The 111,199-nt window shown below is 42.6% G+C and overlaps 3 protein-coding genes and 1 long non-coding RNA gene across 8 annotated transcripts; 3 read left to right on the top strand and 1 right to left on the bottom strand.

Moving 5' to 3' along the window:
• The first annotated feature begins 534 nt into the window (after positions 1 to 534).
• Positions 535 to 50,083, top strand: sf3b3 (splicing factor 3b, subunit 3). Of its 2 annotated transcripts, none has more exons than XM_021569849.2 (27): positions 535 to 670; positions 9,572 to 9,698; positions 9,801 to 9,956; positions 14,332 to 14,502; positions 14,674 to 14,846; positions 15,171 to 15,312; positions 20,077 to 20,189; positions 20,355 to 20,492; positions 20,742 to 20,845; positions 20,940 to 21,105; positions 22,139 to 22,234; positions 22,634 to 22,706; positions 25,710 to 25,861; positions 26,146 to 26,301; positions 26,480 to 26,635; positions 26,937 to 27,080; positions 28,550 to 28,672; positions 28,779 to 28,933; positions 29,917 to 30,091; positions 30,535 to 30,740; positions 34,189 to 34,345; positions 41,346 to 41,471; positions 43,617 to 43,829; positions 44,016 to 44,114; positions 44,498 to 44,641; positions 48,322 to 48,426; positions 49,244 to 50,083. In XM_021569849.2, exons 2-27 carry the CDS (start codon positions 9,629 to 9,631, stop codon positions 49,382 to 49,384), a joined length of 3,654 nt encoding a protein of 1,217 aa, XP_021425524.1. In that variant the 5' UTR covers positions 535 to 670; positions 9,572 to 9,628; the 3' UTR covers positions 49,385 to 50,083. The 2 variants fall into 2 exon arrangements, with proteins under 2 accessions (XP_021425524.1, XP_021425516.1); XM_021569841.2 differs by lacking the exon at positions 535 to 670 and adding an exon at positions 8,849 to 9,001.
• A 5,950-nt stretch (positions 50,084 to 56,033) lies between these two features.
• On the top strand, positions 56,034 to 79,523 carry il34 (interleukin 34). Of its 3 annotated transcripts, none has more exons than XM_021617991.2 (7): positions 56,034 to 56,257; positions 64,888 to 65,023; positions 66,403 to 66,506; positions 66,693 to 66,770; positions 75,290 to 75,472; positions 75,568 to 75,730; positions 78,118 to 79,523. In XM_021617991.2, exons 2-7 carry the CDS (start codon positions 64,984 to 64,986, stop codon positions 78,162 to 78,164), a joined length of 615 nt encoding a protein of 204 aa, XP_021473666.1. In that variant the 5' UTR covers positions 56,034 to 56,257; positions 64,888 to 64,983; the 3' UTR covers positions 78,165 to 79,523.
• A 2,711-nt stretch (positions 79,524 to 82,234) lies between these two features.
• On the top strand, positions 82,235 to 108,596 carry lonp2 (lon peptidase 2, peroxisomal). Of its 2 annotated transcripts, none has more exons than XM_021569811.2 (15): positions 82,235 to 82,600; positions 86,623 to 86,875; positions 87,360 to 87,491; positions 87,670 to 87,792; positions 88,484 to 88,647; positions 91,245 to 91,339; positions 91,876 to 92,134; positions 94,267 to 94,408; positions 96,171 to 96,321; positions 96,589 to 96,715; positions 100,533 to 100,681; positions 102,161 to 102,294; positions 103,463 to 103,670; positions 103,790 to 103,980; positions 107,512 to 108,596. In XM_021569811.2, the coding sequence occupies exons 1-15, from the start codon at positions 82,368 to 82,370 to the stop codon at positions 107,740 to 107,742; spliced, it is 2,592 nt and encodes an 863-aa protein (XP_021425486.1). In that variant the 5' UTR covers positions 82,235 to 82,367; the 3' UTR covers positions 107,743 to 108,596. The 2 variants fall into 2 exon arrangements, with proteins under 2 accessions (XP_021425486.1, XP_021425478.1); XM_021569803.2 differs by having other exon boundaries at positions 100,533 to 100,786.
• LOC118941448 lies at positions 91,376 to 96,149 on the bottom strand. Its single transcript, XR_005037655.1, has 2 exons — positions 94,648 to 96,149; positions 91,376 to 92,139 (listed from the first exon to the last, which is right to left on the bottom strand). It is a non-coding gene; the product is annotated as an uncharacterized LOC118941448 (long non-coding RNA).
• Positions 108,597 to 111,199: the final 2,603 nt, after the last annotated feature.

The raw sequence follows: 111,199 nt of genomic DNA, 5'->3' as shown, positions 1-111,199 counted from the left end.
GTTTAGGTCACCTAACAGAACGAACTCTGAAGCTAGATGGGGGTCGATAAATTCACATATGGTGTCCAAGGCACAGCTGGGAGCGGAGGGGGATCGATAGCAGGCTGTAACAGTGAGAGACTTATTTCTGAAGAGATGTATTTTTTAAATTAGAAGTTCGAACTGTTTGGGTATAGACCTGGAAAGTATGACATCAAGCTCTACTGCTGCCGCCACCGCCCATTGCTGCTTCGTGGCTCCAGCAGCCTAACTATCCAGTCCTGAGATCCTTGTCGAGCTCTGCCCCTTTGTTGTTGATTTCAAATCTGTACAACACATTTGGTGGCCGCTGTTAAAACGTCCAACTTCAGTCAGCTGATTCTAGCCATCTTTTATGGTTAGTTATAGTAGGGCAGCTTAGTCTCCAATTCAGAGGACCCCCACTTTTGTTAGTGCCTTATTGGTCTAGGTCACTCCATATAGTTATTACCGCATCACGTTCAGCCTATCAGTGGCCTTGATTCCCGGGACTTCAGTTTCAGTTAGTCTATGACCCCAGCACCCTGTGTGGTCAGAAACGTGCTTTCCCCATCCTGATGAGAACTTCCACAGTTTTCCCTCCTGCTGAACTTTTCCTCTTGTGGACTGAATTGATGTATGTCTGATGTTTTAATTGTGCGTACATCTACATGTAAGTGCCGTGAGATCTGTTTCATTATGTGGAGCTAAGTTTTGTGGCTTATTGTATACAATTACCGTGTTTTGAGCTTGCTTGCTAGCTAGCGTTAGTACTACACATAGCATTTTGCATTGGAATGCATGAGCATTTTAGCATGACTGTTAGCGATTAGCCGTTTTAGAATTGCTCATTTATGGTGCTAGGCAATTTTCTATGCCCGCAAAAGTCAGCATCGATAGAATGCAATTTACTAATATTTTGCCATATTCTAATAATTCTCACGTATTGCCACAGTCCGTGACACGGTGAAACTTGCACTCCTGTAGATTTGACATAATTGGATGGTGGAACTTGCACTCCTGTAGATTTGACATAATTGGATGGTGGAACTTGCATCCAGCCAACTAGAAAAGCAAGTCGAAACAATTCAGCCATTTGTGAAAGTCATAAGAATCCTGCAAGGAACATTTTTATTGTTGAGAAAAATTGATTTATCAGGCAGTAGGCATTTAGAATGAAATGAGTGGCGCTTCATAGCTAGGGGTAAGTGTTGACATCATGTGCCCCGTGTACCTTCAAAATTATTCGGCAATCCTCATTCATTTGGAAAACCCAGATCCATCATTGTTTGTCGCAATAAAGTTAGACAAAAAAAATCAACGCCTGTCAAATGGATAACAATGTCGATCTTTAGAAAATGTCTCATATCTGCCGTTTCCATTTTTGTTGTTGCTGACATTGATTTTGTTGAATAAACCTGGGTAAATGGAAACCTGCCTATTGATAGATGGCGAAATCAACCATTTATCAGCATGCAGTGCTTTTTTTCTTCCAATAAAACAGGAGGTTGTCTTCCACAATGCTTTGGTTCCAACTTCAAGTTGCAGTTAGTGAGGAGGAACTGCAGACATTTCCAGTCGCCTGCAATCAAAAGCTATCACATGATTGTAGTGAAGTCATGCAGTCGACATGTAGTTATGAGGGCACAGGGCGAGACCCAGATGCAGACATGGGAGGAATATGGTTTGAGTCTCTGATATTTATTAGTATCCAAGGGGCAGGCAAGAGAATGGTCGTGGACAGGCAAAAGATCATAACAAGGTCAGAGTCCAGGAGGTACAGAGTGGCAGGCAGGCTTGAGGTAAAGACAGGCGAGGGTCAGAACCAGGAGGACTAGGAAAAAACAGGAGCACGGAGTAACACGCTAGTTGACTGGACAAAACAAGACGAACTGGCACAGACAGACAGAAAACACAGGTATAAATACCCAGGGGAAAATGGGTGACACCTGGAGAGGGTGGAGACAAGCACAAGGACAGGTGAAATTCAGGGTGTGACAGTAGTCCCAAATCAACATACCAGTATTGGTGTAAACTAAAACTTTCTAAAGAAATGCTGGTATAAATAATAAAATAATAAATGTATGGGGCCTCCCGAGTGGTGTAGTGGTCTAAGGCACTCCGCAGTACTAGCTATGCCACTAGAAATCCTGGTTCCAGTCCAGTCTGTTGCAGCTGGCCGTGACCGGGAGAACCATGGGGTGGAGCCATTGGCCGAGCGTCCAGGTTAGGGGAGGGTTTGGCCGGCAGGGATGTCCTTGTCCCATCGCGCTCTAGCGACTCTTATGGCGGGCGGGGCGCATGCATGCTGACATGGTTGCCAGGTGTATGGTGTTTCCTCTGACACATTGGTGTGGCTGGCTTCTGGGTTAAGCAGGCATTGTGTCAAGAAGCAGTGCAGCTTGGTTGGTTTGGGTGGTGTTTCGGAGGATGCACGGCTCTCTACCTTCACCTCTCCCGAGTCCGTACTAGAGTTGCAGCGACGAGACAAGACTGTAAATATCAATTGGATACCACGAAATTGAAAAAAAAGGGATTAACAAAAAAAAAATACAAGTAGGTGAAATTATCATATTTTTTACAAAGGTGGAAAAACAATTATATTCCCAGTTTAGCAGGTCTTTGCAGGGGGTCTTTTATTTTGAAATATAAAATATAATACCCTGCTGCTAGGAGAATGGTAATCCACATTTCTCAAAACCTCTAAAATGGCTTTGGGATTTGTAGTCCTTCTGGTCATAAATCCATTTCAACACAATAGCCTCAGCTGGGTGAATTCAGCAAAACCATAGTGGTGTGCTTCAAGGGAACTGTCCTATTGTCATAATAAGGCACGACCACCGTGTCGAAAATACAGGCATGTGCACATATGCCAGATGACTGAATATGATTAAACGCTTGTGCAAGATCTATACTACCCTGCACATGCTTATCTGTAGCATATCAGTGCTTAATTAGAGCCGGATCCTGTGGCAGCTCTCCTTTTTGAACTGTTTTGTTTCGGAACCTGTTTGGCCGAATCCTGTACCTCTTGTGGCATGAAAAATAATTGTCACTTTTTGCAATGTAAAAATGTGAATAGAAGCGATCAATGTTCATTCAAGTTGCCTATTAGTTAATTCGAGTTGCCCCACAAAAAGACGTATGTAAAAAAGTAGATTTTTAAGCCAGGGCCTAATATTATAAGAGTTGATTTGGGTTGGGTCTGGTTTATGGGTGGTTTATGGTTGGCAAAATATTGTAACCTATGTATGAGACCATCGCTTGGCGCTGGCTGTGTGAGAAGCGCATCATTATGTCTCTCATAGAGTGGCGACCCGTCATTCAAGGCAAGTGGGGCTAAGCCTCAGACTTTTAAGTTAAAAAAAATATATATATACTTTTTTAGGGGGGGTGGCTTGCTTGTTATTTTGGCATTAATACGTGTCACATAACAGTTTACAAACAATGTTAAGAAAATGTAATTGAGTTATTAATAAAGCCGCATACAAACATGTTTTCTTGATTAAGGCAGCTCCAAAATGCAGCTTTCTGTGGTGGTGGGGCTAGCCAGCAGAAAATAGAGAGCGTTGCGCCTGATTGGCTCAGTTTTCTGTCACTCATGGGACAGTACGTCATCCCCAATTCTAAGGTTAGAGCTTGAAAATGTTTGCCCCTTGTGGTTCTGCCATAGAGTTATATTAGAAGTGTCCCATCCAAGAAGGCTCAAGGTCATTGGCCACAGATAGAATGACATTAAATCACATATCTACAGTAGCTTTGATTGGACTGATCATGTCAACATCATACTTTCAAAATCTTAGCTAGCAAGCGAGCAGTCGTCACCATTAATCAGGTCGACAATCAACTTCTTTTCAATCCTTGTCATATGAAAAGAAATTAGAGATAAGACGTCTTGGTGCTCATCGGCCAAATTCAACAATGATTGGTTTGGGAAGGTATCAGTGGCTAACTGTGAGTTCAAGACAACTGGGAACTCGAGTTTTCATTGTCTGTTTATATGTAAGAACGGCCCATGTTCTGAATTCTATCGCTATACATTTCAAAAGTGCTGAACAAATAGTTATATTGACTACCTCCGTCATCTCTCGCTCATTAATGTTTTAATCAAAATTACGGATTGCCTCTTATCCGCTTGTCGTCACTGCTGACAGCCGTATACCACCGGTATGACAAAACGTGTTTTTATTGCTCTAATTACGTTAGCAACCAGTTTATAATAGCAATAAGGCTCGAGGGGATGTGGTATGTGGCCAATATACCACGGCTAATGGCTGTTCTTTAGCACAACGCAAAGCGGAGTGCTTGGATACAGCCCTTAGCCGTGGTATATTGGCCATATCCTACAAACCCAGAGGTGCTTTATTGCTATTATAAACTGGCTGCCAACGTAATTAGAGCAATAAAAATACAGGTTTTGTCATACCGGTGGTATACGGCTGTCAGCCAATCAGCATTCAGGGCTCGAACCCCTCAGTTTATAACAAGGAATAGCCTACAGTCAGGAGCGCGATGCAAATCTGTCAGTGAAAAAACAGCACCCAGACAAAACAGGCCTTTCGCAATATTTCAAATACAATCGAGGGAAAACACCGGTTGGAAAGAAAATGGCTCCTGCTGAAAAGAGAAGACTGCTGTTTGTAACCGATGTGCAATGGCTAGCTAGTTAGCAGGGTGCGCACTTATAGCGTTTCAATTGGTGACGTCACTCGCTCGGAGACCTTGAAGTAGTTGTTCCCCCTGCTCTACAAGGGCCGTGGCTTTTGTGGCGAGATGGGTAATGATGCTTTGAGGGTGACTGGTTCGAGTCCAGGTAGGGGCGAGGAGAGGGACGGAAGCTATACTGTTACATTGGTGCCGTGACCCGGATCACTGGTTGCTGCAGAAAAGGGGGGTGAGTGTAACCGATGTGAAATGGTTATTAATAGCATTTTAATCGTTGACGTCACTTGCTCTGAGACCTTGAACTAGTTGTTCCCCTTGCTCTGCAAGTCAGGTGGTTTTTGTGGAGCGATGGGTAACGATGCTTTGTGGGTTGCTGTTGTTGATGTGTAGAGGGTCCCTGGTTCAAGGTGAGGAGAGGGACGAAAGCTAAATTGTTACATGTAGGCTGCCAAAATATTTGATAAACTTCTAAATATTGTTTTACAAAAAGAGAGAGATAGGCTTTTGGCACGAGTACATCAGCCATCACCAGCTGAGCATCATTGGATGAGTCAGTGAAACTGAAAATCATTTTTATGACTATAATACCCTCCTCATATAGTGTACGATATGTCTCCACACACCTAGGCATAGGCTATTGATGGATTCAAGACAAGGTCGTTTTTATTGATCTCAGATTATCAATTTGTCTGTGTCAAAGTAGCCTGCCATTTCGATAATTTGTGTGGTATTAAAAGGGATTCTGCCAAAGTCTCCGGTCATGTAAGATTACGAAGAATTGTATGAAATGTGTTTATAAAGGCCAACATTTTCCCGGACCCCAGGCTACTAAAAATGTTCCCTATGTGTGCAACTTCAATAAGTGCCTCTACTCTACTGCTCTGTGCCACTACGCAAATACAATGATATGCATGTAATGCTTTATTATAAAGGTGCTTTTTCTTTTCTTCTCATGCGTCCCGCTACCTCAGAACTCCCTATATAGATATATATGATTTTTTATTTTTCTCTAAACATTTTCAAACAGTTCATTTATATTTTCCAACGGGGCTATATATTTGGGTGAGTTTTTTCTCTTGCCTGAGTAGCCTCGTTTCACTGCCAAAAACAAAATTAAACCATCTAGTGTTCAGTGAAATAACAACACAATGTCAAATACAGGTAGCTTAGTCAAATAATAACATCCAATCACATTAACCGTTACTCTAGCGGGAATGCAGGCTACATACGGACAGTTAGTTGGAATTCCCGCTAGAGAATTATGTAGCCAAACGTAGCTGCTGCTCATTCCGTTTACTCGATAATGGATAAATGGTTTAAGAAATTAGGTCCGCGTCCATAGAGACACATACCAGTTCTACTGGTAGTACTGCTACTATCAGCAGTACTATCACCTGCACCTGTCGACAACACAAGTTGTTCTGCTTCCACGAGCACATCCAATGCTAGCATCAGTAATTCTAAATTTGTTGTTAGCCCAGATAGCATGGATAGTTGTTAATCTGATGCATCGGAAGAGCTACTGTCCCCTTACCCAGGAAAGCACCGAACAACAGACAGGAACGTTAGACCATCGAAGAGGCGCAGATATGATGAGAACTACATTGATTTGGGGTTCACTTATATTGAGAGTAGTACCTTTACTCAGCCACAGTGTGTTATATGTGCAAAAGTACTATCTCCCAACTCGATGAAACTTTCACTCTTGCGCAGACATTTAGAAACAAAACATGCCAATTTGAAAAATAAGCCACGGGAGTATTTTGAGCGAGAATTAAGACGATTTCCGAGTAGTAAGACATGTATCAAAGCAGATACCATTAATAAGAAGGGGCTAGAAGCGTCTTAGCTACCGAATGGCTTGGACAGGCAATCCCCATACTATTGTGGATGACTTAATTGTTCCTGCTGCTGCAGATATGGCTGTGACAATGCTGGGGGAAATGCCAACAAAAACTATACAGACAACGTCTCCATCAAACAACACTGTTCCATGACGCATCAGTGACATGGCAGGAGATGTTTTGAAACAATTACTGCTTTAGATACAAGCCAGTGAATTATATGTTACAGCTGAATGAGTCAACAGACGTGGCTGGCTTGGCACAGCTCCTGGTATATGTCCGTTACGTTTATGGGGGGTCAATTATGGAAGACATCCACTTCTGCATATCACTGGAAACCAGGACAACAGGAGAGGATATTTTTTAAGTACTGGACAGCTTTGTGACATCAAATGGACTTTGGTGGTCAAGATGTGTTAGTATCTTTACTGATGGCGCAAAAGCCATTACAGGGAGAGATAGTGGAGTGGTAACGCGCATGCAAGCAGTTGCTCCCGACACCACTTGGGTATGCTGCAGCATCCACCGAGAGGCTCTTGCTGCCAAGGGAATGCCTGACAGCTTAAAAAACGTTTTGGACACTTCTGTGAAAATGGTTAACTTTGTTAAAGCAAGGCCCCTGAACACACGTATATTTTCTGCATTATGCAATGATATGGGCAGCGACTATGTAACACTTTTACAACATACAGAGTGCGCTTGTTATTAAGAGGCAAAGTATTGACATGTTTTTTTAAAATTGAGAGACAAGCTTTTCAGTAAAGTTTTATTTTCTGACCATAAGTTTCACTTGTCTGACCGCTTGCATGATGATGAGTTTCTCACACGACTGGCCTATATGGGTGATGTTTTTTCTCGCCTGAATGATCTAAATCTAGGATTACAGGGACTCTCTGCAACTATATTCAATGTGAAGGACAAAATTGAGGCTATGATTAAGAAGTTGGAGCTCTTCGCTGTCTGCTTTATTAAGGACAACACACAGGTCTTTCCATTATTGTAGGATTTTTTTGTGTGCAAATGAACTCAAGCTCACGGACAATGTCAAATGTGATATAGCGAAGAACCTGAGTGAGTTGCATGCGCAATTACGCAGGTACTTTCCTGAGACGGATGACACAAACAACTGGATTTGTTTTCCCTTTCATGCCCTGCCTCCAGTCCACTTACCGATATCTGAACAAGAGAGCCTCATCGAAATTGCAACAAGCGGTTCTGTGAAAATTGAATTGAATCAAAAGTCACTGCCAGATTTCTGGATTGGGCTGCGCTCAGAGTATCTTGCCTTGGCAAATCTAGCTTTTAAGACACAGTTGCCCTTTCCAACCAAATACCTATGTGAGAGTGGATTCTCGGCCCTCACTAGCATGCAAACTAAATACAGGCACAGACTGTGTGTGGAAAATTATTTAAGACTGAGTCTCTCCAATAAAACCCAACCATTGCAGAGTTATGTGCATCCTTTCAAGCACACCCTTCTCATTAACATATGGTGAGCCACTTTCATTTTCATTGAACAAATAAGGTTTTGTATGTAGGATGTTTAAATAAAGAGCAAAATTATTGATTATTATTATATTATTACTTGTGCCCTGGTCCTATTAGAGCTCTTTGTCAGTTCCCACGAGCCGGGTTGTGACAAAAACTCACACTCATTCATATGTTTAATAAATGTATCGTATAGTGTGTGGCAGGCTTACAATAATGGCAATAAACAACATTGGAGAGTGCGCTGACCTTGGTGATAGATGGGGTACGCAGCTGGAGGTTGAATGTTTGAAGGGGTATGGGACTATGAAAAGTTTGGGAACCACTGCTGTAGGGGACTCTTTATTATGCACATGAACTTATCCCAAAAATGTATATGCTGCTAGACATATTTCAGTTCAGAATCTTTACATCATGTCGTTTCTGTGAGCTATGGTGACTTTATTCTAACACGTTATGGATGCTTTTAGGAGGAAATGTCTCAATTAAATTAAATCCATAAGGCTTTATTGGCATGGAAAACATGTTTACATTGCCAAAGCAAGTGAAATATACAATAAAAAATGTACAATCAGAAATGATCTCTCTCTGAATCTGCAGGCCACACTGACTTATTCCCTGCACGGCTGCACCTGCACCTTTTGTCCAACCTAAGCAAAGCACAGGCATTGTCGCCACCTATTGGAATAGCTCGTCAACTGTAATTCATTGCGCCTTTTCATTATATTTTTCTGATAATTTCAAGACAAGTAAAATTTACATTTTCTATTTTAGATAAATCAAACATAACTTATATGGCGTAATCGCTTTGAGTTTCGTGCTATTCCCATATAATTGTGTAGCTTGGTCTCAGGCACATTGTGGACCAATTTTTGATGACGTCGCAGATCGTGAAGAGGACCCACGATCGACAGGAAAGCGTTTGTCTGCAGAAGTATCAACAAGTTGACGGTGTGACTGAAATTCATAATCTAGTTGATATCAGTTTCATCCTAACTGATACATCGGTAAATCATTTTCATACAATATCCGCACAATACAACATAGAAAACAAAATATATATCAATATGTTTTTTTTTTTACGTCTTCCTCAATTTTGAAGATGGGCGCTTGTGGGTATACGGAGTGATTGAATGAAACAACTGCGAGTGCTAGGGTAGCTAACTCGAGCAAGCAAGCCTTGTTTTGCAAAGTTACATGGTCTATTTCGTTAAAATATTTTGTAATGGTGGGCCAACGTTACTGTTATTATTGCGGTTATGTTGGACCTGGCTGGTTGCAACAACGACCGATGGGTTTGTGTAGAATCAACTTTACACAGTTGGCTAGGCTGGGCTCTACGTAGTAGCTAACTAGCAGCGGCACCCGTGTCTTTGAAAGCGCCTTTGTAGTCTATGTTGTGTAGCTAGCTATCATCAACTGAGTTGACAATGTTTTTGCTTGCGGGTGTATAATGTGTGCAGTATCCACAATAACATCACTGTGCAATAGTTAGCTAGCTACCGCACTAAGTTAGCTATGTTAAAACACGGATGTTTGCGGCAATGCAAAAAATGTACTCCTCCTTTCTTCCTCAGAACCTGGTGTTGCTGTGGCCTCTTTGACCTGCACCTGAAGGTAGAGAAACAGACACTATGTTTCTGTATAACCTGACCCTGCAGCGTGCCACTGGCATCACCCACGCCATCCATGGAAACTTCTCAGGTACATAACATTATTCTCTTGGGGTCTCATCCCTGAGTCTATATAACATGGATAATGTAACCTGTGATCGGGTATGGTTATCATTGTTGTCTTGCCTTGCAGGAACCAAGATGCAGGAGATAGTTGTTTCCAGGGGGAAGATAATTGAGCTGCTGCGTCCAGATGCCAACACAGGGAAGGTTCACACCCTGCTTACCATGGAGGTGTTTGGCATCATTCGCTCCCTCATGGCCTTCAGGCTGACAGGAGGAACTAAAGGTGTGTGTGTGTGTTATGAGATGTATGTGTGTGTGTCAGCATGTACACTGGGGATTGCTTTTTGCTGTATATACAGTGCATTTAGAAAGTATTCAGACCCCTTGACTTTTCCCACATTTTGTTACGTTACAGCATTTTTCTAAAATTGATGAGGAAAACAATTTAATCAATCTACACACAATACCCCATAATGACAAAGCGAAAACAGGTTTTTAGACATGTTTGCTAATGTATTACAAATAAAAAACAAATGCCTTACTTGCATACTTATTCAGACCCTATGCCATGACACTTGAAATTGAGCTCCGGTGCATCTTGTTTTCATTGATCTCCCTTGAGATGTTTCAATAACTTGACTGGTCCACCTGTGGTAAATTCAATTGATTGGACATTATTTGGAAAGGCACACACCTGTCTATATAAGGTCCCACAGTTGACCGTGCATGTCAGAGGTCGAAGGAATTGTCGTAGAGCTCCGAGACAGGTTTGTGTCGGCACAGATCTGGGAAAGGGTACCAAAAAATGTCTGCAGCATTGAAGGTCACCAAGAACAAGGCCACCTCCATCATTCTTAAACGTAAGAAATTTGGAACCACCAAGACTCCTCCTAGAGCTGGTTGCCTGGCCAAACTGAGCAATCGGGGGAGAAGGGCCTTGGTCAGGGAGGTGACCAAGAACCTGATGGTCATTCTGGCAGAGTTCCTCTGTGGAGATGGGAGACCCTTCCAGAAGAACAACCATCTCTGCAGCACTCCACCAATCAGGCCTTTGTGCTAGAGTGGCCACTCCTCAGTAAAAGGCACATGACAGCCCGCTTTGAGTTTGTCTAAAGGCACCTAAAGACTCTCAGATCATGTGAAACAAGATTCTCTGGTCTGATGAAACCAAGATTGAACTCTGGCCTGAATGCCAAGCGTCACGTCTGGAGGAAACCTTGCACCATCCCCACGGTGAAGCATGGTGGTGGCAGCATCATGCTGTGGGGATTGTTTTTCAGTCGCAGGGACTGGGAGACTCGTCAGGATCGAGGTAAAGATGAATGGAGGAAAGTACAGAGAGATCCTTGATTAAAAACCTGCTCCAGAGCGCTCAGGACCACAGACTGGGGCGAAGGTTTACCTTCCAACAACCCTAAGCACACAGCCAAGACAATGCAGGTGTGGCTTCGGGGCAAGTCTCTGAATGTCCTTCAGGGGCCCAGACTTGAACCCGATCAAAAATCTCTGGAGAGACCTAAAAATAGCTGCGCTCCCCATCCAACCTGACCGAGCTTGAGAGGATCTGCAGAGAAGAATTTGAGAAACTCCCCAAATACAAGCTTGCAGCGTCATACCCAAGAGGACTCGGCTGTAATCGCTGCCAAAGGTGCTAAAACAAAGTACTGCGTAAGGGGTCTGAATACTTATTTAAATGTGACATTTCAGTTTTTATTTTTAATACATTTGCAAAAATGTCTAATCCTGTTTTTGCTTCATCATTATGGGGTATTGTGTGTTTGAGGGAAAAAAACAATCCATTTTAGAATGAGGCTCTGAATACTTTCCGAATACACTGTATATAATCATTGTGACTTGAGTTCCATCTCAATAAGGAGTTTGAATAGCCTAAAATCACATGGTATCCAGAGTGCTAATAATGAGAGTACAAACAACAATAGCCTACAGAAAAATCTAAGGAAAATCCCTCCATGCAAGGTTGAATACCAAATTGCCAATAACCTATCCTACTAGGCCTATCAAAAGCTATATATATATATAGTAATCACACAATTTTTTTTATACCATTTTCATTGAAAACTATCACAGTAAGGTACTTCCTTATTAACCAGAAATGACTTGATATTGCGATAACTGCGGCATTAGACCATATATATATATATATATATATATATATATATATATATATATATATATATATATATAGCTTCTTAGCAAAGAGCAATTGGTAATCAGTGTCGTCAACATGTTAATTACACAGTTCATAATATGGTCATAACACTGTCATGACCAATATATTTTCACCTGCCAAGAAGTTTCCTTTCGTTAAGTTTCTCTTGAGTCCTTTGTTTTTGTTGTAATGAATCCTTTTAGTCATGTTTTTTTTCAGTCTGTTTTTTATAACTTGTAGAAAATACGCTTTAACACTGTCATGAAGCATTATGATCATTCTGTGTCACTTTACTTGGACTAAGAAAATATACTTTATGACACTCAAGACGCGCTATGACCACCATAATCATACGGAAGATAGGCCTATTATGTACAATCCCTTATATCAGTAAAAAAGAGGGTGTCTTGTCCTGCAATCTGCTCCTGCATTCATCCCTGTCATCAGCAACGGGGCATGTCTGACATCAATGTGTGCGCAATTACAATGAGCATTTAACATGCTCAATAAATAAAACGTGTGGTAGGTTTTGACACTCTTATGTAGGTGTCATAACCAGCCATAAAATCAAGCAATATATGTCACAACAGGTGTAAATATACTGTGTGTCATGACAGTGTTATGGTCATATTATAGCAGGTTATTATAGCATGACACTGGTGTTAACCTCTCTAGGGGGTGTGGGATGGTAGCGTCCCACCTGGCCAACATCCGGTGAAATTGCAGAGCGCCAAATACAAATGTAATTATTGTACATATTTAACTTTCATGAAATCACAAGTGTAATACATCAAAATAAAGCTTAACTTGTTGTTAATCCAGCCTCCGTGTCAGATTTCAAAAAGGCTGTACGGTGAAAGCAAACAATGCGATTATCTGAGGACAGCGCTCAGCACACAACATTACATACAAGTTACCAGTCAAGTATATTAGTCACGAAAGTCAGAAATAGCAATAAAATGAATCACTTACCTTTGATCTTCAATTGGTTGCACTCACAAGATAACCAGTTACACAATAATGTTCTATTTGTTCGATAAAGTCCCTCTTTATATCCAAAAACCTACATTTTGTTGGTGCGTTTTGTTCAGTAATCCAATGACTCAAATGCAGTCACAACGGGCAGACACAAATTCCAAATAGTATCCTTAAATTTTGTAGAAACATGTCAACCGATGTTTATAATCAATCCTCAGGTTGTTTTTAGCCTAGATAATCGATAATATTTCAACCGGACAATGGCGTCGTCAATATAAAAGAAAAACAAGAAAGGCGCGATCTCGGTCGCGCAAAGGAAACGGCTCTGGGGACATCCCACTATCCACTCATTCAAATTTGTCATTCTCCCTCATTTTTCAGAATAAAAGCCTGAAACAATGTCTAAAGACTGTTCACAACTAGTGGAAGCCATAGGGAATGGAAACTGGATCCTATCCCTATAAATGGTGGATAGGCTTTCATTGGAAAAACAGCCATTTCAAAATAATGGCACTTCCTGGATGGATTTTCTTCGGGTTTTCGCCTGCCATTTCAGTTCTGTTATACTCAGACATTATTTTAACAGTTTTAGAAACTTTGGAGTGTTTTCTATCCAAATCTACTAGTTATATGCATGTCCTAGCTTCTGGGCCTGAGTAGCAGGCAGTTTACTTTGGGCACGCGTTTCATCCGGAGGTGAAAATAGTGCCACCTACCCTAGTGAGGTTAAGTAAAGTGTTATTGAGCAATTCCTCAAGCAAGACTTTTGCCAGGACTGTCTGTGGGAGTGGTCTGAGTGGGGAGGGGAAAACTGTTATTGGCAGAGAGGTATGGAACTCTTTCTTATTGGTCTATTAACTATGCTGAACAAAAATATAAACGCAACCTGTAAAATGGGCTGAAATAAAATAAATGTTCCATATGCACAACGTTTATTTCTCAATGTTGTGCACAAATTTGTTTACATCCCTGTTAGTGAGCATTTCTCCTTTGCCAAGATAATCCATTCACCTAGTTAAAAGATCATTACCCCGGCGCTGGGGACAAACATGATAACTCATGTTTCGGCATGATAATGCACAGTCCTATGTCGCACGGATCTGTACACAGTTCCTGGAAGCTGAAATTGTCCCAGTTCACACAGATACAAACCTGCTCCATGCTGAAGCTCTTCCACCAGAAAGGATATTTGAAAAGTTGAGTCTGTACTTAGCCTCTGCCCAGGCTTTCAACAACATTGTCTTTCGTCATGATTCATCCAGTTGTAGCAATACATTTTCCCGCTATAGTTCAATGGTCGTTTTAGCCGGTTTAAAATAATTATAATGTATTTTTTGAGGGGCCAATAGTAGGCGATAACATCGTATATCGCAGTGTTTTATGGATACGTAATCACGATAGGACCAATGTTGACATCGCCCAATCTTAGTGTGAAGTAGATGCAAGTTTTATGTGTGTGGTTGAAAAGCTCTTATTTTAAATTTGAGACATTTGTGCTTTTGATCCACAGACTATATTGTGGTGGGCAGTGACTCAGGCCGCATCGTGATCCTTGAGTACCACCCCTCCAAGAACATGTTTGAGAAGATCCACCAGGAGACCTTTGGCAAGAGTGGATGTCGTCGCATCGTCCCTGGACAGTTCCTCGCCGTCGACCCTAAGGGCAGAGCAGTCATGATAGGTAAAGAGCTCAGAGAACTGAGAGATATTATGTTGTGGAGAGAGTTGGTAATGGTTTGAAAATTCAACAAAATTTCAAGTTGACAAATCCTTGGCTCGATGACAGAATGCCCTGTTGAAATGGACATGTTTTTTGTCTGTTGTAGTTTGCTAATTACCTCTGTGTTTCCAGGTGCCATTGAGAAGCAGAAGCTGGTGTACATCCTGAACAGAGATGCAGCAGCGCGTCTCACCATCTCCTCTCCCCTGGAGGCTCACAAGGCCAACACGCTGGTCTACCATGTGGTAGGAGTTGATGTGGGCTTTGAAAACCCCATGTTTGCCTGTCTGGAGATGGACTATGAGGTGAGAGCCTAGCACTGACTGCTATGATTTGTGAATTTGCTCATGCACTCTTGTTACGTACTAAAGAAATGGACCTAATCTATGTTTACACACAGGCTCAGATGTGCTTCTGTTTTATTCTCTATATACCCAAGTGCTATTGAATTGATGAGTCTTCATGTCTCTTCTCTGACAAACCACTGTAGGGAGCTTAAACGCCTGATTCCAACACAATCCCACTGTTGTAGCTGCTTTGCTACTAAAGATGTCCTGTAAATCCTCATCCTGTTCTCTTCATTTCCACTGACTCACTGTGTGTGGCCTATGACCTCTCCCTCCTTCCAGGAAGCTGACAATGACCCCACTGGCGAGGCTGCAGCCAACACCCAGCAAACCCTGACCTTCTATGAGCTGGACCTGGGTCTGAACCACGTTGTGCGCAAGTACAGCGAGGCCCTAGAGGAGCACGGCAACTTCCTCATTACAGGTAGCTACACTGAACAATAATGTAAACGCAACATGCTGCATTTTTTTTTTACCGACGTTACAGTTCATATGTGACCGACCAGCTCGATTTGGTCCAATATAGCGGGGAGGGGGGGGGATTACATTGCATATAAGAGACTCAGCGCTCAAAAATAGTATATCACACATTACAGTTGAGGAACAAGGGAACGTAATTCTGGTTTGAAAGTTGATTAACTTGTAACCTCACTTTTGATAAAAATGACCCTTGAATGTTTTGGTACACCTACTGGAGGGCTCTTTGTCTAAGCCCATTCAGTATTGTTCACACCCTCTAAAGCTTTAGCCTCACCCATCTCTGTAAGGATTCACATATGAGGCTATGTACTAAACAACCAAAAAAAAGGTTTATACTACAGGTGTGTTTGTAAATTTAATCTGGAGTGTCAGAGTGTGCTCTGGGTGTTCGGAAACTCAGAGCGTTGTCAGTTTATCCGTTCATAAATTCATAGCGTTTCGCTCTCTGAGTGTTCAGAGCGCACACTGGACGCTCTGGCCGAGGAGTAGGGTTGATCCAAGCATTCTGACCAGTCAAGAACCCAAGCTAACTGGCTAATATTGGCAAGTTTGCTAGCTACTTCCAGACACAACTCTCTAGAAAGGCAGGAACCTAGGAAGAAACCTAGAGAGGAACCAGGCTCTGAGGGGTGGCCAGTCTTCTTCTGGCTGTGCCGGGAGGAGATTATAACAGTACATGGCCAAGATGTTCAAATGTTCATAGATGACCAGCAGGGTCAAATAATAGCCCTGGGGAATGGTCCTAGGGCTGAGAGAGAGCTTAAATTCACACAGGACACCGGATAAGACAGGAGAAATACTCCAGATATAACAGATTGACCCTAGCCCCCCCTCGACACAAACAATTGCAGCATAATTACAGGAGGCGTCGGGAGACACTGGCCCCGTCCGACCATAACCCCGGACAGGGCCAACCAGGCAGGATATAACCCTACCTACTTTGCCAAAGAACAGCCCCCACACCACTAGAGGGATATCTTCAACGACCAACTTACTACCCTGAGACAAGGCCGAGTATACCCCACGAAGATCTCCCCCACTGCATGAACCCGAGTGGGGTGCCAACCCGGACAGGAAGATCACGTCAGTGACTCAACCCACTCAAGTGACGCACCCCTCCTAGGGACAGCATGGAAGAGCACTAGTAAGCCAGTGACTCAGCCCCCCATAATAGGGTCAGAAGCAGAGAATCCCAGTGGAGAGAGGGGAACCGGCCAGGCAGAGACAGAAAGGGCGGTTCGTCTTGTCTGACCTCAGATAATTCTCTGGTTTTCGTTATTTTGTCCATGCTCATTGCAGTACACACAGTGACACAAAACAGGAGAATGAGTCCTTTTCTCTATTCAATCTGGTTGAATATGTGATTTTTATACTGCATGCACCTCCAACTCACAACAGGGGAGTTCAATTCCAAAGTAAATGATAATCACCTGCTTGAAATCGAAATACTTCTAGACAGTGCCAATAATATTGTCTGGGCCATTTTAGGATTTCTTTCTGGAATTAGCTAAGATTTAGTAAATTATTCAGATTAGTTTGTTTTGTACAACTGCATACCGAGGATATACATATGTGGATACCAAAATATGTTTTAATTTCAACAGTCTTCTGGAAGAAATTGGGCATTATTTGAAAAAAGTGTAAGGGTTCATTATTTTTGGCCGACTGTATATAACAATTAAAGAGCAACAGTAAAATAACAATAGCGAGACTATATACAGGGGGTACCGGTACAGAGTCAATGTGCGGAGGCACGGGTTAGTTGAGGTAATTGAGGTAATATGTACATGTAGGGCTCCCAAGTGGTCTAAGGCACTGCATCTCAGTACTAGAGGTAACACTACAGACACCCTGGTTCGGTTGCAGGCTGTATCACAACTGACAGAGATTGGGAGTCCCTTAGGGCGGCGCACAATTGGCCCAGCCTCGTCTGGGTTTGGCTGTCATTGTAAATAAGAATTTGTTCTTAACTGACTTGCCTAGTTAAATAAAATGTTAGTGACTATGCATAGATAATGAACAGAGAAGCAGCAGCATGAAAGAGGGGGAGGGAACAATGCAAATAGTCTGGGTAGCCATTTGATTAGCTGTTCAGGAGTATTATGTCTTGGGGGTAGAAGCTGTTAAGAAGCCTTTGGACCTAGACTTGGTGCTCCGGTACAGCTTGCCGTGTGGTAGCAGAGAGAACAGTCTATGACTAGGGAGGCTGGTGTCTTTAACAATTTTTGGGGCCTTCCTCTGACACCGCCTGGTATAGAGGTCCTGGGTGGCAGGAAGCTTGGCCCCATTGATGTACTGGGCCCTACGTACTACCTTCTGTAGTGCCTACTAGCAGTTGCTGTACCAGGCAGTGATGCAGCTGTAGAACTTATTGAGGATCTGAGGACCCATGCCAAATATTTTCAGTCTCCTGGGGGGAAATAGGCTTTGTTGTGCCCTCAGCAATAGGTCAGTTATTCTGCACTTTGGCACACTCCGAGGTGAGTGCTCTGAAATCGTATTAGATAGCCAGAGCGAATTTACCAGCTACGTCTATCAACAGTTGTCGCAGTGACATGAACATTCTATTGAAATGCATACTTGCATAGTGTTTAGACATGTAGCTAGCTAGCTAAACAATGAACCATGGTCCCAACTCATAACGTTACTACCCTGCAAGAATCTGCAGGGAGCTAACCAACCAGGTTCAATGTTAGATAGCTAACATTAGGCTAGAACTAGCAATGCAAAAGGCTCTGAGATCATACATGTAAAGTTAGCAAGCCAGCCAGCTAACACTAGCTAGCTAACAGTACACTAACTTGACATGAAAACAACTTTCTGACTAAATTAGAAATGTATATCTGAAAATGTAGCTAGTTAGACTATCTTACTTGGATGGACACTTCTCCCTCTGTGTCACGGATGCCATGGTTGCCCTTAGTTTGAAAATGTAATCAGGAGAAAGGTGTTTTATACATCCGAATTCTGGGTGTTCTCGTTTCGACTTTGCAATCAAATACCAGGATTTTCTCCCATCTCCTTAGCTATCATACTCTAATTCCACTGATTTTCAATACTCGGTCCAATAGAAAGTGGAGAGCAACACTTACGCAGTTCTACTACGTGATATCTTTCAAAAAATCCTTGTTAGAAAGGATTACCTACACATACTGACCAGCTCATGTTATAGACGGAAGCGTGCTACATGGCAGACCAATCCGAAATCATCTCTCGGCATGTCCAGTTCATTCATTATCTCAGCCAATCATGGTTAGCGGGAAGGTTGCTGCTCTTCCATGGCTAAACCAACTAGGCTCATAATTTTTAAAAAATATTCGTATTTACTGGTGGCATACAAGTTTGTTATTAAGGCACATGAAAATTCACATGTTCCAGTAGGCATTTCTGCCAAAAAACGCATTTTGATAAATAAAAAAAAGTTAGTTTTCCTGTGAAGTACTGTTGCGCGACATACACCTAGTTTCCTGAAACAAGTCACATGTATAAGGAAATCAGTCAATTGAAAAATTTTAATTGGCTGTGCGAAGTTGCTGGATATTGGTGGAAACTAACACGCTGTCATACACGTAAATCCAGAGCATCCAAACACGCTCAATGGGTGACATGTCTTGAGTATGCAGGCCATGGAAACACTGGGACATTTTCAGCAACCAGGAATTGTGTACAGAACCTTGCAACATGGGGCCGTGCATTATCATGCTGTGATGGCAGCGGCTGAATGGCACGACATTGAGCCTGAGGATCTTGTCACAGTATCTCTGTGCATTCAAATTGCCATCGATAAAATGCAATTGTGTTTGTTGTCCGTAGCTTATGCCTGCCCATACCATAACCCACCGCCCCCATGGGGCACTCTGTTCACAACTTTGACATCAGCAAACCACTCGCCCGCATGATGCCATACATACTGTCCTGCCTTGTGCCTGGTACAGTTGAAACCCGGGATTCATCCGTGAAGAGCACACTTCTTCAGCGTGCCAGTGGCCATTAAAGGTGAGCATTAGCCCACTGCAGTGGATTACGACTCCAAAAGACCCTGGTGATGACAATGAGCACGCAGATGAGCTTCCCTGAGAAGGTTTCTAACAGTTTCTATCAGCTGTCAAGGTGGCTGGTCTCAGATGATCCCGCAGATGAAGAAGCTGGATGTGGTGGTCCTGGGCTGGCATAGTTACACGTGGTCTGCGGTTATTGGACATATTCTGTAAAACAACTTTAGAGGTGACTTATGGTAGAGAAATGAACTTATGATTGAGAAATGATCTGGCAACCGCTCTGGTGGACATTCATGCAGTCAGCATGCCAATTGCACGCTCCCGCAACTTGAAACATCTGTGGCGTTGTGACAAACTGCACATTTTAGAGTGGCCTTCAATTGTTCCCAGCATAAGGTGCACCTGTGTAATGATCATGCAGTTTAATCAGGTTCTTGATATGCCACACCTGTCAGGTGTTGGCAAAGGAGAAATGCTCACTAACAGGGATGGAAAACTAATTTGTGCACAATTTCTGGTATGTTTTATTTCTGCTCATGAAACCTGGGACCAACACTTTAGATGTTGTATTTATATTTTTGTTCAGTGTACATTATTTCCAGTAGAGGGCAGTCAAAGCCAGGTTATGAGTTGTTTGCAGGCTGGATTATTTTTTTTTTTAGGTGTAAACCTATTGTTTGATCATTACCCTTTCCCCCTCTCTTCTCCAGTTCCTGGAGGCTCTGATGGGCCCAGTGGAGTACTCATCTGTTCAGAGAATTACATCACCTACAAAAACTTTGGAGACCAGCCTGACATTCGCTGTCCCATCCCACGCAGGAGGGTGAGTTTCTGTTATATTTTATAAACGTGAAAACGAATTTCAAATAACTTGGCTAACAAGACATGGTCATATATGTTAACAGTTTGAATGTTTGTGTGGATCACAATTGATTTGATACCATCTACACTGTGCCCTCAATTTTTTTTTTCTTTTGCCTGAACACAGAATGACCTGGATGACCCTGAGCGAGGCATGATCTTCGTCTGCTCAGCCACCCACAAGACCAAGTCCATGTTCTTCTTCCTGGCCCAGACGGAGCAGGGTGACATTTTCAAGGTCACCCTGGAGACCGATGAGGAGATGGTGAGGCCAGCAGGGTGCAGTCTGAAACAGGAACTGGGGGAGGGGGGGGCAGAGGTGTTCATCTGATGTGTGGGAAATAGAACCGTGCTGTCGAGGTGATGAGTCTTCATGTCTCTTCTCTGACAAAAACATGGAGAGAGCATAAACACCTCTGATCTCAGCATGCACACACACTAACTTATGTCAGTGTTCACATGATGGGATATTCTGTGATTCCTTCTATTTCAAATTAACGTTTGTATCCCCCAGGTTACAGAGATCAGGATGAAGTACTTCGACACCATACCTGTAGCCACATCCATGTGTGTGCTGAAGACCGGCTTCTTATTTGTGTCCTCAGAGTTTGGTAACCAGTAAGTCATTCATTACACTGTAATACCTCACACATCCCATCTATGTCCATGCCTCTTGCTCTCTTGTGTTCATTGCCTTCTCTCTCTCTGCTAGTTACCTGTACCAGATAGCCCATCTGGGAGATGACGATGAAGAGCCAGAGTTCTCCTCTGCCATGCCCCTGGAGGAGGGAGATACCTTCTTCTTCCAGCCACGCCCCCTCAAGAACCTGGTGCTGGTGGACGAGCAGGAGAACCTCTCCCCCATCATGTCCTGCCAGGTGTGTGTGTGAGAATCTCTTTGTTGTATGTTTGGTGTGCATGCAGCGGTTTTATCTTTTGATTCCCATGGATTGTGCAGTGGATGAACTTAGTGAGAACACCTTTCCCTCTGTTCCACTGAACTGAATTGTAACAGCTTTAGCTGGGGTAGATGTGTTTTCCCACTATTTATAGCACAATGAACCTGATTTTGACTTTACTTGAATGCAAGTTATTTGGAGTACAAAGATTCTTGTCTTTTTGAATTTTTTCCCCATTTTTATAAGTAGGATTCACATTAACCCGCTGTCCTCACACACACACAGATTCTTCTGAAGTCTTTCGGCAAGGGTTGAGGAGAAGGATGTTGTCCTGTTGAAGTGATGAGTTTCTCATGTCTCTTCTGGCTAAATATTGTTAGGTTCTAATTATCAGAGTAAGAACTCAACAGACACTATGAAAGCTTAGACCAAGTTTATTCTTCCCAAAGGATCGACCAGTTGAACTGACAAAGACATGATTACAATAGTGATGGTATATGTATCCCACTGTGGGTGGAGTCTCCTCCTTGCTAAACATTGCATCTTTTTTTGCTAGGCAGGAAACTAAGTGATAGGGTTAATAAACGGTTCCTTTTCCCTTAGAGACCTGTCCTCGACCCCCTTATCCACGCCTCTCCCCTTATCAGTACTGCCACGTGACTGTTTTCCCTGCTCTCAGCCCCTCCCAAGCTTAATTGCACCCACCATAACCCTTCCTCCTACAGACAACTCCTGATGTAAATCCTGGGCTACGGCACCCCTCATGTCTCTATTAGAACTTATGATTCATAATAGTTAAAGCTCACAAATCCAAACCTATCAATGGAGAGCGTTTAAACACCTCTGATCTCAGCGTTAGAACGTGACACAGACACCACATGTGAGACTGCCTTGTTTTCTTCTGGAGCTGTACTACTTGTTAAATTCTGTCCTCTGAGAATACATAGAGATCTCTTACTCACCACTGGCTCCTTGTTCCACTCACCTCATCTGTTTCTCTCTCCCTGTGTAGATTGCTGACTTGGCTAATGAGGACACTCCTCAGCTGTATGTGGCCTGTGGCAGGGGACCCAAATCCACCCTCCGTGTCCTCAGACATGGACTGGAGGTATGTGTACTGCTATTCCACTTCCCATTGCACATTCACATCCCAGAAAGTGCTCACACACACATTCTCTCAGTGTGGCACATGCCACAGTATTATTTGAACAATGATGACATTTTAACAAAGTCATGCGGATACTCACTCACATGCACACTGGAAACCAGAGTTGGGACAGAGTTTGGGTATTAAGTTTCTGGTGCTGTTGCTTTTCTCACACACCAGCTCATGTTTGACGTGTTTAAGAAGCTGGATGAGATGAAATCATGTCTCTGACAAAGCACCGGAGAGTGTGTGTATACCTCTGATCTCAGCAAATCTCAACATGTTAATGCAGAGGTAACAGACTGGTAAATGCTTAGGTTAGATTACAATGAAAGTCTGATCATTGATCGTTCCCTCCAGGTATCAGAGATGGCTGTGTCTGAGCTGCCCGGTAACCCCAATGCTGTGTGGACTGTGCGCCGACACATTGAAGGTGCTTGTTCTTTTTATTTTATTTTTATAAATACATCAATGTTTTTAACTAGTTGCAAGTTATTTTCCCTTCTACCTCATTACAGTCCACTTCTGCAGTATTTGGTTGCAATTATTGTGTATGACATGGTTGTAAAGTGGCATTGTTTTAATCTTAATACTGTCAAGTCTCATGTTGTAGTCTGGCATCAGAGTGCATTCTGAGGAAAAGTCACTCAGCCAGACTATTCCCAGAAGTCATGTGATTTCAGAGATTTTTCCTGTCATGGTAGTATGCACTAGTGGCCTAGTTCCACTGCAGCTGCCTGGTAGATAGAGACCTGTTCAGGCGTGGCTTCACTTTCACTCTGGCATTCATCCATTACACACAACACTTGGCTCATCCAACTGGTTAGCCTGCACAAGTCAGACATTGTAACTTCTACACACTGGGTTACAGATTTCAAGATTGTGATGCCATGCTCTAGGTTAGTGAAAAACCAAAATAAGGGTATGAGATTGATTGATCTTCATGTACCAGATTAGGGCACATTCCTCTGAAGTCTCATGGCAGGGTTTGTTGTGCTGTTGAAGTGATGAGTTTGTCATGTCTCTTCTCTGACAGAAATATCAATGGAGAGAGTTTAAAACACCTCTGATCTCAGCATTATACATACTTTGTGAATAAATAAACTCAGAAAAAACAGAAATGTTCCTTTTTCAGGTCCCTGTCTTTCAAAGATAATTTGTAAAAATCAAAATAACTTCACAGATCTTCATTGTAAAGGGTTTAAACACTGTTTCCCATGCTTGTTCAATGAACCATAAACAATTAATGAACATGCACCTGTGGAATGGTCGTTAACTTCTTATGGTATAGGGGACGCTTGCGTCCCAAGAGGGTAGCATATTTCAACCCTGCAGGCGCTACACAAAACGCAGAAATAAAATATAAAACATGCCTTACCTTTGACGAGCTTCTTTTGTTGGCACTCCAATATGTCCCATAAACATCACAATTGGTCCATTTGTTCGATTAATTCTGTCCACATATATCCGAAATGTCCATTTATTTGGCGCGTTTGATCCAGGAATAAACAGCTTCCAAATTGAGCAACGTCACTACAAAATATTTCAAAAGTTGCCTGTAAACTTTGCCAAAACATTTCAAACTACTTTTGTAATACAACTTTAGGTGTTTTTAAACGTTAATAATCGATCAAATTGAAGACTGGTCTATCTGTGTTCAATACAGGAAGACAACCAAGCTACTTTTCAAGTCTTGCGCAACTCTCAAGTGTTACGCAGTTCCTAGATGACTGTACTTCTTCATTGCACAAATGAATAACCTCAACCAAATTCCAAAGACTGGTGACATCCAGTGGAAGCGGTAGGAACTGAAAACAAGTTCCTAAGAAATGTTGTTTTCCAATGAGAACTCACTGAACGGACAGACCTATTTAAAAAAAAATCTGAACGGTTAGTCCTCAGGGTTTTGCCTGCTACATAAGTTCTGTTATACTCACAGACATGATTCAAACAGTTTTAGAAACTTCAGAGTGTTCTATCCAAATCTACTAATAATATGCATATCTTATATTCTTGGCATGAGTAGCAGGAAGTTGAAATTGGGAACGCTATTTATCCTAAGAAGTTATTAAGACACTAACAGCTTACAGACGGTAGGCAATTAAGGTCACAGTTATGAAAACTTAGGACACTAAAGAGGTCTTTCTATTGACTCTGGAAAACACCAAAATAAAGATTCCCAGGGTCCCTGCTCGTCTGTGTGAATGTGCCTTAGGCATGCTGCAAGGAAGTATGAGGACTGCAGATGTGGCCAGGGCAATATGTCCGTACTGAGAGACGCCTAAGACAGAGCTACAGGTAGACAGGACGGACCACGTGTAACAACACCTGCACAGGATTGGTACACCCGAGCATCACACCTGTGGGACAGGTACAGAATGGCAACAACAACTTCCTGAGTTACAACAGGAACGCACAAACCCTCCATCAGTGCTGAGACTGTCCGCAATCGGCTAAGAAAGGCTGGACTAAGGGCTTGTAGGCCTGTTGTAAGGCAGGTCCTCACTAGACATCACCGGCAACAATGTCGCCTATGGGCACAAACCCACCGTCGCTGGACCAGACAGGACTGGCAAAAAGTGCTCTTCACTGACGAGTCGCGGTCTTGTCTCACCAGGGGTGATAGTCGGTTTCGCGTTTATCATTGAAGGAATAAGCGTTACACCGAGGCCTGTACTCTGGAGCGGGATCGAGGTGTAGGGTCCGTCATGGTCTGGGGCAGTGTGTCACAGCATCATCGGACTGAGCTTGTCATTGCAGGCAATCTCAACGCTGTGCGTTACAGGGAAGACATCCTCCTCCCTCATGTGGTACCCTTCCTGCAGGCTCATCCTGACATGACCCTCCAGCATGACAATGCCACCAGCCATACTGCTCGTTCTGTGCGTGATTTCCTGCAAGACAGGAATGTCAGTGTTCTGCCATGGCCAGCGAAGAGCCCGGATCTCAATCCCATTGAGCACGTCTGGGACCTGTTGGATCAGAGGTGAGGGTCCGGGAACTTGCAGTTGCCTTGGTGCAAGAACTGGCAAATCTGGTGCAGTCCATGAGGAGGAGATGCACTGCAGTACTTAATGTAGCTGGTGGCCACACCAGATACTGACTGTTACTTTTGATCCCCCCACCCCTTTGTTCAGGGACACATCATTTCATTTACGTTGGTCACATATCTGTGGAACTTGTTTAGTATATGTCTGTTGTTGATTCTTGTGATGTTCATACAAATATTTACACATGCTGGGTTTGCCGAAAATAAACACAGTTGACAGTGAGAGGACGTTTCTTTTTTTGTTGAGTTTAAATGTAGTTGATGATATTGATGAATTGCTTCATGTATCAGATTAACACTAACCATAGGTTTATTGAATATAAGGAAGGGTCCAGAAATCCCCTCTGTGTGAAATTCCTACTCATTGAAACACCTCTCCTCCTCCAGATGAGTTTGACGCGTACATCATCGTTTCCTTCGTCAACGCCACCCTGGTTCTGTCTATCGGTGAGACCGTAGAGGAAGTGACAGACTCTGGCTTCCTGGGGACCACCCCCACCCTCTCCTGCTCTCTGCTTGGGGAGGATGCTCTGGTGCAGGTCAGTCACCCACACTACACACGCCTCTCACAGAGGGCTGAACATGCACCTTCTGTTCTGGAGGGAATACAAGGCTGATGGTGAAAGTGAAATGAAGATGAAGCGAGATGAAGTGTATGACAGATTTAATATTGCTGTTGAAGTGATGAGTCTTCATGTCTGTTCTGACATTACAATGGAGAGAGCTTGAACAACTCTGATCTCAGCACTATTCACAAACATTAGACACCCTGGCCAGGCCCCTTCCCCAGCCCTGTGTAAACTGAATAACTATTGTTGTACAGGTGTATCCTGATGGGATCCGTCACATCCGTGCTGATAAGCGTGTGAATGAGTGGAAGACTCCAGGGAAGAAGACCATTGTGCGCTGTGCAGTCAACCAGAGGCAGGTGGTTATCGCTCTGACCGGAGGAGAGCTAGTCTACTTTGAGATGGACCCTGTGAGTATACTTTCAACCCCTGGGTGTCTATTTTCTCAGCCAAGTTCGGTCTTTGAGTTTGACCCAGTTTCATCTGCTTTTTGCAAATATCCAGAAGTCTCTCCTGCTCAGTTTAAAGGTTATTTTTCTTCTGACAGTAAATGTTTATGATAACCTTCCCCTCTGTCTCTCACCCCAGTCTGGCCAGCTGAATGAGTACACAGAGAGGAAGGAGATGTCAGCTGACGTGGTGTGTATGAGCTTGGCCAATGTCCCCCCTGGCGAGCAGCGCTCCCGTTTCCTGGCGGTGGGGCTGGTGGACAACACCGTCCGCATCATCTCACTGGACCCCTCGGTACGACTCTCACCGTACTTTGTGCAGCCCGTGCGATCTGTTTGTCCATCTGTTTAGAATGAATCTGACTGCTCTGCGAGTTGGTAACAAGCACCAGATGTTCTTGGACAATTGCAAGGAAACTCTTCTAGAGCTCGTATACTCTGCTCAAGTTTTTTTTTTTTTGCAATTACAGCCAGGGTGAAAACAACTAAGTTCAAATCCAAATAACACTGCCAGTGTGGATATTTGCCTTTTTAACATGCGTTTATCTCTCAAAGCTGTGTTTGTAGCCACTCACCCCTCTGTGTTTGTGGTGTAGGACTGTCTCCAGCCCCTCAGTATGCAGGCCCTGCCTGCCCAGCCTGAGTCTCTGTGTATAGTGGAGATGGGAGGAGTGGAGAAGGAAGATGAGCTAGGAGTGAAGGGCACTGTCGGCTTTCTCTACCTCAACATCGGACTGCAGGTAAAATACACTATGACCAAAAGCTTGACGAACATCTCATTCCAAAATAATAGTCGTCATTAATATGGACTTGGTCCCCCTTTGCTGCTGTGACAGCCTCCACTCTTCTGAAAAGGCTTTCCACTAGATGTTGGAACATTGCTGTGTGGACTTGCTTCCAATTCATCCCAAAGATGTCCGATGGGGTTGAGGTCAGGGGTCTGTGCAGGCCAGTCCCGTTCTCCCACACCAATCTTGACAAACCATTTCTGTATGGACAATGCATGGGTGCATAGTCAGGCTGAAACAGTAAAGGGCTTGTCAGAATATAAATTACAAGAGTATGTTATAATGCTGTTATTGCATCAAATGGGTGTTTTATGGAACAGAATAAGGGGTTGTTAGAATGCTCATCTGTGTGTGTTCTACTGAGGATGGCCCTCTGGGAGATTTACAATGCCTTTGGGTGATACTGCATTCCAGAGCATGAGTTAATGTTTCTGTACTGGGGTACCAGGGGGAGATGACTCCAGTGCCAGACCCTGGTCTCTACACAATGAGATACTTATAATTCACAGCAGACAGTGTCTTTCATACTAATCTTAACCTAATGACCATTCCATAAATCTGTTTGTCATGTAGCCTGAGAGGGGTGAATCTTGGCAATAAAAGACCTTTGTGTTTTTGACTCGGGGCTCTGAATTGATTCGTTGACCAGCCATTATTAACGTAGGGCACTCAATCGATTCACTTTATATGTGTGTGTTGTATTGACCTGCTCCCTTATTAACAAGTGAGTAAAGATTTAGTTGAAGTATAACTCTGACCTCGTGATAAGTTTTTGTCTCCTCATTTGATAGTAAAGAAATTAACCACCACAGGCCTTCCCCAAACTTGCAACCGTCCTGTTCTGTGAGCCTGTGTGGCCTACAAGTCAGGGGCTGAGCGGTTGTTTGTCCTAGACGTTTCCACTTCACAATAACAGTACAGTTGTTCCAGGGCAGCTCTAGCAGGACAGAAATATCACAAACTGACTGGAAAGGTGGCATCCTATAACGTTGCCACATTGAAAGTCACTGAGCTTTTCACTAACGCCATTCTACTGCCAATGTTTGTCTATGAATATTGCATTGCTGTGTGCTCGACTTTATACACCTGTCAGCAACAGGCCAAGCCGAATCCACTCATTTGAAGGGGTGTCCACATACCTTTGTCTGTATATCGTGTATATGTCCTCTGTGTTAAGGAAGCGTTTGAGTAGAGGGATATTGTGGTGCTGTTGAAGTGATGAGTTTTCTCATGTCTCTTTTCTGACAAATAATGGAGAGAGTTTAAAACACCTCTGATCTCAGCATACAGAATATATACACACCTACACTATCTGTTACTGCCTGTTTACTTCTGCCACTGTATTACTTGATATTTTGTGCTCTGTTGGAATACATACTAGAGCTTTTATTTGTGACGTTAACATGTCTGTCTTTCCTCAGAATGGTGTGTTGCTCAGGACCGTGCTGGACCCAGTGACTGGAGACCTGTCTGATACTCGTACTCGGTACTTGGGGTCGCGACCTGTGAAGCTCTTCCGCGTCAGGATGCAGGGACAGGAAGCTGTAAGTGAAATCCTATTAGTTGGTGTGTTTTTGCAGCTTTATGGAGCTGAAACATAACATTGAGGCTGTGTGTATTTGTATCCTCTGACCTCTCCATCTCCTTCAGGTGTTGGCCATGTCGAGTCGCTCCTGGCTGAGTTATTCCTACCAGTCCCGATTCCATCTGACGCCCCTGTCCTATGAGACGCTGGAATATGCCTCTGGCTTCGCCTCTGAACAGTGTCCAGAGGGCATTGTGGCAATCTCTACCAACACCCTGAGGTGTACACACACACACAAACACCAAGAGAACTAAAGTAAACACATCTGCACTGCGTGTACAAAACATTAGGAACACCTGCTCTTTCCATTACATAAACTGACCAGGTGAATCCAGGTGAAAGCTATGATCCCTTATTGATGTCACTTGTTAAATCCACTTCAATCAGTGTAGATGAGGGGGAGGAGACAGGTCAAAGAAGGATATTTAAGCCTTGAGACAATTGAGACATGGATTGTGTGTGTGTGTCATTCAGAGGGTGAATGGGCAAGACAAAATATTTATGGGTTATGGTAGTAGGTGCCAGGTGCACTGGTTTGTGTCAAATGGTTTACCTCCCAAAGGACATCCAGCCAACTTGACACAACTGTGGAAAGCATTGGAATCAACCAGCATCCCTGTGGAACGCTTTTGCCACCTTGTAACAATTTACAATTGTTTTTTTTATAGCACTTTTCTAAAACATGAAGAGGATTAATTGAAGGCAGGGTTTGAGGCGAGGGGTGTTATGCTGTTGACGTGATGAGTTTCTCATGTCTCTTTGACAGAATAATGGAGAGAGCATTAAACATCTCTGATGAATTGAGGCTGTTCTGAGGGCCAAATTAGGGCAACTCAATATTAGGAAGGTATCCTTAATATTTTGTGTACACTCAGTGTCGATTGAGGAAATGTCTTTGACAAGGCTTGAAGGTAGAGCAGTTATGCTGTTGAAGTGATGAGTCTTCATGTCTCTTCTCTGACAAACCAATGGAGAGAGTGTAAACATCTCTGATCTCAGCATATACACAGATCACATCTCATTTTCTCTCATTCACCCTCAACCATCCTCATTTTCAATTATAACACTGATATTTAACTTATGAAGGTTATGTTCCATTTACTTTTTGAAATGTTATTTCTGTTCCCATTATGGCTGAGTTGTGGCATGGCACACCTGTTACGTGGTACACATCTTCTGACACTGCCTTTGTCTCCCTCTTAGGATTCTGGCCTTGGAGAAGCTGGGTGCCGTGTTCAACCAGGTGGCCTTCCCCCTGCAGTACACACCTCGCAAGTTTGTCATTCACCCAGAGACAAACAACCTGATACTCATAGAGACTGATCACAATGCCTACACAGAGGCCACCAAGGCCCAGCGAAAGCAGCAGATGGCAGAGGTATGGTTCTGTTCTGACTGAGAGGGCTGAGGCTACGTGTTGTACACCCAGGCCGTGTAGATTGTGTGGGCTGATATTATGAAAGTGTAGATATAAGATGGGCAACTTCAATATAAATAATTTACAATTATTTTTTTTATAGGACTTTTCTAAAAACCCAAAGAGGATTAATTGAAGGCAGGGTTTGAGGCGAGGGGTGTTATGCTGTTGATGTGATGAGTTTCTCATGTCTCTTCTCTGACAGAATAATGGAGAGAGCATTAAAACATCTCTGATCTCAGCATATATACAGAGATTACACACACAGTGTAGATTGACATGGGGAATTAGACTAATACTTTGCTTACACTTATGTAGATATCTCTCACCCCCTCCTCCCTACTTTTCTTTCTCTCTGTTTGTAACTGACGCTGACACCACTTCTGTGTTGTTCCCTTCTATAGGAGATGGTTGAGGCAGCTGGTGAGGATGAGAGGGAGCTTGCAGCAGAGATGGCTGCTGCCTTCCTCAATGAGAACCTGCCAGAGGCCATCTTTGGGGCGCCCAAGGCCGGGTCTGGCCAGTGGGCCTCTCTGGTGCGTCTTGTCAACCCCATCCAGGGAACCACTCTGGACCTTGTCCAACTGGAGCAGAATGAGGCTGCCTTCAGGTGAGGACAGGATGGATGAATGAAAAAGAGCTCCCTGGCTTGTCGTCCTAAAAAATGAAATGAATGAATTCTGGTTCGTTCAGCCATTCCTATGGGGGAAATTAATGGGGTGAAAATGGGGTTTTGGGATAAACGCCAAAATAAGGTCAGATCTTATGTTTAGTTCTATGAGATAATGTTATGGCCCTATAAAACCGCGCTGCAAAAAAACCCAGACGGAATCACAGAATCCTGACATTTAAACAGAATTCAACAACATATTTTTTTTTATTGAAGTTAATAGGAAATCAACTTATGAGAAAATTCATTAATTAGCCCGAGTTAAACATAAGACATGAGGAAAATGCATCATGAACTATATGCGAGTAAAGTCATATTGTATTTAAAAAAATGTTTTTACAACATCTGTGATGGATGCAGTCAAATAATTTGTTTGTTTGACATCTTTTGTGTTTAAAAAAATCATTATGTGGGAAATGGCAGTGGAAACGCCTTTATGTGCAATGTTAATGATGTAATAACCATATCAAAGTACATTTGGAGTCATGCGATGTTGTGTTGTGTCCTCCCACTACCACTTGGGAAACCATGCAGTTTATTAGGCTACAAATGAATTAAGTTATGATGAACTTCACAGGGTGGTGAAAGTGCACAGTGTCAAGCTTGATGCTTCTTTCCAAAAAATATCGAGGGTCTTATTCTGGTGACATGATGATCAATGCTTGGCTGCAGTTTGACACAAAAAAAAATTTCTTGCTTCTATCCCTGGTAATCTACTTTTGGTATTTGGTATTTTATTAGGATCCCCATTAGCTGTTGCAAAAGCAGCAGCTACTCTTCCTGGGGTCCACACAAAACATGAAACATGACATAATACAGAACATTAATAGACAACAGCTCAAGGACAGAACTACATCAAAAATAAATAAAAGGCACACGTAGCCGACATATCAATACCAGTACATACACAAACTATCTAGGTCAAATAGGGGAGAGGCTTTGTGCCATGAGGTGTTGCTTTATCTGTTTTCTGAAACCAGGTTTGCTGTTCAATTGAGCAATATGAGATGGAACGGAGTTCCATACAATAATGGCTCTAATACTGTACGCTTTCTTGAATTTGTTCTGGATTTGGTGATGGTGAAAAGACCCCTGGTGGCATGTCTGGTGGGGAAGTGTATGTGTCAGAGCTGTGTGTAAGTTGTCTATGTAAACAATTTGGGATTTAACACATCGTTACTTATAAAAAGAAGATGCAGTCAGTCTTTCCTCATCTCTTAGCCAAGAGAGACTGGCATGCATAGAATTTATATCCGCCTTCAGATTATGAAGAGCAAGACGTGCCGCTCTGTTCTGGGCCAGCTGTAGCTTAAACTTCTTCGGGTTCGGTCTCCCTTCCACGGGACTGTTGAGCTAATGTAGGCTAATGCGATTAGCATGTGGTTGTAAGTAACACGAAAACTTCCCAGGACATATCTTATATTGGCAGAAAGCTTACATTTTTGTAAATCTAACTGCACTGTCCAATTTACAGTAGCTATTACAGTGGAATAATACCATGCTATTGTTTGGAGAGTGCACAATTTTGAACATGAGAAGTTATTAATAAACAAATTAGGCACATTTGGGCAGTCTTGATACAGAAATGCAATGGTTCATTGGGTCAGTCTAAAACTTTGCACATACACTGCTGCCATCTAGTGGCCAAAATCTAAGATGCACCTGGGCTGGAATAATACATTTAGTCCTTTCGCTTGCATTTCAAAGATGATGGTACAAAAAAAATACAAAAGAACGGTTTTCTTCCTTTGTATTATCTTTTACCAGATCTGTGTGTTATTCTCCTACATTCCTTTCAAATTTCCATAAACTTTAATGTGTTTCCTTTCAAATGGTACCAATAATATGCATGTCCTTGCTTATGGGCCTGAACTACAAGCAGTTAGATTTGGGTATGTCATTTTAGGGGAAATTTTAAATAAAAAAATAAATAAAAGGGTTTTAACTAGATCTTTCCTTCCAGCACTCGACCACACGACTGGACAATAATCAAGATATGAATAACCTCGTCATGTAGACTAGACAACCCGCACAACCTACCTGCACTGTGTCTGCCAGCTGTTGGCTTGAGCGTAGGTGCCAAGACCAGAGTGGCACATTTTCTATTTAACTGACAAAAATGCGATGAATAAGCATTGAACATTAGATTTTTATTCGGTACATGAAAACTTAAGAGAAATTGTGTTTTGTGGGCACTACGTCATCACACACTGATTTGTATCCACAAGAAGTCCATTTGGCGGAAATGGAGATTCTATAATATTTGCATGAAAATCACCAATTGGATGGAAACCTAGCTACTGATTCATATTTTCCTGGAACTTCCTGAAGCAGCACAGGAATGCCTGTCTCTGTGTGCTGCTGGTAGATGTTAATAATTTCCCCAAAATCTTATCAATTTAATGTTAACTACAAAATAACATCCATGTATTTATGTATGCCTACCTGACAGAATGTGTATTTGCATCAAACAAGTGCCAATTTATTTAGAAAACTCTGCAATCACATGAGCGCTACAGAAACGCTGCTAACCAAACATGGTTTCTGGCTAGTGTACACTTGCATTAAAGGATAACTGCACCCACATTTCTAAATTTCTTAGATTTACCCAGACCACCAAAGTGGACTCCTGATGTGGTTAAAGCATTGTTGTGGACTTAACATCCAATTGAGTTGTTTTTCTATTAAACTGGTGTGATTTTTGAGAGCAAAAACCGGGGAGAAAAAGAAACCCGGAAAAGCCAAATCGGGGAAAAAACAACAAACAGGATCAGGCAAAAAAATATAATGGATTTTATAATGCCCTATAATATCAGTCAGATTACATGACCTTTGTGAATTATGAAGCCATTGTGCTTTATGTGCTTGTTTTGATTTACATAAATGTTTCAAAATGTACAAGTGACGTTTGCTGATGAAGATCTTATAGAACAAAATGTATAACATCGCCTAAGCCTTGTGTTTAACACAAACCTTATTTTTGGTGTTTGTCCCCCAAAAAATGAAGTTCTCCATAGGCTTTGGCCATCAAGCCATAGCGGAGTTAGCCTGCGTTAGTGCCAACGTAAAGACGTTATTGCTCTCTGTAGGGTCACTAGGAAGATGTTGTTATTGGCTCTGCTAGTTTTCCTGTTCAAATTACCAGCTCATGAAATTACACAGAGAAAATCTTAACTGTCATTTAAGGCAGGGTTTGAGGAGAGTGAAGTTGTGCTATTGAAGTGATGAATCTTTATGTCTCTTCTTGATTTAGTAATAATGGAGAGTGCTTTAAACACCTAATCTTAGCATTTAACACAGTTCACATGCAAAAGGTAGAGATTGAAACAGGGAATAATACTTATCCCTTCCCGCTCTCCTACTTTGCCTTTGTGTTCTGTCCCTGCAGTGTGACTGTTTGTCGGTTTGCCAGCGGAGGTGATGACTGGTATGTGCTGGTGGGGGTGGCCCGGGACATGATCCTTAACCCCCGCTCTGTGGGAGGCGGTTTTATCTACACCTATCGGCTGGGAGGGGGAGGGGACAAACTGGAGTTTATGCACAAGGTGAGTGAGTGACAGAGGATATGACTAATCCAGTGGTTTCCTGGTCTTGTTGACCACAGCTATGTGCACAGGAATTCCCCGGCTGTTATTTCTGAATGGTCATAATTGCCATTTGAGAGTCAGAGTACTCTTTCTTGTTTCCACCCCCCCCCCCCCCCTTTACCCAACTCCCTGAGGGACAATGGTGACTTTGTTGACGCATTCTGACTTTCTGTCCCTTTTCCAGTCTCAGCGGGTCTTATCAGTATTTTCTACTTTACATTTTTGTTTAACCATTTAACCAGGCAAGTCAACAAGGAACAAATTCTTGTTCAAAAAGGTGTGATTTTGAGAGCAAACCCCTGAAAAGAAATGGAGGGAAGGGGAAACCTGGAAAAACAAAACCGAGATAACTGAATTTGGAGGGGGGGAAACGGAATCGGGCAAAAAATAAAACATTTTAAAAGGCCCTATAATATGTAACTTAACATTACCTTTTTGAATTATGAAGCCTTTGTCACGTGCCAAGCACAAGGCCTGTGATACATTTCTATCCTGCCTTCGTAATGATTTGGGTTGTCAATTAATTTTAGCCCGCTTCCATGGCCTGCCAGAACAGCTTCAATGCGCCTTGGCATAGATTCTACAAGTGGACCTAAATCATGCCAGGAAAATGCACCCCACACCTTAACATATACTTTGTATCCCTTGTTTACTGAAGTGTTTCCTTTGTTTTGGCAGTTGCCGGTATGTCCACATTCGGGTAGGCCTGCAGTTTGGGCAGCATGCGTGTCAAATATACAGGTTGTCACTTTGTGGCCATAGACACATAATCCAAAAGGGTTTTGTAACCTCTTACACTGGAAATTTGATTGTTAAATTGATGGAAGCAATAGCAATGGATGCCAGTCCTAACTTGAATAGGAACTGACATCTAGGGTTGCAAATGGTTTGACATTTTCAATGGGATGTTAAGCCCTGGAATTTGGGGTATTGTGCTTAAATTCATCAAAAAGTTAGCTTATAACAGTGAACCTTTTTTGTGGGATACACATAAGGCAATTCTAGGTCTTGTGGCATATTTTGGTTAAACTATCCCCAATTCAATGGAATTGCAACCCTCTGCATGCACAGTGCATTCTCCCATCACATGTACAGCTGAATCTCAAGATCTTGCACACTAATGAGATACTATTGAGCCCACACTACTACACTGTGAGCCAAGGACTACATGCTTTCTGGTAAGTTTTGATTGCAATACTGGGTGGGGTGAATATATTTTATAACTTACATGCTTTTTTTGTTAACTACTAAATAGTAGCCTACAGCAAAGTTATTAAATCATTTCTAACTTGTTAACAATTTTTGCTGGTTAGTTTTTGCAACCATATGGGTTTTAGCTTGCTTGAGTCTGCTAACTGAGGAGTGTTAATTCACCTGATTCCATGTTTCATTTTAAAAATGTATCTTACAAAGGAGTTGTTCAATCTAACTGCTTAACTATTTGTCTGTACATGGAATTGTTTTGGGGGTTTTAAAATTTTTCTAATCTTTACAGTAAAATGCCACGGGCACTATCTGATGTGTGAAGACATTTCACTGCAGCTAATGTAGAAGGAAAAGCTGTGTATATTTGCAAATACAGTGCTAAAATAATATGTGAAGAATGCATCAAAGATGCAGAATCAAATGGCCAAGTACATACATGTCCCTCAGCGCTCACAACAAGCAACCTCTGACAAAAGTCCCTCTACTTCTATTCGAGGTGAAAATGATAAATCAGACACCTTGTCGATAACAACAGCTCATGGTACTCCTGGAATTATTTTGACTCGATAAAGGAATGTAGTCAGGGAAATGATTAATGTCTTGCTCGAGCTGTGTATGCATCTGGTTCAACTCTGATTCTCACAGGCAATGTCTATTGGAGAAGATTTCTGAATGTTCTTCGCCCAGCATACACCCCTCCAACCAGACATGCTTTATCTACTCATTTGCTGGATGCGGAGTACAACAGAGTTAAAGAAAATCATAAAGAAAGCAGACTGTATTGCAATCATCTCTGATGGGTGGTAGAATGTTCGTGGGCAAGGAATAATGAACTACATCATCTCCACGCCTCAACCAGTATTCTACAAGAGTACAGACACGGGACAACCGACACATCCGTCTCTACATTACAGAAGAGCTGAAGGCAGTCATCAATGACCTTGGACCACAGAAGGTATTTGCACTGGTGACAGACAATGCTATGAACATGAAGGCTGCTTGGTCTAAAGTGGAGGAGTCCTATCCTCATGTCACACCCATTGGCTGTGCTGCTCATGCATTGAATCTGCTACTCAAGGACATCATGACACTACAAGCAAGCCAAGGAAATGGTTAGGTATGTGAAGTTATAGCAGCAATCTACCTCACCAAGCAAAGTGAGAAGAATAAGAGCACCACATTGAAGCTGCCCAGCAACACCCTTTGGGGTGTTGTTTGACAGTCTCATGAAGGGAAAGGAGTCTCTCAAAGAAATGGCCATATCACAGTCTGCCGATATGCACAGCCATCAAGAGGATCTCCTGGATTATGTATTTTGTCATCATTACCATGTCTCACCACCTTGGCCTGGATGAGGGAAAGGTTCTTGGCAGTCTGGCAAAGTACACTTCCAAGCAAGGGCTTTGGGATGGAGATGCAATATTGCAGTCATGCCAACATCTCATCAGCCACTTTGTGGATCTGAGACTCTTTCCCCTGTTGCCTCCATCATCCTCCAATTCCCACCAACATCAGCCTCCTCAGAGCGCAACTGGTCCTTGTTTGGGAACACATACACCAAAGCACGCAACAGGCTGACCAATACAAGGGTTGACAAATTGGTGACCATCTGTGCAAATGTGAGGCTTTTTGAGGCTCAACAACAAGCCATTCTCAACTAGGTTGGAAAGTGACAGTGAAGATGAGGCCTCAGTCTGATGTTCAAGCGGAGGACATTGAGGAGGTCCAGGGAGAAGACATGGAAGACAACCAAAGATTTAATTTTTAGACTATAATTTTACAGATGTATGTTGAAAATGTTTTTAGGAGATGCGATGGATCATTCAATATTCCCTTTTGTTGTTCGGTGAAATCATCCCATGTGAAGAGTCAACTCATTTAATTCAAGTTCAAGTCGTAACTAAATAGTTTTTTAAATTTCTATTGGAAGGATTTAATCATTTGTAATTATGTCTACTTATGATAAGGTAAAATGTTTGTTTCTGTCCCCATATGATATGGTAAATATATCCAATGCAAAAAAACATTTAAATTGTATTAATATTAATTTGCATATATTTCCTTGAATTACCATATATTCCCATTAATTCAGACGGAAAGTTTCCACCTCTTGAGTATTCCCCAAAATGTGCAACCCTACTGCTATCTATCTAAGGATTATATTTCTAATGTTGGTTGCGGCTGTCTGTTTATCCTTGTGCAAATTTAAAAAATACAATCTTGGGAAAAACGTACAGTTGAAAGCAAATTCCTACTGCTGAAAATAGAAGACTTATCCGTCTGTAGAACCAATAAAAACTATTTTTAGCTAACCGCAGCACCGTTTTTCAAAGTACGTCATCTTGAGATAGGCTGTTGCCACGACTAGCGCTTCGGCCATCATCGTGAGTAGCCTATGGCGTCATCATTAGGTGAGTGTGTGCCACTCAAAATTGTATTTAGTAGCCTACTGTAGCCTATGATATACATATATATATATATATATATATATCACACACACAAACACACAGTGGGGCAAAAAAGTATTTAGTCAGCCACCAATTGTGCAAGTTCTCCCACTTAAAAAGATGAGAGGCCTGTAATTTTCATCATAGGTACACTTCAACTATGACAGACAAAATAAGAAAAAAAAAATCCAGAAAATCACATTGTAGGATTTTAAATGAATTTATTAGCAAATTATGGTGAGTGTGTGCAATGCCACAAAGAAAGTAAGTATTTGGTCACCTACAAACAAGCAAGATTTCTGGCTTTCACAGACCTGTAAATTCTTCTTTAAGTGGCTCCTCTGTCCTCCACTCGTTACCTGTAATAATGGCACCTGTTTGAACTTGTTATCAGTATAAAAGACACCTGTCCACAACCTCAAACAGTCACACTCCAAACTCCACTATGGCCAAGACCAAAGAGCTGTCAAAGTACACCAGAAACAAAATTGTAGACCTGCACCAGGCTGGGAAGACTGAATCTGCAATAGGTAAGCAGCTTGGTTTGAAGAAATCAACTGTGGGAGCAATTGTTAGGAAATGGAAGACATACAAGACTGCTGATAATCTCCCTCGATCTGGGGCTCCACGCAAGATCTCACCCCATGGGGTCAAAATGATCACAAGAACGGTGAGCAAAAATCCCAGAACCACACGGGGGGACCTAGAGACCAGAGAGCTGGGACCAAAGTAACAAAGCCTACCATCAGTAACACACTACGCCGCCAGGGACTCAAATCCTGCAGTGCCAGACGTGTCCCCCTGCTTAAGCCAGTACATGTCCAGGCCCGTCTGAAGTTTTCTAGAGAGCATTTGGATGATCCAGAAGAAGATTGGGAGAATGTCATATGGTCAGATGAAACCAAAATATAACTTTTTGGTAAAAACTCAACTCGTTGTGTTTGGAGGACAAAGAATGCTGAATTGCATCCAAAGAACACCATACCTACTGTGAAGCATGGGGGTGGAAACATCATGCTTTGGGGCTGTTTTTCTGCAAAGGGACCAGGACGACTGATCCGTGTAAAGGAAAGAATGAATGGGGCCATGTATCGTGAGATTTTGAGTGAAAACCTCCTTCCATCAGCAAGGGCATTGAAGATGAAACGTGGCTGGGTCTTTCAGCATGACAATGATCCCAAACACACCGCCCGGGCAACGAAGGAGTGGCTTCGTAAGAAGCATTTCAAGGTCCTGGAGTGGCCTAGCCAGTCTCCAGATCTTAACCCCATAGAAAGTCTTTGGAGGAAGTTGAAAGTCCGTGTTGCCCAGAAACAGCCCTAAAACATCACTGCTCTAGAGGAGATCTGCATGGAGGAATGGGCCAAAATACCAGCAACAGTGTGTGAAAAGACTTACAGAAAATGTTTGACTTCTGTCATTGTCAACAAAGGGTATATAACAAATTGAGAAACTTTTTTGTTATTGACCAAATACTTATTTTCCACCATAATTTGCAAATAAATTAATTAAAAATCTTTTTTTCTTATTTTGTCTGTCATAGTTGAAGTGTACCTATGATGAAAATTACAGGCCTCTCTCATCTTTTTAAGTGGGAGAACTTGCACAATTGGTGGCTGACTAAGTACTTTTGCCCCACTGTATATATATATTTCTTCGTAATATCGTACAAGCTGTGTGTCGCTTTATTGGTCTGGGCTGTTTGAATTCAAGATCGCAGTTTGGCAGTCGGAGTAGCCAGTCGTTTGGTCATTTGTGTGGTATAAAAAAAAAGATACAGCTAATGTCTTCTGTCATGGAAAGGACGTATAATTACGTAAAATCAGTTTTTAAAGGGCTGAAATTTGTCAGGTCCTGCTAAATTATGTTACCCATGTGTGGAAATCCGAAATAATAATCTGCTCAACTGTAGCCTACATTAAATGTAATCTAGTTACTAGATAAAGGATTTACAAGCAGGTATAAATTGACAGTTGAGTCATCTATTTTCTGAAACTACAGCTGGATGCGCTGCTATTGTGTGTCCCGTTTACCGCATGCAGCGGAGGGAAATTGTACAGACCCATACCACAGTCCTCGCTAGGCTATTAAAAGTTTGCTGCCTGGCTTCTATTTTTAAAGCTTGACAACGAATTTCAAAAAAACAAAACCTGCAACAAAACACCACGCGGAGGAGAAACAAGCATGCCTATTACAGCAACATTTGAGCAGTAGCATAGGCTGGCTACTCAACTATAAGACATTTGAAGTGCACCATACAGGAATGCTGATTTCAACCGCACCGGTGATTCATGCAGTGCAAAACAAATATTAATGTTACAACAACCTAGCTACGGTTTTGTTATTTGTAGTTAAATACTTTTTTTTGCAGCATATTATGCACATTTGCAAGCATAGCAGCAAAGGCTGGACCAATATTATTGATCTATTTAGTTTTTTTGTTTAATGCTATGTACATCAAGGGCCATATTATTTCTATTAAAACTACGAATTTGTGGTCTTTTCAGTATGGCCCTCGCACTGGTTGAGTTTGACACCCCTGAGTTATGTGCTTGTTTTGATTAAATAAATGCTTCAAAATTCACAAATTAGTTGGTAAAGATTATCTCATGGAACAAAATATGTATTAGATCTCTTGAGCCTGTGTTTACCACAGACATTATTTTCGGGATGGTCATAATTGCCCTTTGAGAGTCAGAGTACCATCATTCTTACCCCCCCCCCCCCCCCCCTTACCCAACTCCCTGAGGGACAATGGTGACTCTGTTGGAGCCGGCTGCCCTTTTCCAGTCTGTGGGTCTTATCAGTATTCTAGAGTCTATTAAGGAATTCTTATTTACGGTGTTGGCCTGGCAAGAGGCAAAATGTTGTGCTAAAGAGAAGATACTTAAAATGGCCTTATACATAAGAATGTTTGAGCCTGCTTTTTGCTAGTGATGTCCACCTGACAACACTATTGATCACAATGGTGAGTTGGACATTTCTGATTGTTGACCAAACGAAAGGCTGCATGATACAGAGTTAAGAGCCTTCAGTGTAGAGCAACACAGAGAGAAAAGTACAACAAATCACCTATTTTCTGTCTAGAAGGAAAAAACAGCTTTGTGCCGGTAATAAAACCCAATATGCATCTTGAGTTCCCTGACAAAGTTCTCTAGATGGGTGGTGAAGCTCAACTTCTCATCCACCCAAACTCAAAGAAATGTGTATGCTTTGACATGCTCTACAGAATGTCCTTTCAGGGTAGTATGTTACTGACCTTTACGATCAGTTGTTGACATGGTAAAGGCATGTTGTTTTGACAGACTCCAGTGGAGGACGTTCCTCTGGCAATCGCTCCGTTCCAGGGCCGTGTGCTGGTGGGCGTTGGCAAACTGCTGCGCATCTATGACCTGGGCAAGAAGAAGCTGCTCCGGAAGTGTGAGAACAAGGTGAGACGGGAGCTTGACGTTACAAACAAACACAAAAATACAAACACACAAGGATGTATAATAAACTATTGACTACTGTGTAAACACAAGACCAGACGGCAGTGTGGTAAGTTGCTGGTTAGGACGGCTAACAAGCTCTCAGACCAGGAAGTGTCAGTGTCAGATTGATGCTCCTGCGACTGTCTTTTGTAATTGTACCACTTTACTTTCTCTGTTACAAAGTGGGATTCAAATCGATATAATTGTAATGTTTTTGTCAACGATCTAGACAAAATACTCAAAGTGCTCTCAATTCACTGGTATTTATCAATGTTTTTATCGATTGTAGGGCTGTAGCCACAGAATTCTCGTAGTTTTCAACCATCAATCACAACCTTTTCAGCTGGCAAAATACAGCCAATGGCTGTATCGCACAAACTGCGTCAATCACTCCCACACAGCTAGCAAGCTAGCACTCGTCATGGAAATGGGGATGGCTGGATGTAAATTTGGACCAATCCCTGTCAACCCATACATTAAAACATGGCTATGAAGCTCTACTTTGTAACCTACTATGTTATTTTTTTTATTTTTCTCTGATTTAAAAATTCATTGATGTAGCCGAAATAAAAAAGGGCTGTCGCAAAGAGTTGAAAGTGCTTAGCACGGCACTTGTTTTACATTTGCAATCAAGTCGTGTACAGTTTAAATCTTAGAATATTAGTGTTTTTAGACATCGGTAACAACTGCCATATTCAAATTCAAATCAAATGTATTTATTTTATATAGCCCTTCGTACATCAGCTGATATCTCAAAGTGCTGTACAGAAACCCAGCCTAAAACCCCAAACAGCAAGCAATGCAGGTGTAGAAGCACGGTTGCTAGGAAAAACTCCCTAGAAAGGCCAAAACCTAGGAAGAAACCTAGAGAGGAACCAGGCTATGTGGGGTGGCCAGTCCTCTTCTGGCTGTGCCGGGTGGAGATTATAACAGAACATGGCCAAGATGTTCAAATGTTCATAAATGACCAGCATGGTCGAATAATAATAAGGCAGAACAGTTGAAACTGGAGCAGCAGCACGGCCAGGTGGACTGGGAACAGCAAGGAGTCATCATGTCAGGTAGTCCTGGGGCATGGTCCTAGGGCTCAGGTCCTCCGAGAGAGAGAAAGAAAGAATGTTTTTATTAATGTTTTTAAAATGATTTATGACTTTGACATTTAGTGAATTTATTTATGTCCATTTATGATGGTATTTGATGTTTCTGAATATTAATAGTTCTAAACATGCTTTGAGTAGTGCAAATTAATTGTAAGTTGTTTTAATGGGCTTTCTTCATTCCGATTGCTTTATACTTTTCAACTGAACTTCACTGTCAGTTTTTATCCTATTATTTTAGGTTGACGTAGTCTTATTTGTAGAACATTGAATATAAATCCTCCTTTGTAACCACAAACACTGGTACTTGACCAGTGGTTACCATTTGCATAGTTAATTAATTCCAACATGAACTTCAAGAAATGTAATCAATTCATTTCCTGCAGTAGTTTGTCATGTATACTGTCACATTTATTTGGTCTTAGTATGCCTTATTTATTTCTTTATGAGATTAATCATTCTATTTGACCTCTATTAAATTTCAGTTTTTACTTTCGCAACGTGACGGCAGTCCCGAAGTTGTTGACTTGTTCTTGCAAGTTTCCTAGTCGTTCTCAGCTGAAGAGCAGTTTCTTACTGCTGATTTTAAAATTGATGATTGCTATATATTTGAATCATTACTGAATTATTTAATGGAACAAATTAACAAATCATCTATCCACAGCATTGTTTGGATAGATACCGGTATATAGTAAAATACAATTTGCCACCCAGCCTAGTTTAAGACTGAACTAAAATACTTCAGGTTCAGGTCTCAAAGGAATCAAGTTAACCACTGTAGAATTGTTTGCGATCTAAGTGCAGTAATCATGTTCGGAAGAAGATTGATTTGTAAGAATCACCTTCCAAAATCAAAGATAAAAGGCCACAGCATCATCCATCCATTGTACCAAAGGACAATTTACCACTGTCCACCTCTTGTTTAGGTTCCAGACCTTCCAAATTAAATCCATATGGCAGTCCATTGAGGACAGAGTTGTTTAGTTGATGTCATCTATCTCGTTTGCAGCATGTGCCCAACCTGGTGACTGGTATCCACACCATCGGTCAGCGGGTCATAGTGACTGATGTACAGGAGAGTCTGTTCTGGGTGCGCTACAAGCGCAACGAGAATCAGCTCATCATCTTCGCTGACGACACCCACCCTCGCTGGGTCACCACTGCCTGCCTGCTGGACTACGACACCATGGCTTCAGCCGACAAGTTTGGCAACATCAGCATTGTATGTGGTCGCTCTTTATTGTTCCTTTCTGTCAAAGGTGTTGGGTATTATATTGGATACTACCTTTTCTCTAAAAGGGAGTGTTTGCCTGACGCGTCATACTAACAGTTTTAACCAATTTATGATATTTCAATGATGCCACAAACATCTTGAAGGCTTTTACACTTACATTTTGTACCCCCTCAGGTGCGCCTTCCCCCTAACACCAGTGACGATGTGGATGAGGACCCAACTGGGAACAAAGCATTGTGGGATAGAGGTCTGCTGAACGGAGCTTCTCAGAAGGTACAGGCTTTCTGCTCTTCTGTCACAGCATCACAGCTCTATAGAGACTTGTTGTCGGTCTCTCGCTCTGGATCACTGTTTGTCTTGGTGATGTTGTGGTTTGCCTCATCCGAGGCCAGACCTGCTCTCCAAATCTTGGCAGCTCTCCAGGCCAATTTGCTGTTAAATATACTGTTTTCCTTTTAGCTGTTTATTGGAAGCTTTTAAGAGCTAGAAGATGTTTAGGTAGTCAGTGGGAAATTCCCTCCGCTTGGATTTATTGTGGGCAATTGGTAAAAAGGGTACATATAAGCAATGTTTTCTGGGTGTGTGTCATGGGTGAGAGTTGTTCTGTAATGCCCTGTCTGTGCCTGACCCTGTACCATGTCTGTTCCCCGTGTCAGGCTGAAGTGATCATGAACTACCACATTGGGGAGACGGTGCTGTCACTGCAGAAGACCACACTGATCCCTGGAGGCTCGGAATCTCTGGTCTACACAACTCTTTCTGGAGGCATCGGCATCCTGGTGCCCTTCACTTCCCACGAGGTACCTCACACACACACACACACACACACACACACACACACACACACACACATAGTGTTTTCAGAAAGTATTCATACTGCTTGACTTATTCCACATTTTGTTGTTACAGCCTGAATTCAAAATTTATACAATATTTGTTTTACATCTCACCAATCTACACACAACACCCCATAATGTTTAAGTGAAAATATGTTTTGAGAAAGTTTTGCAAATTTATTGATAATGAAATACCGAAATCGAATTTACATAAGTTATTTGCACCCTTCCAAATTCAGCGTGTGTGCATCCAATTTCCATCATTACAACTTGTTTGGATTCCACCTGTGGCCAATTCAATTGTTTGGACATGATTTAGAAAGAAACAGACCTGTCTATAGAAGGTTCCATAGTTGACAGTGCATGTCAGAGCAGAAACTATTAGGTTAAAGGAACTGTCCGTACATCTCCTAGATAGAATTGTGATGAGTCATACAGTGCTTTCGGAAAGTATTCAGACCCTTTGACTTTTCCCAAATTTTGTTACGTTTTAGCTTTATTCTAAAATTTATTACATTAATTTCCCTCATCAATCTACACACAATACCCCATAATGACAAAGCGAAAACAGGTTTTTGAAATGTTTGCTAATGTATTAGAAATAAATAACAAATGCTTTACTTGCATACTTATTCAGACCCTTTGCTATGAGTCTTGAAATTGGGCTCAGGTGTATCCTGTTTTCATTGTACATCCTTGAGATGTTTCTATAACTTGACTGGTCCACCTGTGGTAAATTCAATTGATTGGACATTGTTTGGAAAGGCACACACCTGTCTATACAAGGTCTCACAGTTGACCGTGCATGTCAAAGCAAAAACCAAGCCATGAGGTTGAAGGAATTGTCCGTAGAGCTCAGAGACGACAGGTTGGTGTCTAGGCACAGATCTGGGAAAGGGTACCAAAAAATGTCTACAGCATTGAAGGTCCCCAAGATCACCGTGGCCTCCATCACTCTTAAATGGAAGAAGTTTGGAACCAGCAAGACTCTTCCTATAGCTGGTCGTCCAGCCAAACTGAGCAATCGGGGGAGAAGGGCCTTGGTCAGGGAGGTGACCAAGAACCTGATGGTCACTCTGGCAGAGTTCCTCTGTTGAGATGTGAGAACCTTCCAGAAGGTCAACCATAATCTCTGCAGCACTCCACCAATCAGGCCTTTATGATAGTGGTCAGGCGGAAGCTACTCCTCAGTAAAAAGCACATGACAGCCCGCTTAGAGTTTGCCAAAAGGCAAAGTACAGAGATCCTTGATGAAAACCTTGAGTGCTCAGGACCTCGGACTGGGGCGAAGGTACACCTTCCAACAGGACAATACCCCTAAGTGCAGAGCCAAGACAATGCAGGAGTGACTTCGGGACAAGTCTCTGAATGTTCTTGAGTGGCAAAAGATGCTGTGGTCTAATGAGACAAAAATGTAGCTCTTTGGCCTGAATGCAAAGCGCTTTGTCTGGCAGATCATCACTTGTTTAACACCATCCCTACTGTAGGGCATGGTGGTGGCAGCATCATGCTATGGGGATGCTTTTCAGCATCAGGGACTGGGAGACTGGCCCCAGCCAAAGCCCAGACTTGAATCCCATTGAAAATCTGTGGATCAACTTCAAGATTGCTGTTCAAATTAGAAATCCACACGAGAAAGTTTGCAGACTCCGCGTGTAGCATATTATCTGCAAATTCAGGAGAGTAAAGTCAGTAGGAGCGGGACGAGGATGGTCAGATTACTTTTTTTTCCTTCTGGTTATCTGGAAGATGTATCTCTAGTCATTTGTGTCTTTCATTAAACAGTGCACTTAAAGCATCAGACATGCTCAATGCATATATAGTTGATATGATTAAAACAAAGGTGTGTCTACAGTGCATTCTTAAAGTATTCAGACCCCTCAACTTTTCCCACCTTTTTTTACACTACACCCTTATTCTAAAATAGATTACATTAATTGTTTTCCTCATCAATCTACACACAATACCCCATAATGACAAAGCAAAAACAGGTTTTTAGAAATGTTTGCAAATGTATAAAAATAAATTTACATAAGTATTCAGAGCCTTTGCTATGAGACTCAATTGTGCTCAGGTGCATCCTGATTCCATTGATCGTCCTTGAGATGTTTCTACAACTTGATTGGAGTCCACCTGTGGTAAATTCAATTGATTGGACATGATTGGAAAGGCATACAACTGTCTATGTGACCGACTGCCTCGAATTGGGCTTATGTAGCAAAATTTGAAATGCAGTTTTTTACATTGGATACAAGTAGAGATTCAGAGCTAGAAAATTGTATATTAAACACTGCAGTTGAAGAACAATGGTTAAGTAATTCTGCGTTGAAAGTTGATTCACTTGTAACCCCACTTTTGAGAAAATGGTCGTTGAACGTTTTGGTACACCTACTGGATAGCTCTTCTTTGTCTACACCCATTCAGCCTTTTTCACACCCTTTTTAGCCATAGCACCACCCATTTCTTTAAGGATTCATGTGAGGCCATTTGCTAAACCGAAATATTAGTTTAGTTAACAACCGAAGATTTCAAGACTAAAATTGGTGAAAGTAGTAGCCTACAACAAAGAAAAACTCCAGGTAAAAATACACTATCTAGTCATTGGCCTATTTGCTAATCTGACTTTGATGCATGTCATATTGTTCTTCACATTACTGTCTCTAGTAAACCCACACTATATAAATAAAAAGTTGATATGTCACATGCACAGAATACATGTGTAAACAGTACAGTGAAATGGTTTCTTGTAAATACGAATTTGTTATAACTGACTTGCCTAGTTAAATAAAGGTTAAATAATACTTTTTTATAGCATAGTAGCAATTCAAAAATAAAGTGTCCAGATAAAAATATTGTATTAATATTTTGTTTAGACATGTAGCTAGCTAGCTAAACAAGGAACCGGCATTATCCCCAATCTTACTACTATCAACCAATACATAGTCATAGCTGTAGCATTAATCTGCAGGTAGCTAAAGCTAACCAACCAGGTTCAATGTTAGATAGCTAACTTTAGGCTATAACAAAGAATGCAAATGGATTTCTGATTCGAATTATATCACAACAAAGATTATACATTTAACATTACATAGCGAGCGAGCAAGCTAGCGTTCACTAGCTAGTTAACAGCATGCTTTTAACTTGATATGAAAACAACTTTCTGCCAAAATTAGAAACGTGTAATACCTGAAAATGTAGCTAGACTCTTACCAGTATACATGGATGAATGCTTCACGGCAGACTGGGACCATTTTAACTCTGTTTGTTTTGTTTGTAGCAAAATTTTATTTGGCCAGCGTTGTCAAGTCATTCCGGTTCACACTGACTGGTGTACAGAAAGTATGTAAATGTGATATTTCAGTTTTTTATTTTTATTAAATGTGCTAACATTTCTAAAAACCTGTTAATGCTTCATTATGGTGTATTATGTGTAGATTGATGAAAAAAACAATTTACTCAATTTTAGAATGCGGCTGTAACATAACAAAATGTGGAAAAGGTCAAGGTGTCAAACTTTCTGAATGCAAGGGACAAATACATGTTTTTACAATTTCAACCAATCGATTGGTCAAAATATTTTTGGGGGTCTGGACAGCATTAATTGATGTTGATAATTAATCTATGGTGTGCCTCTCTGTCTTCAGGATCATGACTTCTTCCAGCACTTAGAGATGCATATGCGCTCAGAGTTCCCCCCTCTGTGTGGCAGGGACCACCTCAGCTTCCGCTCCTACTACTTCCCTGTAAAGGTGGGTACTACCTGATTAGGTTGCATTACTATTCCCCTAGGATGGTGGGGCAAAGAAAGCCACAATTTATACTCCCAGTGATGTAGAGGGAATATGTCCAGAGGACACCAATGTTAACAAATGGAATCTGATACCAAATATTTTGGGTGAAAAGTTATGCCAGGAACCAACTGCATGTGGTTCCTGACATACATTTGGCTGGATCAGTATCATTAGTGTATTTATTATGAATCCCCATTAGTTCCTGCCAAGGAAGCAGCTATTCTTCCTGGGGTTTATTATAGATCCCCATTAGTTCATGCCAAGTTGGCAGCTACTCTTCCTGGGGTTTATTATAGATCCCCATTAGTTCCTGCCAAGGCGGCAGCTTCTTTTCCTGGGGTCCAGCAAAATTAAGGCAGTTATACATTTTAAAAACATGACAATACATTCATAACAGATTAAGTGTGTGCCCTCAGGCCCCTACTCTACTACCACATATCTGTAACGTGTGTGTATAGTGCGTGTGTTATCGTGTTTGTATGCATGTGTCTTTGTTTGTGTTGCTTCACAGTCCCCGCTGTTCCATGAGGTGTATTTAAAAAAATAAATCAAATTGTACTGCTTGCATGAGTTACTTGATGCCATGTAGTCAAGGCTCTATGTACTACTGTGCGCCTCCCATAGTCTGTTCTGGACTTGGACTGTAGACATGCTGTGAATTATTAACAGATTGCATGTGGTCTCTGAACATGATTGCGGAAATCGGAAGCCTTGTTCTTTGGCATCCAGACAGTCTCTTACCTACTGTGTCTGACCCTCTCTCCTGTCTGTGCAGAATGTGATAGATGGAGATCTGTGTGAGCAGTTCAACTCCATGGACCCCCACAAGCAGAAGAGTGTTGCTGAGGAGCTGGACCGTACTCCCCCTGAGGTCTCAAAGAAACTGGAGGACATCCGCACACGCTATGCCTTCTAGAACCCTCCTGTACTGTACATACACACATACACAAATACACTCACTATGTTAACATGAGGAGTTGAGAGCTTTCTTGGTTTCCTGCCGAGATGTCGACAAAACATAGTTTCCTTGCCTCTTCACAATCTATGAACACTCTGAATCGATCTTTAGGTCCTGTTTTCTTTATTAGGCCTATAAAATGTCACGAATTGTGGTGAATGGTGGTAACAGTCTTTGAATATTTACCCCAAGGTTTTCACTCACAGGATGTAATTTAAACCTAGACGGATTCTGTGGAATGTATCATGTGTGTAGCATCAGTGCTTTATTCTCATACAGGAGCAGTCGCTGGGTTTTCAACCGTGAGAAGCATGGCCTAGTAAACCCTTTGATAGAATTAGCTCAACTGTTTTTGCATTGTGTGATTTGTTTAAACGATCCATTTTAAGTATTTTTCTGTAACTGTGTGCTACAAATGGATTTTGTTTTCTGTATCGATTTGAATCCTAAAAGTCAGTGTCCAGCAGCTGTTTATTTAGTGCTTAAAAAGTATATTCCTTTGGACAAATTGTCCATATCTATTACACAGGATGACAGGATTGTGTAAAAATAGCGAAGGAATACTCGCACTGTAGGAGAGTGATACCATTCCGTATTAGTCATGAGAAAACAGGCAGGCAAATTTGTAAATAAAGTGTTTTTTTAAATCTTTTGTAATGCCTTGTCACATTGTCTGTTATAATTATGTGGGAGAGGCAAAGGAGCAGTGAGTTTTAACAATATCAGCATAGTTTACTGTTTAATTGGATTACAAAGCCAGCTCTGATTTTGGCTTTCATTTTACAATAGGTCTTCTGTGTCTTGTTTTTCAGTCTGCTCTCATGGATGGAATTTTGAATTTTTCACTGAAATGGTGAAACTGCTATAATATCCTCAAGGATCATAGCCTTTTTTTAAAACCTTTTTTTTGCCTAAAATGACAAACCCAAATCTAACAGCCTGTTGCTCAGGACCTGAAGCAATGTTATGCATGTTCTTAATGCCATGTGAAAGGAAACACTTTGAGGTTTGTGGAAATGTGAAATTAATGTAGGAGAATATAACACATTAGATCTGGTAAAAGATGATACAAACAAAACCTTTATTTTTTTCTTAATCTTTGAAATAAAATAGAAAGGACATACTTTCAGATAGGAGTCTAGGTGTCATTTAGATTATGGCCACCAGATGGCAGCCGTGTGTGTACAAAGTTTCAGACTGATCCAGTGAAGAATTACATTACACAATATTTTGTATCAAGTCTGCCAGGAGTTTGCCAAAATATGCGGAATTGGTCAATTGATACATTTGCAACTGCATAACTATAGAGAACATACAAAAATGCTTTGGTAATAAAACATTAAAGTTTACACACTCCCAGGAATGTCACTCATAATGGCTAATTTGCTTATACACTAACTTTCACACATCTAGATGTCTGGGCCTGGTGGGTGTGGAGCCAGAGACAACAGTAGGGTCAAACTGTAGACCCCAGTTCCTATATTTGAACATAAATATTTTATCAACCAAAACTATGCTACATTTTATCTCTGGGACCTTCAGGATGACAATTCAGAGGAAGATTACTGAATGTAAGTACATTATTTACCTTCAGAGGTGAATGTATCAAACCAGTTTCTGTTATAAAAGTTTTTATTGTTGTGCACTCTCGTCAAACAATAGCATGGTATTTTTTAACTGTAATAGCTACTGTTAATTGGACACTGCAGTTAGATTAACAAGAATTTAAGCTTTCTGCCTATAAAATACATGTTTGTCCCGGAAAGTTGGCGGCTGTATGCAACAACATTCTAGTCACATTGGCATACGTCAGCAACAACCGTCCCGTTTAGGGACACCCATCCTGTAGAGGATGAGACTTAGCCAATCATATTTGCAGATGTTGATTGTAAGATAAATATGTTATGTATGAATGAACCATATCTATGTCCCTTCCTTTGAGATTATTTGCACTCTGGGAGATTGAATGCCAAAGAAAACAGAAGGAAACTGGTTCTGTGAGTCACTGTTCTATTGGTTCTTAACCAACTGTGCTAGAGTTTGTTTTTGCATTGTTTGGAACTTATTTTGTACGTAATGTTTCTGCTACCGTCTCTTATAACCGAAAAGAGCTTCTGGACATCAGAACAGCAATTACTCACCTCGAATGGGAATTTTTTATTTTTATTTAATGAGTCGGATGGGAAGAATATACTCCAAACAGGCCCTCATCCCCGTCATTAGCTGGAGAAAGAAACAGATTTTGTGGAAAGAGATTCGGGTGCCTTGTGAGGATCAAGCGACGAGTGGCTAATCTGCCTTTGCCATCCGTACTGTTAGCTAGCGTTAAATTGCTGGAAAATAAATGTAACAAACTGAAAGCATGTATATCCTACCAACGGGACATTAATAACTGTAATACCTTATGTTTCACCGAGTCGTGGCTGAACGACGACATTAATAACATACAGCCGGCGGGTTATACACTATCGGCGGGTTATACACTATCGGCAGGATAGAACAGTAGTCTCTGGTAAGACACGGGGCGGGGGCCTATGTATTTTTGTAAACAGCTGGTGCACGATATCTAAGGAAGTCTAGAGGTTTTGCTCGCTTGAGGTAGAGTATCTAATGTTAAGCTGTAGACCACACTATCTACCTAGTAAGTTCATCTGTATTTTTCGTAGCTGTCTACATACCACCATAGACCGATGCTGGCACTAAAACCGCACTCAAAAACGCTACAGTTCAAAAGTCTGGGGTCACTTAGAAATGTCCTTGTTTTCCATGAAAACATACATGAAATGAGTTGCAAAATGAATATAAAATATAGTCAAGATGTTGACAAGGTTATAAATAATGGATTTGAATTGAAATAATTATGTCCTTCAAACATGGCTTTTGTCAAATAATCCTCCATTTACAGCGATTACAGCCTTGCAAACCTTTGGCATTCTAGTTGTCAATTTGTTGAGGTAATCTGAAGAGATTTCACCCCATTCTTCCTGAAGCACCTCCCACAAATTGGATTGGCTTGATGGGCACTTACGTACGATACAGTCAAGCTGCTCCCACAACAGCTCAATAGGGTTGAGATCCGGTGACTGTGTTGGCCACTCCATTATAGACAGAATACCAGCTGACTGCTTCTTCTCTAAACAGTTCTTGCATAGTTTGGAGTTGTGCTTTGGGTCATTGTCCTGTTGTAGGAGGAAATTGGCTCCAATTAAGCGCCATCCACAGGGTATGTTAATGAGTTGCAAAATGAAGTGATAGCCTTCGTTCTTCAAGATCCCTTTTACCCTGTACAAATCTCCCACTTTACCAACACCAAAGCACCCCCAGACCATCACATTGCCTCCACCATGCTTGACAGATGGCGTAAAGCACTCCTCCAGCATCTTTTCATTTTTTCTGCGTCTCACGTATGTTCTTCTTTGTGATCCGAAAACCTCACACTTCGATTTGTCTGTCCATAACACTTTTTTTCAATCTTCCTCTTTCCATTGTCTGTGTTCTTTTGCCCATCTTAGTCTTTTATTTTTATTGGCCAGTCTGAGATATGGCTTTTTCTTTGCAACTCTGCCTAGAAGGCCAGCATCCCGGAGTCGCCTCTTCACTGTTGACGTTGAGACTGATGTTTTGCGGGTACTATTTAATTTAATGAATCTGCCAGTTGAGGACTTGTGAGGCATCTGTTTCTCAAACTAAACACTCTAATGTACTTGTCCTCTTGCTCAGTTGTGCACCGGGGCCTCCCACTCCTCTTTCTATTCTGGTTAGAGCCAGTTTGCGCTTTTCTGTGAAGGGTGTTGTACACAGCGTTGTACACAACATTGTCTTGGTAATTTCTCGCATGGAATAGCCTTCATTTCTCAGAACAAGAATAGACTGAGTTTCAGAAGAAAGATCTTTGTTAATAGCCATTTTGAGCCTGTAAACGAACCCACAAATGCTGATGCTAATCTAAAGAAGGCCAGTTTTATTGCTTCTTTAATCCGTATAACAGTTTTCAGCTGTGCTAACATAATTGCAAAAGGGTTTTTTAACCATCAATTAGCCTTTTAAAATGATAAACTTGGATTAGCTAACACAACGTGCCATTGGAGCACAGGAGTGATGGTTGCTGATAATGGGCCTGTACGCCTATGTAGATATTACATTTCCAGCTACAATAGTCTTTTACAACATTAACAATGTCTACACTGTGTTTCAATTTTAGTTTTCATTGATAAGCAATTTTGGTGCATTACTAATCGGTAGTAAGGCAAATTAGTCAATGTTGTGACGGTATTTGGACATTTACCCTGTATCTTGATCATTCAAGTTAAGACACCTGATATTGAAATGGATTTAGCAGAGGGTTATTTTGAGTCACTGCCTCTTCCTCTACTTTTAATTTTCAATGTGTCATTCAACAGCAGAACATAATACCATTGTGCCATTCTCGAGGTTGGTGTTGTGCCATTCTTGAGGTTGGTGAGATTGCTGGGAATATAGGTAGTTAGGCATAGTGCAGAGAGATGTTTGTAAACTAAGTGTGGTATCTTTCAGTGAGGTTGTTTGTGCATATTTGTGTGATCAGTGTTGCACCCCAGTGTATGTTTGTTATTATGGCTTGAAGAGGTGCTTATTCTTTGGAATGTGTTTGTCATTCACCACAGTTTGACTCAAGACTTAACCAATTGCCATGTTAATGTAGCTTCTCAAAATGATGGTGACACATCCTTTCTGCTGGCCAGAGATAGATGTCTCAATTAAAGACCTATTTTCAAATTGCATGCATATTCACATATAAATGTCTACTTAGTAATCTGTCTGACATTTATTTACTTAAATGAAATAGTTTTCTAAAGTAACTTCAGTAAATTCCATTGACCTCTTTACTGCATCTGTTTTATGCAAACGTCTTGGTGTTGTAACTGCAAGCAGGAATTAACATGTTAGCAGACTAAAATATTGAGCACCGGGGTCGTTCACCCCGCCCCTTGTTTGAGTAAGAATGCTGAGGATGTATATTCCCTTCATTGGAGAGTCATTGGTCTCCATCTTCTGGGATTCCCCCCCTGATGTCACTCTGTCTGGACTAGCAGATGGTGTTGTTATGATTGAGGTTTGGTTTGAGATTTTGGGGTCTGCACTGCACATGGAATGCCCCTTCTCAAAATGTCTCCAGTGTCTATCTGGCTCTAGGCCAGCCTGAAATCTGAAATGACAGTTCATCTCGATGGCCCACAGCTGGGGTTCTTAAAGTGGGGTCTGTGGATGAGGTACAGCAGCTAGTCCGGAGCCAGATCTAAAACATATATATTTTTAATGAATATTACTAACTGATTAAACACATTTTGGCCGAGGGATCAATGGAATACGTTTAGAAGGTGTAATACAATATTATTAAACAGAAGCAAATGGAACAAAATGGGGATAAACATACCTGGATTTGTCCAATAGAAGCTCTCGTTTGCAAGTGTTGGACTTATGATTACACCCTAGATCAGTTAGATGCAGGCAAGGCAGTATTTAAAGCGACAACAACAAAACATCTCTGCCCCATGACAAAATGTGTAGAATTGCAGGAAAATTGCTTGAAAACTGCTAAATGTTCTCTCAGATGCCAAGAGATGGGCCTTCCCAGGGCCTGAGATGTGTTTAGTTCGGCCATGCACTGTCAAAGTCATAGTAGAACTTCTTGTATGCTATTTTTTTTAATAAATCTCACTGGAGTTTTTCCTGATTGAGGGGGTCCCTGATGAATTTATTATCACAAAAGGGGTCCCCGGCCCCAAAAACGTTTGAGAATCCCAGGTGTAAAGGAGCTTCCTCTGCAATGATCCTGATTTTGAAAAAGAAATAAACAATATTGTATCAGAGGTGTTTGCTTTCACCAGTAAACTTTTTTCACGTACAGCATCTGAAGGGAAGGAAACAGGGATTCCACTTTGACTGTTGGCTACCTACCCCTTCTAGTGTAATTAGGTTTAGGCAATTCTAATCAGACCTAGTCTTTGATTTTACAGCTGACTAATGGATGATGATAAGTTAACCACTTGGGTCAGCTGGCATATGAATGTCCTCCATAATATTGTAATTTTCTCAAACTCGCAGCCCCATTTCAGCTTCAGAAATTTTACCAAAACCATGAACAAATCCTGTAGCCATTGCAGTATTATTTTCCAGTCTCATTCATGCTGCACCTCAGTACCGCAGGATAAAGCCCAAATAAATCCATGATGATCCACGTGGGCGTTTGTGGTGGGACAGTTTGGTACCCTAGCTGTCCTGAGTAGGCATATGTTGGTCACTCAGCAGTCAGTCTATTTGTTCACAATGAACTCTGTGCCCTAGAAGATAGGTGATGTTAATGTCATGAAATTGTGTGATTGTGAATAAATGGCCGCGTGGCTGTTGAGCACATGGAGTAAGTTTTAAGCCTAAGGTGCTGAATGTGGAGTATGGTGCGATATATGTGCCAACAAATTGTTTTGAATTCTATAATTTTGAATTTGTATTAGGATACTGAATTAGAATGAAATATTTAGGGCAGTGTAGTCGGGGATGAGATTATTATTTGGGAGAGTTATGGCGCAGTGCATGGAAAGTGAAAGTAAAACCTGACAATTTGCGCCTGCAAGGTGGAGCTGGAGACGACCATATGGACATTGCGCAATTGATCAATATTCTCTCGTTTTGGAGTTCTGGGCCAAAGAAAGTGAGGCTTCAGGGATTTTCCCAAATTCGCGTTCGCCTAAAACGGGGGTTTTACTCTGGGTGTTGCTGCGCGCAGGTCATCTATTAAAGATGACATTGTTTCAATATCACTGACCAGTCACGCACGCGTGGTTTCCCAGCCTTGTAAGTAAGTCGTTTGTGTGAACCATGTGTGCTTTTGGTCGCTGCTGCTGATGGTCATTCTGAAGATCACAGAGTGTTGAAGTTGCGAGTTTATGTGGAGTTACTGCTGGGATTGTGCAGGTGAATATGGAAGTGATATTTGTAATGTCTTGAGCAAATATTGGATGTGTTATGTATTGCTGCGCTTAGCCAACTTCAGTTATATGGCCTTATAAGAAATGCTATTATTTAATATGGACGCTGGTGCCGAAGGTGCTGTTTTGATATTGTAGGCTATATGGTTAAATAATGAAGACCCTTGGGATCCATAGGATATATATACATGCTATTTGCCAGTGTTGGCTATGCCTACTCTATTTGCTATGCATTTTATTGTCATATAATTGTCATATAACATATGTCCATACATGTGATATATGTAAGTTATGTTTGGGGCACTGTCCTCTACTTTTCTCCAAGTTACAGCTGTAATGTGTGATTTAATGTTCTTGTCAATTTTGTCATAAGTTTCTGTATTTTTTTTGGAACTGATCATGGAAATTCACGTGAATGAATGATCACATCATTCACACCCCATTCACATTTGTCATGCCTCCAGATGTGAGAATTCCTGAATTCAAAGGTATTTTGGATTCACATGTGAAGTGGAGTCATTAAAACTAGTTTTTCAACCACTTTCAACCACTCAAATTTACTGTTAACAAACTGTAGTTTTGGTAAGTTGGTTAGGACATCTGCTTTGTGCTTGACACAAGTAATTTATCCAACAATTGTTTACAAACAGATTATTTCACTTATAATTCACTGTATCACAATTCCAGTGGGTCAGAAGTTTACATACACTAAGTTGACTGTGCCTTTAAACAGCTTGGAAAATTCCAGAAAATTATGTCATGGCTTTAGATAGCTTCCTATAGGCTAATTGACACCATTTGAGTCAATTGGAAGTGTACCTGTGTATGTATTTCAAGGCCTACCTTCAAACTCAGTGCCTCTTTGCTTGACATGATGGGAAAATCAAAAGAAATCAGCCAAGAAGTCTGGTTCATCCTTGGACCACTTTCATCTGTACAAACAATTGTACGCAAGTATAAACACCATGGGACCACGCAGCCATCATACCACTCAGGAAGAAGATGCATTCAGTCTCCTAGAGATGAATGTACTTTTGTGCAAAAAGTGCAAATCAATCCCAGAACAACAGCAAAGGACCTTGTGAGGATGCTGGAGGACACGGGTACAAAAGTATCTATATCCACAGTAAAACAAGTCTTATATTGACATAACCTGAAAGGCCTCTCAGCAAGGAAGAAGCCACTGCTCTGAAACCACCATAAAAAGCCAGACTACGGTTTGCAACTGCACATGGGGATTGTACTTTTTTGGAGAAATGTCCTCTGGTCTGATGAAACAAAAATAGAACTGTTTGGCCATAATGACCATCGTTATGTTTGGAGGAAAAAGGGGGGTGCTCGCAAGCCGAAGAATACCATCCCAACCGTGAAGCACAGGGGTGGCAACATCATGTTGTAGGGGTGCTTTGCTGCAGGAGGGACTGGTGCACTTCACAAAATAGATGGCATCATGATCACAAAATAGATGGCATCATGAGGGAGGAAAAATATGTGGATATATTGAAGCAACATCTCAAGACATCAGTTAAATCTTGGTCGCAAATGGGTCTTCCAAATGAACATTCACCCCAAGCATACTACCAAAGTTGTTGCAAAATGGCTTAAGGACAACAAAGTCAAGATATTGGAGTGGCCATCACTAAGCCCTGACCTCAATCCTATAGAAAATGTGTGAGCAGAACTGAATAAGCGTGTTCGAGCAAGGAGGCCTACAAACCTGACTCAGTTACACCAGCTCTGTCAGGAGGAATGGGCCAAAATTCACCCAACTTATTGTGGGAAGCTTGTGGAAGGCTACCTGAAACATTTGACCCAAGTTAAACAATGTATAGGCAAATGCTACCAAATACTAATTGAGTGTATGCAAACTTCTGATCCACTGGGAATGTGATGAAAGAAATACAAGCTGAAATAAATTATTCTCTCTACTATTATTTTGACATTTCACATTCTTAAAATAAATGAGTGATCCTAACTGACCTAAGACATGGAATTTTTACTAGCATTAAATGTCAGGAATTGTGAAAAACTGAGTTTAAATGTATTTGGCAAAGGTGTATGTAAACTTCCGACTTCAACTGTATATATACAGTATCAGTCAAAAGTTTGGACACCTTCTCATTCAAGGATTTTTCTTTATTTTTACTATTTTCTACATTCTAGAATAATGAACACATAAAATGACAAAATAACACATATGGAATCATGTAGTAACCCAAAAAGTGTTAAACAAATCAAAATATATTTTATATTTGAGATTCTTCAAATAGCCACCCTTTGTTTTGATGACAGCTTTGCACACTCTTGGCATTCTCTCATCCAGTTTCACCTGGAATGCTTTTCCAGCAGTCTTGACGGAGTTCCCACATATGCTTAGCACTTGTTGGCTGCATTTCCTTCACCCTGCGGTCCAACTTGAACTCTGAAGAATTTATTTGGGCTGCAATTTCTGAGGCTGCTAACTATAATGAACTTATCCTCTGCAGCAGAGGTAACTCTGGGTCTTCCTTTCCTGTGGCAGTCCTCATGAGAGCCAGTTTCATCATAGTGCTTGATGGTTTTTGCGACTGCACTTGAAGAAACTTTCAAAGTTCTTGAAATCTTCCGTATTGACTGACTTTCATGTCAGTCATAATGGACTGTTGTTTCTCTTTGCTTATTTGAGCTGTTCTTGCCATAATATGGACTTTTACCAAATAGAGCTCTTCTGTATACCACCTCTACAACACAACTGATTGGCTCAATGCATTAAGAAGGACAGAAATTCCACAAATTAACTTTTAACAAAGCACGCCTGTTAAAATTGAAACGCTTTCTAGATGACTACCTCATGAAGATGTTTGAGAGAATGCCAAGAGTGTGCAAAGCTGTCATCAAGGCAAAGGGTGGCTGTGAAGAATCTAAAATGTTAAATATATTTTGATTTGTTTGACAGTTTTTTGGTTACTACATAATTCCATATATGTCATTTCATAGTTTTGATGTCTTTACTATTATTCTACAATGTAGAAAATTGTAAAAATAAAGAAAAACCCTTGAATGAGTAGGTGTGTCCAAACATTTGACTGGTACAATAAAAACATTTAATAAAAATGTCAATGATTTTACTGAGTTAGTTAATATAAGGAAATCAGTCAATTGAAATACATAAATTAGGCCCTAATCTATGGATTTCACATGACTGGGCAGGGGCGAAGCCATGGGTGGGCCTGGTAGGGCAAAGGCCCACCCACTGGGGAGCCAGGCCCAGCCAATCAGAATTAGTTTTTTTCCCACATAAGGGATTTGTTACAGACAGAAATACTCCTCAGTTTCATCAGCTGTCTGGGTGGCTGGTCTCAGATGATCCCGCAGATGACGAAGCCGGATGTGGAGGTCCTGGGCTGGCATGGTTACATGGTTGGACTTACTGCCAAATTCTGTAAAACAACTTTTGGGGCAGCTTATGGTAGAGAAATTAACATTAATTTCTCTGCCAACAGCACTGGTGGACATTCCCGCAGTCAGTATGCCAATTGCACACTCCCTTAAAACTTGAGACATCTGTGGCATTGTGTTGTGTGACAAAATTGCAAATTTTAGAGTGGCCTTGTATTGTCCCCAGCACAAGGTGCACCTGTGTAATGATCATGTCATTTAATCAACTTCTTGAAATGCAACACCTGTCAGGTGGATGGATTATGTTGGCAAATGAGAACTGCTCATTTAACAGGGATGTAAACAAGTTTGTGCCAAGATTTGAGATAAATACTATTTTTGTGCGCATGGCATCTTTTATTTCAGCTCATGAAACATGGGACCAACACATTACATGTTGCATTTATATTTTTGTTCAGTGCGTATATGTGTATATATATATACAGTGCCTTGCGAAAGTATTCCGCCCCCTTGAACTTTGCAACCTTTTGCCACATTTCAGGCTTCAAACATAAAGATATAAAACTGTATTTTTTTTGTGAAGAATCAACAACAAGTGGGACACAATCATGAAGTGGAACGACATTTATTGGATATTTCAAACTTTTTTAACAAATCAAAAACTGAAAAATTGGGCGTGCAAAATTATTCAGCCCCTTTACTTTCAGTGCAGCAAACTCTCTCCAGAAGTTCAGTGAGGATCTCTGAATGATCCAATGTTGACCTAAATTATGATAAATACAATCCACCTGTGTGTAATCAAGTCTCCGTATAAATGCACCTGCACTGTGATAGTCTCAGAGGTCCGTTAAAATCGCAAGCTTTAAACATCCCAAGGAGCACTGTGCAAGCGATAATATTGAAATGGAAGGAGTATCAGACCACTGCAAATCTACCAAGACCTGGCCGTCCCTCTAAACTTTCAGCTCATACAAGGAGAAGACTGATCAGAGATGCAGCCAAGAGGCCCATGATCACTCTGGATGAACTGCAGAGATCTACAGCTGAGGTGGGAGACTCTGTCCATAGGACAACAATCAGTCGTATATTGCACAAATCTGGCCTTTATGGAAGAGTGGCAAGAAGAAAGCCATTTCTTAAAGATGTCCATAAAAAGTGTTGTTTAAAGTTTGCCACAAGCCACCTGGGAGACACCAAACATGTGGAAGAAGGTGCTCTGGTCAGATGAAACCAAAATTGAACTTTTTGGCAACAATGCAAAACGTTATGTTTGGCGTAAAAGCAACACAGCTCATCACCCTGACCACACCATCCCCACTGTCAAACATGGTGGTGGCAGCATCATGGTTTGGGCCTTTTTTTATTCAGCAGGGACAGGGAAGATGGTTAAAATTGATGGGAAGATGGATGGAGCCAAATACAGGACCATTCTGGAAGAAAACCTGATGGAGTCTGCAAAAGACCTGAGACTGGGACGGAGATTTGTCTTCCAACAAGACAATGATCCAAAACATAAAGCAAAATCTACAATGGAATGGTTCAAAAATAAACATATCCAGGTGTTAGAATGGCCAAGTCAAAGTCCAGACCTGAATCCAATCGAGAATCTGTGGAAAGAACTGAAAACTGCTGTTCACAAATGCTCTCCATCCAACCTCACTGAGCTCGAGCTGTTTTGCAAGGAGGAATGGGAAAAAATGTCAGTCTCTCGATGTGCAAAACTGATAGAGACATACCCCAAGCGACTTACAGCTGTAATCGCAGCAAAAGGTGGCGCTACAAATTATTAACTTAAGGGGGCTGAATAATTTTGCACGCCCAATTTTTCAGTTTTTGATTTGTTAAAAAAGTTTTAAATATCCAATAAATGTCGTTCCACTTCATGATTGTGTCCCACTTGTTGTTGATTCTTCACAAAAAAATACAGTTTTATATCTTTATGTTTGAAGCCTGAAATGTGGCAAAAGGTCGCAAAGTTCAAGGGGGCCGAATACTTTCGCAAGGCACTGTATGTATATATATATATATATATATATATATATATATACTGTATTTATATATACTGTATTTATATTTATACATACAGTCGTGGCCAAAAGTTTTGAGAATGACACAAATATACATTTTCACAAAGTCTGCTGCCTCAGTTTGTATGACGGCAATTTGCATATACTCTAGAATGTTATGAAGAGTGATCAGATGAATTGCAATTAATTGCAAAGCCCCTCTTTGCCATGCAAATGAACTGAATCCCCCAAAAACATTTCCACTGCATTTCAGCCCTGCCACAAAAGGACCAGCTGACATCATGTCAGTGATTCTCTCATTAACACAGGTGTGAGTGTTGACGAGGACAAGGCTGGAAATCACTATGTCATGCTGATTGGAAGCTTCAAAAGGCTTGAAATAATTGTTCTTCCTCTGTCAACCATGGTTGCCTGCAAGGAAACACGTGCCATCATCATTTATTTGCACAAAAAGGGCTTCACAGGCAAGGATATTGCTGCCAGTAAGATTGCACCTAAATCAATCATTTAACGGATCCTCAGGAACTTCAAGGAGAGCGGTTCAATTGTTGTGAAGAAGGCTTCAAGAAAGTCCAGCAAGCTCCAGGACCGTCTCCTAAAGTTGATTCAGCTGCGGGATCGGGGCACCATTAGTACAGAGCTTGCTCAGGAATGGCAGCAGGCAGGTGTGAGTGCATCTGCATGCACAGTGAGGCAAAGACTTTTGGAGGATGGCCTGGTGTCAAGAAGGGAAGCAAAGAAGCCACTTATCCCCAGGAAAAACATCAGGGACAGACTGATATTCTGCAAAAGGTACAGGGATTGGACTGCTGAGGACTGGGGTAAAGTCATTTTCTCTGATGAATTGCCTTTTCGATTGTTTAGGGCATCAGGAAAAAAGCTTGTCTGGAGAAGACAAGGTGAGCGCTACCATCAGTCCTGTGTCATGCCAACATTAAAGCATCCTGAGACCATTCATGTGTGGGGTTGCTTCTCAGCCAAGGGAGTGGGTTCACTCACAATTTTTTCTAAGAACACAGCCATGAATAAAGAATGGTTCCAACACATCCTCCGAGAGCAACTTCTCCCAACCATCCAGGAACAGTTTGGTGATGAACAATGCCTTTTCCAGCATGATGGAGCACCTTGCCATAAGGCAAAAGTGATAACTAAGTGGCTCAGGGAACAAAACATAAATATTTTGGGTCCATGGCCAGGAAACTCCCCAGACCTTAATCCCATTGAGAACTTGTGGTCAATCCTCAAGAGGCGGGTGGACAAACAAAAACCCACAAATTCTGACAAACTCCAAGCATTGATTATGCAAGAATGGGCTGCCATCAGTCAGGATGTGGCCCAGAAGTTAATTGACAGCATGCCAGGGTGGATTGCAGAAGTCTTGAAAAAGAAGGGTCAACACTGCAAATATTAACTCTTTGCATCAACTTCATGTAATTGTCAATAAAAGCCTTTGACACTTATGAAATGCTTGTAATTATACTTCAGTATTCCACAGTAACATCTGACAAAAATATCTAAAGACACTGAAACAGCAAACTTTGTGAAAATTGATATTTGTGTCATTTTCAAAACTTTTGGCCACGACTGTATATACACTACATGACCAAATGTATGTGGACACCTGCTCGTCGAACATTTAATTCCAAAATCATGGGCATTAAAATGGAGTTGTCCCCCCCCCCCCCCCCCCCCCCCCCCCCCCCCCCCCTTTGCTGCTCCACTCTTCTGGGAAGACTTTCCACTATGTGTTGGAACATTGCTGTGGGGACTTGCTTCCATTCAGCCACAAGAACATTGGTGAGGTCAGTCACTGATGTTGGGAGATTAGGCCTGGCTCACAGTCTGCGTTCCAATTCATCCCAAAGGTGTTCGATGGGGTTGAGGTCAGGGCTCTGTGCAGCCCAGTCCCATTCTTCCACACCGATCTCGACAAACCATTTCTGTATGGACCTCACTTTGTGCACGGGGCATTGTCACACTGAAACAGGAAAGGGCCTTCCCCAAACTGTTACCACAAAGTTGGAAACACAGAATCGTCAAGGATGTCATTGTCTGAAGATTTCCCTTCACTGGAACTAAAGGGGCCTAAACCGAACCATGAAATACAGCCCCAGAACATTATTCCTCCTCCACCAAACTTCACAGTTGGCACTATGCAGTCGAGCAGGTAGCTTTCTACTGACATCCGCCAAACCCAGATTCACCGTCGGACTGCCAGATGATAAAGTGTGATTCATCACTCCAGTGAACATGTTTCCATTGCTCTAGTCCAGTGGAGGCAAGCTTCACACCACTCCCGCCGGCGCTTGGTGATTTTAGGCTTGTGTGCGGCTGATCAGCCATGGAAAGCCATTTCATGAAGCTCCCGACGAACAGTTCTTGTGCTGACGTTGCTTCCAAAAGCAGTTTGGAACTTGGTAGTGAGTGTTGCACCTGAGGACAGATGATATTTACGCTCTTCAGCACTCGGCGGTCTCGTTCTGTGAGCTTGTGCGGTACCGACTGAGCCGTTGTTGCTTCTAGACATTTCTACTTCACAATAACAGCACTTACAGTTGACCGGGGCAGCTCTAGCAGGGCAGAAATTTGATGAACTGACTTGATGGAAAGGTGGCAGCATGGTGCCACGTTGAAGGTCACTGAGGTCTTCAGTAAGGCCATTCTACTGCCAATGTTTGTCTATGGAGATTGTGTGGCTGTGCGCTCAATTTTATACACCTTTCAGCAATGGGTGTGGCTGAAATAGCCTAATCCACTAATTTGAAGGGGTGTCCACAATATAGCCGTCTGTAGCGCTGTTTTGCCGCCACCCCCAAACATCTTCCCGCAGCTTTGTCTATGCACCGGTTTTATCAATACTGCGTTTCAAAATTCAAACTTCTCCTTTTGACATTAAGTGGTTGGTGGCCGTCGATGTACACATACGTCTGTCATCAAATGTCAACGTATACTGTACATTGATTATTTCCTGTTCTTTCAACCTGACAAGGGTTTTGTGGTGTTTATAGCTATTCAGAACAAATCTGATTGAAACCAGTGAAGACAGTCAATGTTGAACTGTTAAAAATGCCTGTCTGTGTTGCTGTTATAGGCTAACAAGGAGCGAGAAGGACCTTGTGGTGCTCTGGAAAAGTGTGTGATCTGAGTCGGAGGCCTCCAGCGTGTTTAAACGGGCATAAATTGGAGTATGGTCCGGTCAACAGCCTGGCTCCTGGGAGCTCTATTGGGTAAGAGAAGTCCTGTGGTGCTTGTGTGAAGAATTGGAGGGCTTGCAGACGTCACTCTAACCTACAGCAAGTGCCCTGGGAACTACGTGTCAGGCCAAATGCTAGATATTTGACATATTGTGGGGATGTAGTGGTGTGGGATCAGAACTGAGATTATGTGTACCGGTAGATTATGGATGTTAGTAAAATAAAATGAATCACACTGACATTCTTGTATATTCTACAAAGGGTTTAATGGACCACAGATGTTTCAGACAATAGACCTTCATCACAGTTTACACAAAGTTTGTTCTGCTATGGAGAAACCCCTAAAGTGTTTTGTAAAAGAGATCAATGCCCCCCCCCCCTTAAACTGAAGAACTGTAACCATGACTCATCATAGACAAACAATGTATATTTCAGAGAGCTCAAGCTAGAAAGTGTATAGGGGATTGACAGTAGAAGACATCATAGGTCTGATCAGTTCCTATCTCAGATTGAAAGAGAGATAACAAAAAAAGTATTGCGTAGGTCTGGTTTCTGTTCCAAAAAAGCTGTTAAACCGATGTATCTAACCACGTCCTGTAACAGAGAGAAAGAAATACACACACTTGACAAAAAAATGAGAGGAAGAACGTGTATTGAAGGCAAGAGAGGGGGGTAGGGTAAGTGAGATATCTGATATTTGAGCCCCTGACTGTAGACTGAGTGCAGTGAGGTACATTCCTAGGTCTTTGTGAAGAGTGCTGTGAGGTCTTGGGGATTTTGCTGACTCGGAGTCACTATACAATCATCTACATCTAAGCCATCGGCCACAGGATCTAACCACACAGTGGTCCACAACAGACTGGCTTTGGACTGCATGCCACCACTGCTATGAAACTGTGCTGTTCAGAGTTAGTTACTCCTGAGAAAAAATACCCTTTTGTCAAAATAGGTACTACTGTCTCAGACTGCATTTGGACCACAGGACCAAAATGCTGTTTTCAAACATAATAGCAAAAATGTACCACTGACCATGAATGTATTGGATGTCTCCTGCACTTGACCACATGCAGATTAAGGTGAAAGCGTTTTAGAGGAGATTATTGTTGTGTTTAATCAGTATTGTAATCTGGCTCAGCTGGGGCTTTCTCTTAGATTGGTGGATTCTCAGTGAGATGATGAGTCTGATGGAAAGAAGAGGTCATGGTTCATCATAATTCATTTTAGCAAAGCAACCACAAAGGTCTAGCTAGGAGCTATGGTCTGGCTTTGCACTGTGACAGTCTCAACATCTTTGCTCAGTTCTCACCACAATTATACCACTTCAATACTGCTACGACACTGTTTTAGAATATTTAACTGCGTCAGTGAGTGACATGTTATATGATATCATATGTATGTTGTGCCCCCTGTAGGTTTGATATGTGTACTACCTCTTGTTTTGATGACACCCAGAACTGCCCAGTGCACGTCTTTGAAGACATTGGAAAACAAACTCATAGGCAGAAGACGTAACATGGTAAGAAGGGGACAGGATATATCGAGACAGTTACAACATGTTTGGAATATTAATGAAATTAGGCAAGACTAGTGTGTGGATCACACACAGTAGTCTTGACAGTTGATATATGTGGAGATTACATTAAAGGTGGTATTTTTCTACAAACACAATCTGACACCAACATTTTTCCTGTCTTTTTAACAGAAACACAATTTACCCATTAATTACACCATCAGAGTTCACTATGAGGAGGTCTTCAAACTCAGCAATATCAGCAAGCTGGTGAGTCCCTCCCTTTGTTTTCTTATCATTACCACTGATCTAACTTAAAACATGGAAAAAATCTACTTGTCACACCACCCACTCACTCACCCTTCGTCTACATTCCTTCCTTATTCTCCCTCCTTTATCTTTACTCTTATCACTACATCAGTCTCCTAGCAACCAATTCCATAGTCCAAGTCGATATTCACGTAATAATAGGGAATTCTCCTCGACCACGCACACAAATTGGGGAAAACAAAAACATTTTCCCTTTCACACCCCTTGTAAAAGAGCCAACTTTGTCGTTGATTTTCTTGTCATACAGAAAAGGGGTAATCTAGGTAACCACACCTTGTTTTCCCCACGGGCAGGCGCTCTATCCTATGATGTACATAAACCACAGAGTTTCGTGAGAATTCCCGGGAACGCTTGTGAAACAGACCAGGCCGGGGTTTGAGAAGTACCCTAAGTTGTTGATTTTCTCAATGTAAAGACACAACCTAGATTTGAGCCTATGTCTTAAGTAGTTGAACATGTGAGACCACCGTTAGACCCGATGACGTGTTTCTACACATGAGCTTAGCTAGCTAAAAGCCAATTTATGCTTGATCTGTACATTTGGTGGGAGGCTCCTTGTGGAGGGTGTGACGCAATTTCGAAGCCTCCGGAGGCATGCAGAGGCCAAATTGAGCTCTCTACCGCATCGCCGTGCACCCCCCAAATGTTGTAACAATGCTGATGCCTCTGTATAGCTCCGCATTGAAATTATTGGTTGACAGTAGTTGGCCGTGGGAGATTCTGTATAAACACAAACTCACTTCCTTGACAAATTCAGTTCTGTGCTGCTCCACCAAGTGCAAGAAATATGAATGCCCTGACTTCTGCAGAGGCCATATCACTGTAAATACTACACGGCCAATGCAGATGTCAGATTGACCATGCAGCGCCTTTTAGCTAGCCATGACATTGCCTACAAGTGTGATCAGGGATATCTATTGGAGAAGCAGTTTCAGCATATCATCATCCAGTACTGTCTTTGTATACACCCTGGATTGCTGATGCTATGTATTGGCCATTGATATTAGCACTCCCCAGTAGGAGCAGTCCTCCATGGGAATGAAAGGAATTCTACAGTATTTGAATCAAGGACAAAATGACATGTATTTAACAATGTTTTTGTTGTAGTGGGGACAGTGACATTAGTCATCTAAAAACATTTAACTTGAAGGAAAATATTTTATGTTTAGCTCACATAATATAATTTAAAAGTGTGCAAAAACTAATGTACACATTAATAAATGCATTTCTATAGCTTCTAAAATATTTTGTACAACGGTGAGAGAGTGTCAAGATGGAGGCACGGTGTCTTCAACACAGCACCCCCTATCAGTCATCTAGTGTATATATAAGTCATTGGTTCTATCTAATACAGTACCAACTGGGACTATGAGCAGTAGCACTTAAGAGCTCCTCCTTAAATATATATTTTTGTTACATTATTTTGTTATACAGTACCAGTCAAAAGTTTGGACACACCTACTTATTCAAGGGTTTGTCTTTATTTTTACTATTTTCCACATTGTATAGTAATTGTGAAGAAATCAACAATATGAAATAACACATGGAAACATGTAGTAACCAAACAGTGTTTAACAAATCAAAATATATATTAGATTTTAGATTCTTCAAAGTAGCCACACGTTTCCTTGATGACAACTTTACACACTATTAGTGAAATGATCTACAGGTGCATCATGTAATAAGTGCTTTCATCAAGAGGCACATGCACATCATTCTAGAGCAGAGTGCATTGTAATAAAGAGGTCACCATGGAGATTAAAATGGCTGCATTCTCCAAGCATTGTTTCAGAAACCTTGCCATCACCATAGAAATAAGAATGAGTAGAACGGGCTTGGAACCTCTTACCCTGGCAATTTGACTGGTATGGGTACACTCGCAATGGCTTCCTTGTGTTATGATGTAATAATTTCCATGGTAATGTAGAATGTTCATTCAAATGATGCTAACTGATGTGGCTCATGCAATGGAATGTATTTTTTGTAATGTAATTTAAGTTGATTCAACAAATTGATGGGTACATTTCCTGCTTTTACTTCCTGCCTGTACTTCCTGCTTTGGGTACACTCGCAATGGCCGCCAGTCCACCCATTATGCCATCATTGACTTGAATGGGGACGCCCATTCTATTTATTCTTATTTCTATGGCCATCATGTATAGACCCAGATGGTATTAGATAGAATGTCGCAATCCTGCTTGTTTTTGTCATTTACAATTCTACATTTAAGAAAAGTACAACATCCAACATTGGCTGCTCCCTAGCGTTCTCACTACTTAGAAAAACGTAATATTGTAGGGATTCCCTCATGCTTCTTTTCATGACTATACTAGCAGCCACTTGAGTGAGTGAGTGCAAGCTGGCTACCGACCAACAACACAAATAAACGGACTATACAGCTATAAGTAGTGAGTGGTGTTACAAACGAACTGTACTAAACATGTTAAATGTCTTACCTGGGATTAAATGTTTTCCACAAACCTAGCTACAGTGCCTTGCGAAAGTATTCGGCCCCCTTGAACTTTGCGACCTTTTGCCACATTTCAGACTTCAAACATAAAGATATACAACTGTATTTTTTTGTGAAGAATCAACAACAAGTGGGACACAATCATGAAGTGGAACGACATTTATTGGATATTTCAAACTTTTTTAACAAATCAAAAACTGAAAAATTGGGCGTGCAAAATTATTCAGCCCCCTTAAGTTAATAATTTGTAGCGCCACCTTTTGCTGCGATTACAGCTGTAAGTCGCTTGGGGTATGTCTCTATCAGTTTTGCACATCGAGAGACTGAAATTTTTTCCCATTCCTCCTTGCAAAACAGCTCGAGCTCAGTGAGGTTGGATGGAGAGCATTTGTGAACAGCAGTTTTCAGTTCTTTTCTACAGATTCTCGATTGGATTCAGGTCTGGACTTTGTCTTGGCCATTCTAACACCTGGATATGTTTATTTTTGAACCATTCCATTGTAGATTTTGCTTTATGTTTTGGATCATTGTCTTGTTGGAAGACAAATCTCCGTCCCAGTCTCAGGTCTTTTGCAGACTCCATCAGGTTTTCTTCCAGAATGGTCCTGTATTTGGCTCCATCCATCTTCCCATCAATTTTAACCATCTTCCCTGTCCCTGCTGAAGAAAAGCAGGCCCAAACCATGATGCTGCCACCACCATGTTTGACAGTGGGGATGGTGTGTTCAGCTGTGTTGCTTTTACGCCAAACATAACGTTTTGCATTGTTGCCAAAAAGTTCAATTTTGGTTTCATCTGACCAGAGCACCTTCTTCCACATGTTTGGTGTGTCTCCCAGGTGGCTTGTGTCAAACTTTAAACGACACTTTTTATGGATATCTTTAAGAAATGGCTTTCTTCTTGCCACTCTTCCATAAAGGCCAGATTTGTGCAATATACGACTGATTGTTGTCCTATGGACAGAGTCTCCCACCTCAGCTGTAGATCTCTGCAGTTCATCCAGAGTGATCATGGGCCTCTTGGCTGCATCTCTGATCAGTCTTCTCCTTGTATGAGCTGAAAGTTTAGAGGGACGGTCAGGTCTTGGTAGATTTGCAGTGGTCTGATACTCCTTCCATTTCAATATTATCGCTTGCACAGTGCTCCTTGGGATGTTTAAAGCTTGGGAAATCTTTTGTATCCAAATCCAGCTTTAAACTTCTTCACAACAGTATCTCGGACCTGCCTGGTGTGTTCCTTGTTCTTCATGATGCTCTCTGCGATTTTAACGGACCTCTGAGACTATCACAGTGCAGGTGCATTTATACGGAGACTTGATTACACACAGGTGGATTGTATTTATCATCATTAGTCATTTAGGTCAACATTGGATCATTCAGAGATACTCACTGAACTTCTGGAGAGAATTTGCTGCACTGAAAGTAAAGGGGCTGAATAATTTTGCACGTCCAATTTTTCCGTTTTTGATTTGTTAAAAAAGTTTGAAATATCCAATAAATGTCGTTCCACTTCATGATTGTGTCCCACTTGTTGTTGATTCTTCACAAAAAAATACAGTTTTATATCTTTATGTTTGAAGCCTGAAATGTGGCAAAAGGTCGCAAAGTTCAAGGGGGCCGAATACTTTCGCAAGGCACTGTACATGTAGCCTATTTCCCACTCTCCCAAGACATAGCCTGAAGCCACAGGGCTCTTCTCGCAGGCTCTATTTCCCTACGTGGGAGCATTGCGATACGTAGGTGGATATTTTTGACCTGGTTACATGTACATTGAACAACACAGCAGCTTTTCGGCATGTTTTGTTATTTCTGTATAACAAAAAAACAACGACAACGTTGTTGGGGGTCAATAGAATTTGTGGCCGTGGTCGAAAGGGGAATTTCTTATTACGTGAATACTGACTGAGGCTATCCTAAAAATGTTACAAGTGAGCCAGGAAAAATAAATTGCTATGAGACTCTGAGGGCAGACTTCATCCTAAAAGCGAGCAAGGAAATAAAAGGAGACCTCCTGTTCTACATGGATGATCCTAATGCTTGGCACACAGCTCTCCACAAGACCAACAATTAACTTAAAATGTCAGAAAGCACTATCTTATAGAGGAGGAGATCAGCCTGGTGCTTTGGCATACGGATGAGATCCGTGAGCTGCAGTGTGCATTGAACAATGTTGAGGAGGACAACCAGGCTCTCAGGATGGAAGTGTGCAGACTTAGAGAGGAACTGTCCAGCACAGTCAGCACTAGCCACATGCAGAACCTGCAGAAGGTGTGCAGACTTAGAGAGGAACTGTCCAGCACAGTCAGCACTAGCCACATGCAGAACCTGCAGAAGGAGCTACATGAGCTAAGGCAGGAATTCCTCAGCCACAACAATCCACTCTACAAAGAGTTACACAAACTCAGGACCAAGGCAACAGCTGAATCATAACCCACCAACCAAGCAACCAACATAACCAACCAATGCACCAACCCAGCTGACCCCCTCCACCCGTCTCATCCCTGTAGTTACTCACATCACTCCTACCATCCTCCAAAGACATTATATTAATGATGGACTCCAATGGAAAGTTTATATTGGAGAATACACTTTTCCCAAATAAAAGGGTAGCAAAGTTATGGCGCCCCACAACAGAGAGAGCTATGGCGCTCTTGACTGTGTCCCAGCTTGGCTTCCCCAGCCATATCATCATGACCTGCGTACCCAACAGGAGAGGGTGGCCACATCACTAAGGGGAGTGATAGAGAGGGCCTCCACCATCTTCCCCCTTGCGAAGATCGTAATATCTACCCTGCTCCAGAAGAGTTTTCATTCACATCATCAGCCCTCATATGTAGAGAGTTTGAAGCTTCGCACCCCCACAACCTCTCTCTCAGGCTAGTTTTGGTTACCCTCCCTACTCTCATCTACAGGACTGGCCTTGGACACTACTGCCCCCCATGGCAGCTCCAACCTTGCAACAGGAGCCACACCAAGGCCTCCTGTGCACACCCAGAATGGAGCATTGGCAGCCACTCCGGTTCCCTGCAGCAGCTGAACTCCTTTGGCGGAGTTGACAAATAGCTGTAGATGACCCTATGTCTGTTAGCTCTTATGGGAATGAGCTGAATACCCTCTTTGACTTTAAGTCTCGCAGGGGGTTTGGGCAAATGCACGTTAAGAAAATGGACACAGGGCTGAGTGACGCAGCGGTGTAATGCACTGGATCGCAGTGCTAAAAGCGTCACTACAGACTTGGGTTCGATCCCAGGCTGTATCACAACTGGTCGTGATCGGGAGTGCCACACGGCGGCACACAATTGGCCCAACGTCATCTGGCTTAGGGGAGGATTTGGCTGGGGGGGCTTTACTTGGCTCATCACGCTCTAGCGACTCCTTGTGGCGGGTCGGGTGCCTGCAGGCTGACCTCGGTCATCAGTTGAACGGTGTTTCCTCCGACACATTGGTCCGGCTGGCTTCCTGGTTAAGCGGGCAGGTGTTAAGAAGCATGGTTTGGCGGGTCATGTTTCAGAGGACGCATGAAGCTGATCTTCACCTCCCGAGCCCGTTGGGGAGTTGCAGCGATGAGACAAGATAGAACTTGTGGAGAAAAAGGGGGGTAAAATAAAAATAATAATGATAAAATGGACACAATTTAAATTTGGGTACAGTACTCGTGTCCTGATGTTCTGGTTCTCTCGGAAACATGGTTAAAGGGTTCTGTCTCTGATAAAGACATTGAAGTAAATGATTATAATGTATTTAGATGTGACAGGTTACAAAAAAGGGGTGGGGGGGTTGCCATTTATGTAAAATTACATTTAATGGCGTCCCAATCTTTAAATATTTCTGTTTCCAAGACATTTTTGCTCCTGGTTGTAGATGTGTCCTTCCCCCCCACCGCTGCCATGGCGGATGCTATTGGTTTTATATCTGAGTGTTTAACACCTTTTATGTCCTCGGAGTTGGTCATTTTAGGGGATTTGAGTCTGAATTGGCTATCCCCGACCTCAGATCAATTTAAGAGTATGTGCATTGATTTTAATCAGACACAATTCATCTCAAAACCACACGGCTAAATGTGAAAAACCCTGTTAACTCCTCATTGATTGATTTAATTCTTATGTGATGCTTTTAATCATCATTTTATCTCAGCAGGCTTTTTATTTGAGACAAATGGTGGTTTAATTGACCCTGGTCAGACAATCAACTGCTCTTCCCTCTGCCAGACTCTAGCTGACTCGACAGTTATCCCGTCAACTTCTAGTGAATCTTTGTTTTAATTACAACAATTTATTATCAGCGATGTTCTAGATGCCTTGCTTAAGATTGATGTAACAAAAAAAAATCCACTGGGGCTGATATGCTTGATACATTTTCTCTGCAGCTCTCTGCCCCCCTGATTGCTGAATCATTAACCCATATGATTTATCTAACAATTATATCTGGTACTGGTTTGGAAGGCGCCCCCATGTACTAACCCTTCACAAGGTGGTGACCCTTGTGACCTAAATAATTATCGCTCTATTTCTAAACTTTCTTGATCTAGCTAAAATATTTAGAATCCTTGATTAATTCTCAGCTAAGATCTTATTTTTGAAAACGTATTCTAAATGAACATCAGTCAGGTTTTAGACCAGGTCATAGCACTATGTCTGCTGCATCCGTAGTTATAAATTATGTGCTTAACTGTATGGATAAAAGGCACCATTGTGCTGCCCTCTTCATTGACCTGTCAAAGGCTTTTGATACTGTTGATCACTCACTGCTAATTCAGAGGCTTTCCTCAATTGGCCTAGAACTGGTTTAAAAATGACTTGACAGATAGAACTCAATGTGTATCTACTGATGGTGTTAAATCATGTCTCCTGGATATTACAAAAGGTGTCCTACAGCGATTGATTTTGGATCCTGTACTTTTTACTGTTACATACAATATCGACTTGCTGTAAAAAAAAAAATATATATTTTTTACCTGCACTTGTATGCCAATAATACTGTTGCGTATGCTATTGCCCCCACGGTTGATCAGGCTCTGTTTGAACTACAAGTCTGCCTTCATTGTATTACAGAAAAACTTTATTGACCTGAAATTATTAATGAATGCAGTTAAAACTAAGTATATGTTGTCCTCTAGAGCTCATAAAAATACGTCTTGTTTAAGCATATGTACTTTGGATGGTGTCCATATTTATCGTGTCCCTGCTTACAAATATCTGGGCATCTGGATAGATGACAATGTCTTTTAAAAAGCATATTGATGAGTTAAGAATCTGAGAATAAAAATGGGCTTCTTCTATAGAATAGATCCTGCCTCTCGCTAAATAGTAGAAAGCCGACTGTTCAGACAACGATCTTATTGGTCATAGACTATGGCGACATCATCTAAATGAACGGACCTGCCACTTCATTAAAGCCGTTAGATGCAGTTTCTCATAGCACACTGAGCTTTATTACAGGTGACAATGTCAGTACTCACCACAGCATTCTCTACCAGAAAGTTGGTTGGCCTTCTTTGATGTCGCGTAGGTTGATACATTGCTATGTTTTCATTTATAAAGCCATATTACAAAAAGTCAGGCTGTTCCTAATATCTTTACTAAACTTTAGACATACGAGTTACCACACCCGATCTCAGGTATAGTTAACTCGGGAAGTTCCTTTGGTTTTTAGTGAGTTAGGTAAATCAGCTTTTAGTTTTCTTAAACCTTATTTGTGGAACAATCTTTACAAATTCTTAAATGTGATGTTTTGATGCCTCTACGGAAGTTCAGAAAGCTGATTGAGGACCGTATTAATGATGAATGTGTTTGTTTGTTTGATCCTGTTTTTCTTTCTGCTTGCAGTTTGTATTTATATTTTGAAGTGTGTATTTTCTGGAATTGATTTAATTCAGGGCTCATCTGTAAAATAGACCTTGGGATCAGTATGGCTCCCTGATAGGGGTTAAATAAAACATCACTATCTCTTCCTATCTACCACACTTCTTTCTCTTCTCTTTGTCCGTCCAGAGGGCGAGGGTGGAGGATCTGGAAGACGGGGACCTGCAGGATGTGTGGCTGTTGGTCAACCGGGAGGTGTTGAAGAGGATTCTGAGGGTCTTGCCAGTGAGACACCCCTCCTACAAGTACACCACCGACCTGGAGGATCTCTTCAGGAAGGTCCAGCAGGTGTTCCCACCACAGACTGATGAGGTGTGTAAGACCAGCCATAGTGTCACAATCACTGTTCTACCCATCTCTGTTTGAACAAACGTATCTCATAATGGCCATGTATATTTATCTCTCAGAGAGAGCCACCAGAGCGAATAGAGGAGATCTACAAAAGGGTTAAGGAGATTGACTCAAAAGGCTGGAGGTTCGTGACCCCCAAATCTCTGTTGGATAACTGCTATCGGACAATGCACTGTCTCTTCAAAGACTGCTTTTCCAGTGAAGACAGAGAGCAAGACTGTGAGTGCACTTCATTCCCTTACTGTACTTCCTCTCTTCCATTACCTCTGAACTCTGCCCTCTCTAATTCAATTACCCACTGTCCATCAAGATAGTACTTTTCCAGACATGCAGTTTTCATTCATTCCTCCTCTTGTAACATGAGTCTTAACTACTTGTTAAAGTGTGACAGAAGTCAGATGATACACTATATATACAAAAGTATGTGGACACCCCTTCAAATTTGTGGATTTGGCTTTTTCAGTTTAGCTGTTGCTGACAGGTGTATAAAATTGAGCAGACAGCCATGAAATCTCCGTAGACAAACATTGGCAGTAGAATGGCCTTACTGAAGAGCAACGTGGCACTGTCATAGGATGCCACCTTTCCAGTTAGTTAGTCAAATGTCTGTCCTGCTAGAGTTGCCCGGTCAACTGTAAGTGCTGTTATTCTGAAGTGGAAACGTCTAGGAGCAACAACGGCTCAGCCGTGAACTGGTAAGCCACACAAGCTCACAGAAAGGGACTGCAGAGTGCTGAAGCGCGTCGTTCGTAAAAATCGTCTGTTCTCGGTTGCAACACTCACTACTGAGTTTCAAACTGCCTCTTGATGCAACGTCAGCACAATAACTGTTTGTCGGGAGCTTCATGAAATGGGTTTCCATGGCCGTGCATCCACACAAGCCTGGGATCACCATGCGCAATGCCAAGCATCAGCTGGGGTGGTGTAAAGCTCGCCGCCATTGGACTCTGGCGCAGTGGAAACGCGTTCTCTGGAGTGATGCTTCACCATCTGGCAGTCCGACAGACAAATCTGGGTTTGGTGGATGCCAGGAGAAAGCTACCTTCCCAAATGCATAGTGCCAACTATAAAGTTTGGTGGAGGAATAAGGGTGTGGGGCTATTTTTCATGGTTCAAGCTAGGCCCCTTAGTTCCAGTGAAGGGAAATCTTCATGCTACAGCAGACGATATTCTAGACGATTCTGTGCTTCCAACTTTGTGGCAACAGTTTGGGCAAGGCCCTTTCCTGTTTCAGCATGACAATACCCCCGTGCACAAACGGAGGTCCATACAAAAATGGTTTGTTGAGATCGGTGTGGATAAACTTGACTGGCCTGCACAGAGCCCTGACCTTAACCTCATCTAACACCATATTAATGCTCATTATTTTGGAATAAGATGTTCGATGAGCAGGTGACCACATACTTTTGGACAGAATAAAACGATTAATCAAAGTCCCAAATTGGTAGTGATTTTCCATTAGCATATAACTTATAAACCATCATTTATTCACATTACTTTAATCAAATATTTAAGTTGTTGTGTATATTTGTTTTATTTGATGACTTTATTATTTCATTCCAAGTCATCATCTCGTCTCTATAGAGCCTTTGCAGTCTGACAAAATCACTATTTTAGTAGTTCTTCAAAGTAAATAAGGCGTAGTTGTCTGACTGCTAAATACCAAAAGTTGGCGTTTTCCCCATTAACACAAACCTACTCAACTGGTTTGGCATACTGTACAAGGGCTTGTTGTGTTCATTGCGTCTCTTCAGTGTCTGTAGACACTATGTTCTTATTCAACACTGTTTGAAAAGAGATGGTTGTGCATGCCCAGGTCATACCCATTTAGGTCTGTGCTATAAAAGGACTTGGACATGCCTGTCAATATCTTCTGTTAGCCTATTTATTATTTATTTACACATCCTATATAGGTAAAACATAGCTATGTGTTGCCTGGTTAGATTGGTCAAACAAAGTTTAACCCAGATGGTACTTTGAGTTAATGTAAAGAAAGCTAAGTCATGTCAGACCGTGGGAAAGAGAACATACTGACTGATTTCAACACGATCTTAAAGGGGAAGAGATGCGGTGTTGGCTGCTTTCCACACATCTTGCCAGTCCTCTTACTGTTTTCTTTGTCTTTATGTGCATCATACTGACACATAACATAGAGCCGTAGACATGTTATGTTAGGGCCTGTTATCATGTCTGTATCATGCACTATTCATTTCACAGGTTAATAGCATCAGCACCTCTTAAGGTTGATATTTTCCCTATTTTACAGGGAGATCAGTGGATGTTTTGCGGCTATAGCATATCTGTGAACAATTCAATTGAAGAGTTTCCATATGAAAATATAAGGCAGGAAGGAGTATAAAGCACTCATGTGAGGAACATGAATAATGAATATAAAAACCACGAAGAAAAAACATATAACATAGCAACACAAAAATATAGTGAATAGGTTAAGGGCTTACTTCATGGCTAGGAGGTTCAAAGCAGACCCCAAAAAGTTTCATATAGTGTCATGGATTATTAGAAACAGTTGGTATGATTTTATCAGAAATATTTAGATATGATTTTATAATGATTCATCTGTCACTTACACTATTTTCTTCCCTCAGATTGTGGCTTACCTCACTGGCGGAAGGGCAGAAAGAGACTACAGTAAACCTGAGAAGGGCGCTATTGTTTTCATATGTATATTTATAATATATTGTCTACTGATGTTTATGTTCTGTGTTTTGATTGCGGGTTCTAGATGTGTTTAGACAGTTGTATGGTATAGGGCAGGTGACTATGCTCAAGCAGAGCGCGATATAGCATTTCTATTTTAATTATTTTATATTTTTTTGCAATCAGGGAACACTTATGGCTGACATAGGTATTAGCAACCGTTGCCCATAAAAGTAAGAACACAAACATAGCCAGCTACTCTCATCTCTGACTGTTTGTCTTTATGAATATTATAGTAAATGTGTTTGTTTAAAAATGTTTTTTCTCTGTTCTGTTTTTTATCAATTGCTTTAAGGTGTTTTGCTGACTTGCAGGCATAGTCAGTGAATTCCAGCCACTCATTTGTTTGGCATTATGCACATCGATGCTGAAATAAAGATATTATTTCTGAAAATCTATTCCAGGTTCAACGAGTTAATTTCTGCAGTATGATTGCTTGTGGTCAGATTACATCAGATGTTTATGTAAACGAGATTGTTTACATGCACACTAATAATTGGATATTAAACTGATTATGGCAGTAGACAGATTACGCAATAATCATGTCACACCTTACTCTGTTTATCTTAATCGGTTTGAGGTCAAAATGGAAAAACTTAAAACGGCTGGTTTTCTGAGCAATCTTTCAAATTATTAGGACATGTAAACACCTTAATCGGTGTTCCAGTAGTGTATTTGATCCGCGCATGTGCTAGCACCAGCCGAGCGAGTCTCCTTTAGCGATGGCTAAAGTTAGCTGTAGTTTTCTAATGGCTGTTTAAATAAAACTGAAGCATGGATTCGTTTTTCCTGACCCATAGACTACTTTCCGGGTGAGGAAATATCTAACATCAAGTTGTAAAATAGCGAACTACTCCTTTAAGGTGTCTACCGTTTAGAATCCTTAGTTCACTGCAGCTAGCGACTGGAACAAGCTGCAACAAAACACTAACTGGACCTTTTCATCTCCATCTCTTCATTCAAAGATTCAAATCATGGACAGTTTACTGACAGTTGTGGCTGCTTCGCGTGGTATATTGTCTCTATCTTGCCCATTGTGCTGTTGTCTTTGTACCATGATTTGTGCTGCTACCATGCTGTGTTTTCATGTGTTGCTGTTATGTTGTCTTAGGTCTCTATGTAGTGTTGTGGTGTCTCTCTTGTCGTGATGTGTGTTTTGATATTTTTATTAAATGTTTGATTTTTAATCCGAGCCCCCGTCCCAGCAGGGGGGCTTTTGGTAGGCCGTCACTGTAAATAAAAATGTGTTCTTAACTGACTTGCCTAGTTAAATAAAGGTAAACTATATATTTTATTCTTAATGGTCCAAGGATCTTGATATTTTCAGAGGTCGACTGGCTCTGGCAGCCAAAACAGCCAAATACTCCATCTAAACGGGAATTGATTCTTAATTTCGATATGGTTCAAGAATCATTAAAGCCCTTTTATTGTCACGTCAAAATAATTTCACAAATGCAAAATACACACTTACTGTACACTATTTAACCAGCTTTATCACAGAAGCAGCCGACAGTATTTTTCAGTGACAACACGTTTCTGGCGGCTTTATTCCGTTATACACAGGTGATTGGAGCATGCTAGATAGCTAATTAGCACAAGTGGTCCGTCTGTCTTCCGTAAACAAGTGCTGGAACGTGGATATATGGCCATGTAGGGACAGACCCTGAAGACAAACTGTGTCCGTAAATTCACACTTGAGTGCGCTCTGGGTGTTGGAGCTTGGAGCATTCAAAGCGCACACTCGACGCTGTAGTAATTTATTTTTAATTTGTATTAGAATAAATGTTTTATTACATTTCAAATTACAATACAATAAAAATAAATACATGTACGTGGAGTTATGTCCTATCTGAAGAAACATAAAATAACATTAAAGTGAAAAAATGTAATCACTACACATGAATTGAGCAAGTTGAGGTGACTAAACTGCCTGGAGTAACCCTGGATTGTAAACTGTCATGATCAAGACATATTGATACAACAGTAGCTAAAATGGGGAGAAGTCTGTCCATAATAAAACGTTGCTCTACCTTCTTAACAGCACTATCAACAAGGCAGGTCCTACAGGCTCTAGTTTTGTCCACCTGGACTACTGTTCAGTCTTGTGGTCAGGTGCTACAAAGAGGGACTTAGGAAAATTGCAATTGGCTCAGAACAGGGCAGCACAGCTGGCCTTTGGATGTACAGAGAAAGTTAATATTAATAATATGCATGTCAATCTCTCCTGGCTCAAACTGGAGGAGAGATTGACTTCATCAATACTTATATTTATGAGCGGTATTGACATGTTGAATGTACCGAGCTGTCTGTCTAAACTACTGGCACACAGCTCAGACACCCATGCATACTCCACAAGACATGCCACAAGAGGTCTCTTCACAGTCCCCAAGTCCAGAACAGACTATGGGAGGCACACAGTACTACATAGAGCCTTGACTACATGGAACTCTATTCCACATCAAGTAACTGACGCAAGCAGTAAAATTAGATTGAAAAAAGCAGATGAAAAAAACACCTTATGGAACAGCAGGGACTGTGAAGCAACACAAACATAGGCACAGACACATGCATACTGTACACACACACAATACCATACGCACTATACACACACTTACACATAGATTTAGTACTTTAGATATGTGGTAGTGGTGGAGTAGGGGCTGAGGGCACACAGTGTGTTGTGAAATCTGTGAATGTATTGTATTGTCTTAATTTTGCTGGACCCCAGGAAGAGTGGGGATCCATAATAAATACAAAAACAAACAAAAAAATACTGTGAATTACTTGAATCATTAACTCTGATAAATCTATTATAGTAGTAGATCAGGATTGGAATATCCATTGCAGTGTGTAATGCAGCCTAGTTTTATTTACACCATCCAGCAGATATCTTAGAAATATAACTTTACTTTGTAGCCTATAGGCTATGGATAATTTGATTGAGAACACACAAAATAGCCTATCGGTGCACTTGATATTGCGGGCTCAGCGGAGAATCAGAGATGAGGAACTAATTCTAAAATATAGATATTTCATCAGTTACAAATTACATGACCGTCCCCTGGACTAGATTTAAAAAAATACTAACCCATGCTCTTGACTGAAATTGAAAAGGCATGACCCTCAAGCAGTTTCCTCCAGGGAACTATTCTGTAAATATCGATCCATCCCTAATAATCCTGTTTACATGGACACATCTGAAATCAGGCTACCTGATGGCTAGCCCTTGATCACGCCTTTCAGTTCTATTACAATGCACATGAAAGTCATTGGACAAAGGCGTCTTCTGAAGGGGGAGTTTTGTTAAGATCCTCGACGCTCGGTCTGAACATTAACATGCATCGCCTGTGGTTTGGTTTTGGAAGCAAAGTTAAATTGATCCACACCTTTATAGGGTTAATCTAACTGCACTGTCCAATTTACAGGAGCTATTACAGTGAAATAATACCATGCTATTGTTTGAGGAGAGTGCATCATTTTTAACATGAAAAGTTATTAATAAACAAATTAGGCACATTTGGGCAGTCTTGATAGAACATTTTGAACAGAAATTAAATGGTTCATTGGATCAGTCGACAACTTATACACTGCTGCCATCTAGTGGCTATAATCTAAACCGCACCTAGTCTGGAATAATACACTTTGGCCTTTCTTTTGCATTTCAAAGATGATGGTACAAAAAAAATACAAAAGAAAAGTTGTTTTTTTCTTTGTATTATCTTTTACCAGATCTGTTGTGTTATATTCTCCTACATTCCTTTCACATTTCCACAAACTTCAAAGTGTTTAATTTCAAATGGTATCCTTGCTTCAGGTCCTGAGCTACAGGCAGTTAGATTTGGGTATGTCATTTTAGGCGAAAATTGAAAAAAAGGGGCGGATCCTTAAGAGGTTTTAAGAAACAACATTGTACTGTATCAATTTGGAAACATCCTCATCGGAAAACTCCACTGGCAATTAATTGAGCGTTGCGCTTACATGTCAATGCATTTGACCAGCAGAGGGCGTTTGTCCCCTACTGCACGCCGTAGTTTGCAATGTTGTGACATTCGCCCTAGTCGTCACCCGATTTAGAAAGAAGTACTATACATTTTGTCCATATTGACCTGAAGATCGGTAGCTGGGAAAACATAAAATAATGTCATCCAACAGCGGTATCCAAATCCCAAGTCGACTGCCTCTGCTGTTGACCCATGAAGGGGTGCTTTTGCCAGGCTCGACGATGCGGATCAGTGTTGAAACGGCGAGGAACATGCATCTGGTGAAAAACAGACTGCTGAAGGGGACCTCGCTGAAGAGCACCATCATCGGCGTGATCCCTAACACCCGAGATCCTGAATACGATACTGAAGATCTCCCCACCTTGCATAGGTAGGTAACAGTAGTTAGCTAATTCTGCTATTTTACATGACATCTCAACATGTCTTTGTGCCTGCCAAGTGCAGGCCTAACAGCTACCTGTTGTAGTCAAGCGGTAGTAGAGCTATGATGTAACTAAGTTAGCAAGCTGTACAACAACCACTGTCAGTTAAATGTCACATTGAGAAAAGCTAGCTAGTGTACATGAACTTCACTCAATGGAAACTATGCCATGTCCTGTCTATTATATCACTGGATGTTGTTTGAATGTTCCGAAATCTTTACGATGGTGTAACATCAGTAAGCGATGTTATATGATTTCTTACTAAGAATTCCTTTAATTGATTCTTGAAAATAGGACTAACTTGATTGCTAAATTATGCTTTACATTTTTGAAAGTGAAATTTAAACTTTTTCCCTTTGCTTTCTCCTGTAAGTTGTTCTAGAATGGTCGTTTGAACTTCAGATGGACTTTAACCTTGCATTTAGCAGGATACAACCATGTTAGTTCACTGGTTACTAAGTAGCAATATGTGTCCCTCCTATGCTTTAATACAGTGCCTTGCGAAAGTATTCTGCCCCCTTGAACTTTGCGACATTTTGCCACATTTCAGGCTTCAAGCATAAAGATATAAAACTGTATTTTTTTGTGAAGAATCAACAACAAGTGGGACACAATCATGAAGTGGAACGACATTTATTGGATATTTCAAACTTTTTTAACAAATCAAAAACTGAAAAATTGGGCGTGCAAAATTATTCAGCTCCCATAAGTTAATACTTTGTAGCGCCACCTTTTGCTGCGATTACAGCTGTAAGTCGCTTGGGGTATGTCTCTATCAGTTTTGCACATCGAGAGACTGACATTTTTTCCCATTCCTCCTTGCAAAACAGCTCGAGCTCAGTGAGGTTGGATGGAGAGCATTTGTGAACAGCAGTTTTCAGTTCTTTCCACAGATTCTCGATTGGATTCAGGTCTGGACTTTGACTTGGCCATTCTAACACCTGGATATGTTTATTTTTGAACCATTCCATTGTAGATTTTGCTTTATGTTTTGGATCATTGTCTTGTTGGAAGACAAATCTCCGTCCCAGTCTCAGGTCTTTTGCAGACTCCATCAGGTTTTCTTCCAGAATGGTCCTGTATTTGGCTCCATCCATCTTCCCATCAATTTTAACCATCTTCCCTGTCCCTGCTGAAGAAAAGCAGGCCCAAACCATGATGCTGCCACCACCATGTTTGACAGTGGGGATGGTGTGGTCAGGGTGATGAGCTGTGTTGCTATTACACCAAACCAAGTCTTGCATTGTTGCCAAAAAGTTCAATTTTGGTTTCATCTGACCAGAGCACCTTCTTCCACATGTTTGGTGTGTCTCCCAGGTGGCTTGTGTCAAACTTTAAACGACACTTTTTATGGATATCTTTAAGAAATGGCTTTCTTCTTGCCACTCTTCCATTAAGGCCAGATTTGTGCAATATACGACTGATTGTTGTCCTATGGACAGAGTCTCCCACAGCTGTAGATCTCTGCAGTTCATCCAGAGTGATCATTGGCCTTTTGGCTGCATCTCTGATCACTCTCCTTGTATGAGCTGAAAGTTTAGAGGGACGGCCAGGTCTTGGTAGATTTGCAGTGGTCTGATACTCCTTCCATTTCAATATTATCGCTTGCACAGTGCTCCTTGGGATGTTTAAAGCTTGGGAAATCTTTTTGTATCCAAATCCGGCTTTAAACTTCTTCACAACAGTATCTCGGACCTGCCTGGTGTGTTCCTTGACCTTCATGATGCTCTCTGCGCTTTTAACGGACCTCTGAGACTATCACAGTGCAGGTGCATTTATACGGAGACTTGATTACACACAGGTGGATTTTATTTATCATCATTAGTAATTTAGGTCAACATTGGATCATTCAGAGATCCTCACTGAACTTCTGGAGAGAATTTGCTGCACTGAAAGTAAAGGGGCTGAATAATTTTGCACGCCCAATTTTTCAGTTTTTGATTTGTTAAAAAAGTTTGAAATATCCAATAAATGTCGTTCCACTTCATGATTGTGTCCCACTTGTTGTTGATTCTTCACAAAAAAATACAGTTTTATATCTTTATGTTTGAAGCCTGAAATGTGGCAAAAGGTCGCAAAGTTCAAGGGGGCCGAATACTTTCGCAAGGCACTGTAACTGCAACAACTGAAGTAGGATGCCAATGTTAAATCATATTGATAATTCACAATTTTCTCTGGCACAACATTAATCACATACAGTGGGGCAAAAAAGCATTTAGTCAGCCACCAATTGTGCAAGTTCTCCCACTTAAAAAGATGAGAGGCCTGTAATTTTCATCATAGGTATACTTCAACTATGACAGACAAAATGAGAAAAAAAATCCAGAAAATCACATTGTAGGATTTTAAATGAATTTATTTGCAAATTATGGTGGAAAATAAGTATTTGGTCACCTACAAACAAGCAAGATTTCTGGCTCTCACAGACCTGTAACTTCTTCTTTAAGAGGCTCCTCTGTCCTCCACTCGTTACCTGTATTAATGGCACCTGTTTGAACTTGTTATCAGTATTAAAGACACCTGTCCACAACCTCAAACAGTCACACTCCAAACTCCACTATGTCCAAGACCAAAGAGCTGTCAAAGGACACCAGAAACAAAATTGTAGACCTGCACCAGACTGGGAAGACTGAATCTGCAATAGGTAAGCAGCTTGGTTTGAAGAAATCAACTGTGAGAGCAATTGTTAGGAAATGGAAGACATACAAGACCGCTGATAATCTCCCTCGATCTGGGGCTCCACGCAAGATCTCACCCCGTGGGGTCAAAATTATCACAAGAACGGTGAGCAAAAATCCCAGAACCACACGGGGTGACCTAGTGAATGACCTGCAGAGAGCAAAGTAACAAAGCCTACCATCAGTAACACTACGCCGCCAGAGACTCAAATCCTGCAGTGCCAGACATGTACTGGCTTAAGCAGGGGGACATGTCCAGGCCCGTCTGAAGTTTGCTAGATAGCATTTGGATGATCCAGAAGAAGATTGAGAGAATGTCATATGGTCAGATGAAACCAAAATAGAACTTTTTGGTAAAACTCAACTCGTCGTGTTTGGAGGACAAAGAATGCTGAGTTGCATCCAAAGAACACCATACCTACTGTGAAGCATGGGGGCGGAAGCATCATGCTTTTGGGCTGTTTTTCTGCAAAGGGACCAGGACGACTGATCCGTGTAAAGGAAATAATGAATGGGGCCATGTATTGTGAGATTTTGAGTGAAAACCTCCTTCCATCAGCAAGGACATTGAAGATGAAACGTGGCTGGCTCTTTCAGCATGACAATGATCCCAAACACACAGCCCGGGCAACGAAGGAGTGGCTTTGTAAGAAGCATTTCAAGGTCCTGGAGTGGCCTAGCCAGTCTCCAGATCTCAACCCCATAGAAAATCTTTGGAGGGAGTTGAAAGTCTGTGTTGCCCAGCAACAGCCCCAAAACATCACTGCTCTAGAGGAGATCTGCATGGAGGAATGGGCCAAAATACCAGCAACAGTGTGTGAAAACCTTGTGAAGACTTACAGAAAACGTTTGACTTCTGTCATTGCCAACAAAGGGTATATAACAAAGTATTGAGATAAACTTTTGTTATTGACCAAATACTTATTTTCCACCATAATTTGCAAATAAATTCATTAAAAATCCTACAATGTGATTTTCTGGATTTTTTTCTTCTCATTTTGTCTGTCATAGTTGAAGTGTACCTATGATGAAAATTACAGGCCTCATCTTTTTAAGTGGGAGAACTTGCACAATTGGTGGCTGACTAAATACTTTTTTGCCCCACTGTATCTTACTCTTTTGGATTTGACTGTCTGTTCACTAGCTGTGTTGTAGATGTTATGGTCAGAGACCGCAACTCAAGTGGCACCCTTTTCCGTAATGCACTGTATAGGGAGTAGGGTGTCATTTTGGAAGGACGATTATGTTTTTCCTCGCCTCATACTATTCTGTAATTACCGCTCCCTTATTAGTATTGGCACGGCGGGGCTGGCGGTGCAGGTAGTGGGCAGTAACTGGCCCAAGCCCCACTACACACTGCTCATCACAGGGCTGTGTCGCTTCCGCGTGGCCCAACTGCTGAAGGAGGGGCCCTTCCCCTTGGCTGAGGTGGAGCAACTGGATAAGCTGGAGCAGTACACCAGCCCAGACGAGATGTCTGAGGCACCCGGGCCAGATGGAGAGCTGGGGGAGCTGTCCCAGAGGTTCTACCAGGCCGCTGTGCAGGTGGGTGTGACAGACAGTGCAGGAGCAGCATCCCTGACGTTCAGTAATATAATCTACAGTATGTGTGTCCTATAAAAATAATATACCATTTAGCAGATGTTTTTATCCAAAGCCACTAATATTACAGTAACCGTGAATGTATGTATTTTTAGTATTTGACCCCATCGGGACTCGAACCCACAGCTCTCGTGTTAGCATCACACTCACTGAGCGACACAGGACCAGAAGCTATGACTTTATGTTCTTTTAGCATAGCCAATGAGGATTCCTCCAATGTGGGTAATAGGCTAGGCTACACTTCTGTAAATGTACAGAATATTATCCACCTATGTAATGTATGTCATGGTATGTGTTTACGTAGACAGATGTACTGCCTGTTGTCCACACAGACCTTGATTTCTGATCTCCACCACTGTCCGTGTTTCATATCTGTCCACTGTTTCTCTTCACTATGTTGTCTTTCCTCTCTGTGTGTCTGTGTTAGTTGGTAGGCATGTTGGACATGTCTGTTCCTGTGGTGGCCAAGTTGAGAAGGCTCTTGGACAGCCTCCCCAGGGAGACCCTGCCTGATGTCCTGGCTTCTATGATTCATACCTCCAACAAAGAGAAGCTCCAGGTAGAGCAATGTGTTTCTGTGTCTGTGGGTGCTTGTTCATTCACGTACCGTGTTGTTTTTAGGAATGTCAAATATTTTTTTATTCACATCCCTGTGTAAGGGCATGAATGTATCAGCTATATGCGTCTCTTCCTGCTTTCTGTTATACACTTACAGTGATATGTATGTGGACATGCAGGTTCTGGATGCAGTGAGTCTGGAGGAACGTTTTAAGAAGACTCTTCCCCTGCTGACCAGACAGATTGAGGGTCTCAAACTGCTGCAGAAGACCAGAAAACCAAGACTAGACGATGACAAAAGGGTAAAGGCGTTCGCATGCTTCCCAGCCAAAACAGTTCGGAAGAGTTTGTGCATATATTATGACAACGTTTTTGTTCGTTCTGGACTCCAGTAAGTTTTTTTTGTTTTGGGCTGTTCTGGGACACACAACTTCGAGGCCAGCCAAAGTTCGGGTGCCAAAGTCTTCGTCCGTGATTGGTCAACTGTAGGGATTCTTCAACAGTCTTTGTTGTCATTCAACGAGAGATGACTTGTTTTCATGCACATTTTTTTATTGAGAAAACTGCACCTAACATCTTAGTTAGATGTAAAATTGTGTGTCCAAGATCTCTGCAAAAACTCAAGAAATCTCTTTAATTTTTATGTTGTCTTAGATTAATTATGACCAGTTTGAGGCAGTGTATACTGGCTATGGCTTCTCAAAGGGGACAAACAGTACTATTGTCAATTTTTTTCTTGTTTTTCAAGCGAAGGTCTTTTAAGGGAGTATGCAAGCACACTCGCTCAGTTTGGCTATTCGGCTAGCCGCCAGCCGAACTGAAGCATACTGACGCTTGAATGACACGACTACTCAACTGTTAGCATTTCTTCTAGGAAAAAGTGTCACACTTGTGGGCATGCTAAAAGATCAGAGGCAGTGCCTGCTTAGAATTGAAATGCAGCGATTATACAGTATGCCTCATGCTTGGCACTCTTCTATCCCCATCTCTCAGGTGCTGGCTGTACGTAAAGGCGGTGTGCTTCCTGGTCGTCAGTTCTCCTTGGATGAAGAGGGTGATGATGAGGATGGTGATGACACAGCTGTCCTGGAGAGGAAGGTTAAAGGAGCGAATATGCCAGAGCCTGCCCTGCGTGTCTGCCTCAAAGAGCTCAAAAGGTACCCACAGTTTATTTACCTTACATTCCAATGGATTCAGACTTCCTGGTTATTTGGGGACACTGGCAGTGTGTGTGTACATTATGTGTGTATATTTCCATAGTAGTGGCATTGACACAAACAATGCCTTCAGAAAGAATTCACAACCCATGGGATAAAAATGTACTTCTAATTTTTTTGTTGTCAACGATCTACACAAATACTCTGTCAAAGTGGAAGAAAAATTCTAACATTTGTAAAATAATTAATGAAAAATACAACACTAATACATCTTGATTACATACAGTGCCTTCAGAAAGTATTCATACCCCTTGACTTATTCTACATTTTGTTGTGTTAAGGCCTGAATCTTTGCACTATACACCATAATGGCAAAGTGAAAACATGTTTTTAGAATTGTTTGCACATTTTTTGAAAATGAAATGCAGAAATATCTCATTTGCATAAGTATTCAACCCCAAGTCAATACATGTTAGAATCACCTTTGACAGCAATTACAGCTGTGAGTCTTTCTGGGTAAGTCTCTCTAAGAGCTTTTCACACCTGGAATGTAAACAAGTTGCACATTATTCTTGAAAGAATTTGTCAAGCTCTGTCAACTTGGTTGTTGGTCATTGCCAGACAGCCATTTTCAATTATTGCCATAGATTTTCAAGCATATTTAAGTCAGCTGTAACATGGCAACATCAATTGTAACATGGCAACATCAACTGTAACAAGGAACATTCAATGTCATCTTGGTCATGCCTGTTCACAACTGCATGGCCAGGCACTACAACACCTTCATTAAGTTTGCAGATGACACAACAGTGGTAGGCCTGATCACTGACAATGATGAGACAGCCTACAGGGAGGAGGTCAGAGACCTGGCTTGGGTGGTGCAAGAATAACAACCTCTCCCTCAATGTGATCAGGACAAAGGAGATAATTGTGGACTACAGGAAAAGGAGGACCGAGCACGCCCCCGTTCTCATTGACGGGACTGTAGTGGAGCAGGTTGAGAGCTTCAAGTTCCTTGGTGTCCACATCACCAACAAACTAGAATGGTCCAAACACACCAAGACAGTCGTGAAGTGGGCATGACAGAACCTATTCCCCCTCAGGAGACTGAAAAGATTTGGCATGGGTGCTCAGATCCTCAAAAGGTTCTACAGCTGCAACATCGAGAGCATCCTGACTGGTTGCATCACTGCCTGGTACGGCAACTGCTCAGCCTCCGACCGCAAGGCACTACAGAGGGTAGTGCGTACGGCCCAGTACATCACTGGGGCCAAGCTTCCTACCATCAAGGACTTCTACACCAGGTGGTGTCAAAGGAAGGCCCTAAAAATTGTCAAAGACCCCACCCCAGTCATAGACTGTTCTCTCTACTACCGCATGGCAAGCGGTCCCGGAGTGCCAAGTCTAGGACAAAAAGGCTTCTGCTCAGCGCTTTTATTATCCCCAAGCCATAACACTAATCAAATGGCTACCCGGACTATGCATTGTGTGTTTGTGTCCCCAACCCCAGTGTATATTTGCCATTTGTTTTAGTTTATTGTCCTGCTGAAAGGTCAATTTGTCTCAGTGTCTGTTGGAAAGCAGACTGAACCAGATTTTCCTCTAGGATTTTCCCAGTGCTTAGCCGAATTTGGTTTATTATTATCCTAAAAAAAACTCCCCAGTCCTTGCCGATGACAATCATACCCATAACATGATGTAGCCACCACCATGCTTGAAAATATGAAGAGTGGTACTCAGTAATGTGTTGTGTTGAATTTGCCCCAAAAATAACACTTTGTATTCAGGACAGTTAATTTCTTTGCCACATTTTTTGCACTTTTACTTTAGTGCCTTATTGTGAACAGGATGCATGTTTTGGAATATTTTTTATTCTATACAAGCTTCCTTCATTTCACTCTGTCATTTAGGTAAGTATTGTGGACTAACTACAATGTTGTTGATCCACCCTCAGTTTTCTCCTATCACAGCTATTCAACTCTGTAACTGTTTTAGTCACCATTGGCCTTGTGGTGAAATTCTTCTCTGGCAACTGAGTTAGGAAGGACGCCTGTGTCTTTGTAGTGACTGGGTGTATTGATACACCTTCCAAAGCGTAATGAATAACTTCACCATGCTCAAAGGGATATTCGATGTCTACCAATAGGTGCCCTTCTGGTATTTGTGGTTGAATCTGTTTTCGGAATGTACTGCTCGACTGAGGGACCTTGCCATTATCTGTATGTGTGGGGTACAGAGATGAGGTATAGCCATTCAAAAGTCATGTTAAACACTATCAATGCACACATTGAGTCCATGCAATCAACTCATTATTTGACTTGTTAAGCACATTTTTACTCCTGAATGTATTTAGACTCGTCATAACAAAAGGGTTTGAATACTTATTGACTCAAAACATATCAGCTTTTCATTTGTTATTCATTGTAAACATTTCTTAAAACATAATTCCACTTTGACATTATGGGGTATGGTGTGTAGTCCAGTGACACAACATCTCAATGTAATACATGTTATATTCCGGCTGTAACACAACAACATTTGGAAACAGTAATGGTGTGGGAATACTTTCTGAAGGCACTGTATGATAATCTACACAGATTGAAGAAGATGCCCCAGTCCATGCCAGAGTACGCTCTCACCCGAAACTACCTGGATCTTATGGTGGAATTGCCCTGGAGCAAAAGTACCACAGGTATGCACAGTACACCACTATGACACCACTACAATCTCAGATTCATTTCTTTATTCTTTTACACTTTATTCTTTGAACTTAGAAATGTACATATCCATACATACAGAGCACATCATATGCACGTTATACCTTGAAAATCTCTAATGGGATAGGGCATTTTTTTGGGACAAGGGGTAGAAACCAAAGTGTACCCCGAGGAAGTCCACCACAGCTCTCTTTTTTGAACTCTCTGTTCAAAATGGAATTAAAGGCTTCTACCACTGGAGGGAGCTCAATATCATATTTTGTCACTGGTTGCTTTGTCCTCTATAGCCAGTCATTAGACACTGAGAGTATTGGGGACATTTAGATGATTCAGCATTACCACACAGGGGAGTCCATACCATATGTCTGCTTAGTCATGTAGCGACATAAAACAATACTTGTTATTACAATCTAGATGAATGGTTATCTTAATCACTTGGTTGACATTAGATAAGGTCTTTGACAATATTCACGGTGTTGGAATTAAACCCTGATCTGCATTGTCTCTGCAGACTGTCTTGATATCCGTGCTGCGCGGGTGCTGTTGGACAGTGACCACTATGCCATGGAGAAGCTGAAGAGGAGAGTGCTGGAGTACCTGGCTGTGAGGCAGCTGAAGAGCACCCTCAAGGGGCCCATCCTGTGCTTCGTGGGGCCGCCTGGGGTGGGAAAGACCAGTGTGGGGCGCTCCATCGCCCGTACCCTGGGCAGGGAGTTCCACCGTATTGCCCTGGGAGGGGTGTGTGACCAGTCTGACATCCGCGGGCACAGGTACACTGGAGAGGGCAGAGAACGGAGGTGGGGATTAATAGGTGGGCAGGCAAGCAGCTGTGTCTGTAAATTGTATTCTGCACAGGAAATGAAACCCCTATAGATATTATATTCTGACTTAAGCGAGTGGGGAGGGTAAGTCCAGTGCCGTTTGGAAGCAGTGCCGTTTGGTTGGGTTGTGTTTTGGAGGATGCGCGGCTCTCAACCTTCGCCTCTCCCGATTCGCCTCTCCCGATGTAACAAGACTGTAACTACCAATTGAATACCACAGAATTGTGGAGAAAAAGGGGTAAAAATATAGATTTTTTAACAAGGATTCACCTGGTCAGTCTGTCCTGGAACGAGCAGGTGTTCCTAATGTTTTGTATACAGCCCTCTGTGAGTAATCCTGAGAGGGAAAACTAGGAGTGGAAGCATGATGTAATCTTTCATGTTCAAATGGTTCGCCTGTCACTATGGAGACTCGGCAGGATGATGACATCTCAGCCAGCAGGTCCTTCCTGTGTCTCTCAGCCAGTCTCTGAGTTCATCCATAGCCCCCAGTCTCTAGTCTCATGCATCAATTGTGACACCACACCACCCACCACTGCAGTTTAGGAAGCTGCCTGTTGTGTGTTTTGATGTGGTTTCAGGTTGCATAGCGCATTTGTGTATACATATAAGTGTGGGGCCGGGATGTGAGTTAGGTTCATGCTGGTTCCACCTTACATGGTGTTTGTGTGCTGTGCTGTAGTGTAGTGTTTGTGTAATTTTAAAATCAAATACGGAGAATACAAGCGGTGTAGACTGTGAAATCCTTACTTACGAGCCCTTTCCCAACAATGCAGAGTTAAAGTAAGAATGTGCAAATAAAAATAGTAACACAATTAATAACAATCTCAAGGAGTACCGGTGCAGAGTCGATGTGTAAAAATCGTCTGTCCTTGGTTGCAACACTCACTACTGAGCTCCAAACTGCCTCTGGAAGCAACTTCAGCACAATAACTGTTAGTCGGGAGCTTCATGAAATGGGTATCCATGGCCAATCAGCCGCATACAAGCCTAAGATCGACATTGCCAATGCCAAGCGTCGGCTGGAGTGGTGTAAAGCTCGCTGCCATTGGACTCTGGAGCGGTGGAAATGCCTTCCTCTGTGACGCTTCATCATCTGGCAGTCCCATGGACGAATCTGGGTTTGGCGGATGCCAGGAGAACGCTACCTGTCCCAATGCATAGTTCCAACTGTGAAGTTTTTCATGGTTCGGACTTGGCCCCTTAGTTCCAGTGACGGGAAATCCGAACGCTACAGCATGCAATGACATTCTAGACGATTCTGTGCTTCAAACTTTGTGGCAACAGTTTGGGGAAGGCCCTTTCCTGTTTCAGCGTGACATTTCCCCTGTGCACAAAGCGAGGTTCGTACAGAAATGGTTTGACAAGATCGGTGTAGAAGAACTTGACTGGCCTGCACAGAGGCCTGACCTCAACCCCATCGAACACCTTTGAGATGAATTGGAACGCTGACTGTGAGCCAGGCCTAATCACCCTATGTCAGTGTCTGACCTAACCAATGTTCTTGTGGCTGAATGGAAGCAAGTCCCCACAGCAAAGTTCCAACACCTAGTGGAAAGCCTTCCTATAAGAGGCTGTTATAGCAACAAATGGGGGAGCAACTCCATATTAATGCCTGTGATTTTGGAATGAAATATTCGACGAGCGGTCATGTACTTTTGGCCATGTAGTGTATATTCCACAATGTTGATGGATGAGTCCTGGGTGGATGAATCTTTGAAAATATTCCAATTAGTATTTTCAAAACAGTCCTGCAGTGTTGAGGCAGCCCCCTCGGTCCAGTGCCTCACTATCTGTGCTGGTGGCTCCCTCTTGAGTTGCTGCTTGTAGGCTGGGAGTGGGAACAGAGAGACGTGATCAAGGATGTTTGTGTATACATGGTCCAGCACGTTGTTTAAGCATCCTGTTTTGGCTTCCTTGTTTTTAGTCTTTCTCCTTCCATTGATTCTCTCTCCGTCCTATCATTATCTCACTGCACACCTGTCTTGTTTTGCTTTCATTTCCTTTCTGCACCCCATTTTCTGTTCTCTATGTACTGGTCTCTCTGTCTGACATGGTGCCCTTTCGCTCCCTGTCTCCAGGAGGACCTACGTGGGCAGCATGCCTGGCCGCATCATCAACGGGCTGAAGACGGTGGGAGTCAACAACCCTGTCTTCCTGCTGGACGAGGTGGACAAGCTAGGCAAGAGTCTGCAGGGAGACCCTGCCTCTGCCCTGTTGGAGGTGAGAAACCTGGGACCTCCAGACCAGGGGGCAGCTTCATGGTCTCTGATACAAACAATATGGAGTACAAAGGGGAAGAGGTAGGAAAGGAGTGAGGGATTGAGTGATACAGGGAGATGGACAGAGACTCATCCAGACAGCCAGGCAGAGAGAGGGATACGATTCTACGTAGATTATATATAGAGGATGATGGAGGAAACAAGTCGTATCAAATAAGTCTGCATGTATGAAGTCAACACCTGTCTGATCTCTAGAAAGACCCAGAGGTCCCCTGGAGGTAGGTCTGTGACCTCGGCTGGTTCACCTGGCCCTGCTCCACTTCCTGCTGGAGTTATCAGCTCCTATGGTGCATCACCGTCCCACTTCACCTCCTGGAAACACAATGGGAGAGGAGGGATTAAGAATCCCCATCACAGTGATGGACGGAGACAAATGAGCACTGTAGTGTCCACACTCACTCACTCACTCACTCACTCCATTACCACACAGGACTACATTACCACACAGGACTACATTACCACACAGGACTACATTACCACACAGGACTACATTACCACACAGGACTACATTACCACACAGGACTACATTACCACGCCAGTAGATAAAATGATTAAAGCAAACAAAGGGACAGAGGGAGCATGTGGAAGCATGCAAGATGGCTTTTGAACTAGGAGTGTGTGAAAGTGTGTGTAACAGAGAGACAGTGAGTGTGGCATGTCTGAGTAGTGCGCACCATTCCTACTCACTCACCACTGAATGTATGTGAGGAGTCTCAAATTAAATTAGTGTAATGGCCTGAAGACGTGAGTCGCTATGTTTAGGTGAGCGGGATACCTACCTATCTGCAGCAGTGTGATAGCCTTGCTGATACCAGGAGAAGATTCATCTCTGGGAATGCATTACAGCTAGCTCCGATAAGAGCCCCACTAGCCTCAAGTCCAAGCTTGACCCCCAATTCGGAATGGTGCGGACTACTCAGACATGCCACACACACTGTCTCTCTCTGTTACACACACTTTCACACACTCCTAGTTCAAAAGCCGTCTTACATGCTTCCACATGCTCCCTCTGTCCCTTTGTTTGCTTGAATCATTTTATCTACTGGCGTGGTAATGTAGTCCTGTGTGGTAATGTAGTCCTGTGTGGTAATGTAGTGCTGCGTGGTAATGTAGTCCTGCGCGGTAATGTAGTCCTGAGCGGTAAGGTAGTTCTGCGCCTGCACGGTAATGTAGACATGCGCGGTAATGTAGTCCCGCGCTGTAAGGTAGACATGCGCGGTAATGTAGTCCTGCGCGGCAATGTAGTCCTGCTTTGTGTGAGCCAGTGTTTGCAGAACACATCACAGCCAAACCAAAACTTCAGGCTCAGTCACAGAATTACCCATCAGGTCCACTGTTCTGCTGCATTCAACATTCCACCTTCTTACTCCCACTTTCCCTCTCACTCTCTCTATTTTTCTTCCTCTCTCTCTGCTTGGGTGCCCAGAGGGATAGAGAGAGGCAGAGCAGGGAGGAGGAGAAGGGATGTGGGGGAGGAAGCAAAGCAGAATGATTTGTTTATTGCCCCTGGCAGTGTGAAGTCTGAACCAACAATTCACAGACACACACAGTGTAAATGTTTCTACATCTGCAGCTGGTAGACATGCAGCTCATTAGTAATGGTCGCTAACCAGTTGAGTATAATGAAATATGCATTCCTGTTGCTGAGTGTTAGCTGTGCTCCTAATACTGAGTCTCTTCTGTGTCTGCCTGACTCCCACCAGGTCCTGGACCCAGAGCAGAATCACAGCTTCACAGACCACTACCTCAACGTGGCCTTCGACCTCTCCCAGGTCCTGTTCATCGCTACAGCCAACTCCACGGCCACCATCCCTCCGGCCCTGCTGGACAGGATGGAGGTCCTCCAGGTGCAAGGTCAGAGGCCAGAGGTCAAGGGTCATCTTGTTGGGCAGAGGGGTCAGCTGAAGGGGCATTGAGTACCTGTCTTGGCCATTGATTTATGTAGAATCAATGTAACTGGTTATTAACACATTAATAGCACACATCATGGTGTAGCCCCAAGACACAGTGGGCAGTTCCCCTCCGAGATTGATGTGGTGTTAGCCTGGATAAATATGGTAATGGCCTGTCAGGAAGAGGTGTTTATTACATTCTCTGGATCTGTATCTGATGTCCTCTCAGGGTACACTCAGGAGGAGAAGGTGGAGATAGCTCATCGTCACCTGATTCCCCATCAGCTAGAACAGCATGGACTCACCCCCCAACAGCTCCAGATACCTCAGGACACCACCCAGGACATCATTAGCAAGTACGAACACAAACACTCACACATACACCGGGGGTGCTTGACACACGCTAGGAGTGTGGCAGGTCAGAGAGAGGAGGGGAGTGACTATCGTTCTAGCAGGACAGAAGGGGGAGATTACCAGAGCCAGACAGGTTAAGACGGGTCGCAGAGGGCACCCACGGGTACATTTTTATTGTCACATGCTTTGTAAACAACAGGTGTAGATAAACAGTGAAATTCTTACTTACAGGCCCTTGCCAACAATGCAATAGAAATATTTTTTTTGTATAGAAAATTACAAATGAGCAATGGTAACTTTGCTGTATTACATTTGGTACCAGTACCGGGTCGATGTGCAGGTGTACGAGGAAATTGAGGTAGATACACGACATGACTAAAAGTATATAGACACCTGCTCGTCGAATGTCTCATTCCAAAATCATGGTCATTAAGTCGGTCCCTCCTTTGCTTCGATAACAGCCTCCACTCTTCTGGGAAGGCGTTCCACTAGATGTTGGAACATTGCTGCGGGGACTTGCTTCCATTCAGCCACAAGCATTAGTGAGGGTGGGCACTGATGTTGAGCGTTCCAATGGGGTTGAGGTCAGGGTTCTGTCATGGTGAAACAGGAAAGGGCCTTCCCCAAACTTGCCACAAAGTTGGAAGCACAGAATCGTGTAGAATGTCATTGTATGTTGTAGCATTAAGATTTCCCTTCGCTGGAACTAAGGGGCCAAGCCCGAACCATGAAAAACATCCCATCAGAGTCCCTGGGTTCGCGCCCAGGCTCTGCCGTAACCGGCCGCGATCGGGAGGTCCGTGGGGCGACGCACAATTGGCCTAGCGTCGTCCGGGTTAGGGAGGGATTGGTCGGTAGGGATCTCCTTGTCTCATCGCGCACCAGCGACTCCTGTGGCGGGCCGGGCGCAGTGCACGCTAGCCAAGGTTGCCAGGTGCACGCTAGCCAAGGTTGCCAGGTGCACGGTGTAGCCTCCGACACATTGGTGCGGCTGGCTTCCGGGTTGGATGCGCGCTGTGTTAAGAAGCAGTACGGCTGGTTGGGTTGTGTATCGGAGGACGCATGACTTTCAGCCTTCGTCTCTCCCGAGCCCGTACAGGAGTTGTAGCAATGAGACAAGATAGTAGCTACTACAACAATTGGATACCACGAAAGTGGGGAGAAAAAGGGGTAAAATTTAACAAATAAAACATTTAAAAAAACATCCCAGACCATTATTTTTCCTCCACCAAACTTTACAGTTGGCACAGCATTGAGGCAGGTAGCGTTCTCCTGGCATCCGCCAAACCCGGATTCGTCCATCGGACTGCCAGATGGTGAAGCATGATCACCACTCAAGAGAACACGTTTCCACTGATCCAGAGCCAATGGCGGCGAGCTTTACACCACTCCAGCCGACGCTTGGCATTGCGCATGTTGATCTTAGGCTTGTGTGCGGCTGCTCGGCCATGGAAACACATTTCATGAAGCTCCCGACGAACAGTTCTTGTGCTGACTTTGCTTCCAGAAGCAGTTTGGAACTCTGTAGTGAGTGTTGCAACAGAGGACATCCTATGACGGTGCCACGTTGAAAGTCACTGAGCTCTTCAGTAAGGCCATTTTACTGCTAATGTTTGTCTATGGAGATTGCATGGCTGTGTGCTCAATTGTATACACCTGTCAGCAATGGGTGTGGTTGAAATAGCTGAATCCACTAATTTGAAGACGTGTCCATACTTTTGTGTATATATATAGTGTATGTTCATATAGGTAGGGGTAAAGTGACAAGCCAACAAGGCAGATAATAGACAGTAGCAGCAGCAGCGTGTGGTCAAAAGGAGAGTCCGAGTAGCTATTTGGTTAACTGTACTGAACAAAAATATAAACGCAACATGCACCAATTACAGTTTACATAAGGAAATCGATCAATGGAAATTAATGTATTAGGCCCTTATCTGTGGATTTCACATGACTGGGAATACAGATATGCATCTGTTGGTCACAGATACCTTAAAAAAAGAAAGGTAGGGGCGTGGATCAGAAAACCAGTCAGAATCTGGTGTAACCACCATTTGCCTCATGCAGCACAACACATCTCCTTCACATAGAGTTAATCAGGCTGTTGATTGTGGAATGTTGTCCCACTCTTCAATGGCTGTGTGAAGTTGTTGGATACTGGCAGGAACTGAAATGCAGTATATCGTACACGTCGATCCAGAGCATCCCTAACATGCTCAATGGGTGACATGCAGGCCGTGGAAGAACTGCGACCTTTTCAGTTTCTAGGAATTGTGTACAGATCCTTGCGACATGGGGCTGTGCATCATCATGCTGAAACATGAGGTGGCGGTGGATGAATGGCACAACAATGGGCCTCAGGATCTCATCACAGTATCTGTGCATTCAAATTGCCATCGATTTAAATGCAATTGTGTTCCTTGTCCATAGCTTATAGCCATACCATAACTCCACTGCCACCATGGGGCACTCTGATCACCAGGTTGACATCAGCAAACTGCTCGCCCACACGACGCCATACACACGGTCCTGCCTTCTGCCCGGTAAAGTTGAAACCGGGTTTCAAACCAGGGAAGAGCACACTTCTCCAGCGTGCCAGTGGCCATCAAAGGTTAGCCTTTGCCCACAGTATGTCGCCTAACTGCAGTCAGGTCATGACCCTGGTGAGGATGATGAGCAAACAGATGAGCTTCCCTGAGATGGTTTCTGACAGTTTGTGCAGAAATTCTTTGGTTTCATCAGCTGCCCGGGTGGCTGGTCTCAGACGATCCTGCAGGTGAAGAAGCTGGATGTGGAGGTCCTGGGCTGGCGTGGATACACGTGGTCTGCGGTTGTGAGGCCAGTTGGACGTACTGCCAAATTCTTTAAAAAGATGTTGAAGGTGGCTTATGGTAGAGAAATGAACAAATTATCTGGCAACAGCTCTGATGGGCATTCCTGCAGTCAGCATGTCAATCCCATGCTCCCTCAACCTGAGACATCTGTGGCATTGTGTTGTGTGACAAACCTGCACATTGTAGTGGCATTTTATTGTCCCCAGAACAAGGTGCACCTGTGTAATGATCATGCTGTTTAATCAGCTTCTTGATATGCCTTGAGAAATTCTCCCTAACAGGGATGTAAACAAATTTGTGCACAAAATCTGAGAGAAATAAGCTTTTTGTATGTATGAAACATTTCTGGGTTCTTTTATTTCAGCTCATGAAACATGGGACCAACACTTTACATGTTGCGTTTTATATTTTTGTTCATTGTATTTAGCAGTCTTATGGTTTGGGGGTAGAAGCTGTTCAGGAGCCTTTTGGTCTTAGTCTTAGCGCTACAGTACCGTTTTGCTGTGCGGTGGCAGAGAACAGTCTATGACTTGGGTGGCTGGAGTGACAATTTTTAGGGCGTTTCTCTGAAACCGCCTGGTATTGAGGTCCTGGATGGCAGGGAGTTCGACTCCAGTGATGTACTGGGCCGTATGCATTACCCTCTGTAGCGTATCTTGATGCAGCCAGTCAAGATGCTCTCAATGGTGCAGCTGTGGAACTTTTTGAGGATCTGAGGGCCCATGCCAAATATTTTCAGTCTCCTGAGGGGAAGAGGCGTTGTCGTGCCCTCCTTACGACTGTGTTGGTGTGTTTGGACCATGATAGATCCTTAGTGTTGTGGACATCAGAGCATGCTGCAGATGGGGGCAGCACCTATCAGCATGGCCAGGGGGGAGATTGTGATGTCTCAAACAGTCACACTGTCATTTTAACCATCATGGTTGATGATAGCGGAACTGTGTGTGTGTGTGTGTGTGTGTGTGTGTGTGTGTGTGTGCGCACGCAGGTACACTCGTGAGGCCGGTGTCCGGTCCCTGGAGAGGAAGATCGGTGCGATATGTCGAGCAGTGGCAGTGAAGGTCGCAGAGGGTCACAATGTTACCAAATCAGAGGCCGCGCCTGCTGAGAGCGTCCCCCAGGGAGCTGAGCACGGAGGTAGAAAAAACAGCAGGGGAAAGCCACTCTCTGTGGGGCAGGAGGGAGGACTGACTGACTGGCACAGCTACAGTATCAGGCCCTGCCCTCAAACATACTGCAGTGGTGAGCTGGTCTCAGCAGTGCCTCAGTGGCCTGCTGTATTCTGCATAAATACAGACTAGCACTCCCCACAGACAAGCTGTGAAATCACAATATCTGCCCCTGGAGGCTGGAGCTAATTCAGTTGTTAGGAACAGACATGGCTATATCATACTATGTACACTACCAGGTGCTCCCTCCTTCCCTCCAGTGAGCACCGTCACCTCACACACTTTCACACCGCTGGTTGGTTGTGCAGTCCCTGACTACAAATCTGCTGACCAATGCACAATGCCCTCTCAAACATAAAGGCACGCATGCTCACACACAGTACACACACACGTCATCCCCCTTCTGAAGGGTATGGGGGGGGGTAATCCTGCTAACAGACGGCCTCACGACCACATGCCCCCTGCCTTCCCTCCCCCAGAGTGTCTCTGTGCAGCAGCTCTTGTGTAACAGGAGAAATCACACTGGCAGTTAACACGGCCTGAGCCGAGAGAGGGGGGGGGGAGTGGGGGCAGAACAGAGGGGTTTTATGGCTCTGTTGCCCTATTGAAACAGATTTGGACTGCCCCCCCCCCCCCCTCCCCTCCCAGCCCCCTCGCTTCTGTGTAACCACTCCCACTACAAAACAGCAGCAGATGAAAAGAGAGAATGACACTCTTCCTCTGCTCTTTGTGTAAATGGCTGTCTGTTGCCAGGTAACGGTGACATTATTGGCAGACCGAACAAAGAGTTGTGAGGAGGAGTGTGTGCGTGCTGTGGGGGGGGTCTGTGTCTTTCTTTTCTCTACCAGCTGCTCCATGACTGGCGGCTCATGACAGCTGTCACATGACCAGTTAGGAGCACGGCTGTTGTTCCTTTGCCCACCTCTCTCCCCTGGTTGTATCCTTCGTTTCATCCCTCGCTTTGTTTTCTTTCATGGCACTAGACAGCACAAAGAGGGACTGTCAGAGCTGATTTATATTACACATTCACTCACTACATAGATATGTCAGTCCATAAAGACTGCCCTCAGTTATCCCCCCTCTTTAACTATCCATTAAGTGTTTGTAAAATAGTGTTGTGCTACAGTGTATTGTTGCCACTGAATGGACTAGCTCTGTTGAGGGGAACACCATGCTCCTCATCCACTTTGCATTGGTAGCCAGGTCACATGACCAGTGATCAGCATGTGCATAATAAGAGGTCTGGGGAGGCTGTGTTGTGTACAAGAACAACCACTCAGACATGCACACACAAACACCTTGTTGTTTTACATCCTTCTCCAACCTCTCAAATGAACTTTTGCTGTTGCTAATATTTCTATTAATCTCTAATTTGCTCACCTGCTTTCTATGTTCTCATTCTCTCTGACCTCGTGTGTGCGTGTGTGTGTGTGTGTGTGTGTGTCAGAGGGGAAGCGAGGGCGGAGGGCAGAGGAGCCTGACGGGGTGTCGGCAGACATGGCAGCGCCCCCAGATATGCCCATCGTCATCGACCACATCGCGTTGAAAGACATCCTGGGGCCGCACGTCTTTGAGATGGAGGTGAGAGAGGGTAGGAGTTGGCACTGTCTGGCCCAACACACTGCACTGAGAAGAATGATGCACTGGAGAGAGAATGATGACATTGCAGATTCCAGCAAATACAGCAGGATGATTCTCTACTGTGGGAAGCACATGTATAGAAAAGCCTTGTCATGTAGAATTAAAACCAAAGTGTTCTTATGTACCCATAACATTGGTCCTCTTGAGCGAGTGAGAGACAACTATAAACATGCACTTCTAACTGTACTAGTTGGCAGACTTGAAGGGTGCAACTTTAAAACAGTACTCTAGTGTACTATAGATGCACCTAAATGTGCCAACTTGTGATTAGGTTGCTGTTGCTGCAGGCTTAAAGCAGTGTAGCTGTGCTGGAGAAAGTACACACTTATGTTACTAATGTAGCTTAGCATTCCATTCATACCCATGGGATTTGGGGGCGGAGTGGGTTGGGGTGAGGGCTCTCGAGCTCTCACAGAGGGACTGGAATGTGCCTGTGTTGTGTGTACAGCAGGGAGAGCAGAAGGAGGGTTATTTGGAGGGAAGGCAGACCACAGCATTATTCTAGTCCTCACTGAGCATAGGATACTGAGGACTACAACTAGTTTTAAAACATAGTAAACCCCATACTCTTACTCTCACCTCAGTGTTATTGGCTAATATAGCAGTGGTGTGTAGATGACTACAGATCCAGTACCTAGGTGTCTGTATATACTGAGTGTACAAAACATTAACAACACCTTCCTAATATTGAGTTGCACCCCCCTTTGCCCTTAGAACAACCTAAATTCGTTGCGGCATGGACTCTACAAGGTGTCGAAAGCGTTCCACAGGGATGCTGGCCCATGTTGACTCCAATGCTTCCCACAGTTGTATCAAGTTGGCTGGATGTCCTTTGGGTGGTGGACCATTCTTGATACACATGGGAAACTGTTGTGTGAAAAATTCAGCAGCATTGCAGTTCTTGACACACTAAAAAAAAAAAATCTTTAATCTGTCTCCTTCCTTTCATCATTTCTCTGATTTGAAGTGGATTTAACAGGTGAACTCAATAAGGGATCATAGTTTTTACCTGGATTCACCTGGTCAGTCTAGGTCATGGAAAGAGCAGGTGTTCCTGTTTTGTACACTCAGTGTAGATGACTGTGTTCCTCTCCCTGGTCGTGTCCAGGTGTCGGAGCGTCTGACACTGCCGGGCGTGGCCGTCGGCCTGGCCTGGACCCCCCTGGGAGGGGAGATCATGTTTGTGGAGGCCAGCCGCATGGAGGGTGAGGGCCAGCTGACCCTGACTGGACAACTGGGTGACGTTATGAAGGAATCTGCCCACCTGGCCATGAGCTGGCTGCGCAGCAATGCCAAGACCTACCAGCTGACCAACCGTGAGTGAAGACACACAACAAAATGCATTTTGCCTTAGCTTTGCTACTCATTTACGTCCATATCAAAGCAATACACAATGATGGCTGAAGGACTGTGTGTGTCTGTCTGTCTGATGTAGTGGTCGGTGGTTCAGATCCTCTTGAGGGGACAGACATCCATCTGCACTTCCCAGCAGGAGCAGTCACAAAGGACGGCCCATCGGCTGGAGTCACCATGGTAACGGTCCTGGCCTCGCTGTTCAGTGGGCGCCTGGTACGGTCCGATGTGGCCATGACTGGAGAGATCACTCTGAGAGGCCTGGTGCTGCCGGTGAGACACAACTACACATCCTTTCCTCCACTCCGGACTGCATGTGCTGCAGTAGAAATAGAATGAAAAGAATGGGAGTCCCCATTCAAGTCAATGACGGCATAATGGGTGGACTGGCAGCCATTGCGAGTGTACCCATATGAACAAAGCAGGAAGTGTACCCATCAATATGTGCTGTGATTTGTTGATTCAACTCAACTGACATTACAAAATACATTCCATTGCATGAGCAGTTAACTAGTGGTGGGGTGTCTACTACAAAATAATAGATTGCTTGCCCGTCAACTCCAATTTCTGGGTGTCGTGCGTAGTGGAATCGACCCCTAAGATTCAGTATTTTTGTAACGGAGGAGACTGACTAGGCTAGTTGCCGTAGGCTACTTCAGAGAACACAAACTCGCATCTTTCACAGCAAAGAAAGGGTGAGCTAGTGAAGGAGAGCGAGGGGAAGGGCACAGCCAGACATAGGTAGGCAGGTCGGCCACCAGGCAGTCAGAGCTATGCATCGGTAATCTAAAGCTGTATCTCACAATTTCTTGCATATTTACTAAAGTAGGGGCTATCAATGAGTAGGCTAAGCTACAAACATGCAACAGACCGAAGACTGAACACACACACTGGCATCTTTCATAGTGAAGAGAAAGAGCAGGCGAGCTAGCAAGAGGGGCAGGCAAACAGTCGGAACCGTGCGTATAGGCTATGTCCTGATAATCTGTATCTCGCAATGTTTTGTCTTGAAATACCTCGTAAATTCACCAAAAGTATATTCAAGTATAGTTTACAGTTGTGGCCAAAAGTTTTGAGAATGACATCAAATATACATTTTCAAAGTCTGCTGCCCAAGTTTGTATGATGGCAATTTGCATATACTCCAGAATGTTATGAAGAGTGGTCAGATGGACTATGCAATTAATTGCAATTCCTCTTTGCCATGCAAATGAACTGAATCCCCAAAAAACATTTCCACTGCATTTCAGCCCTGCCACTAAAGGACCAGCTGACATTATGTCAGTGATTCTCTCGTTAACACGGGTGTGCGTGTTGACGAGGACAAGGCTGGAGATCACACTGTCATGCTGATTGAGTTCGAATAACAGACTGGAAGCTTCAAAAGGAGGGTGGTGCTTGGAATCGTTGTTCTTTCTCTGTCAACCATGGTTGCCTGCAAGGAAACACATGCCGCCATCATTGCTTTGCACAAAAAGGGCTTCACAGGCAAGGATATTGCTGCCAGTAAGATTGCACCTAAATCAACCATTTATCGGATCATCAAGAACTTCAAGGAGAGCGGTTCAATTGTTGTGAAGAAGGCTTCAGGGCGCCCAAGAAAGTCCAGCAAGCTCCAGGACCGTCTCCTAAAGTTGATTCAGCTGCGGGATCGGGGCACCACTAGTACAGAGCTTGCTCAGGAATGGCAGCAGGCAGGTGTGAGTGCATCTGCACGCACAGTGAGGCAAAGACTTTTGGAGGATGTCCTGGTGTCAAGAAGGGCAGCAAAGAAGCCACTTCTCTCCAGGAAAAACATCAGGGACAGACTGATATTCTGCAAAAGGTACAGGGATTGGACTGCTGAGGACTGGGGTAAAATCCCCTTTCCGATTGTTTGGGGAATCCGGAAAAAGCGTGTCCGGAGAAGACAAGGTGAGCGCTACCCTCAGTCCTGTGTCATGCCAACAGTAAAGCATCCTGAGACCATTCATGGGTGGTGTTGCTTCTCAGCCAAGGGAGTGGGCTCACTCACAATTTTTCCTAAGAACACAGCCATGAATAAAGAATGGTACCAACACATCCTCCAAGAGAAACTTCTCCCAACCATCCAGGAACAGTTTGGTGACGAACAATGCCTTTTCCAGCATGATGGAGCACCTTGGCATTAGGCAAAAGTGATAACTAAGTGGCTCGGGGAACAAAACATCAATATTTTAGGTCCATGGCCAGGAAACTTCCCAGACCTTAATCCCATTGAGAACTTGTGGTCAATCCTCAAGAGGTGGGTGGACAAACAAAAACCCACATATTCTGACAAACTTCAAGCATTGATTATGCAAGAATGGGATGCCATCAGTCAGGATGTGGCCCAGAAGTTAATTGACAGCATGCCAGGGCAGATTGCAGAGGTCTTGAAAAAGAAGGGTCAACACTGCAAATATTGACTCTTTGCATCAACTTCATGTAATTGTCCATAAAATATTTTTTTAAATTATACTTCAGTATTCCATAGTAACATCTGACAAAAATATCTAAAGACACTGAGGCAGCAGTGAAAATGAATATTTGTGTCATTCTCAAAACTTTTGGCCACGACTGTACATCAATGAGTTGGCCTAGGGCGAAGCGATTCTAAATTGTGCCAGTGAATTGAAGTTGAACATCGCCAAAACGTCAGTTTAATTAGACCTAAATGGGCGATGAAAGGTATTGTGCCTACGGCTTTTTTAATGAAACCCTGGCTGTTGATGTCCTAGTTAGTCAATAGATCGCAAAGCAGAGCATCCCCGATTCCCCACTGAGCTAAACTTTTTGGAAATGGCAAGTTCACTTTCTCATGCAAATACTGTCCAGTAGCTCAAATCAGCAGAATCTGGGGCATATTTATTAGGAGGGAAGTCTACCATGGATTGCTAAAATAAGCATTATGATCACACTTCAGTGTAAATATGATGGGGAGACCTATACATTTGGCAGCCATGCATGACTTATCAGTGTAGCCTATTATCGTTTAGACATGACATTTCTTCACTGCTAGAACACAAACCTCCGCCTCAGTCATAAGTCAATTGAATATATATTTTTTAACAAATGTTTAAATAATGAATCCTGTGTGAATTGTCCTCTGGAATAACACATATGCATGCTTTCATAATAATTACATGACTAACGACTCTATCAATACTAGTCCCGTCCGAATAGGGGTACACAACATATCAAAGAATAGGCTTATCAGCGTGGAGAATGCGCCATATCATCCCATGGGAATCTGTCAAGGCTGCACACAGCTGAATTATCTCTGAAATAATCTACTTCCTACACATCTTCTATAGTCAAACAAAATAGGCCTTTTATAAGTTGATAAGCAAATGGGCAGCAGCATGCTTATGCCAGTCCTCATTAGAATACAACATTTGTGTTCCTAGTAGGACTCTGCAATAATGTGGTGCGTAGCCAAAGACGACGACTCAAAATCCTGGAGTCGTTCAGTTATCATTTGAATGAGCATTCTACTTTACCATGGAAATGATTGCATCACAATACCAGGAAGACATTGCGAGTTTACCAGTCAAATTGCCAGGGTTAGAGGTTCCAATCCCATTCTATTAATTGTTTGCTACAACACCTTACTTGTTTCAGCAAGGGGCAACACAGTTTCATCGCGTTAAGAGTCCAAGTTATCTCAGAAACTGACTCAACCGCACGAATGCCCGGCCAGTAGTTTGTCCCCAAAAACCCCCAAGGTTATTTTATTTTCATAACTGTCTTCATCCTTAACCGTCAGTTATACGGTAATTGTGCCAGCCCTAATTCTGTCTGCAGGTGGGAGGGATCAAGGACAAGGTCCTGGCAGCTCACAGGGCCGGGGTGAAGCGTGTCATCATCCCAAAGCGCAATGAGAAGGACCTGGAGGAGATCCCAGCTAACGTCCGGAAGGAGCTGGACTTTGTAACAGCCAGCAATCTGGACGAGGTCCTGAACGCAGCCTTCGATGGGGGGTTCCCCGGAATGTCCAACCCTCTCACTCTACCACACATTGTCAGCAAACTGTGAGATGGGTCCCTGTAATATTACCACTCAGAGACGGTCTGTCACACTCTGACTAACATACAGGAACTCCCATTCATCTTCCTGGTGGATATGGAAAGCTCTTCCATATATTAATTTGTATGAGGCAGAAACACACTGACCACATTATCTTTGTGGTGGGTGCATAAACAGGCAGTTATCAAGGAGGGTGTGGTTGTTACTGATCTGTTAGTAAGGAGGCTTCTGTGATGCAAACATGTTCTTTATCTACTTCAACACTTTCTTTAAGTTCACACAAAGAGGACAGGTTGAAATTTAGTGCCCTCTCTTATAACACCTGTTGCGTTTCCTTCATGGTGTTGCGGATTTGGATCTGACATTCAACATTTATGACCTGACTGGTCTGATCCTGGTGGAGTTCAGACTGAGTTAGGACAATCAATCACTTAGTTCTACTGTCTCTGCTGCATACTGGGTTGTTCTGGGAACTGGCTGAATAATCCACAGTGTGGGGCTTATGTGGATTGTAACAGTACTAGTCAGTGATAGTTGTTCCAGTTTCTCTGCTGTAAAAGCTCTGGCTACGAACATTTAAAAAATAACAAGACCGGTGACCTTGACCATGCTGTTCATGTCCCTCAGATTTAACATGACTGAATGAATGATGTTTACAGAGGCTTCATAATTGGCATCAGCATCAGAGGTCTGCTCAATATCCAGATAATTCTGCTGGTATGGCTTTACACATGATTTTATGTGTAGATACAGGATGAGCGTGATTGCACAGTAGCTATACTATGTCATACTCCTAAGGGATACAGTCTCACTAAATAGCCCTGTAACAGTTGCATAATGAAAATAAAGAATTTCAATACAAATATTAAATTGCATAATTTGCGTGTGTGACGTAATGAAAGTACTCTGTTGAATGTGGTTGAGAATCAGCAGAGCGAGATGCAGCCGTCTTAGCAACAGCAGGGTGTGGATCATCATTCTGATCACCACCCACTTAGCTCTACAACGATGATGAGCCAAGACAAGCTCCACCACAGCATGCCTGCTGCTTCCAGCATCTAGGCTATATGCCTTCCTTTGGGCCCAACGGGAGAAAGCTACTAAAATATGACTAGAAACCAACTACAGACAATACTAGCATCCTGTAAATATTAACAGTATTGTACGTTTCAGGGAAGGGAAAATAAGGCCTCATCTATGACGCCATCACGAGAGGAAACTACCCAGTGCTGTCAATCATGACTGGAACCACTTCACTTTGCACCACACACAGCAACACATTGAAATCCCACGACGGTTCCACCGCTTATGGACACCATGTTCACTCTACTATACAGTCACTGTACACTAAATCAAATTGCTGCTTTGATTGAATGAGGACTAGGAAGGAAACAAGCACGTTCACCTAAACAGAATGAGCAGCAAAAAAAAGAAACGTCCCTTTTTCAGGACCGTCTTTCAAAGACAATTCGTAAAAATCCAAATAACTTCACAGCTCTTCATTGTAAAGGGTTTAAACACTGTTTCCCATGCTTGTTCAATGAACCATAAACAATTAACATGTGTGAATGTGCCTTAGGCAAGCTGCAAGGAGGCATGAGGGCTGCAGATGTGGCCAGGGCAATAAATTGCAATGCCCGTACTGTGAGACGCATAAGACAGCGCTACAGGGAGACGGGACGGACAGCTGAACGTCCTCGCAGTGGCAGACCACGTGTAACACCTGCACAGGATTGGTACAGGATGGCAACAACAACTGACCAAGTTACACCAGGAACGCACAATCCCTCTATCAGTGCTCAGACTGTCGGCGAGAGGCTGGACTGAGGGCTTGTAGGCCTATTGTAAGGCAGGTCCTCACCAGACATCAACGGCAACAACCTCGCCTATGGGCACAAACCCACCATCGCTGGACCAGACAGGACTGGCATTACAGAGAAGACATCCCCCTCTCTCATGTGGTACCCTTCCTGCAGGCTCATCCTGACATGACCATCCAGCATGACAATGCCACCAGCCATACTGCTCATTCTGTGAGTGATTTCCTGCAAGACAGGAATGTCAGTGTTCTGCCATGGCCAGCGAAGAGCCCGGATCTCAATCCCATTGAGCACGTCTGGGACCTGTTGGATCGGAGGGTGAGGGCTAGGGCCATTCCCCCCAGAAATGTCCAGGAACTTGCAGGTGCCTTGGTGGAAGAGTGGGGTAACATCTCACAGCAAGAACTGGCTAATCTGGTGCAGTCCATGAGGAGGAGATGCACTGCAGTACTTAATGCAGCTGGTGGCCACACCAGATACTGACTGTTGATTTTGACCCCCCCTTTGTTCAGGGACACATTCCATTTCTGTTAGTCACATGTCTGTGGAACTTGTTCAGTTTGTCTCAGTTGTTGAATCTTATGTTCATATAAATATACACGTTAAGTTTTCTGAAAATAAACGCAGTTGACAGTGAGAGGACGTTTATTTTTTGCTGAGTTTGACTGAATATAGCTGTTCCTGTTAGGGCCATTGCTGGAGGGAGATAATGCTTGAGGGTAGTGGTGTGAAGACAAAGCAGCAGCAGGGTCAGAGAAGGAGTGGTCTGTGTTTCCCAGTGGAGTGGGCTGGCAGGGTGCCAAAGTTCCTGGGGGCCTCTGGTAATTATGATCCTACAGCGCTAACCCTTCATTCACCAGCCAGAACACTGACGCCCCAGAGCCTCCAAACAGTACAGGGCTTCAGCTGGGGCGGCATTGGACTGGGAAGCGCACACACACAACGTACCATACTTAAAAATGCACCTCGCAGCACACACACACAACCCTAAAGACAATGACAGACCAGTAGGATTGCTGGCCGAGAGTACTTAGCACTTCTGAACAGTGCCGGCTGTAATTTGCAAACCAGTGGTGGTCGGTGCCGTTTTAAGATGAGGGAGGACGATTATTTTTTTATGAGCATGGCCTTATTTCTATTACAACATATTGGATGACTGCCATTCATATTCCATTCACCCAGTTCATTGTAACATTGATAGGTTTAGGCTACTACATGATACTCAAATTTTCCCTACACACATGACGTTGCTACAACTTAGCCAATAAATGAAAGTTTACAACATAAGTGCACACAGGTTCGAAAGAAAGATTTAAGGTGACACATTCAATACCACCTTGCACACTCTTGCCTGCATCAAGCTGATTTAGGGTGTAATCATTAGTCCAACAGTTGCAAACAAGTTTCTATTGGACAAATTCAGGTATGTTTATCCCCATTTAAGAAACATTTTAACAGAATGAATACACCCCTGATCACACACAAACAGTTCCCTTTCATAGCCACATACAAACAGCTTGTATTCCTTCTCACATCTACGAGCTCTCTCACCTTTGCCCTTCGCTTGTGGACTTCAATGCACAACACAGCTGTCTGACTAGGCGAAACAACTATTCCAAGCCAAACCTTCATATCATAACCGCTAT

Source organism: Oncorhynchus mykiss, chromosome 2, assembly GCF_013265735.2.
Source record: "Oncorhynchus mykiss isolate Arlee chromosome 2, USDA_OmykA_1.1, whole genome shotgun sequence".
In the NCBI taxonomy this organism is placed as follows: Eukaryota; Metazoa; Chordata; class Actinopteri; order Salmoniformes; family Salmonidae; genus Oncorhynchus; species Oncorhynchus mykiss.
This window is presented reverse-complemented; position numbering and strand designations above follow the sequence as displayed.

Coding starts and splice junctions, on each gene's coding strand:
- sf3b3 (XM_021569849.2), top strand. CDS start 9,629: ATGTTTCTGTATAACCTGACCCTGCAGCGTGCCACTGGCATCACCCAC. Junction 21,106..22,138: donor CCCCCATCATGTCCTGCCAG/GTGTGTGTGTGA, acceptor CTCCCTGTGTAG/ATTGCTGACTTGGCTAATGA. Junction 44,115..44,497: donor TGAACGGAGCTTCTCAGAAG/GTACAGGCTTTC, acceptor TCCCCGTGTCAG/GCTGAAGTGATCATGAACTA.
- il34 (XM_021617991.2), top strand. CDS start 64,984: ATGGTCCGGTCAACAGCCTGGCTCCTGGGAGCTCTATTGG. Junction 66,507..66,692: donor TAGGCAGAAGACGTAACATG/GTAAGAAGGGGA, acceptor TCTTTTTAACAG/AAACACAATTTACCCATTAA. Junction 75,731..78,117: donor TGAAGACAGAGAGCAAGACT/GTGAGTGCACTT, acceptor TTCTTCCCTCAG/ATTGTGGCTTACCTCACTGG.
- lonp2 (XM_021569803.2), top strand. CDS start 82,368: ATGTCATCCAACAGCGGTATCCAAATCCCAAGTCGACTGCCTCTGCTG. Junction 96,322..96,588: donor GGAGGTCCTCCAGGTGCAAG/GTCAGAGGCCAG, acceptor ATGTCCTCTCAG/GGTACACTCAGGAGGAGAAG. Junction 102,295..103,462: donor CGCACGTCTTTGAGATGGAG/GTGAGAGAGGGT, acceptor GGTCGTGTCCAG/GTGTCGGAGCGTCTGACACT.